The following is a 121,896-nucleotide window of genomic DNA, read 5'->3' as shown; positions in this document are numbered from 1 at the left end:
GAAGCTTGTTGAAAATAAAAGGCACATAATATGAGCGCACTCTTTTCCCATAGCGCGTAAAACATTGGGGGGTCACAAATCGCGCAGTATGACGAAGACTTCTACCAGGCATGAAAGGGCGCTTAAATTCGTGAGAACAAAAATGGCGGAGCACAACACTTTGCACAAAAAGGGAAGAAAATTTTGGCAGTCGTAAAAATGTGAAGATATCGTCTTCAGATGAGGTCACCGAATTGTACCCAACGCTCTTTAATAAACCCTTCAAAATACGATCACCATTGATGTGCCACTGCTCGGAGCAGTTTGCAAATATTGTGATTCCATATCTAAGAATGCTGTAGTCAAGGGCGTGCGCAACAGATTTCCTTATAGCAAACGGCATATAGGTTCTATTATTAAAAATAATACAAATAACGCCTTCGAAGTTTCTCACACACGTAAGATTAGTGTGAATTCCACGACACGTCGTAGTCAAAAAACACTCCTATATAATTACACAATCAACATAATCTAACGTAGTGCATGCGCAATTGAAACACCCTGACCTGTGTAAAGGAAACAACTCGTGGTCCACCACCCTCTTTAGAGGATTTCTGAAGCAGATTAATTTTGTTTTTGTCGTGTTAACTGTAATTAAATTTTCGGCGAACTAGTACATGACTCGCGCGGAGTCGCGGCTCAGCAGACGAACGGCTTGATCGTACTTTAGAAGACGAGAGATAAGGACAGTGTCGTCAGTGTACTGAAAGATGATGCAACTCGATATTCTTGATGAAATGATAATAATAATAATAGTAATAATAATAATAATAAGTTAATAACAATAATAATTATAATAAACAAATAATAAATAAATAGATAATAAATTTATTTAATACAACTAGCATGTCCATGTCACAAGTCAGGTTCGTCAAAGCCATCCAGGGCTTGTATGACTGAACCTATCTGCAGTGGCCTCAAAAATAGCTATGCCACGTACTAAAAACATTTGAGTCAGTTCCAATACCATTTGCGACACTTATTACACATAGACTCAGGGAAAGCACGTATACACAGACCTACACATATGCACAGACACGCAAGCCGGTCATTGTCACCATTGAAGAAGGTCTTCATAGATGTTATGTTCTTGGTGTTGTGGACCTTGAAGCAGAAAGACGGGGTGGTGTAAGTCGTGTTGATTTACTCAAACATAAACCAAATAAAATAAACATAATAAAATCTGGTGTTCAACATTCTTTATAGAACTGAAAAGGAATTGTGAAATAAAATTGTGACGGATTACAGGGCCTCGTTGGTAGAAAAAAGAAGGCGACCCTACCGAAAAATCCGGTATAACTTTCCCTATCCGGAATATGGAACCGGAACTTTGTTACTGGAAACCCGAAATCCAGATTGAGAACAAAGGAATAATTTCTGAAAACCTGAATTCCAGATAGAGTCCAGATAGAATCCAGATAGATTTCCGGTTCCATAATCCGGATAGCGAAAAGTTATACCGGAATTTTCGGTAGGGGAAGCGCTTTTTTTAGTCTTTTTTTTTGTATGTGAAGTCGAAGAATTCGGAAGGTAAAGAATTGAATATCTGAGGGACATAAAAATATCGCAGGTCCTTGCCATAGCGGGTGTAATATACTGGAACAGGAAACCGTGAAACCTTTCTCATTTCTCGTGAATTAGGTCGAGGTGCTTTAAAATCCTTTGTCCAATAGTAACTTAGTATAACTGATTCCAAAAACAGTGATTCGAAGGTGGGCGTAGATAAGGCCTGAAAAAGATTCACGTTTGAGGTAGCAGGTTTGTTATTAACCTCTCGTACAATACTTTTTAAGATATTATTTACTTTCTTATGCCATAATCCAGAACATTGGCCGAAAACTGTAATGCCATATCGAAGTATACTATATCCTAAAGAGTAAGCTAAGAGGTTGCGTTGCCACTTTGATACTTTAAGCTAAGAGGTTGCGAATTCCGAATGGCAAAAACATCTTAATCTTGTAGAGTAAGCATAAGACGCTTCTTAGTTTTGAGCATACTATTGTCAGATGGAAATTCCATGAAAGGTCCGAATCAAAGTGGATGCCTAAGTATTTCACCACCTCTGAGTAAGGAATTGGACTGCAATGACATCCTACACAGTGGGATGTGGGGAGAAAAAAAAGGAATATTTAGAACCACAACTTTTAAAGGATTGCGAAAGAAGTGAAGCTTTGTTTTGGAGATATTTTTGTTTATAAGATTAATTTCAAACCATTCCATGAGTTTATGTGTACATTCCTGAAGCATTTGTATTGCTGTATGATAAGAACGATGACTCGTTAGTAGGAGAGTATCATCCGTATATTGAAAAAGGGTACAGTTTGATACCATGGTACACATATCATTCACATATATATTAAATAGAAGAGGAGAAAGAACTGAACCTTGAGGAACACGCGCTTTCAAGAAAACTTTGGCACTGTAAACACCGTCGATCGAAACCACTTGGGATCGATCTTGCAGAAAATTTTGTAATAGACGCAGGAAAGGTTCCCGGAAACCAACAGAAGAAAGTTTTTGTATCAAAATCGAATGGCTCACACTGTCGAACGCGCCTTCGCAACGTCGAGGAAGCATGCACATCTAAAGAGGTTGTGTTCAAAACCTAAACTTAGGTTGTCAGAGAGTGTTTCGAGCAGTGCTTGTGTACCCCGTCCTGGAATAAAACCATATTGAGAAGAAGCTATTATGTTATATTTATCAACGAAAGAAGCCAAGGTTCTATAAATACATTTTTTCCAATATTTGAACTAGGCATGATAGAATAGATATTGGTCGAGAGTTTTCTACATTATCTCGTTGCCCTCCCTTGTAAAGCGGTTTTACAATGGCAGTTTTCATTTCATTTGGAATAGACCCAGTCTCGATTATTTCCTTAAACATAAGAAGTGTGTCCTGTATGCACCTTAAATTTCTGCGAAGATCAATAAGACATATATTATCGTGACCTGGAGCTTTATTAGGTTTGAGCCCTAATATGATTGACTCCAAGTCATTATTGGACTTGGAGTCAATATAATATTAATAATAATATTAATAATTTAATAATAATAATAAATTTTTATTTGAACACGCATTTAACAAGGAAGATACACGGGCCTGACAAAGCCGGAAGCGGCTTGTGGGACAGGACCCTTAAATTCATGCTTGAAAGAGTCCCCACAAACAAGAAGTTCAAACCTCAAACTCAACTACAGATGCAGAACAATGTAGGTGATGATGGTTATTCAAACACATGCACATAGAAACATACAGTCACAACTTCTCCCTAATACCTTGAAGTGATTCTTTCAATTTTTCTATAGTCCACAGCATAGATATCTATCTATGCTGTCGACTCTTATAAATGTGGTTAACAGGGGATATCTTGTCATGCATTAAGTATAAAAATGTTCTATGGGCTAAATGCCGACGTTCTCCTGGAAATATTCAGTTAAAAACAGAATTCCGCGCTACGCGAAATTGTGTAAATGCGCTTATCCGGTGCGCCAAAAGAAAATGCTTCCGAGAGAGATTTTTTAAGGTAAGGTCAAATATTCGTGAAACTTGGCGTTTACTAAATCAGTTGCGTGGCTCTGGTGTTAGGAGATGCATTGACGATTCACTTGAGAAAGTATTTGCTCTTAATACGACAGTTGCTGAGGATTTCAACAAGTTTTTTGCTAAATTTTCTGGAGTAGCGCCTAACGATGCTCGTTCTCTACAGAATATATAGAGTCCAATGTTTCCTCGGCTCTCTTCCTCAAATGACCGAGCTTGATCTACGAACTTGGCTTTTCAGTTTCAAAACAAACAAGGCGCCTGGCATAGATGGCATCAGTGCAGAAGACCTGCAACGGAATTATAATTCTATAAAGCACGTGCTTCTTTATATGCTATATGGTTTTATTTCTTCTGGGATTATGCCAGATGATTTAAAAACTGCACTTGTAAAGCCTTTATTTAAAGAAGCCCAAGAAGCTATACAATTACCGCCCAATTTCTATTTTACCCTGTATAGTCCTGATCTTAGAAAAACATATCCTTCAAACTATGACGGGGTTTCTTGATCGCTTTAACATTCTATCGCCAACTCAATATGGGTTTGTCTGTGGACGTGGGACCCAGCCACTTCTAGAAGAATTTGCTGATGAATTGAATCGTATCTTTGAGAAGCATCAGGTTGCTTGCGCACTTTTTATTGATGTGGCAAAGGCATTCGATACCGCGAGCCATAATATTTTACAAACTAAATTGCAAACATTGGATTCCGCGGCCCATTCCTTTCACGACTTCAAAATTTTTTTGTCGGGAAGGACACATCTAGTTTCCATAGCGAATAGCCGAGGCTCCAGCTTAAAAGCTGGAGCCTCGGACCTTTTTTGTCACCTCTCCTTTTTAACATCTTTGTAAACGATATGTCCAGAGCAGTTTCCTCATTTAAATTATTTCAATACGCTGATGACACGGTATTGCTATCGCAACCCCTTGATTATGTTGCAGGAATCACTTTACTCCAGGATGACACTTGTCACCTACATGACTTTACTTTCATAACCCACATATAAAATATTATTATTAATAATAATAATAATAATAATAATAATAATAATTTTATTAGCAACATCCACATTACAGAGAAAAATCCGGTCAGTCAAAGCCTAAATGGCTAGTTGGACTGGAAGCCTTCAAACTCACAATCAGCATGTTAACAAAAGCGCGAAAGAAAAGAAAAAAATAACAGAAAAGGAAGAAGAGAAAAAAAACACACACACACACACCTTATCAAAGTATGTAACATTCTGGTCTTCTACACACCCATGACTACCTACACTGAATCGACCATAAAAGAACGGAGCCATCTTTGAACGTTAGTTTTAGAGTCGAAAGAGAAAACACATTCAGGATGATCATTGAAAATATCCGGAACATAGTAGTCACGGGTTCTCATCCCATACCCCGTGAAGCAACGAGGCCGTTTAAAACGGGTTGTTTTCCTTAGCGTGCGAGACGGATCGTGCAAAATCTTAAAACGATTCGTCCAAAAATAACGAAGTATCACTGTTTGTCGGAGCAGAGAAGAAAAATTTGGCATCTCAAGGTTACTGAAAATGTTCGTGCTGTCTGTGAAAATTTAATTGTACGCCACACTTTTCAAAACACTTTTCAACAAGGTGTTCACTTTAGCCATGCCACTGTCCACTGCTGTGCGCAAACACCATAATCCCGTACCTAAGTACACTGTATGCCAGGACATGAACCAAAATTTTTCGAAGATGAAAAGGAACAAAGATTCTAATAGTACGAAGCATACAGGCCACTTTCCGTAACCCTCTACATATATATGCCAACTGATTATTCCAAGACATGTCGTGGGCAAAAAAAATTCCCATGCACTTAGTGGTCTCCACCCACTTACCAGGGACACACGTACAAGGGTCGCACAATATACCATGAAGGAAAAACGGGTTGCCTACGAAACCGTGTTTCAGTGGATTTTAAAAACACATCAATTTTGTTTTAGCCACATTCACCTTTAAAAGATTCGCAGAGTACCAATCCATTGCTTTATTAGCATTGGCTTGTAAAATGTCTAGGGCTCTCGCAAAATCGATATGCCGAGATATCAGCAGAGTATCGTCAGCATACTGGTAGCAGGTACAACTCTCGATGGCGGAGGGAAGATCGCTGACGTAGATATTAGATAACAAAAGTGACAACACAGAGCCTTGGAGAACGCCTACTTTCAGATACCGCACGGCGCTCAACTCATGCCCCACCCGCACCCGCTGCGAGCGACCGGAAAGCAGATTAGACAACATATAATAAAAGGCCCCCTAAAACTCGCTTTGAAAAGCTTACTTAGCAGGACGGAGTGGTTCACGGTATCGAAGGCCTTTGACACATCCAAGAAAAGAGCGCAGCAAAACATATTATCATCAAAAGCGGAGTTTAAATAATCGGCAGCGTCATCTAACAACAATTGCGTGCCTCTACCTGGCGCAAAACCATATTGCGTCTCCGGAACAATTGGGTACTCGTCTAAAAAAGTGGCCATTATCGAAACAAGATGCTTTTCTAAAAAATGTCCTAAAACAGACAGAATAGGTATGGGCGGTAATTACCAATTACAGTTGGTTTGCCGCCCTTTGGCACTGGCCTAACAATAGCCGTTTTTACCCCTTCCGGAACCGCACGCTGCTGAGTGAAGGCGTTGATCATATAAAGAAGTACACGTGTTAAAGATTAAAACTTCCTTTGAAGGAATTTCAAGAATGCAGATCTTGCACAGTTGATGTCGGATCGGTCAAAGCCAGCTAGGGCTTGTAAGACCAGGTCCAGAGATTACACTAAGAAAAAAGCGAACGTGAGTAAAAAATGCAGCTCAATAAACAAAATGGAAAAATTCACGACTACGAAAATGTTACAGTTTCGTTGGAGACACAGTACAGTTCATTGGAAAGTGGAAAATTTACAGTATAAAAAAATGAAGTAAGTGCAAAATGCACACACGAACGCATGTTGTCATAAGCACAGCACCATCGCGAATAGGAAAGTGCTCCTCGAAGATGTGGCTGAGAAGAGTTAGCAATCGTAATCGTACAAGAAAAATATATATATATATAAGACCAACGCACAGACACACTTGTTTGTGTTTTTTCATGACACAGGCCCCAAGGTTAGCCCAAGGTTTGCTCAAACTCAATAAACAAATAAAAAAAAAATCACGAGTACGGAACTGCTACAGTTCCGTTGGAAATACAGTGAAGTTCTTTGGAAGGAGTAGAAGTTACAATATAAAACAATAAAGTAAATACGAAATGCACACAGGCACGCACGTTGTCATATGCACAGCACCACAGCAAATAGGAGAGTGCACCTCGAAGATGTGGCTGAGAAGAGTTAACAATCGTAATCGTAAAAAAATAAAAAAAATAAAAAGAAATTTCAACGACAAAAAAAAACAAAAAAAAAAACATGCACTCACTTGTTTGCGTTTTTCCACGACACAGGCCCCAAGGTTCGAAGAGGTCTTCAGTGAACAGTTACATTTCGGGAAAAAAGGAAAGCAAAAAAAGGCCGTGTTAAATAAATATAAAGGCATGAAGTTTTGGAAAAGTTTGGAGCCAAGCAATAGCTTGTGTGTAGAAATGAAAATAAGAAAGAAGGAGAATATAATTGCCCAGCTAGGGCTTCTCATTGCTATCATTATGGCTCTCGCAATACGTCAGATAAAAAAGCTCTTAGACTTTTCTTCAGTGCTTTGTTGGAAGCAAGAGAAAGCAAGGAGTCTGGAAGACCATTGAAAACGTTTGGCACATAATATTCGCGCATACTTTCACCATAGCGAGTTCTCACTTTTGGGGTATGGAAAGGTGGAGCTGCTCGAAGCTCAAGGACTGGTGTTAAAACGATTTTAAACTCGTTCCCCCAGAAGTGTTTCCAGATGACGGTTTGTAGAAATAAAGAGTAGAACGACGGTAGTTCAAGCAAGGCGAACAAGTTATCACTCGATGAGTATTTCGTGCGGTAAGCAACGCTCTTTAGAAGACCACGCAAAATGCGGTCGATTTGTGTGTGCCATAGGAGAGGACAATTGAAGAAGACTGTGATGCCATACCACTGTAAAATGTACGCTAGGGCACGCATAATGTTTCTTCTTGTAGATAAATGTACAAAACACTTTAAACTATACATTAAACACGAGACAGTTCGCAACCGTTGGCATAAGTAAGACATATGTGTGCGCCATCATAAATCACAGTCAAAGTAGATACCTAGGTACTTAATAGAGATAACATATTGATCGGGTTCAAAATCGGTGCATAGGCAATTGGACTCATAAAAAAATATAAAGAAGACAAGTTGACAACTTTCACAGGATTACAGAAGCATACAAGTTTTGTTTGGGAAGTGTTCACACGCAGCTTATTTGCCGAAAACCAGTCCATGAGTGCAATCGCATCTGCCTGGAGTATTTTGATTGCACGCTCGTATACCAGATGTCTAGAAAATTAAACAGTATCATCGGCATATTGAAGTACCGTGGAGCTTCTGATTTCAGTTGGTAAATCATTGACGTAGATGCTAAATATTTGCGGCGATAGAATAGAGCCCTGTAAGACCCCGAATGTTAAGCACGCCTGTGAGCTGCGAGAGTTGCCCAGAGACACGATCTGGGTTCGATTTGAAAAAAATTGCCGAGCAAGAAACAGAACGGCCCTCGAAAGCCCATCTTGCACAGATTATACAAAAGGATGTCGTGGTTTACAGTGTCAAACGCCTTTGCAACGTCAATGAGCAGTGCACATGTGAACATATTATTCTCAAAAGAGTAATGCAAAGTGTCAGAAAACTTTTCAAGCATATCAATGGTGCCACGACCAGCTACGGACCCGTATTGACTTAACTATATAATGGAATGCTTGTCAAGAAAGCCAGTCGTAACAACAAAGCGATGTTTTTCGAGAATCTGGGAGATGCAAGAGAGGATCAAGAGAGGACCACAGGTAAGTATTCAACGGGAATACTTACCTGCAAAAGAAAGGAGTTTGCATTGGATCATGCGTAGCACCAGTGTTATGCGACATGTTCTTTACCAAATGCGATCGGGCCATCGCCCTTCGGATATCAAACACCCAGGTGTCAAGAATATACATATATATGGACGATTATCTCGTGCTACTAAAAAACAGACCTGATGTAAATAACAAGCAACACATCAACAATATACGTTCAATCTTCACTGAAAACGCACAAAGACTCACCTTTACACACGAGCTACCGACAGGCAATTTCTTGATCTACAGATGATGTTCCAACAAAACCACACTTGCTGGATGTACATGCCACGCTGAAGAAAACATATACTCCAATATAAGTCCTCCCATTCAAAACTCATTAAAATGGCTATAATCAAAAACTCTCTTAGCGCAGCCCTAAAAAAGTCATGTGACCAACCGCCAAGACAGAGCTTCGAGACACAGATAAACCGGCTCAAGACCTCTGGTTATCCAAGTACCACCTTGTACGGTGTAGTAGAAAGAATGATCAACATCCACAGACAGAGAGAAAAAGCCAAGAACAAAGGACAACGCCCGGCTGTAATACCCTACATTCAAAGGGTATCACACAACATGAAGAAGGTGGCTGCCAGGTATGACATCCCTGTCGTCTTTTCAGCACCAGACAAGCTAAATAAGCTTTGTCCTGTGATAAATTCCCCACAAGACCGTCGCAAAGAATGCGGCCAGAGGCACAAGCAAACATATATACCTTGCAAAAGCCAGGTTATATATGAAATACCTTTCACCTGTGGCAGAGTATATGTTGGCCAATATGGCCGGTGTGTGAACACCAGGTTACGTGAACACGCTGCGTCACTCAATTCAACACCATCGGGGCATCTTGCAGTGCACGTAAGAGACTGTCACTGCAAGCCGAAACTTACAGAGACAAGGGTCCTTCGAAGGTACCGTGAGAAGACATCAAAGGAAATATACGAGGCAATGACCATAAAAGAAAAGGAGAACTCGTGTGTCAGTGCACCATCAGTGGCATTAACTGAAAAAGAACTTAACTACCTTAACTTTCCCACTTAAGGTGGTTTCTTTGGTTTACTGTGGACTAATTCCTTTATTTCTGCTAATTCCGAGTTTTTAACGTAACGCCCTCTTCCTTTATTGTTATTTCTCTGTTCTCTCAACGTAACTTCCTCTTCCATTAAGACAATTTTATTTTGGGAATTTTTTCATACCGAAAAGAAAGACGAGAGAGAAACGCTACCTTTTTCTCGTCTTCTCTGTGATTATTAAAACGACAGTTGTGAGTTAGCGCTTGTGCCGTCAGTTTGTTTTTGACCTTCGCGCTATTTTTTTAGATAAAGATCAAAATAAGTCTGTATGAAGAAACTTGGTCTTTCAAGCCACTTTTGTAAAGAGGAACCACTAAAGCTTGTTTTAATTCGGTAGGGATATTACCTGTTTCTAAGATATCATTAATAATAATAATGATAATAATCTTTATTTTAAATATCCACAAGCGGCTCATCGCGTTTTGTGTAGTACACACATTCATTTTCGAATATTGCGCAGGAAGACGAACACGAAAATAAAACTACAAAGAAGAAAATGTCCTGAATACAAAAAAAAGCATGCACAAGCATAAGTAGACTTTACAAAATTATGCAAGTAATAGACCCTCACGATTGCGACTTAAAGTTGAAATGTCGCTAAATAGGTCTAGCTGTAAAGAATCGATCTTGTTAAATTCCGCTTGCATCCGTATCAAAGTTGATGTGACAAAAAATGTGAGTGTGTAAACAATGTTGTGACTACGGCTCGAGCCTCATGGGGCATGGAAACAAACCGGGTTTAACAGAACAGGGCAGTCGACGATCCCATTCGCAATCTTATACAAAAATATCTTATACTGATAACGTTGTCTATCGAATTGTGAAGATTAACTGAGCTTCGTAAGCTGCCCTTCGTAACTTAGGGCCACTTACACATAAATAATGGATCGTAAACAATACTGATGAAATGATTTGGAACTTGCTCGATAGAGCATGATGCAGTATGACTTAAAAATTGCAAACTACAGATCAAAACTCAAGTTTTGAGCGAACAAGAGTGCAAAATAAGGGTAGGTAACATGCATGCGAAGAAAATTGTTAGGTGAAGCGAGAAACATGGTGAATAAAGTTCAATACTGTATATAAAAAAACTCCAAGATCACAAATAACACTAAGACGCTCGATGACATGCTGTTGTCTTCAGTTAGTTCAGCTGGAGGTTATTATCTTGGCACCACTTAGTCACTTCACGCACATCATTCAGGAAAAGTGCGTACTCAGAATGTGAATTGACCTAACGAAAGAGTTTTATATAATGTACAATTAATACCACTTTTAAATTTTTTAACAGAGAACACACTGTCATTAACAAAGCACAAAAACAGAAGAGGGCCTAAATTGCTCCCTTGGGGCACGCTTGAAGGCGAAAACAAGGGTTCGGACAAAAATTTCGAAGCACCAACGAGGACAAAAACAATCACATTAAGGTAGCAATTCGGGCCAGTTGGTTCATGATCACCTAAAGAAGCGCAAAAAATACAAGTATGGGGAAGTAAACAGACAAGAGCGCACAAGGCGCGCTTGTCTGTTTACATCGGTGTTTGTGGAGAATAACATAGAGGACGAAAACAGGATTACATCCTTGTCCTTGTTTTTTTTGCGCTTCTTTAGGTGAAAAACAATCAGTCCTAGTTCACTAATCGTAGTAGACCAGTAGTAGACCAGACAAGTTGTCCGAGCGCCTTGAGTGCTCCACAGCCCCCCTCCAGCACAAATCAGGGGTAACAGAAATAAAACGAAAAGAACAAATATTATAAAATATTAAAGGGTACTTCCATTACAAAAGCATAAAAAACACCAATAAACGAATTACCAACAGTGTCGTTTCCCAAAACTAAGACAAAGCAATTAAAAAGCGAAACACAAAAAAAAAATGAAATCATTTTTTTATCACTGAGTAGCACATATATAAATTTAATAAATATATTTACTTTGAAATTTTAGTGAAGACGCAAGTTTATTATTTTCTGTAATGCCGAATTAGAGCACAGCTTTTAAGGAGGAGGAGGGGAGGGTATAGCGAGAAGGGTATGCCCCTCCTCCTCCCCCTCTCCTCCTCCCTCTTTCTCTCTTTTACCTCCTGCCCTCATCACCCTCCTCCCTCTCATCTATGCTCCTCCTCTCGTCCTCCCTTCGTCCTCCCCCTACTCTCTCCCCCTTCCTCTCTCCTCCCTCGTGACCCTCGTGACATCACTCGTGACCCTAGTGACCGTCGTGACGTCACTCAACAGCAGGTGAAATTATTGATATATGCCCCTTCATTCTACTTCCGCCCAAATCAGTCATTTAGATTACGGCCCTTCAACTTCTACAAACCTGTAAATAGCGCTCCTGTTTAAGAAACGAAAACGAAAAAAAAAGAAAACACTGTCGGCAAGATCTACAGGGTGAAACAAGGAGACGCCAGGCTCTTTAAATCGACATGAAAATTCGGTTTCTTAACCTATCCCGCTACGACTTTGTGCAGCGTTGCCCACAGATGGTGTCTTTGTTTTTTGTAAAATTTGCAAAGAGCGAGCTTACCTGAGGAAAAAGTAAAGAAAGAAAAAAGGCTTAGCTCTTATGGAAACGCAGCGACACCACCGGTCTTCAAACAACACGGCGCCGTTTCGCACGGGAGACAAGAGATGGCGCAACGAACGCCGCTAACGAACGAGCATATGGCTCCGAGAGTCAGCGTTTTTAGCAGACAATCCTTTCGACTCAAAAGCGGCGCTCGTTCCGCAGGTGGTGACAGTCGCAGGAGCAAAAACAGGCGCGGTAACAACAAGGAACTGCAGTTCTTGTCTGCTAATAGACCGATCTCACAAGGAGTTGCACGACGCTGCACAAAGTGGGGAGAACTACAGGTGCATTCTGGCATCTGTAGTTCTCCCCAGTTTTCTGGCCGCGCGTCAAGGCGCGTTGTACAGCCGGCGTTTGTCAATTTTCAGGTTAGCACGAGTCTTTTAATCGGCCGTTTACTCACGGTTTTTAGTGGGCGTCTTCACCCGTTCTGTGTCAAGGTGCTACAATAACAGCACCAGGCAAAAAGGCATCGGATTTTATGTCTTCCCGAAAGAAAGCAGCCCACGAAAAGAGTGCCTAAAAAAGGTAGAGAGAGCGGTAGAAGAGCGGCAGGAAAAAGAGTTTTTAGATTTGTTTCGTTGTTTGATTCATAATTTATATTCACCCCGTAGCACGATAACTAAAGAGGGTAAGCTTACACAGGGCATGAGCCGTAGTAGGGCGTGCTAAAGTGTTCCGTACGTTGGAATCTCCCTGAGCACTCGCTCCGTAGCGCTATATCCGTTGGTCTATCTCAATCGGAACTTCCACACTGCCTTGCTGCGACGGTCTTTAATGCAATGTTTGCTTGATGCATTTTGGTGGTTACAACTGTTATTGATACGACATGTTTTGAGCACAGCTATGCTTCAAAAAGATCAGTATGATCACTGAAAAAAGAGCAGCGATTCTCGGTAGGTATAACTTGAAATAAAACAAATTTTTCCAAATCAGACTTAATTTTTTTTTTGGTGGGCTATTATGCCACAACCTGATTTTGGCTGGCGTTACTGATCCATTCTGTATTGATACCAATCGACACAGCGGAAAAAACAAACATTTTACCGTTAACCAAATAAAATTGAATAGAAACTGTACACAAAAGCTTATCTCTACCCGAAGTTCTCAGGCATCTCGCATGGTTACGTTTCATTTTGACAAATGCGAGTTGTTACGGCTCTTCAGGCAGGTTCTTTTTGTGGATCGTTTCTTTGTGTGCAGGCTTCCCCCCGTAGTTCATCCGTACCCTGTCGCAAAGGCTGTCAACCAGAATAAAACGAGTTTTAAAAGACTATCGCTCTCCGAGAATGTCTATTGAGCTCGTTTTCATTGTCGAATAAAAGTTATGCCCAAGCCTGCACACTACATAGCTCAGTATTTCACCGACACATTTGACGCTGTTCCGCGGTGCTACACCGAACCGATAGTCCCTCGAATTTCGTGCTCTTTCACGTTGAGGTAGATATTCACTTGCTTCCAAGTTATTCCAGAGTGCTCGAGGGAGTAGCGGCCTCGTTGTTTTTCCCGCTGTTGCAGTAAGACCACCGCGTGAACGCAGTGGGTTCACGCGCGTTCACGAAGGCGAAGCGGACGACGACGAGGCGGACGACAAAGCGATTCTAAAGCGATAAAACAACCAAAACTGTTTTTTTTTTTTTGCGTTTGATGACAAACTAAGGCATCACAAACAACACAATATTATAAAGTGCTGATATGCAGGAGAATCCAAGCTAACACCACGGCTTCCCAAACTATGATGTACGCCCACATGAGCACTTTTCAGCCGGGAAGCCGGAGAGCGATGACTACAAGTAGCATGGCGGCGGCAATACTTCCGGAATGCGCGCGCCTGCGCAGTTCGCTTGGTGGCATCGGTCTATTACGCCGGCTCTCGGCGTTTTCTGCTCGTTTGTTGACGGAAGTTGGCATCGCGACCGCTTGCGCCATCTCTTGTCTCCCGTGGGAAACGGCGCCGTGTTGTTTGCAGACCGGTGGCTTCGCTGCGTTTCCATAGGAGCTAAGTCTTTTTTTTTTCTTTACTTTTTCCTCAGGTTAGTTCGCTCTTTGCAGATTTTACAAAAACAAAAAAAAAACACTATTTGTGGGCAACGCTACACAAAGTCGTAGCGCGATAGGATAAGAAACCGAATTTTCCGGTCGATTTAAAGAGCCTGGCGTCTCTTTGTTTCACCCTGTAGTGTCTTACACGACTTTTACGCCGATGAACGTTTTAATAATTTCCCTACTATCAACACACTTTCGCTGTACGAGCCAACATTTCGTATGAGTTTAAACTCAGAGGAAATTAGAAATACCGCATTGTTTTAGAAAACGGTCCCCAAAAGATATTCTTTATTTTCTTTTCTAACTTATTACGAACATTGGTCATATTCCGCACCACCACGATAAAAGAGCACACGAAAAAACAGCACGTGACAAAACAGGACAGCAACAAAAGGGCAGGCACATAAATGCATGCTGTTTTAAGGGAGTCGTCTGACTCCATCAAAAATTGAATCTGGTGGCTCTCATTGTGGGGTCGGGTGACTCTAGTAAAACGGGAAGCACGGTGTTCAATTGGAGAGAGCTCGTTTACCGCTCCAGGCAGGAGGAGGGTCACCTGACGTCACTGAATAATAGAGTCACTAGATTCTAAAAGGGGGTGAGCAGATCTGGTCCACTGACTCCACTCAACACTAGAGTCGCATTACTCTTTTAGTGGTTTCACCACAGGGACAACTCTGGACTAATTTGAAGGGAGTCAGCGTTGACACCATCTGTTTAGACTTTAGAGAAAGAAAGACAAAAAGTGACTACTTCTAACGAATTCCAAAATAGAACTGGTCTGGCTTTTTAATTGCACGTGATCTTCTTTTTTTCTCAGTGGCTATCGCCACATAACCCTCCCCCCCCCCCCCCCCCCCCCCCCCTTTTGGAGACGGAGTCGTCCCAGTGAACTGTCCTGGAGTGTTTGATGCGGGTCGCGGGAGCTAATCTGGAGCTCGAGGTGGCTTGCACGCTGGAAAGATCAGCCAGCTAATCGATCGTATCGCTCTCAACAAATGCCGGCTTGAGGCGGTCAACGGACACGACCGTGTCGCGGCCATTAACCCGCAGCGTGAATGTTTTTTCGTCGTGTGCCACGACGAGGTGGGGACCAGTGTAAGGCGGCTGGAGCAAACGGCGGATGCTGTCGATGCGCAGAAACACGTAGCCACTGTTGTGCCGGTCGCGATGGAAGAAGGAAGCTTGTTCTGGCGTGTCCGCGTCGGTGGAGCGCGAACGTCGCGGCACGCTCGCGAGAAGCTCTGCACCTGGCGCAGAAGTTGCGATGGGCGACGGCCGCCCAGTTCTGCTGAGACTAACTGCCTCAGGCGTTTGCGTTCCGAAAGCATTGTGCGTTCTAAGATGGCACTCTTGAGCGCATCGTAGGGGTTCGTCGCAGGGCCGTCAGTCACCTGTTTTCTTCGGGACTAGGTGGAGGGCAGAGGACCAACTACTCGGGGATAGCGAGCAATGCCCATCTCAACCATCCCATGTGGCGGGTTCGAATCCCGGCCGAGGTGCCCGCAATCTGACGGAGGCTTATTGCGGAGAAGACGCCGTGTAACCGAGCTTTCGGTTGCACGTCAAAAGATCCCCAGGTGGTCCAAATTAATCCTCAGTCCTCCGCTGGGGCGTGCCAGATGCCCGTCGTTGGTTTGGCACGTAAAACCCCCAAATTTGACTTTTTTTGCCATCTCAACCATGTGTCGGAACTCTTGATGAGCAACGCGAAGCATTTCGGGAGCTAGCCGACGAGGCCTCGCGTGTATAGGTTGACCGCTGGTGATGATGCGGTGGACGACATCATGCCTGACCCGTTTGTCCCAGTCGGGAGCTTTTCTCGACTTGAAGAAACCTGACTTCTAGGTGCTGTGCCCAGAATGAAGGCAGGCGAACAGCGTACGCACCGACGGTCGCAGCGAAGATTGCACGAAGTCCAGAGTCAGCTGGGGAAACGTTGTGACGATCCATGCTGGGACGTCCGGGTCACCAATGAGAGAAAGACGGACGAGAAGCGACTTCGTCTGAGTAATTCTAAAATCGAACTGGTCAGGCTTTTTAATTGCACACGATCTTCTTCTGTGTAGCTGCAATGAGCGCGCTGTTGACGAGCTTCCTAAGACCAACAACAGCGCAGAAGCATGCCACCGGAGTATTCAGTCTTCGCTCGGATTTCAACATCCTGACCCGTACCAGCTCATCGAGCCATTGAAGACCGAGCAGAGCTTCACCCATACAACGATGACCAACGGTCAAGGAGGATGTACTCCTTCGAGTTCAATACCTTACACGAGAATCTCGCGAAGACTGTTATGTACCAGGCTATGTTTATTTAGAGCATAGTCTAGAGCATAGAATGAGATGATGCTTCTGGGCCGTGCTTCTGGTCAGCCGTCGATGGAATGTTCGAGAGCGCGCCATATCACTTCATCCTCGGACGGTAGTCAAGAGAGCACAGGAGCCAAGGAGCGCTGGCTGTTAGTCAGCCTACTTAACACGCCCCCCTTCGTTTTTTTTTAAAACAAAAATAACTTAACGCACAAACTAAAAACTCCAAAGCACTCGAGATCCTCATTCAATAAAGTTTTACGGTTTCATCACTTTTCTACCGGCTCGTGTGCAGTAGAGCTGGTACGAATGAACTGCCTGTGGAAAGGGTGGCGGTGACTGTGGACTGGCTGCAAGTGGAGAAGGAGCTGCGGCATAGTAATCCTCGGCTGTAACAGTCGCTGTTGGCGGCTGACTGTGAGCGGGTCGGATGTGATACCTGTTGCGCCTATACATGGTGCCTTCCGGTGTTATCACAACGTATCAGCGGTGCTGGGTTCTCACAGAATTAATGTGCCCTGGTGACCACTTGCCACAGTGCTGAAACCACACTTTTTAACCTTTCTGAAGTGCGACCAGGGGCTTTGGTTCTCTTATCCCCAAGCCGATGCTGCCGTTCCTGACGAAACTGTAGATGAGATTGGGCATCGATGCAATTGTGGTGGGGTTGCAGTTGAGTTGAATTTATCGGGACCAGTGTGCGAATTTTTCTGCCCTTTAGGAGCTCTGCAGGTGACTTCAGCCCATCCATGGGAGTGCTTCTAACATCCATAAGCACAGCAAAGAGGTATTTCCCATCTTCTATAGCTTTCTGAAGTGCGTGCTTTATGGTTTTAATGGACCTTTGAGCACGTCCATTCGATCTGGCATAGTAGAGTGAGCTGGGATTGTAGATGATGTCCCAGCTGGTGAGGAACGTTTTGAATTTCGCTGCATTAAACGGTGGTCCATTTCCACAGGCAAGTCCATCAGATACTGCAAATCTGGCGCACATAACTTTCATAGCGGTGATGACAGCTTCAGTGCAGGCGGACGCCATTGGTTGTAGTTCCACATACTTGCTAAAGTAATCCACGATGAGAAAGTAAGTGGATATGATAAAGTAGAAAAGATCAGCTGCGATCGTTTGCCATGGGCTGTCAGGCAAGTCACGATAAGTAAGTGGTTCATGTTGGTTTTGTCGCTGGTAGCGCTGGCAATGCTCGCACCGCTGGACCATCTGCTCCATGTCATTGTTCATTGAGGGCTAGTAAAGAGCCTCTCGTTCCTTGTTCTAACATGACACAATGCCATGGTGTGCTCCATGTAGTTTCTCTAGGGCGTCGTGCTGACATGAGGTAGGTAGAACCAGTCGCCGCCCACTGCGTATCAGTCCTTCACACATTCAAAATTAATCTTTGCAATGCAAAAAAATTTTTGCTGTCACAATAAATGAGCGCTGTTCTGGCTAAACTTCTCGTATATACCAGGAGACTTGCTGCAGCATTTGATCTGCAGCTGTTTCCTCACAAATCTGTTCCAGTTTTGTCGTCGAGGCGTTGACGAATGTACAGATCCCCAGACTCTCTCCGGGCTCAGAGCCTCGGCATGAGCTTGTGTTGGCAGGTGCTCGAGAAAGCGCGTCAGCGACGGTGAGCTCTTTTCCTGGGACGTATGTCAGACGGTGTGGGAACCACGTGTTCCCCGTCTCCCTATCTAGGCCTACCACACGCAGGCCGTGGGAGCGTTATGGCGACGTCATCCCGGATACAGGGGCAAGGCCACATTCCTCAAAGAGGGCTTGTCTTCTCTCGCCCTTTTGGGTGAACGTACCTCCGGCGCACCCTTTGGAAATGATTGTGGACGCGACCCGTCTGCGGGATAAGCCACACCACCTAACCCGGGCGCGCCCATTTTTCCGCCGGCTAGATAAGCGGTTCGCGAACGGCGGCTGTGACTCTCGTTTTGGGTGAAGCTCTCGTCGTGAGCCTCTTTCTTTTTGTGCGTCCCCTTCGTCCCACGAATCTGCCTAATACGGCAGTGGAGGCCCGCTCGTGGTGAATCTGTCTAATACGACAGCGCCGACACTTTACCGTTCCTTTTATTTATTAGTTTTGCCAACGGGCACAGCGTAGTGGCACAGGAGCCAAATACACACGCTTCTTTAGTACCTCTGTGTTTCGGAGTGATTCCTCTCCTCGGAGCCCACGGCAGCTTTCGGACGGACCCGGCCGTACCAGTCCTCAACATCCAGCTACGGAGTGGATCGACCTCGTGGTGCAGTGAGGTAAGTCGAATCCATCAGTGGACATCGTATCGCTGAGGCCGGAGAAGAACACACTGTAGCCGTGGTGTGATCTCCTCGAAATCTTTTTGTTGTAGACTAATCAAAGGCAGTCTGAACGATTACGATTCTACCGTAGGTGTAATAATGGAAATGCTTACAGGCAAAAACTATGGCGAGTAGCTCTTTTTCAATTTGTGCGTACTTCTGTTGAGTAGGGGTTAGAGCGGCTGAGGCATACGCAACTGGATGGCCTTCTAGCAGAAGAGCGCCATCAACTCCGTATGAGCAAGCATCTGCCGAAACTACAATGTCCCTGGTCTTATCAAAGAAGCTCAGGACAGGTGTGTCAGTGATCATACGCTTGATTTTGATGAACTCTAAGGTCAGGTCTTCATCCTAGTGCCATGGGACGTCGGTCTTTAGTAGCTGTCAGTGGCATGCCATTCCACTTGAGGCATTTGGCATGAATTTGGTAAGGTAAGTACCATACCCAGGAATTCGGGCAGCTTTGCCTTATTTTCGGGCACTGTCATAGCAATGATGGCCTCTATTTTCGCAGCGTCAGCTTGAATTCCGTCTGCCGTTAGCTGATGTCCGAGGTTGGAGATGGTGGGCATTGCTGCTTAAATTTTCTTCCAATTCGGTTTGAGGTTGTACTTGCGTGCAGTCAGCAGAACTAGATGCAGATGCTTAATTTGTTCGATGATTGTCGTTGATGCGATGAGACTGTCGTCAAAGTAGGGGTAAACGCCATTGATGCTGGCGAAGATGTCATCCATGGCACTTTGTAGGAGTTCTGGTGCATTTTTGTGTCCAAATGGGAGCCGCAAGAAGCGAAACCTGCCCCAAAAAGTTGCAAAAGTGCAAATGTACGAACTCTCCTCAGAGAGTGACAGCTGCCAAAAAGCTGATTTTGCATCAAGGAGAGTGAACACAGTGCATCCACTCAAGTGAGTGAACAATTCCTCCTGCGTCGGAAAGCAATAATGCTGACGTGTGATGGCGTTAATCAGCTGTCTGGGGTCAGTGTTGTACGGAACGCCGTTCCAAGGAACGGCGTTCCTGGAACGCGTTCCTTTAGGAGGAACGAAGGAACGCCGCCGTTGCATTTTTCATCGCTGGAACTGGAACGGGAACGCGTTACATTTTTACTGGAACGGAAAGAGTAACGGCGTTCCTTTTTTTCGTCCAGTGGGGTGATTTTTAATTTATTTCTAACAGGGAAAATATGAAAGTACAAAAACAATGCCTTTACGAGGTGCAGGATCTCTTTAACTTTTTGGCTACTAATATTATGGATTATTTAGTGTGGTCCTCGCTTGCTAAGAGTTTCGGGTGCATGAGAGCTGGTGGGTATTGATACTTTTTTGAGTGCCCGAAACTGCGGTACAAAAAGCAAAACTTTTAGTCGTAGGAAAAGACAAAGAAAGAGGGCTGTTTCAAACTCAGCTATTTTCTTTGGTTCCACGAATCCTCATACACCCAGAAATCGTATTCCGACTACAGCCATTTTTGAACTTCAATAACGAGACCTCCAATTACAACAAGATTATAGATTGCTGGATATCGGACTCACCCTTCTATCCCAAACATTATTCAGTTAAAAAATGCACAAAAAAAAAAAAAACTTTCTTCCTTTTCTTGTCCTCCACCTTCAAACTGAAAAACAAATCCAACCTTCACAACAATGTATTTGTAGCTTTCAAGACTGACTTTCCAAAAGCCCTACCCTCTCCTTCACTTGCTCGTCTTACGGACAGCAACATCGAGAAGCAACTGTTGTTAACTTCTAACACGGGACTCTGTTGAATTGAAACGTGTGAGGCTGTTGTAAAACGCTCGTGCAATCTCGGTAAAAGTACATTTGGCTCGTCTGAATTATCCACTACAAACATGGACATGGTTAATAGCTGAGATTTTTAACAAGAATATATCAACAAATGAAACCCTGCTTCCGCGTGTTTTCTTCTCCTGGTGCCCTTCCATCACGACATACGAACTCGTATGCTGACTATTAATGGGATAAATAAAAAAAAAATTCTGCTTGAGTTAACTAAATATAGTAATTAGCGAAAAATACAAATGTAACGTATATGTAACGGTACGTTCCATTTTTTAAAGTGTAACGGGAACGAGTTCCTTTTCACATATGGAACTTGTAACGGGAACGCGTTCCAAAAATCGGAAGGAACGAGGAACGAGCTTTCGTTCCTTTTTTTGAGGGACGTGTACAACACGGTCTGGGGTCATGGCAGATCCGTAGGCTGCCATCTTTCTTCGATTCCACTACTAAGGGGTTCATTTAATCTGATGGCGCGGTGATTTTTGTGATGATGTTGTCATGTTCCATCTTGTCAAGCTCCGCCTCTACATTCTGTATGATAGCTAGTGGAATATGGGGGGAGCAGCGCTAGAAGGTGCTGCTCCATCTCGGAGCGTCATTGCCACAGTTCCCGGAAGCTGACCAATTCCAGTAAACACATCTTGAAAGTCCTTGGTGACGTCAGTTGCGGCCAAATACTCGGCAGTAGGTGCTCCAGCGTCGGTTGATTCGCTCGACGAATCCAGCTGCCGAAGTCGCTGTATCAGTTCAAGATCCTGGCATGCTTCAGCACCAAGAATCAAGATGACATTAAGGTCAACAACCAGGTATCTCTACTTGGGGCTAAAGTCTCTTGTCTTTTTTTGTAGGATGCACTCGCCACTGATCGGCAGATAATCACCAATGTTAGTGGAGACCCTGACGCAGGTGAGTTATACATTTGGTGGTTGATTTTATTTCCGAAGAACATGCCCGGGAAGGACGTTTACGTCAGCCCCTGTGTCCAGTTTGAAGCTGACCTTGTTGTTGTGAGTATCAACTGTGGCCGTCTAAGAGGTAGTCTGAGCGTTATCCACTGTCAGCCGTCCCAGAAAGACTGGATATGTGGTTCGCTGGGCCACATCTCCTTTGTCAACATACAGATGCAAAGTGTCCTAATCTCCCGCACCGAAAGCAGCTGCTCCCGTAGGCAGGGCAATTTCTAAGGGCATGCACCGTACTACACCTCGAACATGGCCGGGTTGTAGGCGGGTGCTGTGGATGCTGTTGCGGTTGTGGCGGACGTTGTTGTTGTTGCGGCGGTTGTGTTGGGTAATTTTACCGGCGTCGTTGTTCGCGGTCAAAACTGGCATCTCGCCAATTGTTTCGATGCATCTCGCCCACCACTGTCTTCGGTGCAGATGCCTGGTGATCCTTGACATGTTTTCTTTTTTTTTTATATTTCTGCAGTTTTGCAGGTTGATATTATTTTCTCAAGAGTAAGGTTCTGCTCGCAGAAAAACCGTTCGCGAAGTACCGAGTTTTCGATCCCAACGATAATTCTGTCATCAATGAGCCGATCCCCCGTGCTGCCGAAGTCGCAACGGTGAGTCTGAAGTCGGAGCTCACTGACGAGATCATCAATGAACTGGCCCGCCTGTTGTGTCATCGAGTTAAAGATGCCAGTTGCTTGGGTTACGTTCTTGTAGGCTTGGTAGAGCGCGTCAAACTGCTCTAAGATATATCCGAAATTGTTGAAAGAGGCTGCTGCTTCTACGGGTAAGGCTGGAAGCGGTAGAAATGGCTGGTATATCCGACGTTCCTGGGGTCCAAGTATATGGAGGAGGAGCGCTTTCCGTGCTGCTTTTGGTTTCTTGGCGCACTCGCAGGCTGCCTCGTAGATGGGGTAGGAGGACCGCCATTCCTCCCACGAGATCGCTGTGTTTTTCGTGTCGGGCTTGAGCGCCGATGGCGGCTGGATGAAGACACCTGCCGTGTTTCGGCTAGTGCATCGTTGTTGCGTCATTGGTGCGTCGATGGCAGCTGGTGCGTCTATTGGTTCACTTCTGACAGCATGTTATGTACCAGACTGTTTATTTACCGCATAGTCTAGAACATACAGCATCTTCTGGTCAGTCACATAACAAAGACTAGGGGAAGTCATGTGCCAGTATGACACAAAGCCCTTCAGCGACACTCTTTTGGGCTGTCCTTTTTATTGAATGTAAGATAGACCTAAAATAAGCGTGTAAGTCAAATGAACTAGCAGTTCCACTAAATAAGTCAATTGTGGTCTTCCCTTTTTGTCTAGATAAATAGGGTGCTGAATTCTTTTTAACATTAATAACCAATCAGTCATCAAAAATAACCGGCGCGATATTTATATGTACTGGCTTGCGGTGGGAATGTTTTATACTACTGAAGATTCACGTAAAGCTATAAACGAGTAATACCCCTGTTACACGGGCACACTTAACTGCGGTTAACTCAGCTTAACTGCTGTTGCGCGGCACCACAGATACCGCACTATACTCTCGGACAGCTATTTCAGAAGAAGTGAAGAGCGCGCGCGCACTGCTTTGATGCGTGCTCAAGATGCTCAAGCGCACGTTCGCCCATAGCTTTGACTGCATAGCCGCAGAATGTTGTCCGTAAATATTGTGCGCTGACTGTGGCTTAGCGTAACTGCAGTTAAGTGTGCCCGTGTAACAAGGGTATTAGAATATAAAGCCGTATAACCGTAGATAATAAAATGTAACGGATATACACATTTTGTGTTTAACACGTTAGAAGTAAGTACTGCTAATAATGTGTCCTACGTTAAAAAAAAATCGTTGTTGCGTGCGTTATGTTTGGCTCTCTGCTGTTTCGACTCCGGGTTGTTTTAACACCGTCCTGTTTTTTCGCCCGCTGCTTTGTCGCGCGCTGTAATGACGCGTGCCGTTTTGTCGCTGCGCTGTTTTGACAGAGTGCCATTTTGACGTGTGCTGTTTTGTCGTGTGCTGTTCTTTTGCGTTCCGATATTTACCGCATCGTAACATATTAATAATACGTCAGTCATTTTGTATATTAAAATGCTGTCGTCGGCAAGACAGCTTTTTGTCTCGACCTCTACCAACAACTGAGGATGGAAATAAGCTTGTCATTGTTACAACTCAGGCCAGGTCGTATACAGATATCACTGGAATCACTGCCAAGCGGGATCGCTAAAAGGCCGTCAGCCAGGGCGCAGCGAGTCACTGATACCGCACCTGACGAAACCACGAAAGTAGTCACAGTTACATCACTAATTGATAGTTAAAACCAGTTAAAATATGTGAAGTTACATATATTAAACATACATAGTGAGGCGAAAGAAAAAATCAATAACCAAAACGAAACCAATTGTTTATATATACCTTTATTTTCGTACTTGAGCCGATCTCCACCGTTGAAAGAATATCTCCACCGTTGAAAGAAAGAACACGATAGCTATGCCTCCTTTCACGTGGCTGTCGAGAACGACGGCTTTGACGATATCAATGTACCGGACATTTGGCCAACCGGATGTCTCTCTCGCCCTTTTTTCGGCATTCTTAGAGTCAAGACGGCGACAGTGGTTGATGTAAATGCTTAACCTTCTAACCATCTACTATGGAATGCACGCTCTATTACCAGAATGTTCGCGGCCTTAGAACGAAGTCCTCGAAGTTTATGTTGAAAATTGTGGGCAATCCATACACCATTGTGTGCCTTACTGAACCTTGACTACAGGACAGTATTAATAGCTCTCAATATTTTCCCCCGTCATATACAGCATTTGGGAAAGACCGTAATTATGCCATTACAGGACAGAGATATGGAGGAGGTGTTTTAACCACCGTGGACGCGTCACTGTGTGCATGTAGAAGATATGACCTGTAGACCTACCCGGAATGTGTGTGGGTTGAGGTTACGTTCTGTGACGGGCTTAATTATCTTATAGGAAACTGTTATTTTCCACCACACTCTGACTCAGAGGTTTTCGCCACGTCAGTTTCAAAATCTAGAATAACAGCTTGATATGACGAAGCTTCGTGTTCAGATATATTGGGATTTTAATTTACCAGAAATTGACTGACTGGCAGGTTATGACTCGTTGGCGAGCAAGGTTACCAGCCGGTTAGATTTTATTTATTTTAATGGATTTGTACAGAGCAATAATGTCCCGAATTCAGAGGCAAATATACTTGACTTTGTTTTAGTTTTCTCGCCAATTGTTTGTATCATGCCAATTGTGGACCCCTTAATACGTGTTGATACTTTTCGATCCCCCTTTTATGGTGTCATTTCTTTTTCCGCTGCGTCAAGGAGGCTCGTGCAGCCAGGAATATTTTTTGTACAGCAAGGGAGATTACCTTAATATATACATGCACTTGCAAAGCTATGACTGTCAACCGATCTTGAAAGATAATTGCGCGGGTTCGGCTGCTGAGGCTCTTACAACAGTAGTTTCGAGTGCCATAAATAAATTCGTGCCTAAGCACTTTTCTCGGGCAAACAAGTACCCGTCATGGTTTTCAAGGGAACTCAGGCGTTGCTTGTGACGTAAGCTTCATTAGTATCGTCTTCTTAAAAACTCTGGACTGCATAAGTGATACGCCAAATTTAGTAAGTGTCGTGCTTTGGCAAAAAGGCTTTTTAAACAAGACGAAAATATGCATACAGCTGCACTTGAGACCGATATGAACACGATGCCCAAAAACTTATGCAAGTATGTACCATCAATAAAGAAGCGAAATCATAATGTCATTCCCATAAGAGATGATTCTGGTTACACATGTGATCCAAGTAAAATTGCGAATAAGTTTGCAGTGCATTTTAAATCCTGTTTTTTGCCTGCGGCAGTAACTGAGGGTAACACGACGTGCCAAGGCACCTTAGATTTTCTTCCTTTTACCCCATTTGATGAACTTGAAATTAAGGAAAACATCTTTCAAATGAAACTTAAGCTGTCTTGTGTTACAGATGGCATTCCCAGTTTTATTATAAAAGGGTTTGCCGAGCTTCTGTTCCCTGTCTTATTACACATATTTAATTTATCACTTCGTTCAGGAATATTTCCGTCTATCTGGAAAAGCGCCGTAGTTGTTCCGAATCACAAATTAGGCGATCCTAGTATTGTAAACAACTACCGTTCCGTTTCATTACTTTGCAGTTTTTCCAAGGTTTTTGAGGTGGTAATACGCAAACGTCTGTACAGTTACTCCAGCCTAAAAATAAACCCCGAGCAACACGGATTTTTGAAGGGCAAGTCAGTTCAATCTAATCTGTGGTCTTTTTTAGATTACATTGTTCCATTTGTTCGTGGCCATGCACAAGTCGATGCAATATATTTCGATATGACGAATGCCTTCAATAAGCTTGATCACAATATTCTTCTTACCAAACTTGATAGTTATGGTTTGTGTCCAACGTACTGCAATTGGTTTAAAAGTTATCTCTCATGTCGTGAAAATTATGTTCGTTTGTCAGGGCTCATGCCAGATAAATTTTTGTCGCCTTCCGGAGTGCCCCAAGGAAGCAATCTTGGTCCACGTTTATTCTTGATTTCGTGAACGAAAACTTTCATATATATATATATATATATATATATATATCGCGTGAAAAACTCCGAAGTATTTCTATTTGCCGACGACATCAAACGTTTTCGCTGTGTTCGTTCGTACTCGGAGTGCAAACTTCTTCAGGATGACGCGCTGGTAATTTCAAGGTGGTGTCTTATGAACCACCTTTTGCTTAATAAGGCAAAGAAAAAAAAATGTTACTCTCTAGAAAGCGTTAGTCACTTGTGTTCCCTTACACAATAGACGGCAGTGTTATCTCCGGAGTGCCCGTCATTCGTGATCTTAGAATTTTTGTTGATTCATCTTCAAATTTTAAGAATCATGTTGCAGCTATATGTAAGACCTCTCTTAGGAATCTTGGGGTGATATTTCGTTTTACGAGGCAATTTTCTTCTCCTGAATGCCTCGTGCGTTTGTTTTGCTCCTTAGTGCGTACAAAGCTGGAGTTTGCTTTAACTGTTTGTAGTTGTATCAACCACACTGCATTATGCTATATTGAGCGTGTTCCAAGACGCTTCATAGGCATTATCTATGACAGGTATTTCGGGCGCAAGTGTTACTACGACTATAATGTACTACTTAAGAAACTAGGGCTGCACACCTTGGTCGATAGAAGGCGTTTACATGATTTTATGTTTTTCCATAAAGTTGCGAACGAAAGTATTGATTCATCGCTTTTCTTAAGTACTGTTTTTTTTCATGTTCCCTTGCGGTCAAGTCGGTTTCAGAGCCCGTTCTACCCCCGGACTTTATATGATACGTCTCCCTTTCCTATATACATTTTAGTGACGTGACAACTTTTCGACGTACACTGGAGTCAATCATTTGTGTATAATGTTGAATCTATGTGGCTGTCTGCGTTTAATTTCGAATGACGAACTGTGTACCACTATTTAGGCTGTGTGCTGTTTGGGGACGCAACAAAATAAAGATTATTATATTGCTATGCGGTTTTTGGCGGATGTATAGACATCCACAAACGGACGTCCGATTTTGGTGGCCTTCGGTATAGCCCCTAGAGGTCCCCTTTTGGACAGTGATATTCGTACCTTTTCAGAATGTCCGACGGACCCTGCGTATTGCTGGGGATGTTTACATGAAGGCTAGTTAAGACTAGGCCACGCATTTTACAAAGTTTATTGACAACAAATTCTCAAAATATTCTTTTTATTTACTATTTAGATTTTGGCGTACCGTCTTGTAGGGACACTTAAAGTGGTGACCAGAGCTGCGTTTACATAAATTCGACTTGAGCGCATCGACTCCAATTGACCCCCAAGTAATGACGTCGCAACTAGTCGCTCTGCTCAATTGCTAGGGCCATTGTTATGAACAATCATGGGGCTGGACGTCAGGTTAAAAATTGTTTTATAAAAAAGTAAATAACAAATTGTAGCCATTATGTCTTCACTATAACTGGTTATCACCTCCACTCTGTGGCGATTTCGCCGGCTTCAATAAGTTTTCAGACCCCTGCGCGAGAGCCACTAAATAAGCTACGTTTATGCTGCGGCTCAAGGGGACACAATACGTAAGCGAGGTAGCACGCGATGGTCTTGCGCTCACGGCTACATTCCACTAATCTTCGAAACAATACCCGCTTCTTGTTGAAGTTCAAATAATTCTTCCAACTTCTTTTTATATCTCAAGGTATTTTTTTAGTCCTGTTACTTTTTGGTCAAGACTACTGAAAAATTGAGTTGCTATTGCATGGACAAAACTGCCATTGAGACGCGGGGAATGCAGATAATACGGCTGCACCTGGTAAAGGCATTTCTGAGCTTGGCTGCTCGCGTCCTCTCCGTGGGCCTCCAAGCCGACAGCGCGGTTGCAATCAAGCTCACTCTTTCTATCATCCGACACCGCCCTAGATGCGTGCTTATGGCCGGGCGGTAGCGTGCCTACAATGCGAAAGACAGACGTATGACTAGTATAACGAGCACCCAGCTTCCACCACACGGTCAACTTAGGAGTGAAAGAAGAACATGACCAGAGACAAAACGACAATCCCGGCTAATCCATTGCTCAATGCCACGTGAAGGTCGTGGGACCGAAGGTACACGCTTAAGGCCCGTTCACTCTTGCAACCGAGTGAGACCGAGAGAAACGAAACCGGTTTTTAAGCCTCTTGCGACTTCTTAGTACCGGATGCGATGCAGCGGAGCTGGTCGTAAGATATCGCAAGAGGTTTAAAACCGGTTTGGTCTCTATCGGTCTTACTCAGTCGCAAGAGTGTGAACGGGCCTTTAGGTGAGCAAGAGAGTGCTTTGTTACGGAAATAATAAACAAAAGGTCGGACGAGGACGCCGGCGTCGGGTGCAGAGTACCATGAAGTGAAGGTGAGAGGATGAGGGAAGTGAACAGGAGCGGAGACAGGGTCGAGGGCGGTTGGGGAAACCGAGGAAGTGGTTAGCCCGGTAAGAGTAGGGGATGAAGGGAGACGTCCCAAAACGCCAGTGCGATGCTGTGTTATCAGAGAACGATGGGCCTGCGGGGCTCGCGCAACACCTTCTAGAAATAAGGCCGTAGCGCTCTTTTCGTGACGTCGCGAAGGAAGGCCATTGGGGGCGCGCGTCGAAGGGAAGGCAACGCGCGTGGATCGACCGTCGTAACGCGCTTTTAGTCCCATACGCTTCTTATTAGATAGAATAAAAGCTGCACATAGCAACGGGTGTAAGAAACACCTTATCACAGAGGCTCAATATTACACCGCTCAATAGTTGGTACAAAATGGTACGAGGTATGCGTAGAAAATGTCTATAGAAATTGTGAGTGTTTTAAGTAGAAAACATTGAGTCACGCAATTATTGCTCTAGGAAATACTTCAACAAAATCTCGAGGCATGACATGATTAGACGCAGCAGAACAGATCACTGCTAAAAATTATGTGGACGTAGTCAACGCGGACAGGGCTCGACAAGTGTTACTTATGACAAACACCACGTAAACCAATACTGGCAACTCCTGCGGAGCTAGGGCGAAAAGCGATCGCAGCGGCCCTGGCGAGCTCTGAGTATCCGCTGGCAGACGAAGTCTCCACAACGCATTGGTTTTGCCTATCTCCATGCGAGGTGACCAATGAGAAAAAATTGTCACGGTTATTCGCTGCTTTGAATGTTAAAAAATAGGTGCCCTTACGAGTGAAGGACATTTTCTTCGCGTGGGAAAGATGTTGCAGTGTTTGTGAAAGTTTTGGCTCACCTGAAGAGAACAGTATGTCAGAACTTACGTAAGCAAGGCAAAACACGAAAGTACCTTCGCCCTGTTTCTTGAAAAAGGGCAATGTAAAAAAAGTTTCAGAGCATAGCTACGGTTAAACTTTACTGTTCTTAACAATCAATTCGTTTTGTTGCTGCAATTCCACTTCCTCATGAATGTTTTGCTTAAAACCGTTTCGTCGAATAGGCGAGCTGGCTAATCCCGATCGTCTCCGGATTAAGAAACAAAAGTCAATATCAAACTAGGTACTTTACCGCAATGTCTGGAAGAAGTTGATTGTGCGCATGCCCAAATCTATTACTAGAACTGAAAAAAGCGGAGTTACAAATAAAAAGCCTCGATTGGACTGTCGTGCACCTTCTTCCATTTTTAAAAATCTACTTTCGTTTTTGTTTTCTTTTTGGTTTGAGGCCATGCTATGCCGCCGCGGTCTTCCTCCTGCGTTTATGTTTTTGTTCGCATTTTTTCTTTCTTGTGTTGACTTGACGGTAGGGCTGGGCGTCGATTAAAAGTTTTAACCCGATTAATCGTCGCCCTTTAATCGATTAATTAATCGAATAATCGGTCTCGTTTATTTCATTGCAAAATATTTAAAAAAGTATTTTTTTTTTTGCTGAATCTATGATAAACGGTGCAATGTACAACGTGGATTATGAATTAATCAAGATCACTATCAGAGATCTTTCACAAAATATTACGTTTGCTGCGTGAGGCAAAGATGTTCGTTGATATTCTCTAAAAAGAGCGACTTCCTTTCATTGTTCACAATAGTCTCTACTGCGCTAAACAGACACTCGAGCGACATTGAAATGGCCGGGGACTGGCGTAACCTCTGCCCTAAATATGATGCTAAAAATATATCGCCTCTATACAGTTTACCTTATTCTAAAATTTGACCTAAAGTTCGCCCTTTGTACAGGCGTACTCGTCCACGTCTGCGTTATGGAAGTGTTTAATTTTGAGTTCTTTGGTTCGTCTAAATTTTACCGATTAACCAGTTAAAAAATTTAATCGCGATTAAAGCATTAATCGATTAATCGGTAGGTTAATCGATCAATTGCCCAGCCCTACTTGACGGTCGAACCATCGCGTATTTTGCTTTGCCTCATTTTGCTTAGTTTTTGCTTTGTTTTTGTTCGCTTCGTCGCTTACTACCACCGGTTCGTCCGCTACGCTATGCCCGGACACTTGGAGGGCTGTCTGCAACTTCGTTGTTATCTGTTGTTTGTTTTTTTCCGATCTCGTCTGTGATACGCTCCTATGTTCGCCTTTGATTGAGTTTCTAATCCGGAATCTTCGTACGTACTTTTAGAGCGCAGCTCTTAGGCGCCCGTTTCCGGGTTGAGCGGCGTTGGCGACGGCGTCGGCGTCGCTGTCGCCGTCGGCGTAAGCGTAAGGTAACGTGAACCCCCCCAGGTCACGTGACCCCCAGGTCACGTGACCCCCAGGTCACGAAATCCCCCATGTCACGTGACCTGGGGGAGGGGGGTCATGGAGGAAGGAGGGATCTACCCTCCCCTCAGTACCCTTCCCTGCTCCTCCTCAAGAGCTGCGCTCCCATTCGGCGTTACAGGGAGTTGTATACGGCTTTCATTTTTTTATACTTAAAATATATTAAAAAGTGTGATCTCAATATACATTTCTACTCGAATTTTAATTTAGTACCCGGTCAAGTCTGCTATTGGTCATCGTTGGTTGATCAACCGGCCACCTTCGGGCATACACCAGCGCATACTTGGAGATGGCACCCATACAAAAATGGTCTATGGTCGTCTATAGAAAAATCTATGGTTAGCTATCACCGCCTAGGGTCCTCTATGGTCGGCCATAGGAACCTATAGGACCGGTTATAGCGAACTATAGAATATGCTATGGCACTGAAGCTAAAGACTCGCAACCATAAAGATTTCTTTAGACTGCTATAGAAAATTGTATTTCTCTGAAGCTTTAGGCCAGAAACCATTCAATTTTCTATAGCCACCCATAGAAAACGGTATGCCTCCGAAGCTATAGACACGAGACCATTTAGTCGTCTGTAGCCGCCTATAGGCCCCTGTATCACTCCAAAGCTATACACCCGCGACTATTCATTCGTCTGTAGCCGGCTATAGGAGAGTATATGCCTTCAATGCTATAGAGGCACGCCCATTCAGTTGTCTGTAGCCGCCGACACGGTGGCGAGGTGCAACATGCACCTCGCCACCGTGTCGACAGTCAATGGGCCAGGGAAGACCTTACTTACGTGAGTGATTTCACTACTGTCTACCCAACTGAAACCGTTTGTACTCAAATCGTTCATCTCTGCAATGAAAGGTACCAAAAACACTGCATGTTTGGTTTCCTTGGCCCAAACCACAGACCCGCCAACAGAACATTGTTCATCCTTTCTTTTAAAGGGAGTTCATTTATTATGATCTCCAGAGGCCAGACACTGTACTCGGAAGAGTGGAAAATCGGTACCCCATCAGTATTCCACGTGAGAGTAACGTCATCCAGGCCCAATGGAAGTTGGTTATATGCCGGACTCTGAGTGATATCTGCAACATCAAACTTTAAGCCAGGCTTTTCAAGCACGTGACTTTTTTTTTGGAGAAGGTTACGAAGCTCGGCTTTCCAGTCCAGGCTTAAAAAGTAGTAGCCTTCACGAAGTAAATCCTTTGCCGAGTGCTTCGCTCCACAAACACAAGAAATCTCACCAGTACCTCCCACACCAATATACGCAAGACATGTGGGGCAATAGAAATGGGTCTCAAGCGGCTGCTCCTGTTTCTTAAAGTACTTCTCGAAAAGGTACTTCGTTGCAGGAAGTTCGGTTCCTTGCGGGAGATGTGCGTGCAGTATGGTCAACAGGCTCTCTGTTGCCTCCTTAGAGTTGTGGTGGCGCAAGATATGAGCCATAAGCAGGAGGAGACTCTCCTCATGAGTCAGCTGGGCGCCGGGAAACAGGGGCTGGACCTATGGGACAAATGCCTCCTACATTAAACAGTGTTCCAAAATCAATCGTTGTACACTATGCAGAAAATATAAAAATTGATTTACAAAATATAAGCTTCTTTGATCACTTGAGGTCGCAGAGCACTCATTCACCTTTAATGTTCCAAAACACTGGTCACCTGTTGCACCTGACCCCTAAAAAACTGAAAAGTAAAACTTGACACCATATATATTTAAGGAATCCTAAATTAAGAAGTCGGCAACTCAATCCGAAGCCAGCTGTAAGTTTTACCCGATTACCAGAATCAGGTAAAACTTCCGGGTTCTGGGAATATGATTCCCAGAACCCAGAAAAGACAAAACAGCGAAGCCTAATACTGCCGACGGCCCGCTAAAATACAAATTTTGTCCTATTAACTAACCACCCTCAACGGTCTTGCACGCAAGTTGACCGGGACCTCATCCAACTCACCCTGCACGACACTACCCTCCCTCATCGTCTTAGCATCAAAGCACTCGGGTTCCACCTCCTCGAGGATGGCAAAGCCACCTACTGGGTTCACACCTGCCAACATCAGGCCACTCAGCTCACTTAAATTATCAGCGGTAGTACACGCCAACACCAAGGCTTCAAAAGAGCATGACATCTCTTAAGGTCGCAAAGGACAAGCACACAAGGGAGACACAGAGAGGGATCTTTTGTGCTGTTACCATAATATATGAACCGCCAACTCTCAAGCTTCAAACTTAGCAAGCACGACATCCACCGTCTCACTAGGGCTCTTCTCTACTGGCCTCCCAGCTACAACTCAATAGAGCCCTATGCAGTACCGCACACCTAGCTCTTGGAGTACTCAATTACACCCATTTTTAAACTTGACGAAACTAGCCTTCACACCCCCCTCGGTACACGGATCACTGCACCTCTTAACACAAACACCTCCATCTCTTATACCACGGTCAATGTATCCTCCTCAACGACATCACCCACCTATTCCCAATCCCACAGATACCATCCCCGTGGGCCATATTGCCCTGTATTAACATCCCTACGTTAGCCTGCAATGTGCACCCAGTGAACAATACCGGCCATGGGAAAGCACGCCTTTGCACACACCAGTATTGCAACCCTGACCCTGCACAGATCACCAATGCCTATGCTTCCTACCTTAACAAGACACAGGAATGTCATTTCAATAAAGTAATGCAATCACATTTCAACGTCATCTGCAGCGAAACAGGCAGAAAAATGGCCCTATTTTTCCAACGAACTCCAGTGAACTCAACTGCAAACTTGATAAAATGCCAAAACAAAAATAATTTAAATTAAGGATGTCTTCATTTATGATGCCAGTATAATTAAATCTTAGGCATAGGCACTGGATGCCATTCATGTTTGCAGTCATTAGTGTGAAACAACGACTGCTACGTGTTAATCACATTCGCGCTGTGTATGCAGTGCAATATACCCAACTGTTTTATTAAGCCGATCATACAATTTTAACTTGGGAATTTCTTCAATGAACGACAGTAGTGATAAGTGTCCAAGAAGGAATTGGAGTCTAGAATGTTATGCTTAAACTTCATGTCGTATGATGCAAATTCAGATGAGTGTATCCTTCCAAAATTTAAGCATCATGCTCGACACTCAATGGTATATTTCTGAATAAGAAACTTAAAAAGCTAACCACGCATAGTGCATGGGGATTCTGTCAGAAACTGATCACAGCAGAGCATTAAGAGCTTGGCATTCCTCAATGCTACTAGGATTCAGTGGAGCCGCTCAGCATGACAACCGGTCAACATTTTTCTTTCCCCTTGACCTCATGGCGACATACTTGAGGATATATATCCGAGCATTCCAACTGGTAAAGAATTAGAATCGTGCAAACACAATGTGCTTATAGTAGAAGTTATTCCTATTATTTACCGGTTTTTGACCCAACCATGCCACACCTAACTATCCATGTCACCAGCCACAAATTGTGAGTTTGACCAGAACGATGGTGGTTGAAGGCTAATACTCTCTCTACAGGACGTAGATACTCTCCCTGAGGACAGGCCAAGGTGACAGTTTTCCTAGGCACAGAAACAGCCTGTGCGTGCTGTGTAATGGAAATCTATCGTTGAAGCCGAGTGAGTGCCTCCTATACCTAAAGTCAGACACTCAATGTAGACCTTCAAATAATTTAAGATGCTAAAATAGACTGAACCCTTGGAGCTTACATGACACTGGTTTGAATAAGCCAAGTTGGCACTAAAATGCACTAAAACCTATGCATTTTGCTCTTCCAAGAACATATATATATATATATATATATACAGGCGAAATAGTTCTGTTGAATTGACATACATTCGTCGTTACTGTTCAAACTGGCCCATCTGCAAAGCAATCACCGTTTTTCTGTATTTATTTCATGCCTGAAAGGCATTCACCAGTCTACCACTGCCATAAAATGTGCTTCTGTGAACACTAACGTGGAAGAATAAAATGCAGAAAATAATGATGTGAATAAGTTGTGCTGTGGAACGACATTTCACACATGCAGCCAGATTTTGAGTTTCTAAATCTAAACTTAAATAGAAAAAAAAAAAAAAAAAAGACCTACCATTGGGTCCTGAGGGGGTGATTCCATGCCTGTTGGGCCTGAAACTAGAGGTTGTGGAGGTTGTCCAGCAGGAGTGTCGTCCTCACAGGTGACAAAGCCAGCTCTCCCTGCGGGGTTTTCAGCGTCTCCCAAGCCTTCACCTTGGTTTTCTGCTGAGCTTGTGGAGGATGACAGCGAAACCTCGTCATTAGTTGATCTGTAAATAGATACAAACGTTCCCAGAACCAATGTTAAAACTCTCAGAGGTCTGGTATGTACCCGAAACAAACATGAGCCACAAGCTTCTGTAAAGTATGGTGTCTTATACAGCATGGTAACTTACAAATAACAAAAACAGTTATTGGCACCACTTTTATTTCTCGTCTCTCCTTGCAAAACATCCATGAAGTATCTCAACCACATACCATTTGGCCATAAGAATGAGTGAAGCAGGACTTACAACATTGAGTAGCATGCTTTGGGCTTGCCTGGTGTGCATGCATGCAAATCCAGAGGACGCATATGTCAAGAAAACAAACTCGCTTTTGATCCACTCAGACTTATGGTGAGATCAAGCATGCACTTTGTGCACTGGCCTTTAAAAATTTCTGTATCATCAGCTGCTGAGCAAGATAAGAAGTTTGGTATGTTCCTAGCACTCCCTCTTTCTGGGCGTGGGCTAGTATTCCGATATTTCCTAGGTTTTGTTAGGCCATCCGCAGAATCATGGAGAAGAAAACAGAAGTTGGTTTATTGTTGCACCTAGAACTGCCACAATGGCTAGAAAAACTTAGTTCAGAAACTCCCAATTTTGCAGTTTTACTAATTTTCTTGCGTGTGTAAAGATGGAGTGCAGTGGAGCAGCGTTGGGGACCGGAATTTAAGGAAGCTCTTTCTCGAGTCTTCTTTTCCAGTCTTTACTTGCTTTCTGTGATGCAGATTCTTCTCTAGCCGGTACATGCACAATGCAACTGAAGGCTTGTGGCAGCTGGTGTACAGACAAACTGGGATTTGCAGCACCCACTTTATGAAGAATGGACAGAGCCCCATTGCACCACTCCTCGGCGTACACATTCTCACAATCTTTCCTTCATAAAATTATTGTGGCAATGTGACGACAAGGTACAATTACAAAGATATGAACGGTTAGCTTATCTATGACAATTGGCATGACATTTGTCAGTGAAGTTTTCGAAATTAATATTGAAACCCCCGGAATACGTAAAGAGTGTATGGTCCGTTTTTTTCGCCTCGAGTTCTATGATGGGATTTTGTCGGCTGGAGTTGGTTAGGGCGGTGCTGAACACTAGAAATAAATATTTAAAAAAATTTCATTGTGTATATATTTATACAGCCTAGCACTTGGTCTGCCTCGACGGGCGACGAGTCTCCCAGCTGTAGAGGAGCAATTTAGTCAGCGCAGTACAACAGCTAGCCTGGGGTCTTTAACGTGCATCACGCATTAGTGATACACGACCGCACGCCGGTACGATGCTCACCCAGATCGAAACGGGCAGGGGTGGGGACTGAGCCCAGGATCCCTGGGTTCTGCAGCGCGAGCTTCCGCTCCACGTGCTCCGAGCTGGTGTGCGCTAGCCCACTCGGCCACCGATCCCCAAATAAATATCAAAGCACCAATGCAGCGGGACAACTGCAGCTTTTATGCACTCCTTTTGTTCGCACCTTGTCATGCTTCTTGTCTTATTACGTGTGGAATGCTTGTAAATTATTTTTTTTATGACTGAGGACATATTGCGGTGATGGTTTTCCTGGGCACAAAAACAGCCTGTGCGTGCTGTGCAATGAAAATCTGCCGTGCACCTCCGTGCTTATAGCCATGCACAATGCCTTTGCAGGTGAGATTCACCACCAGAATAAGACCTGGCTGTGCTTCAAGCTGCCTAGGTAAAACAAAGGGTTATTGTAATGCACAACTTAATAAGACAATTAATGCAAATATGGTACACACAGCTGAAGTCAGAGGTAGTAGCCTGGGTCGTCCACAATAAGCTATGACACATTTCACCACTATCTTGCCACCTCACAGGATGTAGCGGCATAAAACATTTCATCTTACACGAAAAACACATGACGAACTACATAAAGCTGCTCTCCTAACTTTGAAACTTATATTTTGATGTCATCTCTTCTTCCAAAGTCGTAAATGCACGAGGCTGGGCAACTTATGAGAGCTGCTGCTTCCACATGAGAACAACCCATACATTCTTAAATGATCAAGAGCTCTGGTAGCAGAAAGAATAGCGGCGACATAGCAACTACTGGGAGCCCACGTGCAACATGTAATGAAATATACATTAATTACACATTTTCTTAAGTTCCATTCGATACCTGTACCAATATTACCATAATTAAACACTTTCCTCAAGAGACACGAATCCCTCCACGAATCCACCTACGCGAAGGTGGTACCACGCCGTGTCAAAGCTCAAGGTAAAAGCTGCATTTTCGGCACCAGCTGCACCATATGAACACAATTTTTCGGAGCCTTGCATGTGGAGGCCTTTCAACGCCCCCAACAAGTGTAAGAATCATGCCCACTTTCTTCGATGCTGTGCAAGAAGTTACAAGATGGAAGAAACATCAAAACACTAGGGTTTTGGGCTCCGGGTTGGGTTGCCGGGCCACTCTGGATCAGAGGTGACGTGCGTGCGCACGGCCTGGCGAGCGAGATTGTTTCCAACCGCCCCGAGGACGCCACTGCGCTTCACCTCGCTAAACCTTGCCAACCGCGACCGCACCTCGAGGCCGAAAGGCTCCGGCGCAGCCAAGGAAGGCATTGAGGTAGGAGCTGCTTGTTCTGTGCTACCATGCGGTGCTCGGATCTCTCGGCATCGTTTGTGCTTGCGCCGAAGCTTATAGGGACTTTTCCAGACGCGCAAGTCGTATTTTGCAAGGCCTGGACGGGGCCGCCCTCACCGAGCAGCTCGGCTATATTATGCTCCCTTTGTTTGACAATAAAAGCTTGCGTTTCTTCTTGGGAGAAAACTGCAGGCGATCAGACGGGACCGCTATCCGCCGTTGCCGACGAGGCTGGCCGCCCCAATGTTCCCAGCTTTTCACTCGCTCCCACAGCGAGCGCCTTCCCATAACCCCTCCTGTTCCAAAATGCGATGCGACCTACATTTACATCGGTTGAATGAATGAGCCTTTGCTGCCTCGATACACCTCTGTCCAGCGACTCGAATGCAATGCGCTTTCCTAGAGCATTATGCCGTTTACGTGACCGCATTGAATGCGACAACTGGACTCAATGCGACCAAGTCGCATTCATGTAAACGCGGCTACTGTCTGGTCTCCACAATAAGCCTGCGTCAAATTGCAAACACTTTGCGTTCCATTCGGAACTCAAATCTGCCTAATTGGTACTTGTAGGCCAGCACTGCGGCATGTGGTCACAAATGCAGCTAGCATATTGTAGGGACTAGCCTCTTCTTTAGTGTGATGCCATGCAAGCTACATATCAAAGTGGTCTTAAGGGAAAGGTAAAGGATTCAATTTTGAATACAGAGCAACTTGATGCTAGCCAGAAAGTTCCAGGAAAAGCGGACAAGTGTGACAGTTTCAAGGTTGGAGTTTCAGACTTCTTCTTCCCCTATGATGGTGACAATCCATCCTTGTATGCATAGAATATAATTACCTGGCAGAATCGTTCTGTTCAGCATGTTGCTTTTTGTAGCGATATGCAGAACGCCTGGGCATACTAGAGGTGTCGCACCGGAGGTAGCTTTTGTAACCCTCTGCCTGCTCCATCTGAAAAATGAAATGGGTTCATTTACATCTAATGAATGCACATGTCATATATAACGTGTTAATAAATAATTGCAAAGGGTTTGTGTCATTTCGACTACACACATTTTGTCGACACACTTTTCATAGACAACTTTTAATACATGCCTTGCACGTGATGTCATATGGCATCGTACCACCACTGTGGCTGGTACGATATACTTGCACATGTGCCTGTACCTTCTGCAGCATACATTTCGCACAATCCAATTTGTTATTCTCGGCAAGCCTTGTTGAGAAGAACAAATTTGACAGCGCGAAATGTAAGCTGCAGAAGGTACGGGCACAGGAGCATGGTGTGGAGCAATGGCGAGTGATGTGACGTCAGTGCAAGCCATGTGTAGGAAAAAGTTTCATTAACACTGTGATGAACGCATGGTTGGAACACCAGTCCAGCCACGTTGGGCAGGCCTTAGGAGGGTGTCATAGTATAATTATCCTGCTGCCCCACGAGCAAGATGCAGCACCCCAAGACCGTACCTGCAAACGAGTATAGCCGCAATGCCTAAATCTAGACATGCACGGGGCAGCCTACATGCACCGCCAAGATTATGTGCCAGATAGGGCGTGACAATTCTTTTTGAAATTCTTTTAGGCAGTGTGTAATGAAAAAAATGTGTCGACCAAACGTCGCAAGCTATGTCGACTAAAGGAACACAAGAACGTTTTGACCAAACTATTTATCAATCAAACATTGCAGTGTCGACCAAATGACCTGTGGGTGAAACGTTGTTCGATGAACTGACTGTCAGGAAACAATGTCGGTGTTTTTGATGGCGAGCAGGGTGGCTATGTTCGACAAATGTTTTGTTTCTGCTAAAAAGAAACGGAAGTGACGATATCGTGTCTGATTGGCTAGAGACTCAAATGACAAAAGTTAACTCTTTCGTCATTGGAGCCTCTAACCAATCAGACGCAATATCGTCACTTCCGTTTCTTTTTAGGAGAAATGAAACATTTGTCGAACATAACCCCCCCAGGGGGGCTATGTTGCACGTTTTGGACTCCCAGGAGGCCAGGGAGATGGAAGTGACGTCAACGACGCAGCAAATGCAGATTGGATGTTGAATTTGTTTTCTTCTGTCAACATCCAATCTGCGTTTGCTGTGTCGTTGACGTCACTTCCTTCTCCCTAGTCTCCTGGGAGTCCAAAAAGTGCAACATAGACCCCAGTACTCTGATAGGCATAAAACAAGCAACATGCCATTCATCAAATTCCGATTCACACGTTCAACAAAATAGCAGGCTGCTTGCAAGAAAACCGAGCGGTGTCTTTCGCAACGTGAAAATAAGCCAGACATCAGAGCGAGCTCAAACTAAAGCCCCTCGATGTGATTGCGTGTCTTGCAAGTAGCGTCAAATGCGCGAGCGCACGAGCCCCATGTCTCGAGCGGCCCTTGGAAGCAAATGGCGGTGCAGCACTGAAATGAGCGGCCCTTGGAAGCGAATGGCGGCGGAGCACGCGCTCGCGGCACGTGTCTCGCGCGTTTCCACAACAAGGGTTGGCGGTACTTGTAAAAAAAGGCCTTCATCAAGGGGCTTTAGCTCCAACGACAACAGAACGCAGCCCTAGCGGTTGAAGCAACATGCAGAAGTTTCAAAACGTAGCGTCGTCGATTTCGAAGGTTCAGCCATTTTATTCCAAATTTTGAACGTGAAACTTGCGGCAGACGGAGTCGCGCGAACGAACGCCTATTTTCTGATTGAAAGTTTTCGACAGCTGCTCATTACTTCGCTGACGCTATGTCGGCGTCTTGCTCAAACCGCTAGGGCTACGTTCTGGCAGTGTGCGAAATATTCACAATGTTTAGTTAAATTTTGCAGCGCGAAAAACACGGTCCGAGTTTCTCACAAACTCCCTTTAGAACACAACCAGTTTTGGAAATAGCAGTGAGAGAAATGCGCACTCACCGTTAGGCAAGCTGTGAAAACCAACGATGCCGACGAACCCCGAGGCGACTTTTTCAAAGTGAAGCTCAGGCGCAGCTATAGCACGCTTGTGTTAAATACACAGGGATCGTTTTATCAACCTGATGGTGTAGACGTTAAGGTCTCGAAACATGCGTGCCGTCGACTCATGATCGTCTTCACAGAGCCAACAGAGCTCTGTATCAGTAGTGACGTTCCACCGGCGACGCCGATGCGAGCTGCGGCTGCTGCGGCCGCGAACGATGGCGAGCAACAAAACTATGGATAGGGATTTGGATTCTCTGGCGTCCCCTTTCAAAGCTCGACGAGATCGTCGGCCTGAAACTTTCCCGAAACAAGATTGGCCCTTAACTACGGCGTCCTTAACCCAGTGCCTTAACCCGAGACGTTTTTTTTGTTCTTTTTTTATGTATATAATCTTCGCTTAGCCATTTTTGTGCCACAAATCCAGAACTCTGAGTGAATCTAAATAAATCCGGTAGCTTGCGCCACCTAGCCTGTTTTCTATCCTTCTTCTTAAAGTGTTGGCCTAAAATTCGTTTCCTATTCGATATAAAATTAAATGATAGAATCATATTATATCTGCTTCCGCCGTTTACACGGCGCTTGCTTTCGCTCCACCTCCTCAAGGTCTAAGCTATGTGGCTGCATTACATGTGCGAATGCTGTTCTGAACGATGCGTGCACTGCACGTGCTTACGTGCACCGCAGCCACGCGGGCTCTCTTGTGTAGATTTAGGTTTAGGTGATAAAAGAAAAATTTGGGGACGAGTCATCGGTCGCGTGACGCTCAGGGTACACTGTACTCAGGGGGTGAGAGCGAATTCTTGCGCTGCAGAAACAGGTTCAATCCCCACCCCTACCCGCATCTATCTGACTGAGCATTGATGCCCCGTGCGTGCTAACATGTGCAGCGTGCGCGTGAACGTAGTTTTGGCAAGCCTACTACGGTGGCAATCAGTTCGTCGAACGACGTTTCATGGACAAATGTTTCGTCGACAGTGCGATGTTTCATCGACAGATCGTTTCGTGGAAACGAGCGCCCACTCGTTTCATCGACAGACGTTGCGACGTTTCGTCGACAGCTCGCTCTGCCAGGTTCGCCAGCTCCTCGTGGCCACTGCGCCTCCGCGGCGCGGAGCTTTGTGCTGGATTAATGGATACATGAAAGATGGCCGACTAGGCGTAGGGCGAACCGGGAGGCACTCACTTGATCGAATGACATTTTAGCCAACGCCCACGTTTGGAGCTCCAATGAGTACCTTTGTTTGGAGCTCACTGACTCGGTTCTCTTTAACCTCATCACAAAAAGTGCCTGATATGTTGTTTTCTGGAAGGAATGTCACAAAGACTCGTTGGTTGCGAAGGTAAGCGCGTGGTGTGGCCGCATGGACGCGTGTCAAGCTCTGGTGGGGCTGACCTTTTCTTGGGGATATTTCCGACAACGCACACGGCGTTAGGAACATCCAAATAAATAGACCTTTCCAAAAAAAGAGCGTGTGGCCGGTGCCATTTTGAGTGTTCGTGCGTATGGCGCGTGCTTTGTTCGCTTTCCGAAGCGACGAACACGCGCGTGCTGGGCTGTGAAGATCGCACGCTGGACTGTGATCTTGTAAACATTGGAAACGTCTATACAAAACACGCCCTTGAAACGTCTTTACAAAACACGCACAAGATGTTCAGTCTTCTTGCCGGTTTACGTGTGATATCGTCCTGAACGTGTCACACCTGGACGAGCCTGACCATTTCTTGGATTCCTGGTTCGTCAGGAAAGTACTCTTCTGCTGAGCAGCCGCCATCTTCAGCCCTTGGACTACGGGGTCTGAGGATGGTCTGAGGTGATAGTGGTTCCTGACGTACACACCGCCGCTAGGAGTTTGCACTGTAGCGCCTCGGTTCGAAACCAAATTGTATTATGACTGCCTTTTGCCAGGTGCTCTTTTTCAACTTCATACTTTATTGCACTTGAAATAAGAAAATAATGGGAATACGTCAGGCGTGCTAGTTCGGTGGAAAGGCGGAGGCCCATGCATCTGGTATACACACCGAACTTACCTAAACCAAACAGGCTGGTCCTTTGCGAGAGCCAAGAGAACCTGGGTGTGGCAGTCTTTATACTTGTGCTGTTCCTGATGTCTCTGAGAAGCTTCTTGTGAGCTTGAGTAGGAAATATTGGTTCCAAGCTTTGAGGTAGGGCAGAGATGAATGTTCTTAGCTCCCTGCCCATCAGTAGCTCTGCTTAAAAAACAGATCCGATGTTAGGGGTGGAGCGGTAGTTGAGCAAGATCCTTACCATCGCTGCGCGACTTAGCGAGCATGGATTTAAGAGATCTGGGATAAGGTGGTGATGATGGCTCGTGTATAATGTCCCATTCTTGCACTAGTGCTCTGAATATTACTGAATCAAAGGGAAGTCCTTGGTCAGAGATTAGCACGTTAGGGATTCCAAACCGTTCAAAGACATCCATTAAAACCAAAATGAGTGCCTTCCGTTACTACAGAAACATCCCTACTTTACATTTCCAGATGCCCCGAAAAGAGGTTAACGTGCCCGGTTCCGGCTCTCCCGCCAGACAACGAACAAAGCACGTTTGTCCGTTTTCTTTCAACGCGTATTGCAGTTAAAATCCTGAGACTGGGAAGCTACCTTGAAAGAAAAAGTGTAAGAAGACACAGAAAAGGGGAGAAGTCTATCGGTGTGAGTTGGCGGTGGCCTTGGGAGTTGGCTATAAAAGCTGTGGACGGAATAAATTTTGTTAGCTAGACGATTGTCCTGTCCCCGTTTTTCTGTGTCTCCTTGCACTATTTCTTTTAAATGTCTTTCCCAGTTTCAGGATTTTAACATCATGGTTCACATACACCAGCTCGCCTGCACCTTGAGAATGTTTGCGTATTCTAAGTACATTTTTTTAGTGAGTTACCTACTAAATATATAATGGAATAAGTAGTTGCTGCGCGAATAGCTTATTGCATTTACATTTACTTTAAAACAATTGTCGTCTGTCAACACTGGTGTCCAGATACCGCTGAAGTCGCATCTAATCCAATCCAGTTCAATCCAGCTTTGCACACGTGCGCTCTCCTGTCTTTCTGCTTTGCTTCTTTTGTTACGTTGCGACCACGTTGGTTTTTGGTTTATAGTCCATTAGGTGTTTTACTGTTTTTTCAATCATGAGTCACGTCCTAATAAGATGGCTAAATACGGGCAGGACCCGCCTTTTTGACGTTGTGAGCATAAGGGACATCGTTGACACAAAAATCGGGGCGCTTATAATTCACAAAAGCAAAGATCCAAGCGTGTTTGCAACCGACGTACTGATACGTTGGAAGGGCGAGAAACACCCGGCAAGGATCGAGGCTGTCGGTAAGCTTGCTTCGATGCTCTCGGTTTGAGAAGAACCCAGCGTTATTTTCAATGCGTGATTTGCCCGCCTTCGATTTCGCAACTGTCCTTTCTGAACAGGGAGCGCCGCACAAATGGAAAAGCGGTGTCAGCAAATAACGAAAAACAAGGAGGTGAAAGAAGCGTCTTCTAATGGGGCGTCGGAAGACGGCGACCAGGTACGTGTGCCCGTCATGATATGTGTCAGATATTTGTGGCGGCAACGAGCTTCAGCCGAGGAATGCTATTTTAGGAGTATTTGAAGGGTGTGTGCTTTTTCTAATCCAAACTGGCGTACCTAATTACTGTTTCTACGCTTAAAAAAAAAAAAGGAAGTTTAACAGAGCTCGCAAATTATTTCTGCACAAGACATTTTGAGTTTTTATTTAGTATAGACGCTTTTAGCACGCGCCAGATTAATGGGGTACGGAAATGAAATTCCAGCGCGCATTTTCTAGCTTAAATCTGTTGCATGTTGCACCCAGCCTCAAAAACACCAATCTTTCGTTGGAAGGCCCAAGAAAACAAAATTTAAAGCTAATTAAGCGATCTTTCAATGTGCACCTGGTGGATCCCTGTAAAGCTTAGTTAAGAGGTAATCTAGCTACGTCGGGAATCTTGCTACATAGTAATAACATGGCAGGAACCGTTACGTAGCAGTACTAAACATCGGAGCGGCGCTGCCCTTTGGAAGTATGCTCAACTGTTTTAAATGACCTCGGCCTGAACGTGATTGCAAATCCTTTGCTCATGCCAATGTTGATCCGTGCGCTTTGTCCCTTTGCAAAGGAAGCCAACGAGATGCCATGATGGACTCATTGAGGAATGTCACAGAGTTGATCCTGTGACTTCGCTGTACAGTTCGAAGCTGTTCTGCGCTTATTGACGTCGAGATGCTGCTGTGCTTCTGCATGGCTGAGAACTGTTGTAACGACTTGGTCGACAGTGATATGCCGATCAACAAGTTTCCGAACGACGAGAAACTTCGGGCCCTGCGGATCCGGTTGCACGTCCATTGTTTCCGACGTGGGTCCTGATGCCTGCTGCTCGCTTTCCGAAATGAATACGGAGCGGGTGGTGCCGGTGTCCTCATCCTCACTTGTGTCGTTCAAGTTTATGTTCCCAAGGATATTGTCCTGAAGCGCCATTGGAGTGGGCCACAGAAACACGACACGCACGACTGACCTCGTACTTGAAACGCTCGTCACCCCACGAGTACTTCGAACGGCTCGGTTGTAACATGTTGACGCTGTTGACGCCACCACAACGCTGACAATGCCACCAACGGCAAAGCTCATAACCACGCCAGCCTTGCTATGTCACAAATGTGGGAGATTCTTGTTTGTTTTTTTGTTTGCGCTGGATATCCCATGACGCATCGCGCTCTCCGTTCGCTTTTCTTCGAGCGCTTGCTCGAGTGCACCGTTTCGAACGAAACATATAGCCAGTCGTTCAAAATACGAACATGCGATTATCATTTCCGGTTATTATATGTCATGCTTGACTCATTTCCGAACAACATTTGAATATTTCCATTTTTGTTTCCGTACCCTTTTAAAGCCGCCATAACTGACCTTCTCTCACTGAGATGTTGAACCTCTCAAACGGACGAAAGTTCGACCCATGTGAAGTCTCCGCTAGTAAAGGCCCGTTCACACTCTTGTGACTGAGCAAGACTGGGAGAGACCAGACTGGTTTTTAAGCCTCTTGCAATCTCTTAGGACCAGCTCCGCTCTGGCGCATCCGGTCCTAAGAAGTTGCAAAAGGCTTAAAAACCGGTCTGGTCTCTCTCGGTCGTACTTAGTTGCAAGAGTGTGAACGGGCCTTAACATGAACACGGCAGTCTCTAGATGAGGACATCAACACTGCCCTCTCCGTATTAATTTCGGAAAGCATGTTATGGCCGAGCCGTCCGAGGTACCCGTGGGGTGACGAGCGTTTCACGTGTGAGATCAGTCGTGCACGTCGTGAAATGGCGCTTCAGGACTATTCCTTGGGAACATAGACTTGAACGACACAAGTGAGGATGAGGATACCGCCCTCTCTGTATTAACCCCTTAAGTGCCACATTTTTTTCCCGAAAGTACACTAAAAGTGCCAAATTTTTTTTTTATTTTGAATTTTTATTTCTCTAGTATTACACATAATTTGAAAAGTTTATTACAAAAAAATCTGTGGAGGCAAAAAAAATATTTGCCAACTAATACAAATGCTGCCCTCTATCATCACCACAGCAAAACTACACGGACGAGCCTTGCTCGTCCGTAGAATTGAGGGCTGCCGAAGAAACCACTTGACGAGTTGAGCTCGTCCATGCCATTTTTAGCCTAAAAATGGCCGACGAGCTCAGCTCGTCTAAGGCACTTAAAAGAGCTGTGCAACGATATTCAATTGAAATGTTTTTCACTTGACACGAGCTTACTGGCACACCTGGGACTCAAGGATACTCGCACGCAACGCCACTGGCTAAGAAACTCCTTTGTTGCGGTGTAATTTCAAGGACAAAAGCGATCATTTTCATTCAATCTCTCCTTCGCAAAATTTGGTGACGTACCGTGGGGATCGCAGTACACCCAAGTGACGATGTTTGAATGCGGTTCATAGATTGGTCCCGAGCATTGCGTGGGCACTCGACTTGGGCTCGTGATAATCGCTACCTCGGGTAGTGACCCGTGTCCAATCGCTGCAACGACGACAACAGCCGAGCCATAACAATGTCTGGAACTCAGCGCGTGTCCTGCGCTTTGCCAACCCCAGCGCGTGGCTATGATCAACACTGGCGGCATATAATCGGCTTCAGATCACGTGGCCGCTTGTACTAGCTGCGAGTTGAGGGGGTGAACGCTGCTCGTTTGTCTTTAATTTTTTTCTGGGACTTCTATTGCGTGGGGTGAAAAACGAACGCGTGTTTCATAAGTCATTAACGTTAGGGATCCGTTTTAAGCGGTATTTGCGCAAAGTACAAAAATTGTTGCATCGCTCCTTTAAGGGGTTAATTTCGGGAAGCGAGCAGCAGGCGTCGGAACCCACATCGGAAGCGATAGACGTGCAGCTGGATCCACAGGGCATGAAGTTTTTTGTCGTTCGGAAACTTGTTGATCGGCATAGTGCTGTCGACCAAGTCGTTGCCACAGCTCTCAGCCATGCACAAGCGCGGCAGCATCTCGACGTCAAAAAGCACAGAACGTCTTCAAACTATACAGCTTGTCATGCGGCCACAGTGATGGAGTGTAGCGAGTGAAATAGATTTAAATTAAACCTGAAGGTCAGTAATAGCAGCACCCATGCACATCTGCACAGAAGTGTTTATATTGTTGCTCCAGTTCAATGTGAATAAAAGCTGTACGCCGTAACTGAAGCTTGGATGCCCTATCAGTGTGACATTGCAGCAATCATGGTAAAATTTATTTATCAATTCAAATTAACCGAAGAGCGTGTTGGTAAAATTCACAGACCACAGAAAGATTAAAACATACTCGGGACGATAAATGACAATTATTTCTTTCAACTTGCAGCAACAGTAATCTTATGTTGTTGTGAGTTGAAAGAAATGTTTGTCGTCCATCGTCCCAAGTTTGCTTTATTCTTTCTGTGGACTGTTAATTTATAAACTTACTTAAATGTCAATTTAGACCCCTGCCCTTAGGTCATAGGAAACAATGTTGGTGACTACATTTTTAGACAAATCCTGTGGAAACTCGAAAATATTTTTGCAGTCTGCTTTGCAATCAATCTTTTATGAACTTTTTGTTCTTTTGCATTTCATTTTAATGAATGAAGAGCCTTATGTTGAAGTTTTGAGAATCAGTAGGATGCAAATGGTAAATATTTCTATGTTCAGTACTTTGATCGGAAAAGTTTCGAGCTGTATAAAAGCAAAGACTCTGAAAACTCGGATCACCTGAGAGAGAGTAAACAGACGCTCAAGGGCACCTCCTGAATGTCCATTTGAAAAGAAAAAAGCTGAACTTGACATGTGAGGTCGAAAAGTAGTGGAAGTCTGCACTTCACTAAACTATACTTGAGGTTGCCGACACATACTGTGCCACTCTTGTGCATATGCTGGGAGCAAATATTTTGACCTCATAATTTGTGGTTGTCCACTTCAAGATATGTCATTGCAAAGACAGTCAGTCTAGCAGGATAGTAGGGCGTACGAATTTTGCAATTTTGCAAAAATTTAGCAATACAACGGTTATTTTTCAGTTGGAAACTTGCAAGCACTGCGAAGTACTGGAGGTAGAGAACAACTCATTGAAGAGTCACATGCACGAGCTTCAGGAAGAGAACAACAAACTGAAGACTACCATCGACTACATAACCTCACAAAAAGATGGGATTGAAGGTAAGTAATACCCTGGTTATGCAGGCTGTTTTTTTAACTGTTGTAAGGCTAGTGGCAGATCGCAATTGCCAACTTGGTTTGACTCAGCTGACCTGGGATAATGCTCAAGGTGTAAGATATACCCTTTAGGTGAGGACACAACACAGGTAAATGCATGGCACCAGCCATTCAAAAACATATGGTTGATGAGCACCCGGCAGGCTGCATCATTCCGTGGCCACAGGGCCTCGGCTGACAGTCATCAGTTGGTTTAATGGCGAGACTGTACGATCAAGGTAGTACATTAGAGTAGTGATGCAAAACTATCGATAGTACTATCGACAGTCGACTATCGATAGTACTATCGATATTCGACTATCGAAAAACTATCGATAGTTTTTATCGATAGTACTATATATAGTCCACTATCGAAAAACAGTCAATAGTACTATCGATAGTCGACTGTCGAAAAACTATCGATAGTACTATCGATAGTCGACTATCGGAAAATTATCGTTAATCGACTATCGGAAAACTATTGATAGTCGACTATCGTAAACCTATCGATAGTACTGCCGACAGTTCACTATCGATAGTTTTGCGACACAAGTAGTTAGCGTTGCTCCCTCTTCTCTTTTTCTCGCTTTATTAGAGCGCTGCTCTTAGGGGCCCGTTTCAGGCTTGAGCGGCGTCGGCGTAACCGCGCGGTGCATTATGGGTTTATGGGAAATGTCCCATAATGCACCGCGCGAGTCCCCCCCCCCTGGGTCACGTGACCTGGGGTGGTCACGTGACCCCTCCCCCAAGGTCACGTGACCCTCGATGACGTTAGTGATGACATCACCGGCATCCGTACCGTCATCGTCATCATCACTGATGACGATGCGATGACGTCATCGTCACTGATGACGCCACTGATGACGTCACCGGCATCAGCATTGTCATCGTCATGATCACTCATGACGATGACGTTGCGATGACGTCATCGTCACTGATGACGTCATCGGTATCCGTATAATCATCGTTGACGTCACAGATCGCGTGACCTAGGAGCGTCACGTGACGATGCCGATGACGTCATCAGTGACGTCACTGATGATGGCATCGTTATCGTCACGTGACCCTTCACTTCTGCTTTCACTTTTGTTTTCAAATGGGACACCAATTAGCCCAAGCACTTCTTTGGCTCAGCTTTCAGCGATGACGAAGACGGGATTTTGGGCGAAGAGAGGACGAAGGGAGGCGAGCGGCGGTGCGGCAACTGTGTTCGCTCTAGTAATGCAAAACTATCGATAGTATCGATACTCGCCAGAAATCTGACTATCGATAGTAAAAAACTATCGATAGTGCTATCGATAGTCGACCATCGAAAAACTATCCATAGTATTATCGATAGTCGACTATCGAAAAACTATCGATAGTACTATCAATAGTCGACTATCGATAGTTCTGCGATACTATCAATAGTTTTTCCAAAACTATCTATAGTATCGATAGTCGCTTTATCGATAGTTTTGCATCACTACATGAGAGGCAGGTGCAAGACAATTCAAAGGGGCACTATGGAGGGTTTTGGGATCGTCTATTTATGACTCAACCTGGCAATATACATGCTCGAGGTATGCCGCAATTCGAAAAATTATAATCATGTGCGGCCTATTTCAGTACTGAAATTGTGATCAAAGATTGCGACATCTCAGGCCTATAGATAGTGCCACTTAATCCAGCTGGATGTGGGCGAATGACGAGTGGCCCGCATGAGCGATGGCATCCTGTACGGATGCCATCGCTCACGCAGGGCTGGTCGGCTACTCTCCGCTCAAGAAGCCATCATTTGCGATTGGCTGACGAGCTTGTTGGTTGTTCAACCACAGTCTGCTGGGTCTGGTGGATTCATCTGTCAGTCCACTGGCGTCACTTGGGTCAGTGGCGACACTCCCCCCCCCCCCCTTCCCTCCCTCTGCTCGTTGCCCGTCGCTAAGACCTCTATGCCCGCCGCGACACTCCCTAGAGTGTTGTACCTGGGGTGGTCCACCCTAGTGCCACTGTGTCAGTTTGACTGTCTGTTCACACAATTTTTTCGATGTGCAGCGGCTTTGGACTTCGAAGTTTCTCGAAATTGGCTCATTCACATGTACAGCTTCACGCACAACAACGACATAACGACTTGCATGTATCTCGCAACACTTTATTGTCTGTGCTAGTGAGATAGTGTTTTCCTGCCAATAATATGAAATACGTGCAGTGAGAAGACACAATCCACTTACTTAAAAATTGACAAAGGCCCCTATGACAACGTCAACGTCGCGGGTCGCCAGTTCATTCCTTCACTAGGTTCGAAGGTTGACTGATTTAATGGCTTTTGCTGATGCCCAGCAAGTGTTGCATTCAAAATAAATGGTTATTTTTACTCATTTTAAACATAAAGCATACCTTGTAATTAGCCGCCTAATTGCACAAGCAATGTTATTCCTAGTGGCCCTAAGTCTGGTAAGCTAATGACAAAATTAAAAGTCCTAATACAAGTTCCCGTTTTTGAATATTCTGAACCAGAAAAAAAAAAGAATAAAAACTTTGCTTTTGACTATTTTTGCTATGTCATAAGTATCACAGTTTACTTTTATTTGAAACTTGACGTTGTGATGCTAACAGAAATAGAAAATAGAAAAACTGTTTGTTTGACTCATGTATTTTCATTGCCCAGATCTGCAAACTGCTGCTAGCGAACTGCTTCGGTTCCGGGAGGAGCTCCAGCAAGACAGGGCAGCAAGAAATTCCGAAAAAGCTGAACAGTCTGCAAACGCTTGTCAGGTAATAGTTCCTTGGGACCTATTGTATACTGGTTCAGGATAATTGGAGGATGGTTTCTGTGGTGGAGTTCATGAATTACTGGGTACAAAGACCATATTGAATATGGGTAGGGGATGACAAATTGGTAAATCTACTCAGAGTTTCTCCTGGAAGTTTCTGTTCATAATCAGTTGCAGTGCCTGCAGTTTTCACTGTTGGCTGAAGGCAGATTCAGGAGGCTACATAGGGTTCCCATAAAATGAGCTTCCATTCATTATTCGGTGCTTTCGATTCAGACTGTATGCCGAATTCCTTTTTTTTCTGTTCAGCTAAAGAAAGTCACTATTTAGGCCTGTGGCACATGCGGGGGTGGGATGAGAGTTCTTCACTGGCTGACATCTTGGTACAGTTTATTATCAACAATTTATCACACTTGCAGTCTCAATCAACATATTTTCTGGAGGCAGTGTATGGGCTTGTCTCATGGCTGAAATTTGTGCTCCCCTAGGTGATCAGATTTTGTGTGTCGAGTTCACTGTCCTCGCATGTCAAAAGATATATAATCTTCTGTGAAAAAAAAATTGATTGGAGCAGTATTTGCGGCGTAAGATGCAATTGAAAGTGAGTGGTACTCCTCTCCATTTTTCTCTCTTGCGCTTCTCCGAGCCATTCGGAAAAAAGGTAAGTCCCGCCCATCACTGTTGGTTTGGCTTGGCTGCTCGGCTGCGCACCGTACGAGAGCCTCATGTCTGACCGCAGCAACCTCCGACTACACCTCAGTTGGTGGTCAAACGAGGCCTGGCGAAGTTCTTGGCTATGTTTAAAGGCCCATTCGAGCAGTCTGGGTCACTCTGTTGGGTTATGTCACCTGAATAGAGCAACGTTGGATTCGTGCAGGTTTTCAAATGCCAGGGCACAAAATCTTTACTGCAGAGCTGGATTGAGAAAGTCTTGGAACACAGCCCTTTTTTGTTACAGTATGACTTGGAATGGAGGTGACACTCCTGTTATACTCTTGTGAACAGTATGGCACTCACTGGATGGGTTGGACCTTAAACATAAAAATGTAGTTTAAAAGATTATGGCAGCATACACAGATTTTGTACCCAACATCACAGACGTCCATTAACCTTTCAGCTAAGGGGAAGCTACCAACTGGCACCCAATGGGTCCCGATATCTCTGGGACCAGAGAAATTTGGTGCACACGAAAAGTATTGCACCATAAATATTGCTCCAATCAAGCTCTTTTTACGTGCCTGTTCATTCAGGCTGTTTTAATTTTTTTTTATTGCTTCAGGCATACCCGCCAACTCTCCCGGATTACCCGCCAACTCTCCCGGGTTGTACGATTGACAGGAAAATCTCCCGAAAAGTATCCGCCATAGTTCTTTTTTTTTGTGTCGTTTCATTGCTATAATCATCACGCATGTGTCATTGCGAGTTACTCGAGAGCAGGTTTAGGTTACTCCGGCGGGTTACCACGTAACAACTCGGAGCAGTAGCGTAAAACGAGGGTAGATATTCAAACGCCAAGGTACCAAACCTTTACTCCTGAAGTTAGAGCGCATATTGGAACACGGCTTATATGACCATGGGTGCGCTATGCTTCAGTTGGCTTTGTCAGGTCGTCGAGTGAGGTGTGGAACACCGAACTACTCTTCGTGTTTCCCCGAGTTTAGTTGGAACCACTGATCTGTTGGAACGATCGATGGCACTTTCAAAAGCCAGAGAGAAGTACTTGCAAGTATTTCTGAGATCATACGCGACCGAGTTGCCGTGCTTTGTTGCTTTGCGGAAAGCTGACAAGTATGGATTGTGTACCATGTGCGCCTATGATGTGTGAGCGTTACGCATGGCGGCAAGCTTGACATCAAGATACACATCGCTTCACGAAAGCATCAGAACCATGCTCGTGCCGTAGAAGGGCAGGGCACCACTTGCAGTTTACGCCAAAACAACTGCGAAGACAGTGTGATTCGCGCAGACTGCCTCTTCACGGGGTTTCTCGTCAAACTAAAAAAAAAAAGATAATGTCCCCCTCCCCCCCCTTCCCCCTGTTTTCCGAGATTTGATTTCTCTGAACTTGGCAGGTACTTGCAAAACTTAGAAGCTATGCATCTCTACCATGACGCTCAGGCAATGATAGTAGTCTTAAGAGTAACTTTCATCAGACCTTTTGAATTGAATGAGAACTTTTACAACATCATTCACTCTGATTACTTGCAGCAGGAAGACGACGAGCAGGTTGACCTGGGAGGATATAAAGTCAACAAGGCCGTGATTGACATGCTACAGCTAGGACCGGCGAAAACAGCAACGACTTATGCTCGAGAACTTCTCAGGCAGGTGTTCACCACAGAAGAGCTGCTGGGGAAATCAATAACAGGAAAGCAGTCCAACGCCCACAAGGAGAAGGAGGCAAGGCCGCAGTTGGACCCTGTTAGGGTCAACGCAGTTGTCAGTGAGTATTACTTTTTTGTGGTTTTGAGCATGGAAAGTGACCAGTGACATGTAGCAAAATATTTCCTCAGGGCCCCTGCAACAACTTTTTGGCTGGTTTGACACTGGCAGCGAGTCTGAGGTCAGATGACATAATAATACGGAGGAACAATTTTTTTTTTTTTTTTACAAAATTGGCATTAGTTCACAAGTTGGGGGCAAATTAAAATGACCAAATCTAGCAAGAAAGATACTACCTCTGACATATTAGATCCCTCAATGTTGGGATCGTGGAGCCGCTCCTCGGGGGTGTGTCAACTATACTCGTTTTTACCTCAAGAAAAAAGTGTTTTGCGCATAGTTCATGTGTAGTGCAAAGTAGTCTCTTTAAGAGTATGGTCGTCAGAAAACAAAAAAATTTGTTTTCGCATTTTAAAATTTTAAGGGTTGAAAAACAAATAATACACCTTATGTGAATATAAACGTTCCTCAATCCGCCACATAATAGAGAAAATTAGTAGCACTCTGCGTGGACGAGGACTTTTTTTCTTACGGTTCTTGGGGTGAAAACGGGTATAGGTGGTGTTCTCATTGTCTCCACAGTTTTCACTCTAGTTTGTTTTTTTATCGCTCTCAAAGCTTGATGAGAACTACTTTCATAAAGAATTGGGAGGGTTATCACTATCATACTTATTTTGTGCTCACAGGTAAACCTTTGGTAACTCTTGCCAATCAGGAAGCCAGGTAAGTTAACTTCGTCAGCCATGCACGTTTGGCACCACGCAGCACCGCTGTGCATACAATTGTTCTGAGCCCTGTCAAGCTAAAATATAATACACTATTATTTTGTGGTTTAGTCTTTGCTCCCCGTGTCACCCAAACCATTAAAAAGACGGGGAGTGCAGAAAAAAAAAGCAGATGCTTGAATATTGTTCGAAGGGCCCTCTCAGATGATATTTAGGGCCCCTTGTAATTTTTAGCTTCTGCCTTTGTTTCGCTATCAGTCTTGTTAGTGGTTTGGGAGACTCGAGGAACAAAGACCAAACCACAAAATAATGTATCATATTTTAACTTGACATGGCACAGAACACTTGGACGTACGCTGGTGCTGCGTGCTGCTGAACGCACACAGCTGATAACATTAACCTACATGGCTTCCTGATTGGCCAGAGCCATTAATATTCCTTTCTGAACACGAAATCATAAGTATGATTGTGTTTCCACTCCAATTCTTTTTAAAAGTATTTTTTATTGAGCTTTGGGAGCGATAAAATTAAATAAGTAACAGCCCCTCAAATTGAGCCAGCAACCAAGCGGAGCGGCGCAACAACAGCATGTCTCGCGGAACTCATGGAGTGGCAGCCTTTTCAAAGCAGGTTGAGCTCTCATCCCTCACTTGCTCTTCAAAATGGGGGGGGGGGGGGGGGGGGAGCTTGCCAAGGCTAGAGTCCCTGTAGAACAACAGTATGTGTGGGTCTTCAGAGAGGGTGCACTTGCTTCGCGCCTAGCATGGGCAGTGCCATGTACGTCGTGGTTGTAGTGAATTTAATGTGCTTATAACTTCCAAAATAACATGAACTTTGCCAACTCGATTGTTTCTCCAAGTTGCCACATTGTCCGATGTCAGTTTCGGCGCAAGTTTCCGACCACTCAAAAAGTAACTGGAGGGGCCTTGCATTGGTTGTGATAATAGAAGATTATACTTTGCATACATCCTGAGGTTAACTTTAGTACAATGTGTTCAGAGTTGGTTCCAAAGTGGTGGTGTTGTCTTCTGATGACTGGTACTTCTGCTAAGAGGAACAGTTTTGACTGGTTTTTTGGGGTTCAATTTAGACAGATACTACTGTAGATGAAAAAGATGTTCTACTTTTTTACATTATGAGCTACATAAATAATGACTATGTTGGCCCATATGATGTTAAGTCTCCTTGGATGCAGCTATTGAAAGCCTAACTGGATGTAGTCTTGATATAGAGTCCTTCCAGATGTTTAGAAGTGCCATAGAAGTGCCTTGCAGCCTTATGACCATATTCTCAAAACTTTCCCTGTCTTTCTTTTTTAACTATCAGTCATGCATTGATAGTCCACTATTTATTCAGTAAAAAAATGCTTCACCTATTTCAAAATTTGCCCTAGTATGACCAAGTTTCTGTAGGGTGGTTTTCTATATGAAGGCTATCGCTATTAGCGTGCACTATGCTCTACGTGCGATTGTTCGACGTGTGGAACAGTAGTAAATATTGCATTGTTTCATAGTTAGCGAAGGTTTCCATATACAAGGTGTTTTTTTTTGAAAATGCGGACCAAATTGCTCCAACGAAAACTGCATCGCTCGGAAAAGAAGGTTGATGTCAAGTAGAAAAAAGATAAACATAAAGAAAACTTAAGTTTTATTTTTCAATTTTACAGAAAGTAACCTTTTATTTCTTCACTTAAAAGTTATAGTTTCAATTTGAAACTTGCTGGGCATCAGTGAAAGCCCCTTTGTCATCTCCTTTTAAACAGGTAAAAAGCATGCGCAGCATTTTACTAAGTTTTGAAAAACCCAGTTTTGATGCATTCTCTGCTTTTATTTTTTTATCCACGCGCACCTTGGCGGCAGCCGCCCTGCCCTCCTGCGGTTGAAGCGGGGAACTAAGTCTAGGTGCTTCGCCCATGTCGCTTTTGCCTGCCTCTCCTCTCGTAGAAAAAAGATAAGAGTAGTGCGTGCGCACGTTCATGCGAAATGCTGCAGCTTGCTCTTCAAATGAACCTGGCATTTGCAAGATTGAGCTTTGTCTTTTGGGTTCACTTCTAGCATGCTGAGAATGATTTGAGTTTCAAAGTGCAATGTGACTGAAAGACGTCAAACACTCCAGCTCCACGCTTTTGCTGCGGCAGGGCAGGATGGCTGCTGCCAAGATGTGTTTGAATACGTCAGAATTGAAGAATTTTTCGAAACTTGAAATGAGGGGTGTGCTTTATACCTGTCCAAAAAAGCTGATATGGGTGTTTTTGATTCTGCTCTGCAAGTTTTCAGATTTCTAAAAAAATATGTATGTAAAAACTTCATTTTTCTGAACATGGAAGTTTTTTCTAAATAGGCCCTTGGGTGCACATCAACACGACATCAGTCTTTCTTTTGTGCGACGCATAGTTTTCGCAGGAGCGATTTGGCCTGCATTTCAGAAACAACATGTATTGTTAGGGGAACATTAAATACGAACAGAGGAGGGTGTGGCTTGCGGTACAGGCTGCGCTGCCTGGAAGTGAGCCTAGGGCAAGGGTGTGTGGCCTCCCCCGATGTGTATATGTCCCTCGCTCGGCTCTTCCCAAGCTCCGGCATTGCGCCTCTAGTGTGCTGAAAGCGCGCGCTCAGCCAGCACGCGCTTTAGCTGCCTGCTACTAGTGGTGAGCTTCCTTGTGCCGCACGCGTCGAGTGAGAAAAGATAGTGGTAATAGCTTTCAGTGCACTAATAGGCGCAATGCCGAAGCTTGGAAGCAGCAAGCGAGGGGCATATACACATCGGAGAAGGCCACGCACCCTCGCCCCCAGGCCCACTCCCAGGCGGCGCGGCCTGTACCGCAAGCTACGCGCTCCTCTGTTTGTATTTCATTTTTCCCCGATAGTACGTCTTTATCCAGGTATCAACGAAAGTCGGGAATTTTGTTCCAAATATTTGAAGGACAAGCAATGAATTTCAGCTGGTGGCGTTCGCTCTGCACGCGACACCCTGCAGTCAGGTGTCTAAAGTCACGCACAGAGTGAAAGCCGCCAGGCAGAGTTCTTGCTTTCTCATCAACTATTCACTCCACAGAGTCCAATGCAAAAATGCCACAGACATAGACAGAGAATTACGTTAAACTAATGTTTTATCCTGGCCAGTATGGGAAAACACCACGTTGCATGGCCCCTGGTACTACCAACGCCACCTGCCGGATGCTTAAATGCTGGGCACGAGAGTTTGTTGCGCCTCAGCAAACTCCCTCTTCATCTAAGATCATAGCGGCTGCCGTCTGGCGTCCGCACCGTCATGAGTCCACCGCTCCGCCCGGTGTCCAGAGGGTAGTATACATAGTGCCGTTTGTTTTTGCATAGCGTAATTTATATTTATATCGCCACAACAGTAGCTCGTCATGCAGAAAATGCGGAATGTGAATCCCAAGTCAATTCAGATTGTTAGTAGGTGGTTCTATATAATTTATTTTTCTTCTGTGGTACCTCCCACAAACACTTACATAGAAGCATGTGACATGGCATGCTGAATCGCCCTTCAAATATTGGGCAGCGCAAAATACCGACCATTAACCATTACAGTGGATGCACGAGATGCTAGCAGATGATATTAGCGGACGGTCAAAATGTGGCTCGCCATAATGGATGCAAACTTCGTCCCCTGCATGCATTCAATTTTTGGAGCATTTGGCAGGTGGCACTGCCAAATGCTCCTTGTATCTCACATTGGCCAGGATAGTAGAGTTACCACAAACAAAAAAATTCAGTTTCTACTAAATTTTCTTTCGGTGTAGAATAACTTTAAAAAAGTTATTATTGTTGTGGGGTCTATACGCGGCTTGCACATGACACACTTCCATCCTTCTTGCTGGTGTCTCAAACCTGCTGTTAATGCAGTGGATGCTGAGCTCACTCACGATGCTCGTTTCCTGTTTGTAGAAGTAGCACAGTAGGGGCTACGCTGCCAGGCACTTGGCCACCAATGTCTGTCTTAAAGAGATCAGTGCAAGGTCCCTAGTGAATTAGAGCACCAATTTTAAGGGGTGAAATATTGTTTGCCACTGCCTTGTTTGAGTGAAACCTAAAAAAGTGCTGATATCAGCTATGTTGCCGTGTCAGCTATGCTGCACACTTCATGTTTGGAAGAAAGTCATTGAAGACAACATACAATTTTTTTTAAAATCCTACTTGAATGTTTTTCTTTGAGTGTTTGTTTTGAGTGTTCTTAAATGCTCTGTTTTATCCAATTTCTAGTGGCTAGCAATGTTACACTGCAATTTATTTTGACCTTTCGGGCAGCACCTTAAAACTACTGGGTTTTCCATGTCATATCGAGCAATGATAGCTTGAGTCATATTTCTTTTTTATTCTGGTCAAAAATATATATACAAGCCACATCCTTGAAGGAACAGCCAGCTAGATATGAAACCTGTAGTTATTTTAGTTTTTGCAGAAATCTAAAATGGAGAAGCTTAGGGTGAAAACTGACATCATTTCAGATGTTATTTTGTATCTGTTATTTTTCGACAAACATATTCACATCCTTTTAACTTTTGTGCTGTAATATACAAATTGACGACATTAAGCTCACAAAGTATTAAGAAGATTAGACTGACTTTTGATGGTAAAATGACAATTAAACATGCCAAGAACATCTTTAAAATTTTCTGAAATTGTCAGATGAAAACGTTTTACGTTACATAGTAAAACTTAACAAAATGTGTGCCATCAATGAACTTCACGAATATATGAAGCATTGTCTTCCATCTTCTATTGTACTTTCAACTTAATTCGGGAATACAGCTATTTTCTCGAAATGTGGCGACATTGTGCTTATAAATTTAAAATGAAGGGACAGTTGAACGATAAATTCACCGGTAGCTCATTGCTATTTGAAGCGAGACGGGGCTAAGAACAAAAAAATATAGGGCTAAATTTCAGGGAATAAGCACTCTATGTTACGTATGCAACCAAGAAAGGGGACCTATGGAGCATGTCATTTTAAAGTGCACGGGGCTTTGTCCCATCTTCTTATGGGGGTGACATGATGATGGATTCGGAGGAGGCACTGAGATTTGTGGACGTGGATGGAGGAATGGATAGGGAGAGAATTGCGGTAACAAAGAGGAGATTGGAAGATTGGTGGAAAAGATCTAGGGAGGGGTGAAAAAAAGCAGGTAAAAATAAGCACTGGAAACACTTTAAAGGGGGAGGGTTGTTTTAGAACAATATTTACACAAAATTTAAAAATGGATGATTGTTGGACTAGGAGTGCAAGCTGGCACAAGATACAAAGGGTATAGCCATTGCCATCCATCCATCCACCCAAAACATCATCTTTATTTGTTTTAATCTTTGTTAAACCATTCTCAATAACTTGGACATCTCAGTATGGTACAACATGTCATAGCATCTGGCCTCCAGATGAGAAAATAGATCACAAGCCTTTGCCGAAAATGGGCAGACTTGTCCTCATTATAAGGGCTGTGCTACACAGCGTCACCTCTGATGAGGTACTTAGAAGTGCAAAAGGCAGGGAATGTTTTTTATAGTAATCAAAAACTGTGCTCCATAGAAGTCTCTAGGTCAAATTTGCACTTGCCATTTGAGAATGAAGGAGTCAATGAGCCCTAAACTAGTTGTAAACTGTTGTTGACACAGCATTATCTTAAAATTTTGTTACATGCTTGCTGATAACAGCAAGCCTTTTTATGTCATATCACTATTGGTAACATATCTATATTTTTGCATTTTCAGAATACACCTGCAAGAAATTTCACCTTTTGAAAGAAACCACAGTGCGGTCGTCACTGTCGTCTATGCTAAACAAGACGAAGGAGTCCAGCCCTGAGTAAATCCACATCATAAGAGCTTCGACTGCTTTCAAGAAAATAAAGGTGACTGAAATGTTGCTTTCATGTTTTATCATGTTTATCATATATATGAATGTGCCTTTTACAAAAAAGCAGGCCAGCACGGGTATAAAAGGCTGGTATATTATCCCTTTTTATTAAGAGCTAAAGAAACAAAAAAAACGAGCATGCCTGCTAAAGGGAGAAATTGATCAAGCCATATGGCTCCTGTGCAAAGAGCTGAAAAAAAGAAGGATGGCAGCTATAGCATGCTGGATAGACACACATAGAGTAAACCATAGAAATAGCTATAGCAGACCATACAGGGAGATAGGCGGCTAAGAAAACCAAAGGAAAAGCAATAGCATACTGGTTAAAGAGACCCATGATGCAAGCTACAGACATATTTATAGCAGACCATACAGAGAGCTATGGATAGCTAAACAAACCAAAGGAAAAGCTGTAGGCAGCTATAGCATGGTGGTATAAAGAGACCTATAGGGCAAACCATAGAGGTATCTATAGCAGACTATACAGGGAGATATAGGCAGCTATAGCGCAGTGGCTAAAGAGACCCATAGGGCAGGCCATATAAATATCTGTAGCAGATTATACAGGAAGCTTCAGATGACCAAAGGTAAAGCTATAGGAAGCTATAGCAAGCTGGCTAAAGAGACCCATTGGGCTAGCCACAAAAATCTATAGCAGGCCATACATGGAGCTATAGATGGCTAAAGAAGCCAAAGGCAAACCTATAGGCAGCTATAGCGCACTGGCTAAACAGACCCATAAAGCAAGCCATAGAAATATCTATAGCAGGCCATACAGAGAGCTACAAGTAACCAAAGAAACCAAAAGAAAAGTTCTAAGAAGCTATAGCAAGCTGACTAAAGAGACCCATTGGGCTAGCCATAGAAATCTCTATAGCAGACCATACAGGGAGCTACAGAAAACCAAAGGAAAAGCTATAAGAAGCCATAGCAAGCTGGCTAAAGAGACCCATAGGGCAAGACATAGAAATGTCTATAGCAGGCCATACAGGGAGCTACAGAAAACCAAAGAAACCAAAGGGAAAGCTATAAGAAGCTATAGCAAGCTGGCTAAACAGACCAATAGGGCAAGCCATAGGAATATCTATAGCAGACCATACAGGGAGCTACAGAAAACCAAAGAAACCAAAGGAAAAGCTATAAGAAGCCATAGCAAGCTGGCTAAAGAGACCCATAGGGCAAGACATAGAAATGTCTATAGCAGACCATACAGGGAGCTACAGAAAACCAAAGAAACCAAAGGGAAATCTATAAGAAGCTATAGCAGGCTGGCTAAACAGACCCATAGGGCGAGACATAGAAATATCTATAGCAGACCATACAGGGAGCTACAGAAAACCAAAGAAACCAAAGGAAAAGGTATAAGAAGCTATAGCAAGCTGGCTAAAGAGACCCATAGGGCGAGACATAGAAATATCTATAGCAGACCATACAGGGAGCTACAGAAAACCAAAGAAACCTAAGGAAAAGCTATAAGAAGCCATAGCAAGCTGGCTAAAGAGACCCATAGGGCGAGACATAGAAATATCTATAGCAGACCATACAGGGAGCTACAGAAAACCAAAGAAACCAAAGGAAAAGCTATAAGAAGCCATAGCAAGCTGGCTAAAGAGACCCATAGGGCAAGACATAGAAATGTCTATAGCAGACCATACAGGGAGCTACAGAAAACCAAAGAAACCAAAGGGAAATCTATAAGAAGCTATAGCAGGCTGGCTAAAGAGACCCATAGGGTGAGACATAGAAATATCTATAGCAGACCATACAGGGAGCTACAGAAAACCAAAGAAACCAAAGGAAAAGCTATAAGACGCTATAGCAAGCTGGCTAAAGAGACCCATAGGGCGAGACATAGAAATATCTATAGCAGACCATACAGGGATCTACAGAAAACCAAAAAAACCAAAGGAAAAGCTATAAGAAGCTATAGCAAGCTGGCTAAAGAGACCCATAGGGCGAGACATAGAAATATCTATAGCAGACCAAACAGGGAGCTACAGAAAACTAAAGAAACCAAAGGAAAAGCTATAAGAAGCCATAGCAAGCTGGCTAAAGAGACCCATAGGGCAAGACATAGAAATGTCTATAGCAGACCATACAGGGAGCTACAGAAAACCAAAGAAACCAAAGGGAAATCTATAAGAAGCTATAGCAGGCTGGCTAAACACACCCATAGGGCAAGCCATAGGAACATCTATAGCAGACCATACAGGGAGCTACAGAAACCAAAGGAAAAGCTATGAGAAGCTATAGCAAGCTGGCTAAAGGAACCCACAGAGCAAGCCATAGTAATCTCTATATGTGACCATACATTGAGCTATAGGTGGCTAAAGAAACCAAAGGAAAAGCTATAGGAAGCTATAACAAGATTGCTAAAGAGACCTATAGAGAAAGCCATAGTAATCTCTATAGGCGTCCATATATTGACCTATAGCCGGCTAAAGAAACCAAAGGGAGAGGAAGCTATAGCACGCTGGCTAAAGAAACCCAAAGGGGAAGCTATACAGGGGTCTTTAGCAAACCATTCAGAAAGCTATAGACTTCTGTAGCTAGCTAGTTAGAACCATAGGAAAAGCTAAAGGCACCCATAGGCACGACTGTAGAATGAGCTAAAGACACCCATAGAGGTGGCTATAGCTAATTGGGCCAATTTTCTATAGCCAGCCATACAAAGGATTTTCTATAGCCGACCATAGATCCATAGCGTAAGCCATACAGATCTCTATAGCAGACCATACAAGAAGGTATAGACGGCTAAAGGAACCAAAGCAAAAGCCGTAGGTGGCTATAGCGTCCTTTCTAAAGACACCCATAGAGTCTATGGGTCTCTTTAGAAAGAGGCTATAGACAGCCATAGGGGACGCCATAGGAGAAGCTATAGACAGCTATAAAAACGGCTATAGCTATTTGGGCCAATTTTCTATAGCCGGCCATACAAAGATTTTCTATAGCCGACCATAGACCATTTTTGTATGGGCAGGCATGCCATGTGCTGCTTACCACGGCAAAAATAAGTTTTTGCGATGTGGAAAATCCTTCTTGTGCTTCCGAAAGACCGAACAAACTTGAGTAATTAAGTTACTTCGAACTAAACAGGAAGAGCTATGTAAGTATGGCTTCAAAATCACCAGTGACGCCTCAACGGAGGATTATGAGAACTGCACAGGAGATCGCTGAGAGCTTCATGGACGACAGGCCAGATGCACTACTGAACATCCCGTCCTAAGTAGCCGGCTGGGCAGCCAATCATATCTGTCATCATGCTTGCTATCAGAAACATGGAACACCTCGAAAGACATTCTGTTGAAGAACAAGAAAAGCTCGGCCGGTAACATCAGCCGTGCCTTCGACACACATTACACTGATATATTTCACCAAGTTCAGCTGAAAACGCACTTGAGGCCGCTGATCAACACTCAAAACAAAGGCACGGTGCGCAAGGATTGCCTGGGCATGAACGTCAACAAGCACTCCAATGTAAATTTGGAGTGCTTCGCCAAGCGAGAAAACGAACAACCTGCCAATGTCGCTGGAAAAAAGAGCGAAAGCAAAAATAAAAAAGTCACACACTGCTAGCATGAAGCAGATTGCAGCGTGCGTTTCCCGGCTCACACTTCCCGTGCCGGGAAGGGTGAGCTGGACTACATTATTCCTTTCCTCTGTTTTGCTCTTAGTTTCTACAACGCCGTAAAGGAGAATAAACAAACAAAACGTTCAGCCGAAAAAGAATCGAAGCTCTTTTTTTTTGTAGTTTCGTTGTGTTGCCTTTGCTTTGTTTGTTGTGAACTCAACACCAACGGCAAGCACCAGCTGCTAATTTTCAGTGCTCCTACCGACGCCCGGTGCGATCGTCGTCGTTGAAGAAGGTCTTTGCTGGATGATTTGTATTTTTGTATCATCTGCAAACACTTTTTTGTTTCATTCGCCGTTGTTGACGAATGTTCTCTATTTCTTTCTTATTTTCGTCTGGGATGGATACTCCATCTTTTTGGACAAAGTATGGAAAGTGTTTGCACGGTCATTTTTCTCGTTACTCTTTGTTTTTATGATGCTGCAGCGGCTGGTGCACTTGCTCTTGTAATTTTAACATGTTGTTTGCGAACTTTTTAATAGTCACCTATTCAGGTAAGATATTGTGACAAAGCAGTTTGTAACAGATAAACAGTAACCTCTTACGACGAAGTTGGAGTAGCTCAACGCCTTTTTTTTTCCGCTATGCGCTTCAGACGCGTGTTGATCCCGCTGAGTGGCGTTTGAGACGTCTAAATAAGCGGCTGTGTCTTCGTGTCTGCGCGCATTGCTATTTTATTGTCGTCGCAGTTGTAATACGTGGATTCCGGTTTACAAGAGGATTGACCGTTATGAATTGTTTCTGCTGTTGGGGTGACGAAACGGGGCACGCAAACCTCGAGGACGTCGCGGAGCCTATAGACCGACACGCGGAGCGACTCTGTTTACCAACACGGCCGGAAAGCCGCGCATGCGCGGCAGCTATGTGGGCAAACGCAGCCCGGCTCTCCGTGTTTTCGCCATTGCGTTCTATGGCGTGCGCTCGTTGTTGACGTTGTAGGGACGCTTGTATCTTTTTTTGTGCGTCATATTTCCTGACAACGTATGTCGTATGCTATGCCCGACTATTTGAGCTCGCTTACCGAGCTTGAACGGCAGCGGTATCGAAACAAACTGTGCGTGGACGGCGTTGCCTACGAGGATCCGTACGCCGTAAACAAGGCCTGCTGGAGTTCTGACGTAAAGTTGCTGCCACCGAAGTCGACGTTTCACGTCGTCGTTTATTTAGTTTTTTCGCCTAGCCAGTTCATGGCCGACACGGTGCAGGCGTACAAGTCTCTCGAGGCCTACGATTACTTCGAGTCGGTCTCCGCACTGCCGGCGGGATCAGCAGACTGCGGGTCTGCGGAAGTGTATTCATTAATTGATTAAATACACACAGCGTCTTCAAGTAAAGGTATGATATTTTTCCTACTCTCTTGACCACAAGGCATGACAAGCAGTAACGTTTTGTCCGTTCTGCAGTCTTGGCGGTAACGCGTTACTTTTTCCAGTAACGTAGTAACCTACTCGCTACGTTTTTGACGCAGCAACGGGTAACGCACTTACGTTAACATTTCAAGTGACTACGTTACTCATTACTACTGTCCAAGTCTTAAAAAAATTACGCTTCATTTTTTTACGTGTTTTAGGCGTCAAACCATGTTTTTCTTTGCGTTTTTTCTCGTGAGTATTTAGGTGAAACAGTAAAAAGAGATAAAGTAATTATGTTCAGTTTCTGCATGAACATAATATTTCTTGATATATGGCCTGTATCGTCAAAGCCGCAAAATCTGTTAAATCATAATTTAAAAAAAGTGACGCAGAAGTAACGTGCGTTACTTTTTATCGGTAGCGGTAACGCGTTCCTTTTACTTTTAGGTAACGTAGCTCAGTAACGCGTACCTTCTATTTGCAATTAACGAGTGACGCATTTCGTTTTTTTTTTTTTGGTAACGCCTACAACACTGCCGTTCTGTCGTCGATCCCCTTCTGCTCGGTAGCATGGGCGTAGCGAGCATGCATTCGACGAGCGCTTGGCTGATGCTTTGTGCGCGCACACCGTGGAAACAAAATCCGGGTGGTCTCGATCAGACTAGAGTGCCTTCATACACACGCGCGCTTTTGCTTGAGTGGTGACATCTCAGCCATTTTTCCGCCCACTCGTTTTTTTATGCATTTTGAAGCGCGCGCAATCCAGTGTCACTCAGCTCGAGCGCGTAGCTTTGGCTAACGCGTAGACGCCATTTTACCACCCAAGTCACGCACCGAGTGCGCGAGAGCGTCACGCGCTGACACATTCAGGGCAACAATGGATGTCTTCACCCTGAGACAGACAGACATGTAGGCACCCTAGATCAGACAACGGTTTCCTTGCACATAAGCAAGCCTCCGGACGGAGATTGAAATGGAAGCCGCATTGGCTTTGAAGAAAGTGTTTGCCGCACAAACGGTCGTTCGCGCGGGCCGACCATTTTTTTTCCATCCACGGATATTATCCACCTTCTATGCCTTTCAGAGTCTGCTGGGAACTTGTGGACACTTACTCCGCTGCTTTTCTTGTACCTTTCGGTGCAATTAACGGCAACACAGCTTCGCGGCATGCAGAAATGCTATAACGCCCATGCGAAACGTGCGCGCTTTTGCCCACACCCCTCAGCTCCGGCGCGATTGCAGCGCCGCCGCAGCTCCGTGACGTCAAGCCCGCGTGTCGATGTATACATTTCCATTGCGTCGTCTGCTTCCGTAGACTCCGAGTACGCTAGAGGCGCCACTCGCACGTTCGCTACCTCTCCCATAGGTTTTCGGCGGAGTTTCCAGTATAGAATCGATTCGCCCAACCAGGGGGCGCTTCGAAATTGCGTTGGTAGAGCCACCGCAGTACAACACATGGTCGTGTCGCGTTGGTCGTGTTCGTAGCGTTCCATTGGCATCGCAGGTGTTTCGAGCGTACAGTGAAGATTTAGAGGATAGAAAGCGTGCGAGAATTATTTCTCAAGGTGAGTCAAGGAACGATAGAGAAACTTCAAAAACACGCATCTTCCACCGAGAAAGCGGTTGATTTTTCCGCCAACGAGTCGGGTCCGCCTCGAGAGTAAGGCCGTGGCGGCCGTACGGCGTCTACGAGATAACTTTACAGGTGAGCGTCCCGTGTTTAAATTTTGCGCTCTAATAACATCGTGCCTTTAAAATTACTAATCACAATGAACCACTGTTCTCGTGAGTCTTGTTTGACGTAGACGACGTCGGAATACTATTTTTCGGTCGCTGAACCACCGGCAGACTACGTTCTCGCAGTAGAGGCTACGAGTGGGATAGCGTTTCGGGCTCACCCACGTCGAAGAAATATTAACGTGTCGGGGATCGTGCGGGCGTAGGGTGATAATTCCGGGAAGAGATAAGTCCCCCGCGTACAGTTGAGACTGCAGGTCCTCCCTGGGCTTGAGTCGCGGACCGGTGCGAGCATTGTGCCGACGCTCGTAATTTTATTAGTATTGCTGAACACTCTTCCTGCTTCAGTCTGCCTCAGCAGTAGGGAATTAAAACGCCAGGGCACGACCTGAACAAAGGCCTCGTACATTTAGTACCAGGTATTTTTGTCCCACTTCTCTGAGGCAGTAGGTTGCAGCAACTGGGACCTGCTCCTGCACTCTAAGAAAAAAGGGAGCGCGACTTAGTCCCTCGGGGGACCAAATGCGCTGCCACCACCGTTAGCCCCCTAGGGGAGCAACTGTAACTGGAGCAACTGTTGCGCCCCGTCAGTTAGTCCCTCGCACTAGCACCGTTGGGACTAACTGTTACACGCTTTCAGTTACACCTCGAGGACTAGCTGTTAGGCCCTCACACTTGGTCCTTTGGGACCAACTGTTACACCGTTTCAATTGAACCTCGAAGGCGAACTGTTAGACCTTTGCGCTTGGACCCCTGTGACTAACTGTTACACCGTTTCAAATGAACTCCGAGGACTAACTGTTAGGCCCTTGCACTTGGACCCCTGGGTCTAAACGTTGCGTCCTTGGATTTAGGCTTTTGGGACTAAAGGCTTATCCTTTACATTTGGTCCCGAGCCACAAATCTCCGAAACAAAATTGTGGAGTTCAGGTTAAACGTAGCTTTAGTGCCTCGTAGATACACATCGCATTCAAGGATGACTGAAGTCGAAGTTCCTGGGCGGTAGAATCCACGATAAGGCCAAATTCCGAAGAGTGCACTTGCGTCGACGATGGCTTGGACACTAGGACGTCTGTCCAAGCCGGTCGTGGTCCCAGCACCGTTTATTGGGGCACCGGGAGCTTCTTGCCTGTTTGCGAGGAATTTGGATTATTAGTAACAGGGCAGCGTAAATACCCAATCGCTCGACAAATATATGAGATATAAGTTATAAAACACGCAAAATAAATTAACAAATAAGCTGCATAAGTGATTCAATGATTCACATCCAACATGCGATCTGTTGACAGCAGACCAGCGCAATAATAGATTTTAGTAGACCGTTCGCTGCGAATTACAGACCCAGCGCGTGCGTGCTCAAACTATGCTTCAAAGTGACGGCACGATCTCACGCCATCAACGCGAAAGTCTAGTGTACAATCGAATAAATGTCTCCAGTAATGCCGGTTCTCACACGCAGAGGAGCGCTGATGTAGCGCTGCTCACGTGTGATGAGCTACTTTTCGTCTGCCATGAGCAAGAGTTTTGTCGGTGCGATACAAAGCTGGTGACGGATCCCGTCAGCACGCGCTTAGCGCAAAGTCAGCGCTGTAGCGCTCCGCTGCATATGTAGACAGGCGTTTATGGTCAAGCGATCCTGCCAGGGAATGCGAAACACACACACACAAAAAAAATAAGCCTTGGTAGAACTGGCGTTTCGCTCGATACGATTGAATATGAGGTCTCGGTGCTGCATAACAAAATCAGCAACTATGGTGCCAAAAAGAATAGAGCATGGCGTGCGCTTTGCAAGCTAGAGAACGCGCTCAAAATAAAACACTTTCTGAAGCCGCAGTTAATAAATACACCATAAACAGAAGCACTTCGACATACCTTAATCGAGTTCCCTTGACTTGTGACTTTAGAACAGATTAAGTGCAGTGCTTCAGTACCGCGAATCCAAACCGTATCCCGCCATGATCGGAGACGACACAAGGCGACCAGCCACCGACGAAGGCTGTATTTCGACTTTCAACTTACTAAAAACAGGTTCTTTTCAAACAAAGACACTTCCCATTTTCCCGACCGACCCCAAGGAGCAAAGAATGAGGGGTAGGGGATTGGGGGTAGCGGGCAGTGCGCGCAGAAGATAATCTCTTTTCCCGCTCCCACTACACACGACACAAGGACACCGAAAAGCTCCAAAGACCGGGAGAAGGTCACCACTTTCAACACGCCGGTCGAGTGACGTACAAGCAAACACTTTTGTTTATCTTTTTTTTTCTCTCTCTCACTCTTAAGCATTTCCAGCTTTCTCGAGTGGCTTTTTTTTTAGTTTGCATTTGCTTTGTATTAGTAGGGTGCTGCCAGGTCTGACGTTCCGGGCGTGGTTCGTTCTTTGTTGTTCATCTGGATTGTTTTGGAAACAGCGACGACGATGGCATGAAGGCGTCTAGATACTGCCCCTCAGTGTGCTCTTTAAGTGGAACGTGCCGTGCATCAAGTTTGTCGTTGCGGATTTTGAGTTCGACATTGGACTACCCAGAAAGGTTTGTCACGCAGAAACGGAGGCGCGTTCCCACCGGCGATGCGATCTAGTCGCGCGATAACTTTCATCGCAAAAGCGACCATCGCGTGAAAAAAGCGACGCGATCTAGTCGCGGAGCGGCTGAGCCAATCAACGGCATTCGGAGCGTGAGTTTTCGAGAAACGACTCGCCAACGAAGGCGTTGGACTCGCTTATCGCACACGCCGGTACCATCTAATTTTTTTTGCGATGCGATCTAGTCGCATCGCGCGACTGCTTATATCGCCGGTGGGAATGCTCAGTTTTAGCGATCGAAGTGACCATTTATTCTGGCTGCGAGACTCCGGTGTTAAAAGCCTGGCTTCTACAAACTGTTAAGTTTAATTTTAAAAAAGAAAAAAAAAAGTGTTAGTATTAGGAGGTGTTGCGTTTGGATAAATGCACATTTTTTGCGCGAAGGCAAATTACGTAAATCGGACTTGTGGAATGTCAACAGATCATTTTTGACGAGATAGTTGGGTGAAGTCGAGTCAACACATTCGTTCACTCGCATTCACACAACGCGTGAAGCTCTACCATGCAATGTCTTGAGGTTCGTGGCACATTAAACAAGTTCGCCAGTTTCGTCCGAGTTTTGTCAACACTTTCAGCCGTGCTGGGCAGTCTCTCGCCGATCCCCAAGACAAGCGAAATAGCATCCGTCCTCCTGGCGAACATTCCGGTTTGCCTTCGGGGACTAAATCCTACAGATGCACCCTGTCTGAGGGGGACTAATGGGTGCTTTTGCTCGCGCACGCCTATCGGTTGGTCCCAGTCGAGCGCAGTTAGTCCCCAGCTTTTGCGCACGGTACCTAGCTTGAGTCAGATGGTCCTTTCGGGGAGCAACTGGGAGTTCAGAGCACCAAATGCCGCCGTTAGTCCCTTGCGGCCAACTTTTTTCTTAGAGTCTGATTAATGGTACTTTTTTGCGAGTTTGAACAATAATGTGCAGCGAGATTCTGTCAGAAAGAGGGTCAAAACAGTTGAAAACGAAGATGCTAGCCTAGACCAAATCTCCAGCATAAATGTCTGCTATGCATATGACTGCACATAATTTTAGTCGAATTTTTATTACTATGTTCAGTTGGATGGATTTATAAAAAAACTTAATTTCTCTTTCAGGTTCAAGTTGTCCAGTCCATATGCAAGATTTTCAAATATTGGGTGGGGGCTCGATTTATACTTTACTGTGTGGGACATTTTAAAAGGAAAATGTTGTGTAGCAAAGAAAACACCAGTGACACATGATAGGTTGTCATTAGTAGAACAATTTTTATTTTTTGGAAAAATAATCCATGCCTGTCAGTGTTTAATTGCTACTTCACTGAATAAAGTTTCTTTCGTGGCATGTTGGCATGTTTTCAAGCTACCGTATTGTACGGTAGCTCGAAATGTACAGTATTTTCCGGGCTAAACTTTTAAAAGTTGAAATTTTAGGCTGTGCGGACTATGTGAAATTTTTGTTTTTCAATATCGTCGATTATGACGAGACGAGACGGATTTTTGTGAATGAAAGAGTGTGTTAATGATAATTTATGTATAATACCAGCTTTTTTGTGAGCTAAGAAAGCAGACATTCCTCCAGGTGCGCTGTCTATGAGAGGATATTCGTGACGACTAAGCACCAGGTGCGGACACCGTATGTGTACAATCTAAGAAAAATCTATTTTTTACGCCAAATTTGCCCCTGCGGACTATTGTCTGGAAAATATGATACAGCAGCATAATGCAACGCTTTCAGAAATGTTTTGTTGACAGTGAAACATATTTTTGTTGAGTTGTGTCACAACCACGAGTAGGTAAACACGCAAACTTGTGACAATATAAAATTCTTCACATGCTCTTAACACGGTTACATTGGCGTATACTCGAAGTATGGCCGGCAGGACACTTGCAGATGATGTACACATCTCGAGAAGCAAGGACTGTCCAGGAAAATGTAAGGCCGAGAACCCCGACTATTTCAGAGATCTTGCACGGCAGATCAGCTGTTCATGATATTCCAGATCTCACGAAAGATGTGTCCCAATTCGTGAGAAAGCAGTCGTCACCTAAGCTTATCCATCTTTAGCCAAGCTATACTGAATCTTGGGGTAGACTAAACCAAACATGCAACTCGTGCAGGATGAGCCTCAGCGTTGTCCTTGCGGGTGTTCACGAAGTGCACTCTGCAGATCAGTGTTGCGGAATAGGCACCCCCATTTAAGTCCAATTCCATTCCGGGGAATTAGAGTCTTCGATAATTCAATTCCTTTCAACTTCTGGGAATGGGGACACTGGGCCCATTCCCACTCCTGGAATGGCTGAATCGTTCCATTCCATTCCTCTAATTCCTAAACGCACAAATTGGCACTTGACAGCTGCATTGTTTTGCAGGGTTGAGCAGAAATAGTCAAGAACGTATTTTGAAAATACAAATGCTGGGATAAATAAAAATAGTAGCTAAAATACTGATACTCAAATATATCTGTAAAAATGTATCGAGATACGTATCGGAAATACATTTTCGAAAAAGTCAAAAAGTCTTTGGAAAATCAAATACAGGAATACATTTTAGGGAGGACAGGAATATAAATACTGATAATGCAATACATTTTTTAAATTTCTTTGGAACGCCAAATGAGATGAGGCTTTAAGTTTGAAGTGAAAGTTTTTTTTGTTTTTTTTTTTTTCATCCCGAAATTACTTTTTTGCAGGCTTGGCGCTTCGCCTTAAAGCTATTGCTTCCGGACGAAGAGGAGTCATCAATGGGTTCAAAAAACGTTCCATCAAGGATTGACCGCGGTCCCGTCCCTGGCATCCTGTCTGTCTAACCAGTGATGCGAAGTCCAATAAGGGCGCCGCTGTCAACACTGACAACATGACGTCACGGCGGAATGAACTAGCATTCTTGTATCTGTAGGCGTTGCCTTGAACACGAAACTTTACCCACACTGCTGTATGAAAGGACAATACGTACTTTCGTTGTAGGTGACCTTGTTGAAGAACATGCAGGGAGTTGCATTTGGAATTTTTGAGAATAGGGTGGACAACCTGAAGCATCCTGGAGCACATGTCTTATCTTCTGTTACGGTCGAAAAATCGGTACGGTGGCATCCCTGTAGTGACGGTCCTACCTACCGACCCTCCGCCTCCAACGCATGAATGACAGTCCTCAAGTTTCGGCTAGCATCATCCAAACAGAGAGAGACCTGTGGATTGCGACCTGAGATGGCCGGCACAGGTGCGAGCTCTTCGAGAAACAGCGCGCTCGAGACGAGTCGCAGGAGTAGGAAGCCTGGGTCGGCACAGCGAGGCCAAGTCTGGCCTCCTTCCTGGGTGTCGGATCACCAGAGCAGCGGGTCAGGTTGACGTCGATTGAGGATGACGTACCCTTGAGCCGTGCAATAGGCGCAGACGCATTCGGATTTGTGTTGAACTTCATGGGTGAAAGGCGCAACGCCACCCCCCTTCCCTCCCCCCTTTGTCTTTGCTTTGACGCTTGGTTTTGTATTGCATATATACTATATATATATATAGTTTTTTTTTTGCGTATAAGTCTGTTAGGGCTGCACGCGGGTTTCCAGCTTCCCGCTCATTTTATTTCTGAACAACGGACTCGCTGACTAACTCGGTAAAGCTAACCTTAAAAAAAAAAAAAAAATGAATAAAAAAATATAAAGAAGCGGGCCCATTCCATTCCCATTCCATTTCGGGCAAAAGTCATCTAATTCCATTCCCATTCCATTCCCCTGAACGTTGCCGCCATTCCATTCCCATTCCATTCCGGGGTCGCGAAAATGTGGAATGATTCCGGAATCACTCCAACTCCGGAGTGGCAACTCCGCAACACTGCTGCAGATCCTCGCTGACGTTGGCGGAATCAAAACTAAACCGCCCCCATCGAAAGATAAATGAGTAACATAAGATATATGGTGTGATCAGCGGAAAATCGACACGGAATAAAAGAAACTATTATTGTCTCTAGCAAATAAAAACGTAAACAGGCTTTCTTTTTATTTTAAAACATAGGGGGGGGGGGGGCGGCTGGTTGAAGCGGTTTGGAAGTGCATTCCTTGTGTGTGTTGTTTGGGAGGGGGGGGGGGGGATGCATGTGTATATTATAGCGTCGTACATGATGGACATAAACAGCTAAAAAAACGGGAACAGCGATTAAGAAACACACACGGCAGAAGAAAGCTGCACTCGTAACCCCCAAAAGCCCCTCCCCTAGCTAGAAGTATGCTGACAAAGTCAGAAAGGCAGGCAGGGCGTCTCTTGTGAACGGCCGAGCTCCAGCACGTCTTCATTGCCCTTCGCTGCCATGTGGCTGCACGTGAACGCTCGACGGTCTCGAGATAGAAACCCTGTCGAAGGATGGAAGCTAGTGCGGGGGGAACTGAAGCTTCTCCCTGCCGTTGTCACCCTGCCAGTGATTGTAGTTGAAATATTCGCGCCAAAGGGATCCAACATCGCGACCGCAGCCTCGTCAAACACCTCGAGGGAAGCGACAGACGCGCACGAAAATCAAATATTCCGTTACGCGGGCACTGCCGACTGACTTTTCCGCGTTCGGTAGTCATTCTGTTTCTATTCTGACACCAATTCCATTTAGTCTTTCCCGCGTATTTAGCAAAACTGATCTTCCAACGAACGAGAAACTTACTTTTGTCGGAGCACCGACGTGGTCCAGGCTTGGCGTCGTTCGAGTCTCGCACGACTTTTCAGGGGCGCGGTAGAATTTTAAGGATTGACTACAACAATATCGGAGGTTGTTGCTGCGATCAACAACGAAATATTTGTGCTAGCCGGGCTTTTATATCGTCTCTATCGCAATGAATGTTATATCCGACCGCCTACGACGGAGAAGCGAGGCGTAAAACAACGAGCCACTCGGATTCGGGCATCCCACCAGGGGCTGGAATGGCGCTGTAGTCAGCGGCGAAACTTGAGCGCTTCGGTCCTATTGGCGAAGCTATATCGTATTTTCTTACGATCACGTAAGCGATATGTTATCGCGTGCAGTCACTGAATTAAAATTAATGTACTTTCGACCTAATGACAATATGGGGTCGACAAATCAGCTTGAGATGTTCGTATAACCACTGAAAACAGTGAGCTCATTAAATCCCATATCATATAATGAAACTATATTAACTTTTCGGTGTGGCAGGGGCACTAAACTCACTATTTGCAGTCAACCAATTTACTTCATTCTATGGGCTCGAGCTGCCTAAGAACAAAATATAACCTATTTTGTATACACTATTACTATTACCTTAATACAGTTAAGATTCTTGTATAAACGCGGTAAATGCAATAAAATAACATTAGTATAAATAAACATATAAGCACTAACAACGGACTTTCAATAATCACACGAACTTATTATTTACCTTCCAAAAAAAAAAAACTAGAATATTAGAACGCATATTTACAAATGTTGACACAATAGCACACGGATAACGACAAAAAACGAAGTTCCATTCTATCACAAGATTTAAGAAAGAAAAATATTGAGTGCAGAACTTTACTTGCGTCATAAACAACCAAGAAAGCCCGTAAATAGGCTGTTTCTCACCTGTCGACCGTATCCATACGTTCCACACTATCCATCACGAAAACATTTTAACACGAATTTCAAAAAGCCTTTCTGTTTCGAGAGAGAGAGGTCATCGACTGGTGTCATGGTTGACTAGTTGTCACACACGTCACTCAAACCGTAGCAGGACTTGTTCCACGAGTCCACGTAAATGCCGTAGTATAAAACGAAAACAAAATAATTACCCCAGATTGCGGTGGCGAAAGAAAAACGACGGGAAGGAAACAAGTCTAAAAAACACCCACGAAAGCACCCGCAGCAGGACGAAAACCTTAATGTTGTCGACCAATCTCTTGCTCGTGTGCGGTCCGTGCGGCGATGACTGGATTTTTTTTCGTTTCCCTTCCCTTCTGAAATGTGTCAGCGGTTCAGACAGTCAGCTGCTCACACACAACGTAAATCTGGCAGAAGCGCAGCCTGTATGAGGGAAAATGTCGTATCGGAGCCAGTTCATTCGAAAAGTGTGGGGAGCTGCGGGGCCGCACGTGGTTCCGCGGTTACGAGGATAATCATAAATATAAATTTGGTACTTTTAACCTTGGAAACACGTTGTATATTATGTTTACATTATATGTATATACATATATATATATATATATATATATATGTTCACTCATATATATATATATATATATATATATATATCTTCACTCAATCCCATTATATATATATATATATATATATATATGAACGAATATGTGCAGATGAATGAACCGTACTTAATCCAATCAATTAAAGAATCCAAGTTTTCAGGAACCCGCCGAAAGGCAAAAAATGGCGGAGCCAGGATTGGAACGCTGGGCCTCCCAATGTCCGGTCGGGTGTGCTAACCACTACACCACTCCACCTTGGCTTTCTGGCGTTTCCTACCTGTCTTATTAATGCAAAAGAAACGAAATGTATCCAATCGGAGGTGTTCTGGAAACACACGCCGCCGCGTGGAACGCGGTACGACGCTTAGTGTCACGTGGTACGTGCTCGTTTGTGCTCCAGAAATCCTCCCACTGTTTGTCTCGCCCCGTGTACATGTAGTAGTATTCTTTATGAGCTTTAGAGACACGGTAAAGCCAAGGTGGAGTGGTGTAGTGGTTAGCACACCCGACCGGACATTGGGAGGCCCAGAGTTCAAATCCTGGCTCCGCCATTTTTTGGCTTTCGGCGGGTTCCTGAAAACTTGGATTCTTTAATTGATTGGATTAAGTACGGTTCATTCATCTGCACATATTCGTTCATATCCTCCTCGGAGACCACGTACGATGACGTGAAGTGCCCGTGTTGTATATTCAATAACGTGGCTCTTGATTCTCGCAGATGATGATGATACCGTGTCTCTAAAGCTCATAAACAAAGAATACTACTACATGTACACGGGGCGAGACAAACAGTGGGAGGATTTCTGGAGCACAAACGAGCACGTACCACGTGACACTAAGCGTCGTACCGCGTTCCACGCGGCGGCGTGTGTTTCCAAAACACCTCCGATTGGATACATTTCGTTTCTTGTGCATTAATAAGACAGGTAGGAAACGCCAGAAAGCCAAGGTGGAGTGGTGTAGTCATTCTACTTCCGGCTTCCGAGCACTACGGTTGGAGAATCATGAGCTGCTCAGGAGCGTCGATAACGGCCCTCGCCGGCCGCGGTTCATCTGTTTCTTCGGCTAACTCGGATTATCGCATTGTTCTGCCTCCTGTGCCATCAGGACTCATTGTGCGCAACTCTGTGCTGCTGCACGGTGACGTGAGTGCTCGTCCATACAAGATAGGCGATTTCAGGGCCGAGATGATGGTGTGATCGGGCACATCGAGGCGCTCGGCGCCTATCAAATGAATCATCTCTGGATGGTGACCTTCAAGACGGAGGAAGCCAAGCTGCGCCTGGTCACCGCCAAGGAACTGGAGGTAAAGGGCAAGCGTTGCATCGTATTGGACCCGGAGAACGCAGACGTCCGCATGAAACTGCATTGGCTCCCCTTCCACGCGTCAGACGAAACCGTCAGGAGGGCCCTAGAGCCCTTTGGGAAGGTTCAGGACCTGACGCGTGAAAAATGGAAGGCGGAAGGATTCATCGGCGTCCAGTCGACGACCAGGCTGGTGCGGCTAAGCCTAAAGGAGGGCGTCACTTTAGAACGCATTCCGCACCAGTTGAGGATTGCTGGTGGCAACGTTCTGGTCGTGATTCCGGGACGTGATCCATTATGTCTACGCTGCAAGGGTACGGGACACATTCGACGAGAGTGTCGCGTACCGCGATGCGACGAATGCCATCGCTTTGGACATGAACGAGACAACTGCGTCCGTACCTACGCTACAGTGACGCAGGAAGTGGTGGCGGATGGAGATGGTGTCCTCAACATGGACGAGGAAGAGGCAGAGGAGGCCGCAAGGGACGTCGAAACTGAGGTTTCCGCCACAGTCGGTGCGAAAGAGGCCCCGGTCGATGAACTGAAAGAAGTGCACCCTCCACAGTTGCAGCCCGAGGGGGACGCCATGAAATTCGACCATGCGCAAGCGTCGAGCAGCAGCCCTGTCATATCGAGCGACGTCCAAATGTCTATATCAAAAGACGTAGAGGCCATCCAAGCTCTGGAATCAAAAGACACGAACCAGGTCAGTTTGAGCGACGACAACTCCGACCTTAGCGACGCCAGTGAAACGTGCATCATGCGACCAGGGGAAGCATCAGCACGCTCTGAGTTCAAGTGGCACAAGAACACCACACGGAAGGAGCGCTTTAACCCGAAGCCGCGCATCCCGACGGAAGAGCGACGTCGGCCGACCCTTCCGTAGGTCACTTCTTTTTTGTTTTTCTCTCTGCTCACTACTCATCTCTCGAAAGTGTCCTCGTCGCATGACTTTACCAGCACCCCCTTTTCCACAATATGCGAGCCCTTAAGTTTGCAACCCTCAATTGTGTAAGTCTTCTGGCGAGAAGAAGAAAGCAATGGGTGCTGGACACGATTCTGCGCGAGCGGGTTGATGTCGCTTTCTTTCAAGAGGCCAAGATTGCCACAGACGGTCAAGTGGAGGAGTTGACGCGCTTTTTTGATCGTCACTTCGTCATCTTCCTGTCGAGGGCATTCGGACAGAGCGGAGGAACGGCGATAATGATTCGCAAGAAGAAAAACATCGCAATCTGCCCCGATTGGGAGGGAGACAGAAACGGACGGGTGTGCGCTGTAGAAATGCTGCACTGCGGACAGCTTCACCGGCTTGTATCTGCGTATGCACCTAATGACGCGACTGAGCGACGGGACTTTTTCAAAAATCTTCGCCAGTATCTCGACACACCTTGTCGAACGATCCTCGCTGGTGATTTTAATTGTGTGCTGGCCGAGAGGGATTGCTCAAAGCGGCTGAGAGCGGACGTCAGCCGGCTGGAACTGCGAAAACTGCTCCACGACTTCGACCTGGTGGATGCTAAGGACAACGAGAAAACAGCCGACCCAACGTACACGCATTGGCAAGGAAATTGCCATGCTCGACTGGATCGTATTTACCTCTCGGGAGAATTTTCAGCAATGACGCCTGTGCTAGAAGTCCTACCCTTGGCGTTCTCGGACCACGCTCTGGTCACGGTAACACTGGGCAGACCCGTGCCGCGAACCCGGAAGTCCTCTTGGTGGAGTAGCTGGAAGCTAAACGAAAGCCTCATCGAAAACGAACAACTGCGCACGCAGATAAAGGAGCTTCTCGAGGGCAAAACGGGAGGTGTGCCCATGAACGCGGTAACCTGGGAGGAGCTGAAAGAGGACGTCAAGCTCAAAGCGTTCCGGCACAGCCAGGAAAAAGCGGCGCGCGAAAGGGCGGAAAAGCGCCGCTTGATGAAGACCCTGGAAATCCTCATCGCAGAGGAAAATCGTTCCCCGGGACTCTTCAGTCAAGATATCCGCGATTGCAAAGGCAATATTCTGGAGCTTCTCGAGAAGGAGTACCGCGGTGCCATGGTCCGAAGCAGAACGCTGTTCCTCGAGAGAGATGAAGAGCCGAGCAAAATATTCAAGACGAAGGAACGCCAGCACGCTTCACGCAACAAGATCGGGAAGCTCCAAGTAGGCGACGTCGAGGTTACCCGGCAAGAAGAAATCGAAGACGCGTTTTTGCAGGCCTACACCGACCTGTTCACGAGAGTGGAGGACGACGGCGTTCTCCAAACTACTGGAGTGGCGCTGCCCAAGATATCCCCAAAGGTCCGAAAACAAATGAACCGGAAAATAACGGCATCAGAGGTCGAGGAAGCCATCAAGGAATTAGCTCCGCGCAAATCGCCAGGAGTGGACGGGCTCGGTAGCCAGTTCTACAAGACGTTCTCAGCCCAGCTGTGTCCTATCCTACGAGACGTGTACGCCGACGTACTGAAGCGAGGACTGCTGCCACCATCCATGCGACAGGCGGTAACGGTGCTCATCCAGAAGAAAAACTCAAAGGGTACCCCGACGGTCGACCATTTCCGGCCCATCAGTCTGCTAACAAGCGACTATAAAATCCTAGCCAAGATTCTGGCAAAGCGGCTGGAGTGGGGTCTACGGGACGTCGTCGGAGAGCATCAGGCCTATGGCATCAAGAGACGGACCATCAGCACCAACCTGCACGCGATGCGAATCGTGTGCGAGGCAGCGCAGGTGTTGAAGCTTCCAGTGGCAGTGCTTCAGGTAGATCTGAGCAAAGCCTTCGACCGGGTTCGCCATTCGTTCCTCTTCCGGCTCATGGAGGAGTGTGGGATCGGGGTGCGACTGCTACGATATGTGCAGCTGTGCTACCGTGACTTCACGACGCCGCTCCTGGTCAACGGCAACAGGACGGCTCCCATTGCAGTTACCCGATCCGTGCGACAAGGCTAGAGCACTGCACGGGCCGGAATTTCTAGGCCCGGCCCGACCCGGCCCGGTAGAGACACGGCCCGGGCCCGGCCCGAGCCCGACAGAATATTTTATTTCTAGGCCCGGCCCGACCCGGCCCGGTAGAGACACGGCCCGGGCCCGGCCCGAGCCCGATAACATTTTCAAATATGAGCCCGAGCCCAGCCCGAGCCGGAAAACTGGGACCGAATTTTTTATATCATAAATATTGTGGGATCCTAGTTTACCCGAGTCCTCAGTGAGGCAAATACCCACTCCGTAACTCGTCGGTTGCAAAAGGTGGGTTTCGACTTACCTTGCTGATCGCTGTGAGGCAAAACCCACTCCGCAGTCCGCTGCTATGGCGGCTACGGCCGGGTTCGTCCGTTGGTTGCCGCTAGGCTCCGGTGGACGGGAGACCACACCAAACACAGGGATACCGTAGAAACGTGTTTATTGGCCTTACGCCACACGCTTTGCGCCCGTAGGCGGAACAAAAGAGAAATGAGGTTGGCGCTGCCTTAATTGACAGGATCACCAGGAGAAGGGTCCGCGCTGCCGGAACTGGCAGGATCACGGAAAAGGGGGAGCAGGAAAATAACGATGAATGCTCCGTCGAGTGTAGCCCTCCCTCACCAAGAGCCCCGGCCACAGGTGGGTGGCCGGCTTATGTAGCCTGCGGGAAATAGACGCGCCCGGGGAGGCCGGTAGAAGGTCACTCGAAAACGGGACGCGTCCATAATCACTCCCAAGGGTGTGCCGATGGCGCGTTCACCCAAAAGGGCAAGGGAGAACCGGCCCCTTCGGGGAATTCGGCCTCGTGGTTCCTTGTATCCGGGAGGCCGACGCCATTGGTGACGACGACTCCCACGGCCTGCTTGAAGCTAGGCCTAGATAGGGATAGAGGGAACCCAATGGTTCCCACAATATGTCGACTTAGAATATGTATTGCCGAGAGAATGGGTGAAATATGCGCATCATTTGCGACAGTCTTTGAACTCATCGCACACCGACAATCCTTGAGACAAAAGTTGGGAATTTTTTATTTATGAATTTATTGAAGAGATATTGCACTTTTCGTTGTTCTATTCAATTTGTTTAAGAGAAATTTTCTTCCTACATATTTTTGTGGAGAAACAATAACTTGTCCATGGGCTCTCTCTTCAGGCAGGTCCGTCTTGCTTGCATAATGTAGCCCACCGCGCTAAAGTTCCGTTCGCTGCTAGCACTTGTAGCAGGGATGCACAGGATGCGTTTGGATAGAATGGACAGTTTCGGGAATTCTTTATCGTGCGCTCTCCAGAAGTCACAAAGATCAGCCACTCCTGAGCACGAGTAGTCTTTCTTGCCATGCAGATACTCCTCCAATTCGTCGGAGGCTACCTTGTCCTCCTGCGCGTCACACCAGTCTTCAAACAAACCCTGGCACCTTCTTTTTGATGCGGAATCTCGAACGTCATCGTTTGTCTCATCTTCATCTTGGGTCATTGCCTCGGTGACACGGGCAAGTAGCTTTCTGACGTGCGCGTAAACTTCAAGGCGCTCGTCCTCGGGCAACCTGCGGAGTTGGCGGAACTGAGGCAAGAGAAATGTGGCGGTCTTGTGGAGGAGGGAAATTTTCAGCTTCGTGTCCAGGAAATGACGAGCACGGGACTTGATCTTCTCGATTTCCACTGCCTCTTCAGCAGACACTGCCGCACCAGGTTTAAGATGTTTCTTCAACGCAGAAGCGTAAAGGACAACCAGAGGAATTGTTGGACGTCTTTCCTCTTCGAGCGCGTCGGTAGCATCTTTGAAGGGTTGCAGGAACACGATTAACTCGTTGAGTGTTATCTTGTTCACGCTTTCCATCAATCGATTGTTCCTTGACTCCAGTAGAGCTTCTATCTCCTCGAACGGAGAGCAGACGGACTTTAACCATGGATACCTTTGAATTTAAACTTACGGCACACGACCCGGGCCGACGCGATTTAAAATTTACGGCACACGACTGACCAGGCACGGCCCGGGCCGGTCCGGGCCGACGCGGCCCGGAAATGTTTTTTTTCAAGCCCGAGCCCGGCCCGGGCCCTAAAAAATACGTGCTACCCGGCCCGAGCCCGGCCCGCGGGCCGGGCCGGGCCCGGGCTTTCGGGCCGGCCCGAGCCCGTGCAGTGCTCTAGACAAGGCTGCCCGATGTCGCCTATTCTGTTCGCATTGTACCTGGAACCGTTGTGCAGGGCCATTATCGGTGACGCGAGCATTCGTGGGCTGTCCCTAGCGTCGGGTACGCTTAAAGTGCTCGCCTACGCAGATGACGTCACGGTGTTGTGCTCGTCAAGGATGCAAGTGCGCGCTGTAACCCAACACATCGCAGACTTCTGCAGTGTCTCGGGTGCGGCGATGAACACAGACAAATCTGTCGGAGCCTGGCTTGGAGACTGGGACTGGAAACCGGAGCAGTTCCTCGGTGTCACCTGGACGACGAGCGTTTCGAATTACCTAGGGCTCAGTTTGACCGCAGAGAAACTGAGTGGCCGATGCGGTGGTTTGGACATTAATCGCCTCAGAAGTAAGGTGCTTGACTGGCATGCTAGGGAACTCTCTTTGTTCAATCGCGCATTTATTTGTAACTCTGTTTTTAGAGCGCAGCTCTTAGGGGCCCGTTTCCAGCCTGAGCGGCGTCGCCGTTGGCGTCGGCGTCGCCGTCGCCGTCGGCGTCGGCGTCGGCGTAACCGCGCCCCTCCCTCTCCTCCTCCTCCCTCTCCTTCTCCCCCTCCTCCTCCCCTCCTCCTCCCCCTTCTCCCCTCCCCTCCTCCTCCTCCCCCTCTTCCTCCTCCCCCTCCTCCCCCTCCTTCTCCTCCTCCTCCCCTCATTGTCCGGCTTGAGCGGCAAGGAGGAAAGCAGTGCGAAGGTGGAGGAGGGGGGAGGAGAGACGAGGAGCCGGAGGCGAGGGGGGGGAGGAGCTTGAAGGACGAGGAGGTGGTAAAGGAGAAGGAGTGGGAGCGGGAGGCGAGGAGGACTAGCAGGCATGATCACGAGGGAGGAGGAGGAATATACCCTCCACTCCTCCTCCTCAAGAGCTGCGCTCCAATTCGGCGTTACAGGAAGTTGTAAACGGCTTTCACTTTTTTTTCCCGACCGTTTGGTACGCGGCACAAGTGTTGCCGTGCTTCCAAAGTGACGTGGCGAAGGTGCATCAATTTTTCGCAACGTTTATCTGGGACTCGGGTTTTGAACGTATGAGGCGTGACAACCTATTTGTAAGCCAGAAGAAAGGAGGGTTGGGCCTTGTAAACGTAGAACTTAAGCTGAAAGTACAGCGTTTCCTATTTTTCCGCGATCAAGGCAATCCTCTCGTGATTTCTGCGTTTAAAGGGGTCATGAAACGCTTTTCCAACTTTTTCCTGTTTAGCTTTCCTCTTCAACTCATAAATCGCGCATTCCACCGAACAGTTAAAGAAGACGAAAAGGGGGTGTCCCCTCTTGCTCGCACTCTTTTTTGTGCAATCCCGGACATATCCATTCTCCCCCTAGAAGATTAGCCCGTCGCTCAAAATTCAGACAAAAGTTGCTTTCCCCACCCCGTTCATTCCGAAGCTGACAGTGCTGTTGAAGCTACGTGCTCGTTGGGCCAGCCACACTTACCACGTGAGCGTGGCAAATGTGGCTGCAGAGAATGAAGTCAGGTGATGAAAGGGAGGCGGCTGATTGATCCGGCAAGCGCGTAGCTTCCACCACAATGTCAGCTTAGGGGTGAAGGGAATAAGTGAGGTCCGGTTGCGTGTGACGTCAGTTTGGACCCGATGACACGCTTTTGGGACCGCGGATGTATCACAGTGAAAAGGCAGAGAGGTTGCGAAGGGGAGGAGGTACGAAATAGTCCGCTCTGTTTTCAAATTTTCGCACTGAAAGTCAGGCTTTTGACTTTCTACCTTTTTTCTTTTGGTCCACTGAACGATGTGCTATTAGTAAAATCCCAATCTAAATTGATTTATCCCAACCCAAAAATCGTTTCATGGGCCCTTTAAGGAGCTGGGAGGAAGTGTTTTGGGGCCGCGGCTCAAGGGGGACACTGGAGACTTCCGAGCACGTGCTCTGAAGTTTTACCAGGAAACAGCAGCGGCGAAGGAATTTTTCCGAGCCCGCTTTTCCGACGAGTACCTGCAGAAAGTTAAAAAGAAATCTCTATACTGGGACACAGTTGATTTGCTCATACCGCCCCCACTCTATCGCAGCCTTCCGGGAAGTGTGGATAAATCGGATGTATATCGTCGCTTACGTAGATACCCTGTCAGGACGGCAGTCAAGAATTTTTTCCTACGCTTCCATTTCGAAGTACTGCCGGTCAAGACGTGGCTGGTTAAAAAAGGTTTCTTTGAACCGTGGTCAACAAATCGTGCGTTATGTCCGTTTCCCGAAACACTTGAACATGTGTTTTTGTACTGTACGAATGCGGAGCTTTTTTGGGCAGAACTTCGAGCAGTGCTGCAGATAGATCTTTACGTAGAGTGGAAGAGCGCGAAATTTCTGCTTTTCGGCGACAGTGCACAGAGTAGGGCATGGGAGCTGCTGGCACTCCTCGGTCTATATGCGCTGTGGCGGTCGAGGACGGATCACTTGGAGGTCCGAGAGGGATCCAAGCCCGCCTGGCAACACTTCTGCGACGGCTTTCTATACGTGAGCAGCCTTCTTGAGGCGACGGAACAACAAGGGCTTGAATGTTGGTCGCTATATGGAACGCGTATGCATAACCGCGTTTAAAGGCTCAGTGGTAAACAAGGATTCCCGGGCCACTGCGCGAGTGGCTGCTTGGGGTGCATGTGACGCTACAGAGAAATGATTGAGCGAGATACATTTTGAATTTGTGAGTGAATCGCGGTCCTCGCCTGTCAAAGAGTGCTCACTGACATGATAAGTGTATGGCAACCAATGTGATCATCTTAAAACTTTGTAAATAGACAAACTTTTATTAAAAATATCTTGGGAAAAAAAAAAAAGTGTAGTGGTGTAGTGGTTAGCACACCCGACCGGACATTGGGAGGCCCAGAGTTCAAATCCTGGCTCCGCCATTTTTTGGCTTTCGGCGGGTTCCTGAAAACTTGGATTCTTTAATTGATTGGATTAAGTACGGTTCATTCATCTGCACATATTCGTTCATATCCTCCTCGGAGACCACGTACGATGACGTGAAGTGCCCGTGTTGTATATATATATATATATATATATATATATATATATTAAACTGTACAAGACTGTGCTTTTAAAACGGATAAAAATGTCGTATGAAAGCGCACAAATAGCACCGCGTTGCTCGACAAGAAATATATGTTTGTTTTTCACGCCAATACCAGATTTGTTTTTACGTAGTTGCGCAATGGCCCTCCTTTTCCGGCATTGCAACGTGACTACTCGCAGCGCTACGGCCTTATTTCTATGAGGTGTTGGCTCGCGTGAATGCCGCCAGTTGGGGTTTTATGACGAACTCCACGGGTAGTTTTGGAATCATGCCGCCTAGCAAGCGTTGTACCTTCATTTTTTTTTCGAACTTGTGGCGATAGCCACTGAGAAAAGAAGAAGAAGATCGCGTGCAAATAAAAACGAGGAGATCAGTTCGATTTTGGAATGCGTCAGACGTAGTCGCTTTTCGTCTGTCTTTCTCTACATTGGTGACCCGGACGTCCCAGCATGGAACGTCCAGACGTTCCCCGAGCTGATGCTGGGCTTCCTGCTACCTCCGCTGCGACCGTTGGCGCCTACGCTGTTCGCCTGCATCCATTCTGGGCGCAGCACCAAGAAGTCTGGTTTCTTCAAGTCGAGGGAAGCTTCCGACTGGCCAACATAATATCCCAAGAGGTACGGTTCAGCCATGTCCAGGCTTCGCTGCCGTGCGAAGTGGCGCTGGAGGTCTACGACATCCTCGCACGACCACCTGCGACGAACCCGTACGATGCGCTCAAGACTGCCATTTTAGAACGCACAATGCTTTCGGAACGCAAACGCCTGCAGCAGTTAGTCTCAGCAGAAGAACTGGGCGACCGTCGCCCATCGCAACTTTTGCGCCAGATGCAGGCGCTTCTCGGCGACCGTGCCGCGACGTTCGACAGCCAGTTCTTGAAAGAGCTGTTCTTACACCGACTCCCACCGTCGGCGCAAAGATCCTGGCGACTGCATCCGACTTGTCCTTGCCTGCCTTGGCTCTCCACGCCGATAAGATCATGGAGGTTGCAAGCCAACACCCGTCAACATCTACCGTCTCATCAGTACAGCGCCCCGAGCCCGCCACTCCAGCGACTCGCGCACCCATAGCGGCCGCGGTTACTCGGGATGAAATCGCCGCACTGCGAGAAGACGTGCAACAACTACAGGAGCTTGTCACAAGCACATTGCGCCTTTCACGACCTCGCAGCCCTAGGCGATCCTCACAGACCAGAAGCTCCCGCCGTCGTTCTCCCTCGCCACAGGCGAACCACCAGTCAAGGCATAGCCAACAGCGGCAAGAGCAGCAGCACTGCTGGTATCACCAGCGCTTTGGAGCTGCTGCGGAACGCTGCACCAGGCCTTGCAGCTGGTCGGAAAACAAGACGCGGGATCGCTAGTGGCGACGAGCGCTCCCCCAAATAAGCAAGGTCGCCTGTTCTACATTACGGACGCTACCAGTGGACTGAAGTTCCTGGTCGACACAGGAGCTGAAGTGAGTGTGCTACCCGCAAATTCTTTTGACTGTACACTTACTCCTATCTGCCACCTGCAAGCGGTCAACAGGTCCAACATCCCCGTCTACAGGAAGAGGTCAATCTCGATCAACCTTGGCTAGCGAAGGACGTTTCGTTGGATCTTTCTTGTAGCCAAGGTCAGTCATGCTATTCTAGGAGCGGATTTCTTGTCCCACTTCTCTCTCCTAGTAGACATGGCCCAAAAGAAAATTCATGACTCAACCACAGGCCTTTTCGTCACCGGCCAAACCTCCACACTCCAGCCGTTTGCTTTCACACTTCGCCAACCAATACAGTCGCCCTACGGGGACTTGCTGAGCATATTCCCATCGTTAACGGCAGCTCCCGACTGGAACGAACCGGTCAGGCATGATGTCGTCCACCGCATCATCACCAGCGGTCAACCTACACACGCGAGGTCTCGTCGGCTAGCTCCCGAAAAGCTTCGCGTCGCTCAGCAAGAGTTCCAACACATGGTGGAGATCGGCATTGCTCGCCCATCCTCGAGTGGTTGGTCCTCTGCACTCCACCTAGTCCCGAAGAAAACAGGCGACTGGCGGCCCTGCGGCGACAATCGCAGCTTGAACGTGACTACAGTCCCCGACCGTTACCCCATCTCCAACATTCAGGACTTCACCACCAACCTGAACGGATGTACCATATTCTCGAAACTCGACCTACAGAAAACGTACCATCAGATCCCGGTCGCTCCCGAAGACGTAAAGCAAACCGCAATCGTCACACCGTTTGGACTTTTCGAGTTCACCCGGATGCCTTTCGGTTTGCGAAATGCCGCGCAAAGCTTCCAACGCTTCATCGACGCCATTCTCCGCGGACTACCTTTCGTTTTCGCCTACGTCGATGACGTTCTTGTCGCCAGCTCATCGCCGGAGGAACATCTACGTCACCTGCGCCTAGTATTCGAGCGTTTCGCTGAACATGGCCTGATCATCAACGCAGAAAAATGTGCGTTCGGCGTCCCGTCCTTGGAGTTCCTGGGCCACGTGGTAGACTTCAATGGCATCCGACCTCTTCCCGACAAGGTGAAAGCGATCACCGATTTCCCACGTCCAGAATCGCTCCGCCAGCTCCACCGTTTTCTGGGCCTGGTGAATTACTACAGGCGGTTCATACCAAGTTGCGCGGCAATATTACTTCCCCTAGAAGCGCTCCTTCAAACTACGAAGGGTACAACAGCCACTGTTGACTGGTCTGACGCTGCAGACAACGCTTTCACTACCATCAAGGAGCGTCTCGCTTCTGCTACCCTCTTAGTTCATCCAGAGCACGACACCCCCACGAGCGTGATGGTTTATGCTTCTGGATACGCTGTAGGAGGGGTGCTGCAACAATGCATCAACAACGAGTGGCTCCCGCTTGGTTTCTTTTCCAAGAAACTTACACCAACCGAGCAACGATATAGTGCCTTCGGCCGTGAACTCCTCGTGGCTTACCTTACCATTAAGCACTTCAGATTCTTCCTGGAAGGACGATCGTTTTTGATGTGTACTAACCAATGCCTTAAGATCATCTAAGGCCACATACTCTCCGAGAGAGACGCGACACTTGGCATTCCTAGCTGAATTTTCTACCGACATTCAGCATATCAAGGGCGTCCACAACATCCCCGCCGACACCCTCAGCCGCGTCTCCGCAGTTCAGTACCGCGGGTGTGACCTTAGACAACTCCCTGCTCTACAGGAGAGTGACGAAGAGCTCCGCAATCTTCGCTCTTCCCCAACCTCCTCTCTCCATCTTGAGGATGTTTACTTCTCCGACTTGGGCACAAACATCGTTTGCGACGTCGACCCGGCGACCGGACGGAAACGGCCTTACCTGCCCTTACCACTTCGGCGTCAGATCTTCAACAATCTTCATGCACTCTCACACCCAGGCATCCGCGCTTCTCAAAACGTAATCGCGGAACAATATGTCTGGCCTGGGATGAACACTGATGTCCGCGCGTGGGCACGAGCATGCATTGCTTGCCAGCAGAGTATGGTGTCCCGGCACACCATCACGCCTCTGGCAAAGTTTGCACTCCCTGACACGCGCTTTGCCAGCATTCACGTGGACCTCATCGGACCCCTACCGTCATCGCAGGGCTACCGGTACCTCCTAGCCGTCATCGACAGGTTCACGCGCTGGCCGGAGGCTTGTCCCATCAAAGACATCACTGCCGAGACTGTCGCCTCTGCGGTTCTGTCCACCTGGATCTCCCGCTTTGGGGTTCCCGCCGAAATCGTGACCGATCGCGGACGCCAATTCGAATCGGCCCTTTTCCGGAGCTTGACAACTCTTCTTGGCATCGCTCACTTGAAGACCACAGCCTACCACCCGCAGGCGAATGGTTTGGTTGAGCGGTTCCATTGCCATCTCAAGGTCTCCGACATGGCCCACTCCACACCAGATAAATGGGCCACGTCTCTACCCATCGTCCTCCTAGGGTTGCGCACAGCCATAAAGGAAGACCTCGGATGTGCCGCATCACATCTAGTTTATGGAACATCGCTGCGCCTCCCAGCTGAATTGGTCAGCCCTACCACTCCGATCCACGGCGGCCCTACGATGACTGCAGGATTGCCTTACGTGAAGGACTTAGCCCGTCTGTTCGGTGACGTGCGCGCTACACCGACGCCGACACGCCAGAGCAAGCCTTCTTTCTTCCATCGCGACCTGCACAACAGTGGCTACGTGTTTTTGCGCGTCGACAGCGTCCGCCGTTCGCTCCAGCAACCTTACACTGGTCCCCACCTCGTCGTGGCACGTGGCAAAAAGAAGAGGTCACCATGAGCAATCGTCTTTCTGTTTGCGCTCCCATTTTTCACTAGATTTCACCCTAGTTAAAGCCCAAATACAATCAGCAAGCAGTCCGAAGCGCAAGTTCAAGCCCTGGCGACATCACAAAATCGGTCCTCGATCAAGACGGGACCACCACCGTTTTCAATAACCTCGGTTCCTGGATAGGGTTGCCCATTCCGTCCCTCCTTTCTACATTCTTTGTGGTGAGCTAAACATCTCGCGACGCCCGACGAGCGAGACCATTGACGAATAACCCCAACCCAGGTGGTATTTTTAGCCTCTCCAACTAACAAGATGTCACCATTCCAACGCTTCGTAGTGGTGCTCGCAGTAATTTCAGCAATTCACTCCCGTTTCCTCGGTGCTGTCGCTTCATTTAAACAAAGTGGGAGCACACGCGCCGGCTCCCTTGCACATTTAAACGAAGATATTATTTGGATCAGCGCTCTTCTGTGCCGGACCTCCACTGGACCAATGTCGACTGGTGTGCCGGCGAAGGTCTGTGCCCAGACACATCATGAACGCCGTCTCCCGACTTTCTCATTACTCTCCTGCCGCAGTACCCGGAATCTTGCCATCTGGTTTCTTGTCCTCTCTGGTGATATCGCGTTCAACCCTGGTCCCAGGCGCACCTGCTGCCGATGTGAAAGAATGGTATCTGCCAACGTCGCGGCTCTTCAATGTGACGGCTGTGGACGATGGGCACACCGGAAATGCGAGCTCATACCTCTTCCTGTGTACCGACGACTGTCAGCCTCAACAGAATCCTGGTTCTGTGGTTCGTGCCAACTGCCCCCTTTTCACGACTCGTTTTTTGAGCTATCAGAATGCACAAGCCCCTCTAGCATCGACACGAGTGCCACAACCAGTGTGCCCGATGCATCTGTGCACTCAAAGCCAACGGGCATTAACAGATCTTCCACTTTCTGGTATAATAACTGCCGCAGTGTAAAAAACAAGATTTTAGACCTTCAGTCACTTGCTTCCTCCCTCCCACCGTATTCGACCATCCTGCTAACCGAGACATGGCTTGACGCGAGTGTCGCCGACAGCGAGTTACTTCCTCTCGACTCATATACCGTGTTTCGCAAGGACAGAGGTGGCAGAGGTGGAGGTGTGCTAATGGCGATTCCATCGAACATCCACGTTAATCGCCGCTGTGACCTCGAACACAAGGACCTCGAAGCGCTTTTCGTTGAGTTTTTTTTCCCTCGTGGAACCATCCTTGTGGGCTGCATTTACTGCCCGCCCGCTTCACGAGAGGAAGCCTATAGACTACTAGAAGCACTCCTGGAATCTGCGGCATCTAAATCTTATGCAAACATACTTCTTTTCGGCGACTTCAATGCGCACATTGACTGGCTTTCTTACGGGGACCCAGTCCCTCGCGACCGTTCCGACGACGTCCTCCTTGAGACTATGAGCGCCGCTGGCCTGGCCCAAGCATGCCAACAACCAACGTATACGACCCACGACGGTACACCAAGCTTTCTTGACTTGGTGCTCGTTTCCAACCAGACGAGCCTCGAAGCCGTTGACGTATCGGAAGGCCTCCACGGCAGTGACCACAAAGCCGTGGAACTTCGCTACGCAGTCTCATTGCCGCGCACAGGGCATTACGCTCGAATGTTGTGGGGGTTCCGGCAACTTGACTTTGATCATATGGTGCAATTGGCTCACCTGGCACCGTGGTGTATGACCCCCGCAGGATCAGACTGGTTATCCAACTATGACCTGTGGTGTGACTTCATGGTCGCCATTCAGAAGGAATGTGTTCCTTGCTCCGTCCGCTCATCAAAGCGAAAACACTCGCCGTGGATCACAGCCGACATCATCAAGGCCGCGCGAATCAAGCGATCATTGTTTCGGCGGGCACGCCGATCCCAGTGTCCTGCCACTCTACAACTGGCAAAAGGTCACCAACGGACACTTAAGGCTACGATCTACATCTCCCACCAAAACTACATTCGCGATATTGCTGAAAGGGCTAAGAAAGATCCGAAAGTCTTCTGGAACTACACTAGATCCCTACGCCATTCATCCCAGCGACCATGTTTCGTCGTCCACGGCAAGATGGCTGACTCCCCACAAGAGATCGCTAATCTTTTCGCCGACCACTTTTCCTCTATAAACAACAATGGCCCATCCCCGAATCACCCTGGACTGATTTTGCTCAACGAGCATTACGCTGATGCCCCCGACATCCCCGGAGGCCGACCCTCGACAACAAGGGTGGGAAGCCTCGCCCAGTCGAAACTTGACACTGTGTCCTTCACAACCGAGTCTTTACAGGAGGCGCTCTCCAAAATCAAGCCCTCTCACAGCTGCGGTCCAGACGGTATCGCGCCGACGTGGTTCAAACGGCTCTGTCCGCTAATGCTACCGACCACGTGCCAGATTCTGCAAGGGCTGTTCGACAGCGGTACTGTGCCAGGAACGTGGCAAAGAGCTTTGGTCACTCCGCTACACAAAGGAAAAGGGAAGCCGACGAATGAACCAAAACATTACCGTCCTGTGTCAATCACCTCGATTGTCTGTCGAACATTTGAAAGGATAGTCAACGGCCAGCTTTTCAACCACCTTGAAGAATCCGGCTATCTCTCCGACAGTCAGCACGGCTTTCGAAGAGGTCGCAGCTGCGAATCAGCACTGGCAACTATTACCCATTTTATCAGTGATCACATGGATAATCGAACCATGACAGATCTAATCCAACTTGACCTAAGCAATGCGTTCGATACGCTCGACATTAATCTCCTGCTTGAGAAGCTCACAGACGCAGGCATACACGGTTTCCTATTCACCTGGATATCAAGGTTTCTGCGGAACCGCAGCCAACAAGTTGTGTACTGTGGGGCACGCTCTACAGAGAGGGTCATCTCATCAGGAGTGCCACAGGGCTCTGTCCTCGCTCCGACGCTCTTTCTCATGTACGTGAACGACATGCCACGCAACGACAAGTGTATTCTAGTGCAATACGCAGACGATACATCGATCGCGACGATAATTTCGTCTCAGTCTGACGCACGTCACTTGCAAAGCTATGTAGAAGATATAGAGAGATGGATCTCGAGACAACACCTAAGCCTGAGCGCATCAAAGAGTTCCGTGATACGCTTCTCGAACTGCAAAAAACCGACAAGCCCTGTATATAGTAGAAGGCACTCCCTTACCCGCTTCAGACCACCTGTCCATCTTGGGTGTCACGTTTTCCCAAAACTTGGATTTTTCCGTACATATTGCCGGCGTTATCGCGAAGTCCCGCAGGACGCTTGGCTTCGTCACCCGCGTCGCAAGGCCAGGTGGGCCGGCGGTCCTGCAGGCACTATATACGTCCTTAGTCCTGCCCTCATTGGAATACTGCTCTGCAGTTTTGTCTCCCCCTCAACAACACCTAATCGAGAGACTGGAGAGTGTGCAGCGCCGCGCAACCCGCAAAATCTGCGCCTGGTCCCCTGGCACGACCGACGTGCCGCACCACACACGGCTCACAACCCTTGGCTGGCGGCCCCTCGATCAGAGACGGCGGATTTCTCGAGTTCGCGTGCTGTGCCGATTGCTCGACGGATCTCTTTCGGGGACTCGCCTATCGGCAGCCGTACGTCTCGGTAGAAGATCAGGTCAGCCCGAACTTCTTCGAGGCAGGACTGTTCGTCACACTGAATCCCTGCTGCCTGCCGCCATTAGAGACTTCTTGACCATACCATTAGCTTCTCGTAGGCCTCTGCCCACGTCGCACGATGAATCCCGGGAACTTTGCAAGGTATTCGCTAAACTAATGCCTTCGCGTCTGCTGCCATCATGATCTTCACTCCCTCACCCCCTCTTCTTCTTGAATCATAATCATCACCATCGCCATCGTCATCAGCAACATCATCGTCATCACCACCACCTCCATCATCACTTCCATCATAATTTTAACGCTTCTAAAGCTGGGTAATGCTGTAACTCCCAACGCACACGGCGGCAGGCTGGCAGACGCACACGCGTAAGGGTTTTTGCCTATCTGCCTTGCCTGGCACGCCGCCGTGTGCGCACCAATTTAAGTGCAAATAAATCACTCACTCACTCACTCACTCACATTCACGCTGCGAGTTAATGGCCGCGACACGGTCGTGTCCGTTGACCGCCTCAAGCCAGAATTTGTTGAGAGCGATACGATCGCTCAGCCGACTGATCTTCCCAGCGTGCAAGCCACCTCGAGCTCAACAGTAGCACTCGCGACCCGCATCAAAAAACACTCCAGGACAGTTCACTGGGACGACTCCGTCTCCAAAGGGGGGCTATGTGGCGATAGCCACTGAGAAAAGAAGAAGAAGATCGCGTGCAAATAAAAACGAGGAGATCAGTTCAATTTTGGAATGCGTCAGACGTAGTCGCTTTTCGAGTCTTTTTCTACAAACATTTAGTACACGGTTTCTTAGGCAGCATGGAGTTCGCAGCATTAGTGTAGCGCTGTGTCTCTGTCGTGCTGAGGAATGTCGCGTCAGAAACAGATTGGAGACCGTTTACGACACAACGTTGCGATTTTTGGTCACTACTACTCTGATTCCGCGTTGCATAAGAAACGTGGCGCGTGCTGCAGTTGCTCAACATTTAAATTATACCGCCTTGCAAACACTATACCTTCAACACTTTTCTGACTTTTAGTACACGGTTTCCCAGGCAGAATGGAGTTGGAAGGTGTAGCCTAACGCACTGTTTTTGTTGTGTCGATCAATGCAGCGTCAGAAACAGATTGGAGACCGTTTACGACACAACGTAGCGATTGTTGGGTCAGTACTACTCTGATTCCGCGTTGCATAAGAAACGTGGCGCGTGCTGCAGTTGCTCAACATTTAAATTATACCGCCTTGCAAGCACTATACCTTCAACACTTTTCTCACTTTTAGTACACGGCTTCCCAGGCAGAATGGAGTTGGCGCTCACCACTGGACTCTACAAAAGTATTTCGTGCGACGCCCTTAGCCGTTACAAGCGAGATCGTCGCAATTTCAGAGCCAGGCGGAAGAGCCTGTGCCTGAAATCGCGACGATCTCTCGCTTTCAACGGCTAAGGGCCTCGAGCGAAACACTTTTTTAGAGTCCAGTGGTGAGTGCAGTGGGAATTCCGAAGGCGCACACGGTCGTCCAGGCATCGTCACCGAACACGGTTACAGAACACACACAGCACGCACAGGAACACTATCGAGTGTTGAGCGCATTGGGAAGTTGCGGCGGGCAAGCGGTATCCGAGTTGTCCAAGTATTGTCACCAAGCACACCAGCGCCAAGCGCATCCAGATGACGAGCCAAAGTGCAATGGGTCGGCAACTTCACACTATATGAAAATTCAAAGACGAGGTTTTGGGTATCCATCCAGGGCAACGATGGGCGCGTCAGTATCTGTGCGGCCGCACCGGGAACGTCTCCGCCGGGCGAGCGCCGACCGACAGTCCTGTAGCGATACCGCATACTAGGCGTATGCGTGCCGGAAAGAAGTCAGACGACGAACTGCGCTCTAGGTCATGAAGGAACCAAAAAGCCCCCGTTTATTGATCGGGCCGATAATTTACACTGCCGGGAACATCACGTGATCATGACGCTGGGCGGACGGGCCAGCGATAACAACATAGGCAAGCGATAACAGACAACAACGCATCTCTCCTTTTTCGAGAACAAAAAAACGTCGCACATACAAGACAAAGAATATACGTTGCCCCCAAACTTCAAAACAAAACATAGTCATCAATACCCAGCCTTATGGGTTTTTTAACTACTCTTCCAAACCGCGTTACAGTGCGAGTAGGGTCACCATTGGCTACCGCGCAAGATGGAGGCGCCGAATCTGTAGCCGCAGAGTCGTCCGTGCTATGTGCAAATTGTGCAGTACTTGGTTGCTGTAGCCGCAGAGTCGTAGTCGCAGAGTCGTCTGTGCTATGACCCAACTGTGCAGTACTCGACTGCTGTTTATTGTCCGGAAACTCGTATGCCTCCGCGTTTTCACATTCTTTTGGGAGACGGTTAAGCATTCTCCTGTTTCGGCGGAGATCAACGCCGTCGTCTGTCCGCACCACATACGACCGCGGTTTCGGCGCCGGTGCAAGGACTGTGGCCTTGGACTGCATGTCTGTCACCCAGACCGGGTCACCTGCTTCCAGCTCGGGAAGCCGTCTGGCCCGATGGCGTCTGTTGTAGTAGCGGCACTGCTGCCTCCTAACCTCCTGGTCCCTGGCCACTACTTCTTTCGGGCGGCTTTCTCCCGGCTTTCGATGACGTGGCAGCATTGGGACCCTGGTCCTCAGTCGCCTACCCATAAGTATTTCAGCAGGGCTGACCCCAAGAATGCCGGGCGTTGCCCTGTAAGCCAACAGTGCCAGGTAAGGGTCTTTGGACTTTAAAACGAGATGCTTAACCGTCTGGACCATTCGCTCTACTTCTCCGTTCCCCTGCGGGTGTCTCGGACTCACGGTGACGTGGCGGAACCCGTACGACACAGCGAACTGTTCAAACTCGTTACACGCGAACTGAGGACCATTATCGGTCACAACGCACTCAGGGATTCCATGTCTAGCAAAAATACTTTTCAGTCTTTCAATGACTGTTCCCGACCTTGTAGAAGGCAGAATAGCAGAATATCCCAGGAGAATACACTATCAGGCTACAACCTGGTGCAATTCCCTATGCCATAACCGCTCCGCGGCGAGTGCCGATTCCGCTCATGGAAAGACTAAAACACGAGATTGAGAGACTCGTGCGCATGGAAATAATTAGAAAAGTAGACGGCCCCACAGAGTGGTGCGCGGGAATCGTGCTGGTCACGAAACGGTCGGGGGACCTAAGAGTATGCGTAGACCTCACGAAGCTAAATAAGTGCGTTGTTCGCGAGCGCTTCACGCTACCTACGGTCGACCAAGCTTTTGGCTCTCTGGCAGGGGCGAAATGGTTTTCGAAGCTTGACGCTTTTTCGGGCTTCCACCAAGTTCGTCTAAGTAAGGACTCCCAGGAACTGACTACGTTCTTGACTCCTTTCGGAAGGTACTGTTTTACCAGACTACCGTTCGGAATTACGTCCGCTCCGGAGTATTTCCAGAAAAGAATGTCCGAAATCCTATGTGGTCTGCCAGGAGTCGTCAACGTCATGGACGACGTTTTAGTGTTTGGCGAAACGAAAACCCAGCATGATGAGCGTCTAGCTGAGGTTATGTCGCGCCTAGCTAGCGCAAACGTGACTCTGAACAAAGAAAAGTGTCTGTTTGGGGTTAATAAAGTGCGATTCTTGGGCCATATTCTGAATGAGAATGGCATTGAGCCTGATCCAGCGAAAGTCAGCGCGATTAAGAATCTAAACGCACCGAAAAATGTGACCGAACTAAGAAGCTTGCTCGGCATGGCCAATCATCTAGGTCGCTTCTTGCCTCATCTTGCGCAAATTACGGCCCCGATGCGTGCTCTTTTGCACAAAGATAGCGAATGGGTCTGGGGGTGTGACCAAGAAAAAGCACTGAACGAGCTGAAAGGGCTCATTTGTTCTGCGCAATGTATGGCCATGTACGATGCAACGCTTCCAACTGTACTTTCAGCTGACGCATCCTCTTTCGGGCTGGGAGCTGTCCTTTACCAAGCGCAGAAAGACGGTCACCGCAGGCCGATAGCTTTCGCATCTCGTTCCCTCACGAACACAGAGCGAAGATACTCCCAGATAGAAAAAGAAGCGCTAGCACTGACGTGGGCGGCTGAAAGGTTCGATGAATACATACGTGGCCTAAATGTTATTTTCGAAACGGATCACAAGCCTTTAGTGTCGTTGCTGGGTCAGATGGCCATTGATGATATGCCACCCCGAATTCAACGGTTCCGGCTATGACTAATGCGCTATCTTTACAGTGTCCAGTATGTTCCCGGCAAATCGCTAGTCACGGCCGACACTCTTTCGCGGTCCCCTGTCAAATGCGGCGACTCCGAAAAGGGGTTGTGTGTGTCGGAGGTCACAGCATATTCTAAGGCGTGTTTGCTTGGAAACGGGGGACAATTTTTTGTCTAGAGTGAGAGAATGTCAAATTAAGGATGACATTTGTAAACACCTCATCAGACTGTGTAAAACCGGTTGGCCGAAGAAACCAAATGTTCCTTCGTTTCTCACGCCATACTGGCAAGATAGAGCATGCCTTAGCGTGGTTGATGGTCTCTTGTTGAAAGGAACAAGGCTCGTAATCCCACAGTCTCTAAGAACAGAAGTGCTGCGCAAACTGCACGATGGGCACCAGGGCATCGGCCGTTGTCGCAGTGTTGCTAAAGGTTCTGTCTGGTGGCCAGGATTGAGCACCGAACTGGCACTGTTCGTGAATCGGTGCACTGTTTGCGCACAACATGCTCCGCAACAAGCCGAGCCGATGATGGCAACCGCAACACCATCGTTTCCTTGGGAGAGAGTGGGAGTTGATCTGTGTGTAATCAACGGCCAGGCGTACCTTGTCGCGGTTGATTATCTTTCACGTTCTTGCAGACCGCTGCGACTTCGCGGATATGAAGGAACGGCTCATCCGGGACAAGTTTGTCGTCGGGCTTCGTGACGCAAAACTATCCGAGGCCCTGCAGATGGATTCGCAGCTGACATTGGCTACAGCACTGGCCAAGGCGCGTCTCAAAGAAACCGTGCGACAGCAGCAGCAGAGCCTCCGACCGGAAGGTCTACACTCCGGGAGTTCGCCGGAACTTCAGGACCGGGGCGCCAACGTGGATGCCGTGGACCACCAGAGACGTCCACAACGCAACAGGGGGCGGTGCCTGTACTGCGATGGCGACGCCCACCCGAGGTCGGCGTGCCCGGCCAAAACTTCCAAGTGCCACAACTGCGGCAACAAAGGACACTTTGCGAAAGCATGCCTCAAGAAAGTTGAGTCAGCGCAAAGAAAGGTACGCGTCTCGGCTGTCCAACACGACACCGGGGAAGCTTTCATTGGCGCGATTGACGCGGACCGGAAAGCGCGCTATGTGCAGGTTCGGATAAACTCGGTGCCCATCCTCGCTAAGGTTGATTCGGGCGCGGAAGTGTCAGTTTTACCGTCTACTTTTCCAGGATTGCCCACCCACCTTGATAAGGCAGACGAGGTACTACAGGGGGCCGGCGGCAACAAGCTCAACGTATTAGGCAAATTTGTAGCCGAGATTGCGTGGAAAGAAAAAACTGCCCGTCAAACGTGCTACGTAGTTAGCCCTCTCCGCGACGTACTTCTCGGGCTGCCAGCCTTGGAAGCACTAGGTGTCGTTAAATTTACCGACTCACTTACTGCAGATAAAGAGCGGTACGAGACACTTTTTCCGCACATGGGTCGTAGCCTAGGAACTATCCCACTTCTGACACCATGTAGCGATACCGCATACTAGGCGTATGCGTGCCGGAAAGAAGTCAGACGACGAACTGCGCTCTAGGTCATGAAGGAACCAAAAAGCCCCCGTTTATTGATCGGGCCGATAATATACACTGCCGGGAACATCACGTGATCATGACGCTGGGCGGACGGGCCAGCGATAACAACATAGGCAAGCGATAACAGACAACAACACAAGTCCGACGAGACCGAAGAACCTAAACTCTTGGAGCGCTGCCGCCGACTGCAACAGACAAAGCGAGGCGCGCGCATGGAGAACGCCCGCTCGTAGCGCCGGCGTAGCGGATGTGCCTGTCCCTAATACGTGACCTGCAAGAGACCGCAGAAGTTCCCCGCCTACCATCCTCCCTTCCCCTTCCCCCCTTCTTCCCCTCCCCCCCCCCCCCCCTTCTCTCCACCTCCAGTCAAGAATGTGCGCACCCGCTGGCTGGGAGCAGACCCCCACCCGTCACCGTGTAGTTTGAGTGCGTTGCGTATCACTGGATCTAACTGGTTAGACCCAGAACCGCGCGATACCAGACCGGATTAGCGCGGGTCTGAACAGTCCACAAGTTTAGAACCGCGCGGATCCGCACTGGAACCGCTCCGATCTGACATTTTCGTATGGGAGACTACTTCCACAAACCCCTGCATGCAAAACTGCGCGCGTTACACTTTGGGGAATAGGTGGCCAGGGAGGAGAGTGGCATGGTTTCGGTTTCAATCGACACGTCGACAAGAGATCATACACAGAGTGTGGACTATTAACGGCCGTTATCTCATGTTTTCTGGTACCGAGAGTGTCATTTTTGGTCTCTAAACTAACCTAAATTGCCAGACCTCGAAGCTTTAGCACAAACCCGAGACGCGTAGCTTGTCCTAACACATGATTGTTGTATTTTTCTGCTCGAGCCTTTCAATTAGCGTTTCGAGGTACGTGAACGAGCCAGTGCTGGGAATCTAGACGCTGCAAAGCTCGGGGGTCTTGGTTGTGTACGAGTTAACAAGCTGTAACAACCAATATTATGCATACATCGAGCTCGCACCTTTATATTAGTGTGGCTGGTCAGGAAGTTCTTTTTTTTTTGTGTGCGTCCATAGAGTAAATATAATTTTTTGCAGTTACTGCTGAGTACACGAGTTAAAGCTCGGAGGCGCCATTTAAAAGCTCAATTTGAACACACTTCTTATTTCTTATCTGTACTGATCCGCAGCAGTGCACGAAGCGAAGTCCCCACCCGCTTGCATTCCACTAATATTTAACATCGAGTATGCGCATAAAGTTATCTTCCAATCATATAGTCACTTTGTCACTTACAAACCGTTTTAAGAAAGCAAAAGTCGAGCGGTTTTGTGAAGATTGTCGCACCGTTCGCCGGAAGTGCGCCCGACGGGTATGGACCACTACGCGGTGCGAAAAACGAACGAAATTATTTAAAGAGCATTTGACGGTTGCTAATGGCCATAATATTTGTTATGTGTTTGCTTTCTTTCTGAATGAGTATGCCGAAATAATTTCAGACACACCGTTCAGACACAGATGTTGTGAGTCAGGTAATACTTGTCCAAAAAGGCTTAGCGAGGAGTAGGGGACGCTTGTTAGAGCATGGCCTCCGATATCCCGAAGCGCCATGGTTTTTGCCTTCGTCGTAGCTAGCTGAACTCAGCGTTCGCGAAAGCTGAAACTCGCATCAGCATAAAATTTGAGTTGGAGATAAACGATGAGACGTGGAAAACATCATAGTAACTTTTGTGCAGTAGTGAGGTCGAATTCATTGCGTTTCCTTAAAAGTTAGTGCGTCAAACCTGGGCTCAACTTTGATACTCATGTGATGGTGCGGCTTGCGTTTCGCCCAATAAAGTAATAAGAAGCGGACGTTTGGCAAACAAAATACATGTAAGTCTCAAGGTGACAAAATTTTAGTTGTAGTTCATCGGTACTAGACGGGATTATTGAAATTGACGTCAAAAATGCATTCGTGGGGTGCGGTGACTAAGCCACGTCTTACTACGTTTGCATTCGCACGCGCGAGTGTTTCGGGAACAAATGAAAGTGCCCCGGTCTTTGTTTTGTATAGCTCGAGAATCAGTGTAGTGTACATTCGTGAAAAGTCAGATAATTGAAAACGCAAGCAGAGCATTCGATCACGGCGTGATAGCATGAAATGAAGCTGATCAATCGAAAGCGAAACTGAGTGGCCAACTAGTTCTCAGGGTGCACTACGTGGTAGAATGCAGCTATGGGGCGCTTCGATATTCAAAGAAGTTTATTCAAGAAGATTGTAAGTGCTGTGATATGGAACCGCTGGGGGACGTCGTATAGAAATTCTTTGTTTTGCGATATTCCCACACAAGTAAGACATTTACATTCCCGCTCTGATTGTTTGTAGGGAGAATTTATTGTAAACACTAATTTACTGAAAGCTGAATTTGTATGTACTAGTGGAAGTCATAACGGGGTAGAAACCTTCTCAACAACGTGTGTACTGGGATGGCACTAAATGTATATTCTTTAACGGCTTATATTTTTGAGAGTTTTTCGACATAAATTAATCTTGAGCCGAAAAAATAAATATTTTTATTGACTTCAATACGCTTTTGAACGACAAGAGCAAAATCAAACCTTCATTTCCATGGGTACACGTGTTAAGTAAGAAATCATAAAATGGGCAAAGAAAGGTAGTTTGCAGAAAATGATTGCTGCTCTATGGGCCGAATCAAGTTTTACGTGCCGCCAGGATAAATATAAATACCTCTGAATTTCCCACCAAAGACGGAAGCTGCTTGGGCCGGTATCTTTCTATCTGGAAGCCTGCATCAGTGACGGCTTCTTTCAGTACGTCTTCGGTAAGGTTCGCATGAGGAAAATTAAAGGTTCCTACGGGATAGCTCTTTATGCCACCGGCGCCGATAATGACAAGCAGACCGCCGGGTTTCACGAGTGGTGCAACGTTGCAAATCACCCTTCGGAAAGATTCGTGGTCTGCTGCGGCCGCGTCCAGGCATCCATTGGAAATAACAACGTCGAAGGTTTCCCTGTGTTCCATTGGGAGCACCCCGGGCTCCAGCACATCGCAGGGTACCACCTTCCGGATGGCTGACCGTGTGCGCTCGATTATTTCCAACGCTCCCTTCTTGATGTCGCTGGAAAGCGGGACAAAGAAGTGGTGGTCAGTTCTTACGCAGTTAGGCATTGTGAAGTTGAGTACGAATACGCGCAGAAACATCGTAAGCATTAGGGGTTAAGGGCTCCTTTTTAAGCGCTTCGGGTGAAGTTATTCATAGAGTCAAAAGACGCACCCCACGTGACAGTGGAGTAAAGAGATTCTTCGAGTCAAGAGATCGAACGGATCAAGATAGTCGATTGGTGCAGATGGTCAAAACGAGTCAAGAAATACGCAGAGCCATAAGACCTATAACTTGTTAAAGGTCGACACAACAGTTGATTAGATTTACGCGAGACAAGTTTACTATTAGTGAAAAGGCGACAAAAAGAGAGTTTGCCTTACAGGAAAATCATTTTTGATTTTGCTTTTATCTCTCAATCACGGTTTTTGCTTTAAAGCTTTGGTACTTTAAATTTTTTAAAGTTTTTTTAGACATTTAAGTAGGTCCTTTGTTGGGTATGATTAAACTATTCTAGGCTTCACGTGCTAGGTAGGGCTTGTTGGGTTTCACGGATATCGCTGATGTGCCTGGGCAATTTTGGAAAGCCAAGGCGTACACATCCTTCTCGCTTGCACATCTTTTCGTTGCACGCAAAACCCCGTTCAGATTTGTCCAATCTCTCACCGCTATGTACTTCATGACACACATCTCCCGCGCGGAGAGAATGCAGTGATTAGAGCGGTGTTGTTACTTTGAAGAATACTAGTGGCATTAGTGTCTAATTTATTAGGGCTATTCATCTTTTACTTGCACCACACGTTTTCAGCTTTCAAGTGGGACATAGGGTACATGTATGGGCAAATAAGGGGAATCTCTATGGGACCCAACCTTGCGCTCGTTTTTCTGTAATAATTTTTAAGCAGCTGCGGCTAAGCCTCTTCAAAACATACTGAACGTTGGCAGATTTAAAATATTTTGACGTAAAATTGGCTAGCCCGGCGCTGCTAGCTAGAGCGCTGATGCGCTCGAGAGGCAGTACGTGCTAGAGCGTGGATCGTCTAGCGAGATTGAATTAGATTCAGCCTGTCCTCAGCAAACCGTCCTCTCCGTGTATTATTACTTCTGCCCAAACATGCTCACAAATAGGTGGAGGTGCGGAATGACACCCCTGCGTTCTTCTTCGCCTACGGCTTAGACGCCTTCAAGTACCGCTGTCAGTCAACGCCAATCTGGAGCTGCGAAGACGCATTCTACCTAGGCTTGCTCAATACCATTGGTAACCCCACCTGCGGTCCTCCTGCCTCCACCCGCACAAGCGAGTGAAATTCTAATGCCGCTAATTTTCTCGCCCTCCGGTCTCCGAGACCCCGAGGTCTCTCATGGCTCGGTGACGAAGACATGGATGGATGGGCTGACTCCTAAGCTCGGTTGAATTTACGGAACCGCTGGGATGACCCAACCAAGCTCATAAATATATATATATATTTTTTTATCTCAGCGATGCTGCGAAGACGTGGCTCTTCAATTACGAAATATAAATTCTTTTACGATACACAATCATTTCCCAGAATAAAAAAAAAAAAAAAAATCGTCGTCCTCAAGGCTGCAAGGCGACTGCTCGCAAGAAACTCGCAACACGATCGCCCCTGCTCTCTGAAGGCTACACATCCTACATAACGGATGTATTCACTCTGTGCAGAAGAATCGATCCAAAGGTACCCGAAACAGATCATGTATGACATGTGCTTCAAAGGATTGCAGACGAGGCCGTCCCCCCATTTGTCCCGCTAAGGGGCAAATGATGAAGGCTGCGTCCACCGATTGCAACTTCTGGTGCATGATATACGACCCGTTGGCTCAAGAGTATCTTCTGCGAGGCGTACTTTCGTCAGTCCCGATCTGACGAAGTGCAAACACATTTTATTTTTGCGACAAAATGGTGACAAACACCACTAAAACCGTCAGATGATGGGGCATTTTATAGCATACGTCGGGACACTAAAGCGCTCAACTTGGCTGCCGGTCGGTCAAGCCGTATTTATTGAACGAGCCAAGCAGGCTCGCTTGAACCCAGCCGAAGTACTACCTCTTTCACCGGCTCCTTTTCAAAGCCTGAGAACCCACTCTCCCTGAGGTATTTCTATTGTTATTTCCTATATTTTGCCTAAAAGAAAACGAACGCCTATCCAATGCTGGCCTTCATCATCGGCGGTGGCAGAAAAGAGGTGAAGAAGACGTGCACGAGATATGAACATTCGGCACGGCTCTTATGGCAGCCGACTGCTGCAAATGTTTAATGTAACTAGTATCAAAATGTTCTTCTATTTTTACTCAAGAAGATCAGATGAAGGGATCTTCCTTTTCTCGCTATATGTAGTGGGCTTTTGACGTCACGTGGCCAACCCTTGTTGCCCTAGGTAACGTGACGTGAGTTTCCCCGCTACATTTAGTGATTAAATTGCCGCTTACGGGACCAAGACGTAAAACACTAGATGCAAATTGCCCCGATGCTATTTATTGGAAAAATTGATATCGTGTTACTTGACCACGACACAAGTGAAAAGTGTATAAAAGCGCCATAAACGACAGGAAAAGAAGAGTGGAAACAACACGAAGCGCACTCGCAACTGAAGTTTATTTAAAAAAAGCACATAATAGGGGTCATAGTGGAACGATTATTTGTCGCAACAATCGATGAAACTCCTTGATAAAATAAACTATTTTTCTGAGAGAGCAAGGGCCGGCTCCCTGACGCACTCATTTTCCTTTCCCCTAATCTAGAATGCCTAGTGAACTTGTCGGTACAGTTTATATTTCGCTAGAATCTTAACATCACGCAGAACTGGTGAGTATGTGCAACGGCGACAGTGTATGGCGAGATTACCAGAATCACTTGCTTTCATGACTGCCACGTGTTCGCGTGCACGAAATTTGATTCACCTACCCGCCTAACAAATGTACACGGAACCGCAAGTCATCAGCGGTATCTCGTACACAGGATGAGGATGATTCCTCACATGGGCACTCGTCCCAGGACGATTGGTCACAGGACGATTCGTCATAAAGGCACATTCGTCACAGGATGACTCGTCATGTGGGCAACTGGTCACATCGATGGGGCAGGGGACGATAGTAAATTGTAAATTTTAACAACTGTCCACATTCCCTGATGAGAAGTTTCCCGACTTCCCACTGTGACATAAACCAGTGGTTAGGAAAACTAATCTTACAATACTCATCCGCTTTTCCTTTCACCATATTACGAGTCTTCAGCAGGTTGATCTAAGTGGCTGGCTTGAACGAGCAATAATCCGACTGGCAGCCAAATCAGTTTTTACTTTGGCCTTGCATACGCCTCTTCGACAAAACCAATAAGTACCGGAATTCTTTCTGCTGCATATGTACGAGTACCCCTCGTGCAGCTGCATGGCTCCACCTCTTTCTGTTGCGATCACCTCCATCCTTTTTAATGTAGCCTGAGTAAAAAAATAGTCGCTCTTATATGGTCTCCGCAATTCACTGTTCGGGACGGACCCATAAGCTAAAACGTCTGTTACAAATTCTTCGACCTTGAGAAGCGAAAGACGTGCTGAGATAAAAGGTGACCCACTTTGTCAGGCCGAACCAACATTCAATATTCGGGACCGAACCAGAAGCTAAAACATTTGTTACAAATTCTTCGCCTTTGAGAAGCCAAAGAAATAGCAAGATATGAGGTGAGCCGCTTTGTCCGCCCGAACCAAATTGAACAATACATAATTGGGGGGACGAACTATTGTTGAACCAGTTGGCCGCGTGACGAGTCATCCTATGACGAATGTTCCTGTGTGACGAATCGTCCTGTGGCCAATCGTCCTGTGACGAGTGCGCATGTGACGAATGGACCGTATCCCCTCGTACACCAACCCCATGGCACACTAGTGTTTTATGCTGCACTTCTCTTTATCTATTTATTTAGTCATCAGCGGTATCTCGTTCACCAACCCCATGGCACACTGGTGTTTTATGCTGCACTTCTCTTTTTCTATTTATTTAGTTGAGGATGGGTGATTCTGTGGCACAGACGTACAATTTGCCGCAGAAATTTTGAAACGCTGTGGAACTTTCTTTAGGTTAGGAGACATGGCGTGCCACTCAGGAAAGGCCACAGGGTCTTTTATGCTTTCCCTAAGATGACCTGAAGGTTAAAGCCCAAGCGCCGATGCATTAAAGACAGACACATGATTTACATAACTCACTTTGGTTCCTCTTCATTTGCTTTGTCATCCTTCTTAATTTCACTGCCTCGAATTTCCCTTAGTGCTCACGTAAACACGACAGCGAACCTCCGAGGACAGCGCGCTCCCTGCAGATTTACTTTTGGTGTACTATGGAACATTTGTGTCGCCAAAGTTTTCTCAAGGTACACTGAACGATGAGACATGTAAGGCTTTTGCCTTAATAATTGCCGGTCTCGTTTAAGGCTTTTACCTTCCCTTTTCGTTTGCCCCTTTAAATTTCTTTATCAATCCTTCCGCAACCTCAGCCAGGGAGCTTTGTGGGCTGCCTTTTGAAAGCGAGAAATATGTAAATTAAAACTGTCTTATACATAGTGTGCGCAAGGTTTAAGGACGCCTCCTGGCAAGTGTCAGCAATGTCCTTTTTGAATAATTTTGAGTGAAGAGACTCGAATGGCAGGATGACTTTTTTTTATCTTGGCTCGTACGCACAGCATATGTGACCTTCCAGAAAGCGTAGGTTTAGGCCTAAGAACTGCAGTGAGTGACCTTTCTACACGATTTTTAGAGGTAAACCTCAAACCATGAGAACCTGGGAAAACACATCGAGCATTCCAGGTGCAACGCCGTACAACGATCGCTCTGCCATATCGCCAAACAAAAGGTAGTCGCCAATATACCTAAAAATCTTCATCCTGCTGCCGATCCCCAATGTTTCATCAATGGCGTTGTTACAATTACTTTAAGGGATATCGCACAAAGCCAGCGCGACACAAGACCGAACGGCTTGCGTTGTTTCCACTCTTCTTTATTTCCGTCTTTTTTGGCGTTTTTATAATTTCACTGTAAATCAACTAGCCCGAATTTTCACTTCGCAACAAGGGACATTACATGATTATATTGCTCTAAACATTTTTTATGATCCCCACTCTACGTGGGTATGGACATGCTTATATATTTGTTCAGTACACTACCAGGAAAGCAAATTACCTAATCCGGGCAAGTTAAGTGGTCTTAGCGACCAAAAGTGGGCGAAGGGGACAAAGGAACTAAAAGAGCCACAAGGAGTAGGTAGGTCTAATAAGCAAGCGACTGACTAAAGTGCACTAATGCGTTAATAAGTTGAGAATGTCAACATACCTTTTGCCTTCAACGGCAGCAATTTGCTCGGCAGCGTGGCTCCAGTCAATGGCGCCTTCTTCATCGTTGATCCACCTGTTGAGTTCCAGCCTGTTGCCTTCGACCAAGTCGCTCAGCACGATGTGCTTGAATTTACTGGAGGCAATGAGCGAGCTGAAAACGACCGGGCCACTTCCCACGTCCAACAGAGTCTCGCCCTGAATCAGATCTACGGAAAGCGGACGAGAATTTTATAGTGCCCCAGATTCATTGTAGAAAAACAAAAACATAATATCGCTTCAATTCTGTTGCAAACATGATCCTCGCGCAAAAACGTTATGCATTTCGTATTCACTGATTATGTGTCTTCTTATGCTCGGGTGAGACACGAAACATCTAGCCGAAAAGACAATGCGAGGTAGGGAAGTTACTTCGTTTCACAGCCAGAACTCTTTTGGGTTCTCCCATGATGCCCGCTCTTCACCAACGTGACGTCGTTATTCTACGCCTGCGCGTGTGTGCGCGTGCTACGTTGGACATAAAACGAGACTTTAATCGTGAATACAACGATTATCACTGAGATGATGAGCACGGCAGAAAGGAGCTTCAGGTACAGAGCCTCCAAAGCGAGCTGCCTACTTTCGACGACGCTTCGGCGTCCCATGCACCTCGAGCGCGCACGCGCAGCAAGAGAACGCCGACGGGCGTGCAGCGTGTGCTGGAGGCCGGCCGTTCAAAATGACAAGCCTTGCCTCTGTCGGTCGGTAAATTACACACGAAAGTAGCCAGCAAAAAATACGTGTTCTTCAATTGTAATCTCTGGGGTTACAGCTCTTAACTAAAGAAGTCAAGAATCCGAACGTTTTATAATTACCCGATTGAAAGAAATTGTGGAGTCGTTCTATTTGGGAAGAGGAATATTTCCCAAAAACAAGCTCATCCAGATATTGCCGTGGTAGAAACCGTTCTTTGTACGCATCTCTCAGGGCTTGGGATGCCATGCTTTCCACACAGTGCGAAGTGGAGACCCTGGAAGCGAATACAAAGTTTACTTAAAATGTATCGTTCGCTACTTTCGTATTTCTTGCATTGTGTAGTTCACGATAACTAGCAAGCTTAACTTTCATTTGCATCCTTACATAGAGTTTTGCTTTGTATAGCTCTCTACGCAAAATATTTTAAACATGTATGGAAGAAGACAGACAGTGGCTCTCTTCACCTTATTGTGGATAGTCCGTTGATTCTTTTTACCCTATTGTGAAGCATAACGGCGTTTGTTTGACCTGTGAGCCAGACATCTATGCAACCCAAGCTATCGGGAAACACAAGGACAGGCTTGGAAGATTAATAACGGAGTCCTATCCGATGACCCGTGATGATTTGAACATGCCTCGACTTTCCTTAGGTGAACGAAGACTGAAGTAAAGCATCTGAGGCAGGAGCTTAAGTAGTCAGCTCATTTTCTTCTTCTTCTTTTCCGAATTATTTGGTTTGTTTGTTTTTCTTCGTTCTTTTAGATCGTTTTTCTCCGGTACGTTTTCTCAATATATTTCAATATCTTTTTGAATCACAACCTTAATAGTTCTTCTACGTTATTATTTATTTTCTTAAAAAAAATCTATTTTGTCCAATGTGTCTGCTTTTTCCGATGGGTTTACTTCCCCCCCCCCCCCCCCCCCCCGGATTTTTATGTGAAGGAAGGGAACGTGTGACGGAATTCAATGTGGCATCATTAATAATCGGTTCTTAATTGTAAAGAAAGCTGTTTGTCTTCGTGCCTACATGTTTTATTCTTTCGTGTTACCAAATCATCTGTACAAACCTGCTGTAGTTAATTTTCGTATATATTGCCGCGCGCCCAGTAGGCAGCGCGGCCGTAGCCTAAGGGTTATCGCGCTTGCCTTCCATGCAGAAGGCCAGGTTCGATTCCTAGCCGCGGCTACGCATTTTTGTTGACACTGTAATGTGATGTTCTGGTGAATTCGAGAACCGCCTTCGCTGATTCGAGGTTAGAATGTTCTACGCCCCGAACCTTCTACGCCGAAGGCTCCAGAAGACCAGGTGTGTACAAAAGCGGCTCCGCGTGGCAAGCCGGAGTCAGTGTCGCCCCAGCGTTCGACTATGGTGTTACGCCGACTTCGACGCCCGCGACGCTCTGTTACTATCTTTTGTACCCTTTTTGTTGGCACAAGTTTGCCACATTAAACGTTTATTTCTTCCTGTTTATTTATTGGTTTTTGGTCACCACCCGTGACAATATTAGAAACCAGAGAAGGTCAATAAAAAAGGTTAACCCGGCGTAAAATATCAAGTACAAAAATAATACAGAATGTCTAGTGAGACGCGTATATAGCCGAATAACGACTACATTTCGGTTATCCTTCCAGTACACGTTAGTATACTAGAATTAGTGTTCGACATCTTAAATATTGATTGTCGTTTACTTTCCTAGAAATTTATCTTCCGCTGTTAATATTTAGTTTCATTCAACTGAACAACCTTGGCTCAAGCTTGTTCCTCGTGAATTCTGTCTAAAATTGTATTTGCCGTTGGCATGGAAAAGTTATTTACGCAAAATACTTTAGCTCGAACTTCTTTTTTTGTTTTTGACGACAACTTTAATTTTGCTGATATGAGTCCCCAAGGGGCAAATCCAAATTTTCTCCCTGAAAATCTTGAAAAGAAATAGCGAAATGAACACCGCATTAAGTAGATTAACACGATCTTCTAAATTGTCCAATAGGAATTTTCGCGCATTTCCGAGTGTGTTTCGATGTACATGTTTTAAAATTTGGCAAAAAAGGGGGATATTCATCTTTTATTTTGGTAAATAATGTACCGCAGTAACAACGTACCAGAATCAGTACTGGAAAAACATATATGAATTTATATAAGAACTGATATGAAATATCCAAGAACTGATATGCGACATATGAAACTGATATGAAATACTTAAAAACTGACGTGCGGCATATGAGGAGTGATGTGCAACATATGCCAACTGACATGCAGCATACAAGTTCATATGGGGTGAAAATGTTAACTTATATGACTTTCATATCAAAATTTTCAATGTGTCCAATAAACAAACCGGAAATACATTCATATATTCTTTTTTCAGTACAATACGTGCCGCGCGGGAAAGTTAACTCGGGGCTTCGAACCGCCGTGGGGCGGCTTGATTTGTTGGCTTTCAAATATTACGGCATGAGCGTCGTCTTTTCACTAAGAGATTCATCCCCTGAGTCGTTTAAAATAATTTCAGAGGTATGGCATTACTGAAAATAAATCAACACGCTGGGAATATTATTTATTGTTTAGGTGGTCACCGAGAAGATCCGTATCAAAACGACCAGTATAAAAGCGGAAAGCCAGAGCTAAGGAGTAGTTATCCGGTGTGCTGTTGTATTCAGGTTTGTTGTGCCGTATATGTGCATTGCTCAATGTATATGTTCAGGTCTTGCTTGTGGTAGGCGTAATGTATCTACGTGGTGGCGTGAGCAAAAAAAAATATTTCATAGCATATGAATCGGGGGGTACCTAGCGCCACCTAGCCTACCTGAAACTGATATGCGACATATGAAGCATATGAAAAAACAAGTTATGATGTGAAAATGGTGTTCAATAAACATAACAGAAATAAATTCATATATTTTTTCTCGGTAGGTATATTACGTCTGTTCCGGGTTAGAAAAATGCTCACAAAAGTGTTCGGTTTAAAAAAATTTATTCAATGGCTACGAATAGTTTAAAGTGCACACAACGAATGGGCAAAGTTAGATAATAAATCGTATTAAAAAAGTAGAAAAAAAAAGTTTGGTTTTTAAAAATATTGCAAAATACAGTCTTATATGCAAAATATTGTTTTAAAACTGACCTAACCGGCCGAGTACTACAAAAAAAAAAGAAAAAAAAGAAAAGAGCGCAGCAGGAAGACAAGCATGCAAACGGGATCGGTTCCTGCGCTTGCGGAATACGAACATGGAGCTCGTTTCCTTTTTTTTAACATTTTCTTTTTACGATGCGAACGCATGGCGGGAATTAAAACTCTTCAGTTTTTTTGCGAAGCTGCCGCTGTTCCTAGGTTTTTAAATCGGCATTTGGTGGCAAAACACCGGAATCAAAGACAGAGGCAACATACCACAGGGATCGAAAGGGCTGTGGAGCCCGATTCAAATGCTGAAGACTAAAAAAAACTACCCGACGGGCACAAAACACAGGACTCATCAACGAGGCAAGTGACCTCTTGACCAAACAAGATTCAATGATTAGCCACGTTACTACCAAATCTGGAAGATTGCGAGCTATTCGCGATGAGATAAGTTAGTTGAATGAAGAGTTAGGAGAATAGATACCGGATAGTTCTTTCGAAACCAAATTTGAGGCAGTCGTCAAGTACAAAGATGAAGCGAGTGCCACCATCAGTGCTCTCGAAGGCAGAAAATATTTACTAGATCAGATATCGTCACAAGGGGCCCCTAGGGAACCTAGTCGTCAACCAACTGACACCGGGCGCATTAGACAAGCGTACGCAAGTACTAAATTACCTTAACTAAACATTATGCCACTCAAGCGTGAAATCACAAAGTAGTCAGCATTTCGACAACCCTTCAATGAAACGATTCACAAGAAGCTCTCATTGTCCACGGGCGATAAGTTCGGTAAACTTCGAATGTAATTGGATGAAAAAGCGGAAGCAGGTGTGGCTAGATTACCAAGGAATGTAACCTCTTTGCTACGCGGATGCACTAGAGGTCCTTAATCGACATTTTTGCGAAAGAAATAATTAATGCACAGCTCTTTCTTCATACTGAGTTTGATTTCACTTTTTACATCATCCAACACACCTCGAGTCTACGAACAATGTTAGACTAGGTGCAAATAAAGATACAGGCTCTCCAAATATTTGGTCGAGGGAGCTCCCCCCAAGTTTGTTTCTATGCTCTTCGATATTTTGAGGCGAGCTCTGCCACGCGATATTGCCGGGATCTTCCACAGATCCGCTGTGGCGATCGCCATGCGTGCTGTCAGTTGTCAACCTGACCGCTAGGAATTGGCCCGACGGCTTGATTTTTTATCTTTCGACGTCGAAATTCGGGAGAAGAGCGTATTTAAGACCATATAAACGAAGGACACAAAGACCACGAGATACGAGGGCAACTTTTCTTGACGAGAATTCTCTAGACCGATCGCGTCGTTGCTCCACAACTGATCTTCACAACATTAAACGAAATGCTGCTTCTGCAACGGAACAAGCCGAAAGATTGCTTTAGATATCTTGGATTTTATTAGCGCAAAACAGTCTAAGGATATAGAGCGCCAAAGTTTGTATGTACTTTCAGGAACGGTTTTTTTTTTAGAGAAGAACGAAAGCTCTAGTGGATAGTGGTAAGACGAAAGGATGGACATGAATCTGTATATAAAGAATGTGAACGAAAAAGCTAAAAGCTGCAATGGTAGTTTAGGGTCGGCGTAAACGTATTGTGCTTTCTAAAAGTTTGAAATATGTATGATTTATTAAAGATTTATCTCCAAGCCAAAAATCAAGGTGTAGGAGCATGTGTGTTGCGTAAAACTGGGCGAAGTGGAAATGACGATATCTGTTATATGCGGAGCATTCAAGATGCATATGCACCACAGTTAATATGTCTAAACAGTCTTCGCACGTGCGTGTACCCTCTCGGCTAAACAGATGCCCTTGAATCAAATGCGTGGAGCCAATTCTTAACCGACAATGGGCTTCCTGCGTCCGCTAGGAGCTACTACCCCTCGTCCAGCGAACAGCGCCGCGCTAATACACACATACACTGAGTTAGATCTGCAGCGTGCCAATAGACGACCCCGAGAAAAAAGTCCTTGTGACGAGCATTCGCGCACTTCTCTGGCGTCGACATCACAGCATACAGCCTGTTGATTTCGCAGGCCCATCAATTTGTAGTTTACGCCTGATGCTTATAATGTCACTCGTGATATTTTGGCCACGAATGGCAATATAATATGGTCGTTTTGTGGTATTAATAGAGTATGCTGTAAATATCCATATTCCTTGTGGCAGATGTAGACAAGGTATTATCCACTGCTTCATTGGCAGGTAACTTCACGTGGCTCAACACCCAGCAAAAGACCATCTGCAATTTGTATTCCACAGCTGCAGCAACCACTTTTACGTTGTAGATGAGTGATTCGAAGGTTTTTCACTCTCTCAATGGATCTTAGCGCTCCCAGAGTATTTAGTGACACAGTGTATAGACTACATACTAGAGATGCCTAATGTGATGACGTGGACTGCGGCCAATATTACACCATACCACACTGCAGTCAATGGAGAGATACGGGAATTAATACTCCGCAGACGTTTAAGTGATGACCTGTCCAAGGAACAGCCACCACAGGAATCGATTCATGTTGCTTAAGTATAAAAGCTTGTGTAGTCTTCTTATATACCTCGTGGCTGAAAGAATTCCTGTTTTAAGAATTCGGTGTGGTAATTTTCTAGTGGATTCAGTCAGAGAGAAGACTCTCATAAGCACCCCATGGCGCCACTGCTCTTGAAAACTGAGTAATAGATGGGTTCGTCTTTATCTACAGGCTAGCCGAGATAGCTATGGTCTTGTTCCGCAATGAGAGCAGAGGCTTAAAGTAACGCACACATAGAAGTTTCGCTCAAAACATGTTTGCTCGACTAGTTTTCGACACGGGTGTTGTAATGCCTAACATATTCTAAGGAAATACATTACACCAAGGAGATATCGTATTTTCTCTAGAGACATTTAATTACTTCTGTAACAGGCTTCAGCACAGAGTCTCGACACTGGGAATTTAGGAAACGCACCGGTTGTAAGTCGTATTCTTGCGTGATGTATTTGATCAAAAATGTTCGGTGTTGATGCCCCGGCTGATTGTTACGCAAAATTTTCATAATGTAGGCATGACCGTACAATCAATCTGTAGATTGTGAGGCGGCACAAACAATCGGAACTTCAAGCAATGTGGGAAACAACTATCTGAATATTAAGCGGTTTATGCCATTTTAAATTTAACGTTTTGATATGGTGGCTGAAAGGGAGTTTAGAGCCAATTAGAAGCACTAGGAATGTATACTACATAGTTATTTGAGTCCGCGCATTGTATATGGTAAACAAAGAATACGTACCACATTTTCGCGAGAAACATACTCAAGCAGTCCTCTTGATGAAGAACTTGAAACCATATATTGTGAGCCCATCTTGTGACATTATTAACTGTTAGTTGAACACGGTGGCCGCAGATTTAATAGTTCCATGAGGAGACAGGTATTTGGGGGTTATCTATATACAACGCAATGGCAAACTGCCGCGAACCCCTGAGTGCCGAGGAGACATCTGGTGACAAACAATAGTGTAGTAACAACCTTCATAAAAGTACTTATCGATACGAGTTAAAATGTTTCTTAGATGAACAAAATGTTCAGAAACTTTCGTCTCTAGTAGAGATGAGTCCAGTTTCGCATGAAGACAATTTCCACCAGGTTGGAGGCCGGCTTCGGATGCTGCTAGAATCATCGGACAACGTGAACATCCAATTAATATATCAAGGAAGCAGCACTTCACAACCCTTTTTGTTCAAAACAAATGCCCCCAAATTCCTCACGGAGGATCACGAGAAACGTGGGCGCAAGTTTGAAAACAATTTTTGATTATAGAAAAGAGAAGATTTGCAAAGAAAGAGATCTTCAGCTGCTGTTTATGCAAGATGTTCCGTCCTAATGCTGATACGGCCCATATTTCTCCACTTCCCCTGACCGACTGGCGCAAGTCGCGCCTTTTGATGTTGTAGGCGCAGACTTTGCGGGTCACTTGTGCGTCAGGGTAGCACGCGGCAGCGTGAGGTCACACGTCGCACTTTTCACTTGTGCAATCTTTCGCGCCGCTCGTCTTGAACCTGTCACTGCGTTGTCTACAGAAACGTTTTAAATGGCCTTCCGACCTTTCACGGCACTGATAGGCTTGCCAAGAACAATATATTCTGACAACGCACCAGCATTCAAGAAAGCATCGAACGACCTGCATGCGTTGCTTAGAGCGATGCAATATGGAGATTATACGTCTCATCTTGCCAACAGCCGAATAAGAGTAAGAATATTGTTCCCAGCGCCTTTTGGTGGGGAGGCTGGTTGGGCATGTTGGTGGGAACTGTAAAAACACCCATTGGAAAGTGCTGGGAAGGACATGTTTAATCTTTGAGGAATTGTCCACTGCTTTGACCGTATTGAACAAATATTCAGCTCCCGACCTCTCATAATAGAGAACACAAACGCCACGGAGCCCAAGCTGATAAACCCACAAGATATCATGCTTGGAAAAAGAGGGATGTACTTCCCCGACGAAACAACGAAGACGGAGCATCAATTAAAACAAAATACAGCCAATGAAGAGGATCGAGGATCGACAACGCTCAACGGCCGGCTTCCAAATACGCTGGCACCATGAATACTTGCTCCAGCATCGATCTATGCACCTTGTGCAACCATCTACTGCCTCAACTGTACTCTAAGCGTAGGCAATATTGTTCTTGTGCATGATAGTAACGCACCGAGGCAATTGTGGCAACCGGGAAGAGTGCTGAAGACTCACAGCGGAAAAGACGGCAACATACTGTCCTGCAGGTAAAGGTACAAAATAGATCACTTACCGACCCACCAGTTCAACGTTTTCGTCCTATGGAAGTCGGCACGTGATAGATTTCGCGGTCGGGATAGGGTTGATTGATTGATTGATTTTGGGTTTTAATGGCGCAGCGGCTGCTAAGGCCATAGTGCGCCAGAACAATGGTAGAAGAAAAGAAACTGCGGTGCTATTTAGTTAAAGGTGAGGCATGATATGAGATTTTAAAATCTTTCATGAAATGCAGACAATACAAAGAAAATTCACTAACTTAAATGTGCTGTAATAGGCTAGTGCTGTTTAGGAAGTTAAAAACTTGGATATGAGGAACAAGAGGCTCCTCTCCCAGCAAAAGGGCTGGGTGGAATAGGATCTGTTCTTTAAAAAACCGTGAAAAGGTGGTGCGGCGCTCCTCGTGATATTTCGGACATTGAATGAGAATGTGTAAGACGGGGAGTGTTTCATCACATTCTTCACACAATGGAGCATCCTCTGCTCGCAGAAGGAAGCCATGTGTGAGTTGAGTGTGACCAATTCTCAGGCGACAGAGAACAACTTCATACAAGCGCTGGTTATGTCGGCAACTGGCCCACTCAGAAGGAAGAGGTTTCACGCAATGGAGCTTATTATGGACTTCAGTGTCCCATTCCTCCTGCCACTTCTTTTTAATCGACTTTTTTAATGATGCCCTGTAATCCAGGTATGGGATGCAGGTAACCTCTGTGTCCATGTCCTGACATGTTCTAGCGGCTTTATCGGCCTCCTCATTTTCGACTATACCGACGTGGCCAGGGACCCAACAGAATTTAATGGTGATGTTGGAGTTTGTGGCAGCTACAATTTTGTTACGTATTTGCAGAATAAAAGCATCTTTTGATCTATCTAGGGATGCAAGCGCACGGAGTGCACTGAGAGAATCTGAGAAAATTATGGCAGCCTTGATATTTCTTTTGATGATAGTGTCCACAGCTACCAGTAGGGCATATGACTCTGCAGAAAAGATGGTGGCTTGGCTGCTGAGCCGCGTTACAATACTGCACGACGGCCCAACTACAGCACATCCTACACTGTTGCTCCCCTTCGTTCCATCCGTGTAAAACTGTACAAAGTTTTTGTAGTTTTCAGAGATTTGGAAGAACTCTTGCCTAAGATCTTCTGCTGGTACATTCTTCTTGTCATACATGGAAAGAGAAAAATTAATCGGAATAGGTGTGATGTTCCAGGGTGCAACTGGGCTGGGCAACACTGCTACCGGGCTCGATAAGTCTATTGCAAAATTCTTGGCCTCGGATTTAAGGCGCAGAGGAAAAGGAGGTATAACAGAAGGTTTGTTCTGGTACGTCCTTTCATACCGCGTGTCCAGAAACACTTCAAGTGCAGGATGTCGAGGCATAGAGTGAACTCTTAAATGATATTGAAAGCCCAAGAACAGACGTCTTTTTCCGAGAGAGTATTCATTAGATTCAGCGTAGAGACTGGAAACTGGAGAGGTCCGGAAAGCCCCCGTTGCAAGTCGTAGTCCCAGGCGGTGGACAGGATCCAAGATCCGAAGAAGAGACGGCCGTGCCGAGCCGTACACCATGCAACCGTAATCTAATTTCGATCGAACAAGGCACTGATACAAACGCAGCAGGCACCTTCTGTCACTACCCCAGGACTTGTGCGAAAGAACTTTTAAAATATTCAATGCTAACAGGCATTTCTTTTTTAGTTGCAAGATGTGACTACGGAAGCTAAGTTTCTCATCAAAAATAACCCCTAAAAATATATGCTCAGGATGTACGTTTAGGGTCTGACCTCCCAAGGTTAGACTGGGTTCTGTAATGATACCCCTTCGAAGAGAAAACAGAACACAGACTGTTTTTTTTTGCTGAAAACCGGAAACCATTCTCATCTGCCCAACGTGTCATTCCATTAATACCTAGTTGAACTTGGCGTTCACAGATAGCTGAATTACACGAAGAGCAGGATATTTGTACATCATCAACATAAAGTGCATAGGAGAGATATCGGGGAAGAACCTGTCTAAGAGAGTTCATTTTGATCAGAAACAAAATAACACCAAGCACCGACCTTTGGGGAACACCATTCTCCTGGACAAACGTTTCAGAAAGTGTCGTGCCCAACTTCACCTGGAACGAGCGCTCATCGAGGAAGCTCTTGATAAGAGCTAGCATTTTCCCACGAATTCCAGCTGAAACTAAATCTCTTAAAATTCCGTACCGCCATGTGGTATCATATCCCTTCTCAATATCGAAAAACACAGATAGACAATGTTGTCTGTTAACAAAGGCATCACTGACCGTTTTTTCTAGGCGAACAAGGTGATCAACCGTTGATCGCCCTGTCCTCTATCCACATTGAAATTTGTCGAAGTTTTCCTGCTCTAAACAATACACCCATCTAGAGGTCACCATTCGTTCAAACGTTTTTCCCAGGGAACTGGTGAGTGCGATTGGTCTGTAGCTGGAGGGTAATGATGGATCCTTTCCAGGCTTTAGCAAAGGAATCACAATTGCCCTTTTCCAGAAAAGGGGATAAGTTCCACTGCTCCATACAGAGTTAAAAAACAATAGGATGGTATCTAATGTTGCAGGATGTAAATGCTGAAGCATACTGTAATGAATAAGGTCTGGTCCCGTTGACGAGTTCTTTCCCTTGTCAAGGGCAATCATCAGTTCCACAAGGGTAAATGGTTGATTATAAGCCTCGTTAGAACCACCGGTACATTTTATTGGTACTTTCTCTTTGGCAGCCTTGTATTTTAGAAAGGTGTCTGAATAATGCTCAGATCCCGAGACAGACTTGAAGTGTTCACCTAGAATATTTGCCTGCTGTTTTAGTGTGGGAACACTGCTGCCATCCAATGTGAAGAGAGGGATAGTAAATGCACGGTAATCCCCTCTAATTCTATGAACCCTGACCCATACGACTTTTATGCCTGTGGAACTGTTGACTGAAGAAGCATACGACATCCACGTGGTTTTTCTAGATTGGCGTCTTACATTGCGGGCCTTAGCACGTAGCTTTTTAAACTTAATGACATTTTCAACTGTTGGGTAACGGCGCACTATTGTCCATGCACAGTTTTGCTGCTTACGAGCTAGGCTACACTCCTCATTCCACCTTGGCTTTGGTTTTGATGGTAAGCGTCCTGACGTTTTTGGAATAGAGCACTGTGCTGCTTGGACAATTACATTAGTCACAACTTCACAGGCTTCATTACCATCTAAGCTAGCTAATGTATCTGGATGCAACTCTGAGTCCTTTTTAAAAGTGGCCCAGTCAGCCTTTTCCAACTTCTAACGCGGAGTTCGAGTTTGTAATGACTTAAAAAAGACTGTGCTTTTTAAAACAATGGGAAAGTGATCGCTACCATAGGAATTCTGATCTACACTCCATGAGAAGTCAAGCAGCAACGAGGCACTACCAATGGAGAGGTCGATGGAACTCGATGATAAGGATGAGGCGCTAAAATAAGTTGAAGTACCAGTATTAAAAAGGCAAAGGCTTCGAGAGGTTAAAACCGATTCGATTATTTTCCCGCGAACATCAGTTAGATTCCCACCCCAAAGGGTATTGTGGGCATTAAAATCCCCCATCAAAAGAAAGGGCTTTGGAAGTTGATCTAAAAGAGAGTGAAGTTCTGCACTTGTTACAGCTTGTGAGGGTGATAAATATATTGAACAAACAGAAATGGCTTTATGTACTAGAACACGCACTGCCACTGCTTCTAAAGGAGTGTGCAAGGGTATGGCTATACAAGCAGCCAGCATTGGAACTACTATCGCTACTCCTCCAGATGAAATGGTAGCATTTAGGCGGTCCTTCCGAAAGACCGTAAAATTTCGGAGGCAGTTGGTATGTGTAGTATTTAAATGTGTTTCTTGTAAACACAGGGCTGCAGGTTTGTGTTCCTGCAGAAGATATTCAACATCGTCGAGGTTAGTAAGTAATCCCCTGCAATTCCATTGGAGAAATGTTGCACCCATGTGTTGCAGATTCTTACTTCGGAGGTGTTACTTGTTTTTTACTCTTATGGCGGGCCTTGGGAGTCTGCCACTCCATGTCGTCCGTGTCAGACGCACGAGAGGAGGCTTGGGTACATTCATCCATAGGTTCTGGGTCCTGTGGCGAGACCTTCCCAGATGGTGTGGAAAGGCTCTGGCCACGAGGAGCCAGCCGTCGACCACGTCCACCTCCAGCCAAAGAGGCGGTGGAGGTGCCAGGCAGGGAGGCGCCAGAGACCTCCTGTTCCTGCCCTTTGGGTGTTGGAGTGGCACAGGAACTATGCCGCTCCTTGGATGAGGATGTCCTCTCGTGAGAGCGTGGGCCCCTCTCCCTTGAAGGAGATCGCGGGCTACGGACAGGCTTGGCCTTTGCCGACCCAACCTGTGAAGGGGATGCCGTCTGTGCTCCCTCCCCACTAACTGGGACAGACTGCTGTCCCGTGAGAGCGGGAGGGGTGGTCGTCTGGCTGGAGGAGGCAGTAGACCCCCCAGCCGATACTGCACGCCCGGGCAGCTCCATTTTAAGCTTGGGCGTGGGGGACTGCAGTGGCTTCCGGTAGTCCAGAAAGGACGTCTGGGTAGCCACTGCAACCTTCAGTGGTGCATGTCCCCGCTGCACTACCTGCGCGTAGCCGCCCTTTCGCAAGAAAGCAAAACGACGGCGTGCCTCCAGGTATGACAAGTTTTCTTTTACTTTTAGAGTCAGTATTTCTTTCTCATCTTTCCATACTCTACATGATCTGGAGTATGCCGGGTGGGCCTCGTTGCAGGTCGCGCAGTGTGCGCTGTTTGTGCAAGAGTCTGTCTTTTGGTCAGTTTTACTGCATTTCGCACATGTGGCTTTCCCGCGACAGTTCTGGGAGCCATGTCCGTACCTCTGACACTGAAAGCATCTTCAAGGGTTAGGGATATACGGCCGAACCCTGCAGTGGAGGTATCCGGCCTTCATAGCTTCAGGATGTGTGGTGGCTTCAAATGTTAGAACGATGTGTTTTGTTCTTATTTCCTGCCCGTCACTTCGCATGCAGATACGTCTTGCGGCCACGACTCCTTGGTCAGAAAGACCTTCAGCAATTTCAGTGTCTGTTGTCTCTAGAAGGTGCTCCTCGGAGATTACCCCCTGGCTCGTATTTAGTGTGCGATGTGGCGTGACTGACACCTTATGGTCGGACATTGTACTTAGTGCAAGGAGGGCTGCACTCTGCATGCTGGTTTCAATTTCTACCAGAAGGTCGCCAGAAGACTTTTTTTTTTGGCTTTGAAGCTCTTTCCCACAGCACTTTCCAGTACTTTTGCAACAAGGAAGGGTGATAATTTTGAGAGCTGTTTGTCACTTTCAGAGTGAATAACCAAAAACTTTGGGTAATTGGAACGAAAACATGGAGTCTTGTCTGGAATGATAACTTCGGTGCGGCCTCTTTTCAGAGGCCGATCAGGTTGGTTTGACTTGGAACCCATAAAAGTGGGGAGGTTTTCAGAAACTGTGGCGCACCGCCCACCACCGAGCCCAACCAGGGGGTAGGTAGCACCCCATAGCAAGTATGGGTTGGCTGGGTATGCTACACTACCAGTGCTAACCAGTAACTATAACCAAGAGTGGTTCAAGAAAGGTATCTGTCGCCACCCAAGGTTAGCCCTTGCCGCCAAAGAAGGGAGAAAAAGGAGCAAGAGAAATGAGAAAGAAATGAAGGAAACAGGACAGGTAAAAGTGAAAGATCGGAGGGGATAGTAGAAGAAAAGGCGACTAGACTGAATCATCCTGGCCGGGCCTTACCAGGACTCCCGTCTACGAGAAGCGGGGGCCGAAGTGGTGTATTGCCTCACCCGGGGGGCCCCGAAGGGTCCAAACCTACCCCGGGCTCGGCTCAACCACCAGGATGCCCTCTTCCCCGGACACGGGCTCGCCACGCACAACCAGACGTGGGTGGGACTTAGCCACTTTTTACTCAGGGTCTGTGGTGTCGTCTATGTGGCTGGGATCCGTGGTGACGCTACTCACCAAGCACCTAGCACCT

The 121,896-nt window shown here is 46.2% G+C and overlaps 3 protein-coding genes and 1 pseudogene across 3 annotated transcripts; 1 reads left to right on the top strand and 3 right to left on the bottom strand.

The window, feature by feature from the left end:
* Positions 1 to 17,081: 17,081 nt before the first annotated feature.
* Positions 17,082 to 17,813, bottom strand: LOC120849784 (uncharacterized protein K02A2.6-like). Its single transcript, XM_040222018.1, has one exon. It carries the CDS (start codon positions 17,811 to 17,813, stop codon positions 17,082 to 17,084), a length of 732 nt encoding a protein of 243 aa, XP_040077952.1.
* A 26,060-nt stretch (positions 17,814 to 43,873) lies between these two features.
* Positions 43,874 to 60,222, top strand: LOC115318879. The gene is made up of 6 exons (XM_040222017.2): positions 43,874 to 44,066; positions 44,166 to 44,263; positions 48,291 to 48,429; positions 51,113 to 51,219; positions 53,427 to 53,661; positions 60,115 to 60,222. Exons 1-6 carry the CDS (start codon positions 43,874 to 43,876, stop codon positions 60,210 to 60,212), a joined length of 870 nt encoding a protein of 289 aa, XP_040077951.1. The 3' UTR covers positions 60,213 to 60,222.
* A 20,774-nt stretch (positions 60,223 to 80,996) lies between these two features.
* On the bottom strand, positions 80,997 to 97,562 carry LOC120849783 (annotated as a pseudogene).
* A 3,893-nt stretch (positions 97,563 to 101,455) lies between these two features.
* Positions 101,456 to 108,495, bottom strand: LOC115321342 (indolethylamine N-methyltransferase-like). The gene is made up of 4 exons (XM_040216340.2): positions 108,449 to 108,495; positions 108,104 to 108,258; positions 107,251 to 107,458; positions 101,456 to 101,929 (listed from the first exon to the last, which is right to left on the bottom strand). The coding sequence occupies exons 1-4, from the start codon at positions 108,493 to 108,495 to the stop codon at positions 101,503 to 101,505; spliced, it is 837 nt and encodes a 278-aa protein (XP_040072274.2). The 3' UTR covers positions 101,456 to 101,502.
* Positions 108,496 to 121,896: the final 13,401 nt, after the last annotated feature.

Source organism: Ixodes scapularis, unplaced genomic scaffold (assembly GCF_016920785.2).
Source record: "Ixodes scapularis isolate PalLabHiFi unplaced genomic scaffold, ASM1692078v2 PGA_scaffold0__279_contigs__length_252992795, whole genome shotgun sequence".
In the NCBI taxonomy this organism is placed as follows: Eukaryota; Metazoa; Arthropoda; class Arachnida; order Ixodida; family Ixodidae; genus Ixodes; species Ixodes scapularis.
This window is presented reverse-complemented; position numbering and strand designations above follow the sequence as displayed.

Coding starts and splice junctions, on each gene's coding strand:
- LOC120849784 (XM_040222018.1), bottom strand. CDS start 17,813: ATGAACAATGACATGGAGCAGATGGTCCAGCGGTGCGAGCATTGCCAG.
- LOC115318879 (XM_040222017.2), top strand. CDS start 43,874: ATGAGTCACGTCCTAATAAGATGGCTAAATACGGGCAGGACCCGCCTT. Junction 44,264..48,290: donor CGTCGGAAGACGGCGACCAG/GTACGTGTGCCC, acceptor GTTATTTTTCAG/TTGGAAACTTGCAAGCACTG. Junction 51,220..53,426: donor AGTCTGCAAACGCTTGTCAG/GTAATAGTTCCT, acceptor GATTACTTGCAG/CAGGAAGACGACGAGCAGGT.
- LOC115321342 (XM_040216340.2), bottom strand. CDS start 108,495: ATGCTTCACAATAGGGTAAAAAGAATCAACGGACTATCCACAATAAG. Junction 107,459..108,103: donor CCACAATTTCTTTCAATCGG/GTAATTATAAAA, acceptor CGCTTTCCGTAG/ATCTGATTCAGGGCGAGACT. Junction 101,930..107,250: donor GCTGCCGTTGAAGGCAAAAG/GTATGTTGACAT, acceptor CCCGCTTTCCAG/CGACATCAAGAAGGGAGCGT.